At 40.8% G+C, this 118,658-nt stretch overlaps 2 protein-coding genes and 1 pseudogene across 6 annotated transcripts; all 3 read right to left on the bottom strand.

Moving 5' to 3' along the window:
* Window positions 1–11,213: 11,213 nt before the first annotated feature.
* LOC105473407 (solute carrier family 35 member E3) lies at window positions 11,214–32,437 on the bottom strand. 3 transcript variants are annotated; one of them, XM_011727214.2, is made up of 5 exons: window positions 31,835–32,365; window positions 30,555–30,665; window positions 26,498–26,656; window positions 19,978–20,060; window positions 11,214–14,485 (listed from the first exon to the last, which is right to left on the bottom strand). In XM_011727214.2, exons 1-5 carry the CDS (start codon window positions 32,234–32,236, stop codon window positions 14,299–14,301), a joined length of 942 nt encoding a protein of 313 aa, XP_011725516.2. In that variant the 5' UTR covers window positions 32,237–32,365; the 3' UTR covers window positions 11,214–14,298. The 3 variants fall into 3 exon arrangements, with proteins under 3 accessions (XP_011725516.2, XP_024645961.2, XP_011725517.2); XM_024790193.2 differs by having other exon boundaries at window positions 14,353–15,451; window positions 31,835–32,366; XM_011727215.3 differs by lacking the exon at window positions 11,214–14,485 and adding an exon at window positions 15,458–19,176 and having other exon boundaries at window positions 31,835–32,437.
* A 4,133-nt stretch (window positions 32,438–36,570) lies between these two features.
* LOC105473484 (nucleoporin 107) lies at window positions 36,571–92,730 on the bottom strand. 3 transcript variants are annotated; one of them, XM_071071464.1, is made up of 28 exons: window positions 91,982–92,254; window positions 90,550–90,641; window positions 89,983–90,069; window positions 88,934–89,077; window positions 86,950–87,094; window positions 81,695–81,798; window positions 77,774–77,901; window positions 75,845–75,893; window positions 69,985–70,056; window positions 69,204–69,292; window positions 66,421–66,499; window positions 64,471–64,584; window positions 60,437–60,527; window positions 60,214–60,290; window positions 58,707–58,766; window positions 57,890–58,035; window positions 57,724–57,772; window positions 54,099–54,168; window positions 53,282–53,400; window positions 52,516–52,554; window positions 47,992–48,142; window positions 47,534–47,646; window positions 46,176–46,278; window positions 45,319–45,479; window positions 44,098–44,223; window positions 43,588–43,701; window positions 37,217–37,384; window positions 36,571–36,872 (listed from the first exon to the last, which is right to left on the bottom strand). In XM_071071464.1, the coding sequence occupies exons 3-28, from the start codon at window positions 90,052–90,054 to the stop codon at window positions 36,765–36,767; spliced, it is 2,691 nt and encodes an 896-aa protein (XP_070927565.1). In that variant the 5' UTR covers window positions 90,055–90,069; window positions 90,550–90,641; window positions 91,982–92,254; the 3' UTR covers window positions 36,571–36,764. The 3 variants fall into 3 exon arrangements, with proteins under 3 accessions (XP_070927565.1, XP_070927564.1, XP_070927566.1); XM_071071463.1 differs by lacking the exon at window positions 91,982–92,254 and adding an exon at window positions 92,559–92,730 and having other exon boundaries at window positions 36,572–36,872; window positions 88,934–89,049; XM_071071465.1 differs by having other exon boundaries at window positions 36,572–36,872; window positions 88,934–89,049; window positions 91,982–92,001.
* On the bottom strand, window positions 70,063–75,838 carry LOC139356710 (keratin, type II cytoskeletal 8 pseudogene; annotated as a pseudogene).
* Window positions 92,731–118,658: the final 25,928 nt, after the last annotated feature.

A 118,658-nucleotide genomic window follows, 5' to 3' on the forward strand; every position in this document is an offset into this window, starting at 1 on the left:
TTGTATTTTTAGTAGAGATGGAGTTTCGCCATGTTGGCTAGGCTGGTCTCAAACTCCTGGGCTCCAGTGATTCTCCTACCTTGGCCTCCCAAAGTGCTGGGATTACAGGTGTGAGCCACTGCATCTGGCCACAAGACTCAGTTTCTTTTCTTTTTTTTGGAGATGGAGTTTCGCTCTTTTGCCCAGGCTGGAGTGAAGTAGTGTGACCATGGCTCACTGCAACCTCTGCCCTCTGGGTTCAAGCAATTCTCCTGCCTCAGCCTCTCAAGTAGCTGGGATTATAGGCACCCACTACTATGCCCGGCTAATTTTTGTATTTTTAGTAGAGATGAGGTTTTGCCATGTTGGCTAGGCTGGTCTCAAACTCCTGACCTCAGGTGATCCACCCACTTCGACCTCGCAAAGTGCTAGGATTACAGGTGTGAGTCATCGTGCCTGGCCAGCAAGACCCATTTTCTAAACAAAATAAAAAATAAATCTTCCAACTATTTGTAATATGATCTCTGTTCATCTTTACTGTTATAAACGTTCCTCAGGTACTTGAAAGGAGTGTGTGTTCTATGCTTGTTGAATACAGATAACCTATTAGACAAGGTTACTAACTTCCTGGCTGCCTGCTCTATCACCTCTACTAGAAGTGTTTAAAATCTCAATTTTCCTTTTAATTTTCTTACTGTTTTCTGGGTTGTTCATGATTGCTATGTTCGTGGTGGATTGTTCTTTTTTTTAAAAAAAAAATCACAAAACCCTCTTGATCCTATTAATACTTTTTGCCTCAAATTCTATTTTGTCTGCTATTGATATTACTACCCTAAATCCCCTACCCTAACCTTTTTTTTTCTGAGACAGGATCTCACTCTGTCACTCAGGCTGGAGTGCAGTTCACCATCACCACGGCTCATTGCAGCCTCGACCTCCCTGGACTTGGGTGATCCTCCCACCTCAGCCTCCTGAGTAGCTGGGATTACAGGCACACACCACCATACCTGGCTAATTTTTGTATTTTTTATAGAGATGGGGTTTCACCATGTTGGCCAGGCTGGTCTTGAACTCCTGATCTCAAATGATCCACCCACCTTGGCCTCCCAAAGTGCTGGGATTATAGGCATGAGCCACCACACCCAGCCGGCAGCCAACTGTTTATGGACTGGCACTGGGGCCCAGACCCTACCTTGAGTGGTACTGGTCTAGAGGACTTATTAATTGCATGATCTAGGAGTAGTTCATAAATTCTGTGATGGTCATTCTTTGGGTGAACTTCATTTCTAGCAGATTCTAGATAAGCAGCGTGGCTTCCTCTGATTCTGACACCTGAGGGTGGGGAAATCCAGACTGTCTCACTTAGGTTGTGCATCTTCACACTGGGAAGGAGGGTGAGGCTAAAGTTGTGTTAGGAGATAAATGATGAAATTCAAGAGCTCCATGGTAACAGCCCTTGTCTTTCCTCTCTGGGGCCACACACTGCAGTGTGGGGAGAGGAGTGGACAGAAGGAATGTCAGCGTTTCCTTGGCAAAATCTCTTGAGTTTCAGAACAGCAGTGAGATTTTGGAGGTATGAGAGTCACAGGTTTGACATCCCTGTGAGGAATGCTATTTGAGTACAAGCACTGGATGTCCTCATGATGTTGTGATTTCAGAAGAACAGTCCTGTGTTTGGCTGAAAAGTTCTGCATCCCATAACTCCATGCGAATAAGCAGCCATTTCCTCCCAGCACACAGTTGCTCACCAATGTCCATGGTCCTATGGTCCCATGGCACTGGGAGGCCTCTCATGCAGCTGTCTCCCACTGTGGTCTTAGGAAATTTCTGGAACATTATTAGAGTGAGTTTTTCCTAGATCTGCTTACTGAATACCTGTAGAACTTTCACACTGATGGCCAGTTCCAAGACTTAATATATGACCTTGCGACCATTGGTGATAGTGCTTTCTTGATCTGCTGACTCAACTTGAAGCAGAACTGGGGGTACTACTAGGAATGAGGGGTGACCAAATGGTGCAAGGCTAGGGGTTGGGGCTAGGGCAAGGGGTATATTGGGTAACTGGGGATGACCAGTGTAAGAGAGCACAAAGACGATGGTGAAGGGCCGGTAGGCCACCTCCTACTTGGTGGGAAATTCTGTTCCTGGCTGGAACTGGTTCATTCATTCCAAGCCAGCAACAGCTCCAGGTTTGGACGCCATTTGTGAATCTACGTGCCACCAGACCAGTCCCTGTCTGCCACACACCCCACTCTCTGGAGTTTGGAAAAATGGAAGGGGTGGGGCTAGCTACTAGTCTTTTTTTTTTTTTTTTGAGACACAGTTTCATTCTGTCATCCAGGCTGGAGTGCAGTGGCATGATCTCAGCTCACTGCAACCTCCGCCTCCCGTGTTCAAGCGATTCTCATGCCTTAGCCTTCAGAGTAGCTGGGAGTACAGGTGCACACCATCACAGCCTGCTAATTTTTTTTTTTTTTTTTTTTTTTTTTTTTTTTTTTGAGACGGAGTCTCACTCTGTCTCCCAGCCTGGAGTGCAGTGACATGATCTCAGCTTACTGCAACCTACGTCTCCAGGGTTCATGAGAGTCTCCTGTCTCAGACTCCTGAGCGAGTAGCTGGGATTACAGGCGCCCATCACCGTGTCCAGCTAATTTTTGTATTTTTAGTAGAGATTGGGTTTCACCATGTTTGTCAGGCTGGTCTCCAACTCCTGACCTCAAGTGATCCGCCTGCCTCGGCCTCCCAAAGCACTGGGATTACAGGTGTGAGCCACCATGCCTGGCCTTTTTTTTTTTTTTTTTTTTTGAGACAGAGTTTTGCTCTTGTCACCCAGGCTAGAGTGTAATGGCACTGTCTCGGCTCACTGAAACCTCTGCCTCCCGGGTTCAAGCGATTCTCCTGCCTCAGCCTCCCGAGCAGCTGGGATTACAGTCGTACACCACCATGCCTGGCTAAGTTTTGTATTTTTAGTAGAGATGGGGTTTCACTATGTTGGCCAGGGTGGTCTCCAACTCCTGACCTCAGGTGATCCGCCTGCCTTGGCCTCCCAAAGTGCTGGGATTACAGGCATAAGCCACCGTTTTTAATGGTGCTGTTTTTAAAGTTTTTAACCAGTGCTGTAGTTTGAATATTTGTCTCCTCCAAAACTCATCTGAAACATAATCCCCCCATGTGGCAATATTGAGAGATGGTGCCTTTAAGAGGTGATTGGGTCATGAGGGCTCTGCCCAGTGAGACTGGTAGCTTTCTAAGAAGAGGAAGAGAGACCTGAGCTGTCACGCTCAAGCCCCTCACCATGTGAGGCCCTCCACCACCTCGGGACTCTGCAGAGAGTTCCCAGGAACAAGAAGTCTGTCACCAGATGCGGCCCCTGTACCTTGGACTTCTCAGCCTCCGTTACTGTAAGAAATGAATTCCTTTTCTTTATAAATGACCCAGTTTCAGGTATTCTGTTCTATGCAACAGAAAATGGACAAGACAATGAGTACACTTAGTTGTTGCTTCCTGAGTTCTAAAGACTAACAGAGCAGGTCCTCCATTCTTGCCCCTTTTTACCCCAAATGCTCACTGGCATTCTTGCAGCTGCAAGTAATAATTAAAAGTGGCTAAGCCAGGCTGGCGTGGTGGCTCACGCCTGTAATATCAGCACTTTGGGAGGCTGAGGCAGGAGGATCACTTGAACCAGCTGGGGCAACATAGCAACACCCTGTCTCTAATTACTATTATTTTTTTGAGTAAGCCAAATAGGGGTTTACTTTTCATCTAGAACAAGAAGCCATGTTGGCCAGTCTGGTCTCGAACTCCTGGGCTCAACTGATCCATCCACCTCAGCCTCCCAAAGTGTTGGGATTACGCATGAGCCACCGCACGCAGCCACAAGACCCAGTTTCTTTTCTTCTTCCTTTTTTTTTTTTTTTTTTTTGTTAGAGATAGGGCATCTAACGGCATTGTTTTAGCTGCTCAACACTTTGTGGTTTTTTTTTTTTTTGAGACGGAGTCTTGCTCTGTCACCCAGGCTGGAGTGCAGTGGTGCAATCTTGGCTCACTGCAAGCTCCGCCTCCTGGGTTCACGCCATTCTCCTGCCTCAGCCTCCCCAGCAGCTGGGACTACGGGCCCACGCCACCACGCCCGGCTAATTTTTTTTTCTTTTGTATTTTTAGTAGAGATGGGGTTTCACCGTGTTAGCTAGGATGGTCTCAATCTCCTGACCTCGTGATCCGCCCACCTCAGCCTCCCAAAGTGCTGGGATTACAGGTGTGAGCCACTGTGCCCAGCCCACTTTTTTTTTTTTTGCTTGTTTTTGTTTGTTTTGTTTGTTTGTTTTTGAGACAGGGTCTCCCTCTGTTGCCCATATAGTACAGTGGCATGATCATGGCTTACTGTAGCCTCGACCTCCCAGGTTCAGGCAGTCCTCCTGCTTCAGCTTCCTGAGTAGCTGAGACCACAGGTGCACACCAATATACCTAATTTTTTTTTTTTTTTTTTCGAGATGGAGTTTCACTCTTGTTGTCCGGGCAGGAGAGCAATGGCGCAATCTCGGCTCACTGCAACCTCTGCCTCCCTGGTTCAAGCGATTCTCCCACCTCAGCCTGTGAGTAGCTGGGATTACAGGCATGTGCCACCATGCCCGGCTACTTTTGTATTTTTAGTAGAGATAGGGTTTCTCCATGTTGGTCAGGCTGGTCTCGAACTCCCGACCTAAGGTGATCCACCCACCTCGGCCTTCCAAAGTGCTGGGATTACAGGTGTGAGCCACCACACCTGGCCACCTGATTAATTTTTAAGTCATTCACAGAGAACGGGTTTTGCCATGTTGCCCAGGCTGGTCTCAAACTCCTGGGCTCAAATGATCCTCCTGCCTCAGCCTCCCAAAATGCTGAGGTTCCAGGTGTGCCACTGTGCCTGGTCAGCTCACCACTTTCAGATCTGGTTCTCTTCACCTCTCTTTTATAGTCATAAGCTTATTAGCACAATTCTAGACATCCACAGCTACATTTAAGGCAGGAAGGAGGTGGTAATAGACACTACCAGCCACATCTGTCCCTTTTAATTAGGATACCCTAGAAGTCCTCAGCAGACTTTGAATTATGTGCCATTGGTAAGATGTCATATGATCATCCCTCTACAAGGCAACAAGGTAAAAAAAAGAATTTAGCATTTCTAGCCTCGAGTGGAGATGAACAAAGAATAGGAATGGGCATTTGCTTAGGAAACCAACTGTGCCTTAGAACATTTTTGCACTTTTTTCTGTGTAATTTTGTGTTAAATCATATAAAAATGCTGATCCTAACAAATATGGTCAATGAGTCGCACCATAATTCTCTAAGAACTCCAGTCCAAAAAGGTTAATCTTGCTTTTAAACTCCAGGCGCGGTGTTTCACAGCTGTAATTTTAGCACTTTGGGAGGCAGAAGCAAGAGGATCACTTGAGGCCAGGAGTTGGAGACCAGCCTGGCAACATAGCAAGACCACGTCTCTACAAAAAATAAAATTATCCGGGCCTGTTGGTGCACACCTGTAGTCCCAGCTACTCAGGAGGATGAGGTGGGAGGATCACTTGAGCCTAGGAATTCGAGGCTGCAGTGAGCTGTGATTACACCACTGCACTCCAGTCTACCTAGGGTGGAGGTAGAACCCATCTCTAAAACAAAACAAAGTAAAAACAAAACAAAACTCCAAGCAGAGAAAGACCTGAAGAGTCAGATGAGTCTAATGATTCCTAAAGGAAATCCTTATTGAGATTCCAGGAGATTCCATCTCCTCAATAGAGTAATTGATTTTGAGCCTCCCACCTCCTGAATTAAGGCCCACTCATCCCTATCCTGCACTGAACTGTAGACTCTTTTTTACTTCCTTACAAAAGTGTATTCTCAAATGTACAACAGACTCCAAGACGACACTATTGTAGCTATAGGTGGCAAAAGATGTTATGGCAGAGAATCCAGATGTTTAAATAGGAATGGAATCAAGGGTCACCGCCCCAAGCACAGATTAACAAAATTTATTTTTGCCATATGTATTTAATGTGGCTGGCGGGGGCGGGGTGGGGGGCTTTCACTTTTAGCTCCTCTTTTTGTTTCTGCTTGAACGTCTCATCTTCCTTATCCACCCCCTTGACCTGCTTCTCAAGCTTTCTCAGGGCTTCTTGCCACCTTTGCAGCTGTACATGGCACCTGCTATAGGGCTCTAATTTTAAACTGACAAAAGGACAATTGAAAAAACAGGAAACTGACGTTTTTGGGGGGAAGAGTAAGACAAACAGGAAAAGGAAAATGAAGACATATGGTTGATACAGACTGTTGGATTTCAAAAGGAAAAGTCTATGGATAACCGAAAAAAATATTTAGAAATGCATAGTCTTGGCTGGTTAAATAAATATCCATGCTTGTTCTTGTGGCACAGTAGTTATGAGACATTTTTAGTTAAATGGAAAAATGTGAATTACTATAGTTTGAGTGATATGCCGCTTTTCAAATTAAAAGCAGCATAACAAATACATTTCCCAAATACTTATAATTCATTGAATTGGCAATAATTCACCTCCTAATGACTTCATATGAAGTATAAAGTAACTTGGATACATCAGAATAAATCCTATCTAATATAAAAAAGTAATATGATTACATTTAATGCATCTCATATCAGTTATAAAAATGGTATCTATGAGTAAAGAAATGCTTGTGAACAAGAAAATTAATCTTATAAAGGTCAAACAGGCCGGGCGTGGTGGTTCACACCTGTAATTCCAGCACTTTGGGAGGCCGAGGTGGAGGATCACCTGAGGTCAGGAGTTCAAGACCAGCCTGACCAACATGGTGAAACCTTGTCTCTACAAAAATACAAAAAATTAGCCAGGCATGATGGTGGGTGCCTGTAATCCCAGCTACTCGGGAGGCAGAGGTGGGAGAATCGCTTGAACCCGGGAGGCGGAGGTTGCAGTGAACTGAGATTGAGCCACTGCAACCCAACCTGGGAGACAGAGGAAACTCCGTCTCAAAAAATAAAAAAATAAAAATAAAAAAAAGGTCAACAAACCAAACCCTTCTAATTTATTCAAATCTGCTTTTAATATAAGCAAATGATAAATTATAATTGTAATCTGAAAAAGCAGAATTAGGGGATTTTGGAGCTGGACAGTCCCCTGGAAATTATTTGGATCAAAGCCCTCATTTTATAGGTGAAGAAACTGAGAAGTAGGATTTGAGCAACTTGCCCAAAGGCTTTGCCAAAGGCTATACCAGTGAATGGCAGTCTGGACTGGAAGTCCCAGTGCTGCCGTCCAGGCTGGACCTGACCTGTTCCACTTCACGCTACTAGCTCCTGGGCGGAGACCGACCTTTTTCTTGGCAGGTTTTTTTCTTTCAAAACTACTAATTACTGTTATTTTTTGTAGAGATGGGGTTTCGCCAGGATGCCCAGGGTGGTCTTGAACTCCTGAGATCCACCTGCCTTGGCCTCTCAAAGTGTTGGGATGACAGGTATGAGCCACAGTGCCTGGCCCATTTTCCTCTCACCTCTTTGTTCCTTCTCTCTTTCTTTAGCAGCGTTATGTTCTATCATCGTATACCAGAGTTCCTGAACTTCAGTTATAGTCTGTTCTTCTTGCTTTATGCTATCTTCTTCAGCAAGCTCATCTTGGTCTGTTTTCCTCCTTATCAGGCATACCCCAGAAACTCCGAAGTTTTATCTTCACTCCAACTAAACATTTTCCTGAGTTCTGCACGTCTGTAAACTGATTATTTAACGTTTGTTTTTTTTTTTTTTCCTGAGACAGAGTCTCTCTCTGTCACCCAGGCTGGAGTGCAGTGGTGCAATCTCAGCTCACTGCAGCTTCCGCCTCCCAGATTCAAGTGATTCTCCTGCCTCAGCCTCCTAAATAGCTGGGATAATAGGCATGTGCCACCACACACAGCTAATTTTTGTATTTTTAGTAGAGATGGGGTTTCACCATGTTGGCCAGGCTGGTCTTGAACTCCAGATCTCAAGTGATCTGCCTGCCTCGGCCTCCCAAAGTGCTGGGATTACAGGCGTGAGCCACTGTGCCTGGCAACATCTGTAATTGGATATCTCAATATCAAGAAGGCCCATAATCTTCCTCTGCCTCATCCCTCTCCTAACTCAGTCCTCTTTTTGTGTTTCCCAGTTCAGAGAATGGCACCATTCTCTATCAAGCTGTGCAAATCAGACATGTGTGATTTTCTGTTGTTGTTGAGACAGGGACTCACTCTCACCCAGGCTAGAGTGCAGTGGCGTGATCATGGCTCACTGAAGCCTCAACCTCCTGGGCTCAGGAGATCCTCCCACCTCAGTCTCCTGAGTAGCTGGGACCACAGGCCCACACCACCATGTCCAGCTAATTTTGTATTCTTTGTAGAGACAGGGTTTCATCATGTTGCCCAGGCTGGTCTCGAACTCCTGGACTCAAGCAATCCACCCACCTTGGTCTCCCGAAGTGCTGGGATTACAGGCGTGAGCCACCGCGCCCAGCTGAAGTGTGATCCTTAACTTCAGCCCTTCTCATGCCCTCCATTTCCAATCCATCTCCAGTCCAGTTGATTCCAGCCACTCAATTCTCTTGAAGATTTCCACTTATCTCACTCCACTACTTTTCAAGCTACCACCATCTCTAACTACAGTCATCTCTCAATTCACTGGTCTCCTGGCCTCTCTGGTTCTCCCCCACTAATTTCAAAACAAATTTACTGTGACAGTGCTCATAACACTCCCCCTTGCTCTTACTAAAGATGCTTACCATAGCCTCCAGGTATTGTATGGTCTGAGGCCTATCTTTCTAGGCGCATGACACACCGTATCTCCCCACTCTCAAATTTAGTCTCCAGACTCCATCCTTTTTATAGTTCTTTAAAATCATCACAATTCCTCCAACCAATGGGCATTTGCATGCGCTATTGCCTCTTTCCAGAATGAAACACCCTCCCTCTGCCTAGCTAACTTCCATATATCTACGACTGCAGCTCAGTCAAACTTTCTCGATGGACTCCCTCCACAACTGCCAAGCCTGGGCCAGATTCTTTTGTTATGTGCTCACAGAACCATGTTCCCTTTAGCATTCATTGAGCTTGCTGTTTAATTATTCCTATTTTGTTTTTGTTTAATTAGTCCTATCATGGTAGACAAATGTTCCTTAAGATCATAGGACATACAGGACTGTCTCTACATAAAAACTGTTTTATATCCATAATGCCTAGCACAGTACCTGGCGCACAGTATACGCTCAATAAATTTTTGTTGAATTAATGCAATTATCATTATATTCCTGATATTAGCAGGTATAATCCAGTTTAAGTTTGGGAACAGAAAGACAAAACAGACTACATCTAATAAATCCAGTCTCCTTTTTTATTTATTTACTTTTGAGACGGAGTTTTGCTTTTGTTGCCCAGGCTGCAGTGCAATGACATGATCTTAGCTCACTGAAACCTCTGCCTCCTGAGTTCAAGGGATTCTCTGGCCTCAGCCTCCCAAATAGCTGGGATTACAGGTGTCTGCCACCATGCCCAGCTAATTTTTTTTGTATTTTTAGTAGAGATGGGGTTTCACCATGTTGGCCAGGCTGGTCTCGAACTCCTGACCTCAGATGATCTCCCCACCTCAGCCTCCCAAAGTGCTGGGATTACAGGCGTGAGCCACCGTGCCTGGCTAAGGTCTCCTTTCTTTTAATCAGACTTTCACCTTTGGCCATTCTGCATAGTCATTCACTCAACAGTATTTACTGATGGACTGCATATAGAGTGCTTGATTAATGTTGCTGCTTTGTCATTATTATTATTATCATTATTATTAAGACAGAGTCTCACTCTGTTGCTCAGGCTGGAGTACAGTGGTGTGATCTCTGCTCACTGCAACCTCCACCTCCCAGGTTCAAGCCATTCTCCTGCCTCAGTCTCCCAAGTAGCTGGGACTACAGGCATGCACCACCACACCTGGCTAATTTTTGTATTCTTAGTAGAGATGGGGTTTCACCATATTGGCCAGGCTGGTCTCGAACTCCTGACCTCAGGTGATCTGCCTACCTCGGCCTCTCAAAGTGCTGAGATTACAGGTGTGAGCCACTGTGCCCAACTTAATGTTTCTGCTTTGAAATAAACATTTAAGAAGTCTTTAATCGGTTGAAAACAGCAAGATTTTAAAAGTATTTTAAAAAGTGAAACAAAAGAATGCTTACTTCATTTCACAGAGAGAGGTTTCTCTTTTATGTTATTTTTAAAAGGAGATGGAATTTTGTTTCATTCATTTCTGTTTATTTGGACAGGCCAAATATGAACAACTGAACACGCCAGCGTTACCATACACATGTTACACAGATGCCATCCTTCTTCCATCGGCTCTCATATGCAATACAAAAGTAAAAAGAGGTTCTCTTTTAACAGGTAAAAATTGAAGTTCGGTCACTTAACACAGAGTAAACAGTAATTACAGTTATGCTGGTAACAAAAGACAGCATGTTCTCTTTGAAAGCACCGTATTTGGTTTGTTTCCGCGCTTGGTTCCACTATCTGGCACATTTTCCCCGGGAGTTTTCTTTTCAGTGGGATGATTATCTTCAGGGCAAAAAAGTTTATCAGACTCAAGTTTTAGCAGTACTTAGTTTATTCATTTATATACACGTAACTGTAACCCCATCCTGTCTTCCTCCAGTCTTCTTACTGCATTCCTACTGACACGTATATTATAACACCCTCCACAAGTTCTATTTACAGTTAAGAATTTCTTTTTTTTTTCTTTTTTTGAGACGGATTTTCACTCTTGTCACCCAGGCTGGAGTGCAATGGTGCAGTCTCGGCTCACTGCAACCTCGACTCCCAGGTTCAAGTGATTCTCCTGCCTCAGCCTCTCGAGTAGCTGGAATTACAGGTGCCTGCCACCACGCCCAGCTAATTTTTGTATTTTTAGTAGAAACAGTGTTTCGCCATGTTGGCCAGGTTGGTCTCAAACTCCTGATCTCAGGTGATCCACCTGCCTTGGCCTCTCAAAGTGCTGGGATTACAGGCGTGAGCCACCGCACCCAGCCTGCAGTTAAGAATTTCTAAATGGGCCGGGCGCGGTGGCTCAAGCCTGTAATCCCAGCACTTTGGGAGGCTGAGACAGGCGGATCATGAGGTCAGGAGATCGAGACCATCCTGGCTAACACGGTGAAACCCTGTCTCTACTAAAAAATACAAAAAACTTGCCGGGCGAGGTGGCGGGCACCTGTAGTCCCAGCTACTCGGGAGGCTGAGGCAGGAGAATGGCGTGAACCCGGGAGGTGGAGCTTGTAGTGAGCTGAGATCCGGCCACTGCACTCCAGCCTGGGCAACAGAGTGAGACTCCGTCTCAAAAAAAAAAAAAAAAAAAGAATTTCTAAATGGCACAAATTAACTCAGCTGTTCTCAGTGCAGACGTCAAATCCTCACTGTGCTGAAACACTTTTCTCAGCTTTTGGGAAATAATTACAATTTAAACATCCACAGAGAATGTTTCTTAGACAAACATAAGACAAACATACTCGAGGCTTATCTGGTAAAAAATAACTGCTCTGTCCTTCTTAGCACAAAAAAGACATATCTTTGTAAAATGAGAAGAACCAAAGAATATTTAAAACAAAACAGGAAGCCACATGTACTAATTACACAAGAGACTGACTGACAGATTGGAATTCTCCAAAACAGATTTTCAGTGAGGCTTCTCATTTCAGAGTCCAGGGAAAAAAAAATCCCAAAAACCCCAAAGGTTGTGTGTATACATATTTTTATTGTGTTAAAATACACAAAACATAAAATTTACTGTCTTACCAAAAGGTATATTTTGTGGCTCTTCCCCCACTTTTTTTGTCCAAGACAGAGTCCAGTCTGTCGCCCAGGCTGAAGTGCAGTGGCATGATCTCGGCTCACTGCAACCTGCACCTTCTGGGCTCAAGCAATCCTCCCACCTCAGCCTCCTAAGTAGATGGAACTACAGGCATGTGCCACTAGGCCCGGCTAATTTTTGTGTTTTTTGCAGACGGGGTTTTACTATGTTGCCCAGGCTGGTCTTTGTTCTCTTAAGAGTTGCTTTCTCCATCAAAGTTGATAAATAACATTTAGAAAATGAATTATTTACTACAAGAGTAATGATATGTCTCAATTTATTATATGAAATTATCAACACTGCTTTTAATATTCAGATGTCAAGAAGATGAAAAGCAGAAATACATTTTGCAAACATGTGGCACTCCATAGGTGGAAATCATATATTTCCTCTAATATCCCAATTTTTCTGCCTAGTGTCTATATGGCTTTTGTCCCAACTTGCTGTACAAGAATTTTCCCCAGCCACCTTAGAAAGGCTGGACGTAGTTCACTCCAAATCCACAGTTCACTCCAAGTGTGTCAGTACCACAGAAAGCTCCATGGAAGCCTCAAATGTACGGGCTAGGCAACAGAAGCAGGGAGGCAGGATTAAGAAATTACTGGCCAGGTGTGGTGGCTCAGGCCTGTAATCCCAGCACTTCAAGAGGCCAAGGCAGATAGATGGCTTGAGCTCAAGAGTTTGAGATCAGCCTGGGCAACATGGCAAAACCTTGTCTCTACAAAAAATATAAAAATCAGCCAGGTGTGTTGGTGTGCGCCTGTAGTCCCAGCTACTGGGGAGGCTGAGGCAGGAGGATTGCCTGAGCCCAGGAGGTTGAGGCTGCAGAGAGCCATGATTGTGCCACTGCATTCTAGCTTGGTTAACAGTAAGACAAAAAAAGAAAAAAAAAATTACCAATATAAAATGCTTACACAGCTAACAAACATGTTCAATTCCATTTATAGTCTTTTCTTTGAGCCATTTACACATAGGGCTTTTTTTTTTTTTTTTTTTGAGATGGAGTTTCACTCTTGTTGCCCAGATTGGAATGCAATGGCATGATCTCGACTCACTGCAACCTCTGCCTCCTGGGTTCAAGCGATTCTCCTGCCTCTGCCTCCCGAATAGCTGGGATTACAGGTATGCGCCACCATGCAGGGCTAATTTTGTATTTTTAGTAGAGACGGAGTTTCTCCATGTTGGTCAGGCTGGTCTTGAACTCCCAACCTCAGGTGATCCACTCGCCTCGGCCTCCCAAAGTGCTGGGATTACAGGGATGAGCCACTGCAATGGGCCGCTATTGTTTTTTAACTCCATATAGTTTCTATAGTTCACCAAAAACTCAAAGAGATGACCTATAAATGTATGAATAATGTATGATTTCTTACACCGATTTTCTACTAGAAAAAAATCATACTTTTAGAATTGGATTTTGTCTTACACTCATCTTTATTATACTTTATAAATGAGATTTCATTTACATAAATCATCAGGAAGCTAAACTAAAATAGAAATGCTAGATTTAAATTCTAATTTGAATACTCTGATCAAAATAACAAATCTCACATTGGGAAACCATCTATCAGCAAGCAAAGAGCTACTACTGTGTGTCCTTCCTTAGAAGAATGAACACTGAGAACCCATAGCACATTTGCAGTACAGTAACAGCAATTCCTTTGTCATTATCACAGAACTTTAATTTTTATGTACTTTGCTGGGAATAACCAAACCATCCCATATATATATGTCCCACATATATATGAGATGGTGTATATATATATATATAGAGAGAGAGAGAGACAGTCTTGCTCTGTTGCCCAGGCTGGAGTGCCGTGGTGCTATCTCGGCCCATTGCAAGCTCCGCCTCCCAGGCTCAAGCGATTCTCATGTCTCAGCCTCCCAAGTAGCTGGGATTACAGGTGTGCACCAGCACACCCGGCCAACCATCCCATACATTTCATACAATCATTTTTAAAAAGAAGCATGAACCATTTTGGTTTTAGATAATTAAGTTTTTTTTAGAGAGACACTTTAAAAAAAGTCATTATATGAATAAAATTTCCTTTGTGTTAATTCCGACAAATCATTCAATCATTGAATCAGTCACAAATTTTTTTGAAACGGAGTTTCGCTCTTGTTGCCCAGGCTGGAGTGCAATGGTATGATCTTGGCTCACCGCAACCTCCGCCTTCTGGGTTCAAGCGATTCTCCTGCATCAGCCTCCTGAGTAGCTGGGATTACAGGCACCCGCCACCACGCCTGGCTAATTTTGTATTATTAGTTGAGACGGAGTTTCTCCATGTTGGTCAGGCTGGTCTCGAACTCCTTTTCTCAGGTAATCCACTGGCCTTGGCCTCCCAAAGTGCTGGGATTACAGGCATGAGCCACCGCACCCGGCCCCAATTTTTTTTTTTTTTTTTAGTAACTTGCACACTTAACCATATTTTTTATCTTCTTGGGACAACATTCTTTTCTCCACAAAAACCCAATTAAGGACGTTGTGCCAGTTTACTCTTACTTCCTTCCTGTTCACTGAGCTTAAAGTGGGTATAGGCGAGAATGCCAAATAATGTACATAAAATGCCAAGAGCCTGATTAATGGACAGTGGATCCTTAAATAAAACGTATCCTCCAAATAAAGTAATGCAGAACTTGAAGTGTCCAAACATGTTATAGCTGAGGTTTTTGGATAAGGATAAAAAGGAAGAATAAGATAGATGGTATATTTACACACACACTCACGCTACATAAAACAACTCAAAAGCAGCCCACCCCATGTAAAGAACAATGGGACCAGGCGTGGTGGATCATGCCTGTAATCCCTGCACTTTGGGAAGCTGAGGTGGTGGATCTCTTGATCCTGGGAATTTGAGACCAGCCTGGCCATCATGGTGAAACTCTGTCTCTACAAAAAATACAAAAATTAGCTGGGTGTGGTGGCACATGCCTTTAATCCCAGCTATTCAGGAGCCTGAGGCAGGAGAATTGCTTGAACCCAGGTGGCGGAGGTTGCGGTGAGCCGAGATCGTACCACTGCACTCCAGCCTGGGCAACAAGAGAGAAACCCAGGAGTGAGCCAAGAATGCACAACTGCACTCTAGTCTGGGCAACAGAACAAGGCTGTCTAAAAAAAGAGAATAATGGGAACTTCTTAGTTTCTTCAGGTAGGTTTTAGCGATTGATTAATCAGAGACACAAGACTGCCTCAACCATTCCTACTGACCTCCAAAAAAGAAAAGGGATACAATATAAAAGGAAAGACATTCAGAACAAGGTCCAGGGAAGATATTTTGTATAGCAATTTATAATTATGTTTTACAGTGGTGTTTCCTTGGGAAATGAAGTGAGAATAAGGTACCAGAGAGCTAACTTGAGTTTAGGAGGGAAAAGCGGGAGGGGGAGAGGGAGCAATACTGAGCACCAACTACACACCAAACACCATACTGGGCGATTTACATGAAATCTTCGAAGTTAGGCATCACGTTTACCTTCACTGCAGGCTCACTCTTCCTATTTACAGTTGTAGAGGCTCAGAGATTTTAAGTAACATGCCCCAGATTACAGAGCTAGTAAGTAGCAGAGTTGGAGTCCGCACATAAACAGGTCTATTTAACTCCAAAGCCCATGTTCTAATCCAAAATACTGCCAGTAACATGCCGCTGGATTAAGGTTTTTCCAAATCACTGTATATTTAAAAAGCAAACTAAATACACACACACCCCCTTTAAAAATTACCTGTGGCCATGCACGGTGGCTCACGCCTCTAATCCTAATCCCAGCACTTTGGGAGGCCAAGGTGGGTGGATCACCTGAGGTCAGGAGTTTGTGAGATCAGCCTGACCAACATGGAGAAACCCCATCTCTATTAATAATACAAAATTAGCTGGGCGTGGTGGTGCATGCCTGTAATCCCAGCTACTTGGGAGACAGGCAGGAGAATTGCTTGAACCCAAGAGGTGGAGGTTGCAGTGAGCCGAGATCACGCCACTGCACTCCAGCCTGGGCAAGAGTGAAACTCCGTCACTCTCACACACACACACACACACACACACACACGCACTTACTTATATTTAAATATAATTATTTTTTCTATATAAATGAGTACTTTCTTGTTCTTGAGATGTATGAGGTGTGCCTATGTGCTTTTCCTAATTACAACACTAGAAATAGCTACCACTCTGTGCCTCAGTTTCCTCACTATATAAAAGGGGAACAAAATAATACCTCCCAGGGTTATTGTAAGGATCAAATAATATACATGAAGCTTCTAGCATATAGTAAGCACCACATGTGCTAGCTATAATAATAGTTACCAAAAGCAGTACCTATGTGTCATAAACACCTGCTTGGAGCTTGACACATTCTCTCACATACAACCATCCAACATCATAGATCGCACTTCCTCCACTTCATACATTTCATAAGTGATCAGAGTGAGACCCTGAGAGTTCCCACACTAGTCAGGCCCACAGGTAGTGGCAGAGCTTGGTGTTCACACCTGGACCTGTCTGACCCCCAAGCCCACCTAAGCAGCCTGGAGGTTCCTGCTGGGCAGCAGCAGTGCCTCGGGAGAGCACGGGCCGTGTCCCCAGGTGCATGTGGTGGCTTGATCCCATGGAGGTGACTTCCTGAGACACAGAGGATCTTCCCAAGGTTACTGGCAATAATCATAATAAAATATGTTTTATTTTCAATTATGAGCTATCTTCATGTGCACTGGCTCTAACACTTTAAATTTCTTTACTCCTAGGCTTCTCTTTTAAGCATATTTATACTAGAAGGAAGTCAAATTTAAAGAAACTATTCATGAATCCTTTTGTAAAAACAACAAAAAAAAGAGCAGTCTACATGTGGTATTTCCAGTTCTGCACTTTACTCCAGGCAGGCTGTCACCCCAACCTTCAGAATGTTCTGGTCAAACCCAGTGCCCTCCACCTCACTCAGCCCCTCATTGGTGACCAGTCTCCTTGAACTTGGCCTGCTAGCAGCATCTGACGCAGACACCGACCGCTCCTCCTCCTCCTCACTCTGGTTCTGTGCCACCCTCCTCCTTCCTTCCACCTCTAACTGCTCCTTCTCATCCTCCAGCTAGTTCCTCTCATCTCTCTGAATTCCGAATACTGGACTCAAACCCAACGCTCAGTCTTTGGACTTATTTTCTTCTACTTGTTTGCTTGGTAATCTCAACCAGTCTCACCACTTTAAACCACAGCTTCATACTTCTGACTCCTTGTGATGCCTCCTGCTGAGACGTCACCTTTGAACTCTGACTTGTTTATCCAAAACTAAGCACCTAGCTGGGCTCACACCTGTAATCCTAGCACTTTGGAAGGCCGAGGTGGGAAGAATGCTTGAACCCAACAGTTCGAGTTTGCAGTGAACCATGATCGTGCCACTTCACTCCAGCTTGGGTGAAGAGCAAGACCCTGTCTCAAAAACAAGAACAAAAAAATACTCCCCAAACTGAGCACCTGATCTTCCTCCCCAGCCCCAAACCTCCTTCTGGCTATCCTACCTCAGTTGATGGCAACTCTACTCTACCAGGTGCTCAGGTCAAAAACCATGTAAATCAGCCTTGTTTTCTCTTTCTCCACATCCAACTAGGCAGCAAAACCTGTTGGCTCTTCTTAGAAATATATCCAGAATCCAATCACTTCTCACTATATCCACTGCTACCACACTGGTAGCCACTATGACTTGTACATTGGAATATTGCAGCAGTCTCCTGACAGTTTCCTGTGCCTCTTACAGTCCAGTAGTTCTCAACCACGGGTGATTCTGCTTTGTGGGCAATCTTTGGAGGCATTTTTGGTTGTCACAATTGGGCAAAGGGTATGTATGCTACTGGCATCTGGTGGTAGAGCCCAGGCCTGCTGAAAACATCCTACAGTGTACTAAACAGGCCTGCACTAAGAACCGTCCAGCCCAGAAAGTCAACAGCCCAGAGGTTGAGAAATTCTTCTTTATTCTATTCTCAACACAGGAGCCCTGAGTGATTCTGTGATTTATTTTAAAAAACTTTTTGTAGCATCAGGGTCTTACTATGTTGCCCAGACTGGTCTCGAACTCCTGGGCTCAAGGGATCCTCCTGTCTTGGCCTTCCAAAGTGTTGGAATGACAGGCGTGAGCCACTGCGCCCGGCCCACTGAGTGCTTCTATTAGAATGTATGTAAAATCATGTCGCTTCTCTGCTCAAAATGCTAATGGCTTCCCATCTTACTCAGTGGAACAGTCCTTACATAAACGCCCTACTCAATTCAGTTCTGTGTTACTTCTCAGCCTACCACATTCCCTCCTTTGCTCAACCTGCTCCAACCACACAGGCTTCCTTGGTTTTTTTAGGGCCTCGCACCTGCTGTTGCCTCGGCCTGGAATATTCTTCCCTCCTGATCTGCATGGAGCAACCGCATTTCCTTCAGGTCTTTACTCAAATGTCATCTTCCCACTAAGGCCTTCCTGACTAGCCCTGCCTAGAACTTCAGTGCTGTCTATGACATTTCACATTCTCTTCCCTGCCTTATTTTTACTCCTTGGCAGTTAACACTATCCCACACTGTAGTATATAAATATTTAATTGTTTTCTATTTCTAATCTTCCTCACCAGAATTCAAGCCTGTGAGAGCAAAGACTTCTGTCTATATGGTTCATTACTGTATCCCTGGTGCCTGGCACATAGTAGATGTTCAGTATATAAATATTTTTATATCAATGGTTTAGTGGGTATTCAATACTTACTGAATAAATTAATGTTTTAAATCAGAGCACACATTTGGATGTCTTGATTGGGTAGCATGATGTACAAATTTTGGGACTAGACTGCATGGGTTCAAATCTGGACATCCCATTTGTCAGCTGTGTGGCCTTAAGTGAGCTAGCTAACCTCTCTGTGCCTCTATTTCTTCTATAAACTAAAATGACAGACTCCACCTCACAGAGCTGCTGTGAGAATTAAATGGACTAATACATACAAAATATTTCTGACAGTATCTGACACAAAATAAATATTTGTTAAGTATTGGTTTTCTAAAAAACTTATCGTCATTGTTTTTTATTGATAGTTGGCAAATATCCTACTTATTTACTTCCTGGGGAAATTCATTCTCTGCATTTGCCTAAGGGTGGGGGCAGAGTGAAATGTGAAGAGAAACAGAATGACAAGCAGAATGGTATAAATGGACAGTTGAATTTGACCTTTAACATATAACTTCATTTCTTTTTTTTTTTTTTTTTTGGTAGAGATAGGGTCTCCCTATGTTTCCCAGGCTGGTCTTGCACTCCTGAGCTCAAGTGATCCTCTTGCCTCGGCCTCCCAGTGTTGGAATTATAGGTGTGAGCCATAGTGCCCGGCCAATGACTTCATTACTTGACTTGAAATAATATTGAGAAAAACAGGCACACCCATATCCAAATAAGTACAAACACATACTCCATAGCCAGATGCCAGTGGCCTGAAATTATCTTTTGTTATTTGTTAACCATTCCTTTACTTTGTTACTATAAATACCTGAACATGGTTTGAAAATCCAAACCTCCACCTCATTATTCATTCAAAAAATATTTATTTAATCTCACTGTCTGTAAGAAATGGTACTCTGAATTAATTTTTGTAAGGGAAAAGGTCATCTATTACATAAGAAAATTCAAAAACATTCATGACACAAAAAGCTAACCCATTTCCTCAGTTCATATTTCTTTCTTTTTTTTTTTTTGAGACATAGTCTTGCTCTGTTGCCCAGGCTGGAGTACAGTGGCACAATCTTGGCTCTCTTTAACCTGCGACTCCCCAGTTCAAGCAATTCTTGTGCCTCACCCTCCTGAGTAGCTGGGATTACAGGCGTGCACCACCTTACCCAGCTAATTTATATATTTTTTGTAGAGACAGGGTTTCACCATGTTATCCAGGCTGGTCTTGAACTCCTGGCCTTAAGTGATCCACCTGCCTTAGCCTCCTGAAGTGTTGGGATTACAGGTGTGAGCCACCACACTCACCCTTTCAGTCATATTTCTTTAAAATCCTATTGTGTGTAAAGATACAGTAAAAGGCTAAAAATAACTCTCTCTACTCAATGTAGGCCGTGCAATAGTGTGAGATTCAAATAAGGTAATGAATGTGAAAGTTTTGGAGAATATAAAAGACAATGCATTTGTAAGTTATATGAAAAGGATACGTGACAGGTGAAGTGTTCCCAATGATCCAATAAATTGATAAGTTCACCATGAAAGCTATTACTCCAGATAGCAGCACCATAAGCTACAAATAAAACAAAAGAACCATTAATGCAAAGCAATCCAATCATTATAGTCATCAAGCAAAGATACATTTCATTCGGCATTTTAAAAAATTCAAATATCAACCATTAATAAATAAGATTAGAAAGAGAATTTGGGAGACAGTAAGAATTGCAAGTAAAAAGGCAGAATGAACAGTGTTTAGAAAAAAATGTAATTTTTTCCACAAGAATCAATGAAAAATACTGCAATAACATCCTTTCTGTGATTGTGAATTTCCAGGTTAATTTTTCTTATTAATCTAAAGAAAAGTATACATATGCATTATTATTATTATAAATCAGACAATAAAGAAAAGCAGAAAGAATATAAGGAATTCTTATAATCCCAACCATCCACACATTAACATCTTAATTGCTCTTTTTTTTTTTTTTTTTTTTAATGGAGTCTCACTCTGTCACCCAGTCTGGAGTGCAGTGGTGCAATCTTGACTCACTGCAACCTCCGCCTCCCAGGTTCAAGTAATTCTTCTGCCTCAGCCTCCCCAGTAGCTGGGATTACAGGCCCATGCCACCACACCCAGCTACTTTTTTTTGTATTTTTTGATAGAGATGGGGTTTTACCATGTTGGCTAGGCTGGTCTCGAACTCCTGACCTCAGGTGATCTGCATGCCTTGGCCTCCCAAAAGTGCTGGGATTACAGGCCTGAGCCACTGCACCTGGCCTCATTTTTATTTTTATGTAACTCAATAAGCATTCATTGGATATCTACAAAGATAGGCCAGGCCTTGTGAGGAATGCAATATGTACAAAGTTCCTGCCCTCAAAGAGCTTAGAAACTACTTGAGGACATAATAAAAATCACGATGATCACAGCTTACACTTACATAACACTTATTATGCACCAATAATTGTTCTGTTTTACATATATTCACTCATTTAATTTTCACGTACATCCACAAAGTAGATGTAAAAATATTATTCCTTTTTATAGATAACTTGGCTGGAAACAGGGGGACAAATGGGTTGGAACACTATATACACATACAATGTTCTGTTCAAATCTATCCCATAATTTTATCCAACAAATTATAGAATCATTTTGTTTCTGAATTTAGATAAAATAATATCCATGATCTAAACTATTAAGAAGTTTAAGTTCTGAAGAAAACATGTCATATTTGAAGATGCTTTTTGTCTTATGTAGGGTTTTGTTATTTTGTTTTGTTTTTTGTAAAGACAGATTTTTACCATGTTGCCCAGGCTGGTCTCAAACACCTGGGCTCAAGCGATCCTCCCATCTTGGCCTCCCAAAGTGTTGGGATTATAGGCATGAGCCACTGTGCCCAGCCCCATCTAGGTTTTATCAGTGTTAAAATCAGTGCAGTCTTAAGAAGACCAGAGGAATTGGATTTGTGTCCTACTTAGGTAAATATAGTAATACCTCATTTAATTTACAATAGTGAGGTCTATTAAATAGCCAACATAGAGAAATTTGCTTAGAGATTTTAAAAAGAGTTTCTAGAAATATATCTAAAATATATCATTGCTAATTTTATTGAGTTCACAGAATGCTGCATACCTATTTCTTGATACTTGGCACATCACATCACTAAAAACACAATTACTCTACTTTGTTAGGGACTTTGAAGAATATAAAGTAGTTCCATGTTGAAGAGGAGTGGTAAGAGTGGGCATCCTTGTCTTGTTCCAGTTCTCAAATGGAATGCTTTCAACTTTTCCCCATTCAGTATTATATTGACTGTGGGTTTGTCATAGATGGCTCTTATTACATTAAGGTATGTTCTTTGTATGCCGATTTTGCTGAGGGTTTTAATCATAAAGCGATGCTGGATTTTGTCAAATGCTCTTTCTGCATCTATTGAGATGATCATGTGATTATTTATTTATGTATTATTTATTTATGTATTTATTTATTTTGGAGTCTTGATCTGTCGCCCAGGCTGGAGTGCAGTGGCACGATCTCAGCTCACTGTAAGCTCCGCCTCGCGTGTTCACGCCATTCTCCTGCCTCAGCCTCCCGAGTAGCTGGGACTACAGGTGCCCGCCACCACGCCTGGCTAATTTTGTTTTTGTATTTTTAGTAGAGAAGGGGTTTCACCGTGTTAGCCAGGATGGTCTCGGCTAGTCTCGATCTCCTGACCTCGTGATCTGCCCGCCTCAGCCTCCCAAAGTGCTGGGATTACAGGCGTGAGCCACCACACCTGGCTGATCATGTGATTTTTGTTTTTAATTCTGTTTATGTAGTGTATCACATTTATTGACTTTAGTATGTTAAACCATCCTTGCATCCCTGGTATGAAACCCGCTTGATCATGGTGGATTATCTTGTTGATATGTGACTGGATTCAGTTAGCTAGCATTTTGTTAAATTTTAGCATCTATGTTCATCAAGGATATTGGTCTTCAGTTTTCTTTTTTGGTTGTGTCCTTTCCTGGTTTTGGTATTAGAGTAATGCTGGCTTTATATGCAAAAAAAAAAAGTTAGTTGACACAATGCTCTACTTTGAGTCAAGGACGCCTCCTAGGGACATTAAGGAATGAAGATGACTTTCCCTTACACTAAATGGCCTCAGCCTTCTGTGGTCTTGGTTTCTTTGACTTTTTTTTTTTTAAATGGCTTTTCTGCTGCTGTCCTCATTTTACAACCTGTTAGAAGGCGAACAAAAAAATCCTCTCTCCTTGTAGCATAAGGTCTCCAGGATGCAATGGTTTGAAACCAGATAACCAGGATGGCTATTTTGTAAAGTAAGTGGAAGTATTATCTGACAGATGGTCCAATGACTTCTACTTTAGAAAAAAACTGTATATGCTAAAATATATAAATTTGAAACCACTGCTGGTCTACTTAACAGGAAGCAGAGCAGAGCACTGGAGAATATAGACTTTGGACCCAGAAGGCATGGATCCAAATTGTGGCTCTGCTTATTAGCTGTGGGATTGCGAGCCAGTTACTAACTCTCTATCTCTCGGTTTCCTTATCAGTAAAAATAGTAACAATAGTGATATAGTTTGGATGTCTGTTCCCTCCAAATCTCATGTTGAAATTTGATCACCAATGTTGGAGGTGAGGCCTAGTAGAAGGTGTTTGGGTTATGGGGGTGGATCCCTCATGAATGGCTTGGTGCCCTCCCCACGGGTAATGAGTTCTTGCTCTATTAGTTCTCATGAAGGCTAGTTGTTTAAAAGACACTGGCATCTCCTCCCCTCTCCCTCTTGCTCCCTCTCTCGCCATGTGACATGCCTGCTTCCCCTTCGCCTTCCACCGTGATTGTAAGCTTCCTGAGGCCCTCACTAGAAGCAGATGCCAGCACTAATGCTTCTTGTACTGTCTGCAGAATGATAAGCCAAAATAAACCTCTTTTCTTTATAAATTACTCAGTCTCAGGTATTATTTTATAACATCATAAAATGGACTAATACAAATAGTATTAGTATAGCATCAACCTAATAAAGTTATGAAAATTAAATAAGTTAATATTTACACAGTGCTTTGAATAGTGCCAGGAAGAGAAGAGGGGCTATATAGGTGCTTAATAAATTGATGCGACCAACAAAAAAAACATTCCCACTAACTGTGTTCCAAGAGTTGTGGGAACTCTTGTCGGAAGCAGGAATTCCTGATAAGTAAGGTGTTATGGACTGAATGTTTGTGTCCCCCCAAAATTCCTATGTTGAAATCCTCACCCGCAGTGTGATGGTATTGGGAGGTGGGGCCTTTGGGAAGTGACTATGGCATAAGGGTAGAGCCTTCATGAATGGGATTAGTCCCTATGATAAGAAGAGATACAAGAGAGCTTGCTTCTCCTCTTCCTTGTTGTCAGATGAGCATACGGCAAGAAGAATGCCATCTATAAAGCAGGAAAAGGGCCTTTACCAAGAACCCAACCATACCGGCAGCCTGATCTCAGACTTCCAGACTTCAGAACTGTGAGAACCGAGTATCTGTTGTTTAAGCCACCCAGTCCATTGTAGTTTTGTTATAGCAGCCTGAACTGAGACATAGGAGGATTATACATTCTAACTTAAAATGTCCCCAAAGTATTAGTCCCAGCTGCGCGGGAGGCTGAGGTTGGGGGATCACTTGAGCTCAGGAGCTTGAGGCCAGGCTGGGCAATATAGCCAGACCCTGTCTCTAAAAAATAAAAGTCCCCAAAATACATATGTCCTTGATTTGCCAATTCCACTCCTGGGACTCATTTCCATAGGAAAAAAGGTATCAGTACATGAGGACACATGATGTACAAGGATGTTTATCACAGTATTGTTCATAGTGGTAAAGAACTGGAAAAAAGTGAATATGCAAAGGGGCTATTATACTGACACTGGCTGGGCGCGGTGGCTCATGTCTGTAATCCCAGCACTTTGGGAGGCCCAGGTGGGTGGATCACTTGAGGTCAGGAGGTTAAGACCAGCCTGGCCAACATGGTGAAATCCCATCTCTACCAAAAATACAAAAAAATTAGCCAGGTGTGGTGGCTCACACCTGTAATTCCAGCTACTTGGGAGGCTGAGGCACAAGAATCACTTGAACCCGGGAGGTGGAGGTTGCAGTGAACAGAGAGCATGCCACTGCACTACAGAGTGAGACTCTGTCTCAAAACAAAACAACAACAAAACATACAGACACTGAAAAGAATGCTTTAGAGAGATTTTTAGGAGATATTATTAAGTCAGAAAAGCAAGATACAGAAAAGCATATGTGATAGGATTCTACTTTTGTCAAAGAAACAGATGTGGCTGGGTGTGGTGGCTCATGCCTGTAATCCTAGCACTTTGGGAGGCTGAGGCGGGAGGACCTGAGATAAAGAGATCGAAACCATCCTGGCCAACATGGTGAAACCCCGTCTCTATTAAAAATACAAAAATTAGCTGGGCATGGTGGTGTGCGCCTGCAGTCCCAGCTACTCGGGGGTCTGAGGCAGGAGAATTGCTTGAACCCGGGAGGTGGAGGTTGCAGTGAGCCAAGAATTGCACCACTGCACTCCAGTCTGGGTGACAGAGTGAGACGCCATCTCAAAAGAAAGAAAAAAAAAAGAAATAGATGTTTAATTGGGGTGTGTGTGTGTGTGTGTGTGTCTGTGTGTGTGTGTTTATATGGATATATATGGCATGGAGAAAAATATGGAAGAACAAGCACTTAGAATATTAACATGACTTCAAGGGACATGGATTAGGGAGTAATGGAATGTGGAAAAGTGTATGGCTAGGAAGGCTGGGGAAGAGGAATCCACAATAAAAACAGCATCTATGATATCATTCCATATCTAAAATTATACACACATGCATGTGTACCTATGTGTTTATACAAAAGAGATCCATGAAATGATGCTCACCAAAATGGTAACGGTAATTACTTTAGTGTGATAGCGTTCCAGGGGCCCTTCACTTTCTTTTGTTGTTGTTTTGGTTTGGTTTTCTTTTGAGACAGGGTCTCCCTCTGTTGCCCAGGCTGAAATGCAGTGGTGCTATCTTGGCTCACTGCAGCCTCGACCTCCTGGGCTCAAGTGATCCTCCCACCTCAGCCTCCCAAGTAGCTGGGACCATAGGCATGTGCTACCATGCCTGGCTAATTTTTTGATTTCTTTTTTGAGACAGAATCTTGCTCTGTGGCCCAGGCTGGAGTGCAGTGGCACGATCTTGGCTCATTGCAACCTCCACCTCCCAGGTTCAAGCAATTCTCGTGCCTCAGCCTCTTGAGTAGCCTGCCTTGGTCTCCCAAAGCGCTGGGATTATAGGCATGAGCCACCGCACCCAGCCTCAGCTAATCTTTTTGTATTTTTAGTAGAGACCAGATTTCGCCATGTTGGCCAGGCTGGTCTTGAACTCCTGAGCTCAAGTGATCCATCCGCCTCAGCTTTCCAAAGTCCCGGGATTACAGGCATGAGCCATCACACCCAGTCAATTTTTAAATTTTTTTGTAGAGATGAGGTCTTCCTATGTTGCCCAGGTTGGTTTAAAACTCCTGAGCGTAAACGATCTGCCCACCTTATCCTCCCAAAGTGCTGGGATTACAGGAGTGAGCCACTGTGCCTGGCCCCTTCACTTTCTTTATATTTTTACATGTGTTCAAAATCGACATAGTGATTATAAAGCTATGTTTTCACTGTAAAAAAAGTTTAACTTAACCTAAATGTCCAAATTATTTGTGGGCTCTAGCTTGACATGGTCAGTACAGTAACCAGGCATCAGAAGACATTAATTGTAGTTCTGCTTTTGCCACTAAGTAGCTGCCTCACTCTAGGCAAGTACCTTCACCTTTGTGTGCCTCAATTTCTTCATCTGAAAAAGAATCCTTACCTTACCTCCTTATATGGTGATTACGAAGATAAATGTGAGAATGGATCGGACATAGTGCTCTGAAAACTAAAAATTATATTAATAATGGAGGAGTTATTATTATACTGTTTCTTAGATATCAAAACAATTAGAACTTACCAAAGCAGAAACTGACCAGGGACCAAATATTCCTCCTTCTCCAAACACCGGCTCAAAGAAGGGCACAGCGACCAGCAACATAGCAGATGACATCGGAGCCTGGTAGTACAGCAGCTGCATTGAGTTCACTTGTAATTCATGCTGTTTGGCTCCTACCCACTGAAAATTAGGAGATAAAACATGTCTGGCACAAAAGAAATAGTATCACTTAATCAAAGATGCAACAACTAGAGTCACAAAGATGGGAATGTGGGGTATAGACTAGGAGAAGATAAAATGTCTATTATTCTACAGGATTTCAAAGACCAGTAAGCTATATGAATGCCCTTTAAGCACCATGGATGAAAATAGCTCTATAAATTTAATTTCTGATAATCTAGCTTCTTCTCAATTCTTAGAAGGGGGAGAAAAGTCCTCTATTTCCTTCTACCTGATCCTAGTAAACAGGGAAAAATAAACGCACATGAGGGCCTACAAGGATAAAAGATCTTGGGAAAATAAGCGAAAAATGGAAATTCAGGTGCTTAGGAATACAGATGCAGTGTTGGACTTTATTTCTTTCTAAAAATGGCAAAAATTTAAAAATGGAAGACAGGGGCCAGGAGCAGTGGCTGACACCTGTAATCCCAGCATTTTGGGAGGCCGAGGCAGGCAGATAACCTGAGGTCAGGAGTTCGAGACCAGCCTGGCCAATATGGTGAAACCCTATCTCTACTAAAAATACAATTAGCCAGGTATGGTGGTGCACGCCTGTGGTCCCAGCTACTCGGGAGGCTGAGCAGGAGAACCAAGGAGGCAGAGGTTGCAGTGAGCTGAGATTGCGCCACCGCACTCCAGCCTGGGTGATAGAGCAAGACTCTGTCTAAAAAAAAACAAAGGAAGACAGAGGTTGGGGGGACAGGATGACAATGGGGCATGGGGCAGGTTAGAGATGGCTGCCAATGTGTGTGGCTTGAAAAGGTATGTGGTCTTGTCAGTTGCTTTGGAGAACCCAATCAATGGTAGAAGACATTGTCCTCTCTCTGGATGACTTTTCTGTGGATACTATTCCTCATCCCCCACCAATACACCTAGATACATTGGATAATCACTAACCCTAAAATACCGTACCATTCAGTAGAAACAACATCTCAAGACCTCAAATCCCATTTGTCCACAAAATGCTTCACAAATATAACTGAAAAAGAGGCTCTGAAGAAGCTCTAACAGGACTGTTTGGATCACATCTGGCAAGAACAGCTAGGCTTTTGAATGACTTCTACATACGTCTTGTTCCTGTAGGTCTGGGTATCTTGTTACATAAACTCTAAGTCTATAGAAATTCATCAAGACAAAAATAGAAGAGCAGGGAATTTGAACCATACTCCTGCCAGCTTTAACTAAGAGTTCTCTGTGAATGTGAAGGACAAAGAACTGATTCTTCTAAGCTGCCTGCTCCTCGGGGCACAGCAACGAGCAAAAATGGATACAGAGGGTGTGTGCTCACCCCACTTTCCTTTCGCAGCCTCTCCAGGCAGCTGTGTGTCTTGGCCACAGGACTGCCTGGAACAGCAGGGGCTCTCAAGCCTCCACTGTTCCTCAATGCAGCACAGCCTGGCTCCTGCCAACACCCCTCCAATGCTCTCCTAAGGGCACCATGACCTCCATGGCCATGTCCAGACTCCCTGTGGCCCTTCCTGCGAGCCCTCTTTGCAGAACCTGCAAATTTTGCTTGGAAGAACTACCCTCCGGTTTACACTCCTCCCTCACTGCCTCCTGCACTAGGCAGATGTCTGCCTTCCTCTTTATTGCCCTGACTGATGTCTTTTACTATTTGCTGAGATCTACTGTTCTTCCCTCATCCCTTAAGCATCCTTAACCTTGTATTAGCCAGTCTCCTGGCCATCTCTACTTATATAATCTGCAGGAACTTGTTTAAAATCAACTGGTGCCTTTCTTCCACAAATGGGCTCCTCTTGCGTGGTTCCAATAATTGATGATATAATCCCCCTCAGGGATCAGAGCCTTACTTTCTTCACTCTCACATTCAATCAGGTTCTCCCATGTGTTCCCCAAAAGGCCCCTGGAGTGCCTTTTAACCTTTCCCTGTCCATTCCCACTGCCCTAGCCCAGGCCCTTCCTGCTTGTCCCGTGAAGCACAGGTAGGTTCCTGACTGCTCTGCCTTTCACCCTTCCTTCCCTTTTACCCACCCTTCCTTGCCACCAGTTGCTTTTCTAAAGGGGAACGATCAAGTCAGTCCCTGTCTGAACCCCTCTCCTGGTGCGTGCTCAATAAAGACACACTTCCTTAGTATGCCTTCACGACCCTGACATCTGACTGCCTAGCCTCACCAAACAAATCAAGTTCTCCGAAACTGCTCCAGACTTTCACGCACACTGCAAGGAAAAGACCAGCTGTCCTTTACTGCTGAGCTCATTTCTGTGTGCCCTTCCATTTAAATGGTTAACTTTTCCGTAAAGTCTTACCTCACCGCCCCTCTTTTAGAGCTGCCACTTCCTCCTTGGTGTTCCTCAGAACTTTCCTCCTACCTTGGGGTACATATGCTATTGTGACCAGCTGTCTCCATGTGTTTCTACACTGCTGGACTGTAGCTGCTTTTCATCTTTGTATCCTCAACAGTGAACATAATGCGGAAAAGATGTCTGCTGAATGAATGAGTGAGCCAACTATCTTTCTACAACTCAAGCTAATAGCTGGTCACTTGTCTTTTAACTCCTTTTAATGTCTCCAGCAGTATAAGAGAAACAACATAGAAATTATGCCAAGATACATTGGGCAGATACAACTTTAAGAGGAATGTTTTGGGAATATACCTATTTTGTAATAATACCTTTACCATTTACTGATAAGAAACCGTCCATTAATCTACAATCATTCCTTGGTCAATCTCATTTCAAATATCTACCTTAGGGATATAGAACCTTTGATTCTAATCTATAGCAATTTTGAGACTTGTGTGAACAAAAATGGTCATAGTGACAGAGATGGTGAGTACTCTGAATCCATTACATATAAGGAGTACAATTTCTTGCTCTGTTTAATAGCCTATACTAGGCAAAAACAAGTGCATTTAACAAGAAAGATGAATAGGAATGTTCACTAGCCTCTTCTTTTATTTAAACTGCTTCTCTGTCACTAGAAAATGTATTTCACTGCAGAATATTTTCAAACACCATCTCTGACATGATCACTACTAGAATGTTTAAGATGCCAGGGCTCTATTACTGAACTCCTAACATTTCTAACAGGAATGCCTTAGTTTAATAACCAGTGGATGTTTGTGAAAAAAGTAAAATTGGTTACACATTTTGGCTTTGATTTCCCATACAGGCACACACAGAATTTCCAGACCAAGGTTTTCAGTATAGAGAGAATATCGTTTCACTGTCCCCTACAGCAAGTTATTTTTTCTCCACTACATAAGAAACAAAAACCATACTTGTTAGGTTTTATGGTAATGAAGTAACTGAATCCATTAACACATTTTTAATGAATATCTGCTATAGGCAAGGCACTGTGCTTGCACAAATGGTAAAATATTCATTGATATAAATTACTCTATTATATTAATATAATAATAATCTATATTAGACAAATTATTAAAAGCCAATAAACAAGTACAACAGCAGTATAATTTTTGAGGCAAAAAAATCTAAAAATCTGAAATTTTTCTTTACTGTTCAGATTTCTGGAAGTATACTCACTCCTTCACAACAATGTTAAAAGTAAAGAGTACACAAAAAACATAAACAAACTTAGGAAGTATAAAGTCTTACTACATATTTTGTAAAGATTTCCCAGAAAATAACTTCACCCCAAGCTGAGACTGTTAAGCATGGATATTATACACTTACAAACAGGTAGGTATTTGGTCAGCATCACACACCCAAGTTTCTCTGTCTCCTTTCTTCTCTTCACCTTGAGTCAACTTAAGCAATTACGCTTTCTTCCCAACAGTCTATTGTCTCTATACTGTATTTTCTAAACCTTGGAATACAGCTTCAAAATTTATGAAATCTGCTAAAAAGGCACATAAAGAAAAAAAAAATTACCAACCACTTGATAAAGGGATGTAACTAAAACACCAAGAGCAGCAAACACCATTCCAAGGAAATTAAACTTCACATCGTAATAAGAATTTAGGATTACACCTAAAGTTATAGGAATCTGTAACGAAAAAGAGGTAAATGTTGTTCAGATTAAATTCAAGAGACAAAAATTTAGTATTCCTTTCACAATGTCTTACAAGGCTAATGATAAACACATAACTGGGAAACAATGAACCTGTATAAATGTTTTCTTTTTTCACTTGGGAAAACTGGTTGTTAATCCTATTTCCTAAACGTGAAATATGATAAATCTATATTGATATTCACATTTAATTCTATTTTAAATTTGTGGTAAATATATTGCACTTTGCAAGAAAATACCACATGAATACAAAGGTGAGTAAATGGATCCCCGAAATAGTGTCTAAACAGCATAAGCATAAATATAAAACAATAAAAGCATAAAGACTTTAAATATAAGGCCGGGCACGGTGGCTCACACCTGTAACCCCAGAGCTTTCGGAGGCCAAGGCGTGCAGATCACCTGAGGTCGGAGTTTGAGACTAGCCTGACTAACATGGAGAAAACCCGTCTCTACTACAAAGTTAGCCCGGCGTGGTGGCGCATGCCTGTAATCCCAGCTACTTGGGAGGCAAAGGCAGGAGAATCGCTTGAACGCGGGAGGCGGGGGTTGCGGTGAGCCGAGATCGCGCCATTGCACTCCAGCCCGAGCCACAAGAGTGAAACTCCGTCTCAAAAACAAACAAACAAAAAAAATAAAAAAAAAAGAAAGAAAAAGGAAGAAGACCTTAAATATACTAAGTTACTAAGTGCTAAAATTGAGTCCACCTCCTTTTATTTAAAGTTGCAGACAGCTCGGCAGTATGGTGCTGCAGACATTTTGAGACCTACTTTATGCTAAATCTCTTCACATTTTATCATACACGATTTGATTCCCCTAGGGGAGAAAGGCTGTTTTTCAGTTTGAGCTTTTGCAGATACTCTGATAACACTGGACTGTACCACACAATAGTTTTTTCTTATCGATCACAGCATTTAACGATTTCCATCAAATGGCAGCTACTAAAACTCACACAAGCCCACTCTTCTGGGTTGACAAGATGGCCTTTTCCCCCTCCCCAAAATAAGCCTGAAACTTCACTGGCTTAGATGACTCATTTGTGGATTTCAAGATGAAGGGAAAGACCAGTGTGCGTTCGAATTTCCCGGGGCCAGTGCAGGAGGTGGGTCGGAAGAGCCGCGCCTTGGCAAGCTGAAGCTACTCACCAACGTGAGCTGGATTCTGGTGGAGAAGGTTTTCTGGTAGCAGAAGGTCTGGATGGCTATGATCACCGGCGTGGTCATGGCCTTGGCCAGCTGATAGGTGCCTATAGTGTTGTTCTGCAAGGAAAGGTTAGTGAAGACCACAAAGCCACAGAAGCTGAGGGCCAGGAGGAGGAGCTTGGAGGGCGGCAGACTTTTGGGGGCAAAGATGTCCAGCTTCTGGCAGATATACAAGCCCAGCCAGGTGACTACGAAGTGCACCAGGGTCAGGCTCATGTTGGGGAAGCCGTGGTGCACATAAATCCATTTGTTGAGGAACACAATGCAGATGGACACCAGCAGGTTGAACAGGAGCCCGGCGGCGATTCGCCCGTGGCCCCGCATTCGGTCCACCAGCGATGCCATGATCCCCGCGAAGCCGGGGCCGTTTAGTCTCAGAAGGGGCGCCTGGCCTGTCTCCAGTTGCCCTTCTCCTCCACCGCCGCGTCCTCGCAGACGCCAACCTCACCGTCTGACCCAGGAGTGGCATGCACAGATCAACCTGGGCGAGCAGCACTCTTAACAGACGACACACGCCCCGCCGCCGCCCTGTAAGCCAGCGAGGACGCGGCAGCACGTCCCACGCCCCGCCCATCTCCGCCTGCGGCCACGTGACCCGGGGCTCCGGTGCCTCCGCCCCGGAGCCGCGGGCTGAACGGCCGCTACCCTGCGCAGGCGCGCTGAGCCCTGGGCGCGCGACGCTCGCGTCTTTGTCCTGTCCTCTGGGTCCCCAGCCCCCTTGGTCACCTAACGCCTACCTGACTAGACCAATCTAGGACCCCTTTCTTGATGTTTGTTTCCCGTGTGTCACTGACCCGATTTGCTAGACAACTTCTCTCTGGCTGTGCAGACACTGTTAGCCAATTTTACCTATTAAATGCTGAGCAAATTTAGCCCTCGCCAGAGGGGGAAAGAACTTATCGAAAGCATATTTTTATTTTTTGTTTTTCGAGAAAGACATTCCAAATCTACTTTCCAACAGACAGCATCATCGGGTATAACTACAAGGGTTTCTCCTTAGATCATACATTCACAAAGCATTATTAGCTCAACAGTGAGAAAATGTGTTCTCTAAAGATGTCCCCTTGACAATGTAAACAAGTGCTATTGTGTTCAATTACAACTCGAGAAAAAACGCACGACTTGCCAAAACTGTATACAGCTGTCTCTAGGGGTGTGTGTGTGTGTGTGTGTGTATATATATATGTATGTATGTTTTGGATCCTAAAGTCAGGTGCAATGACTAAGAGTTACAACTTTGAGTAACAGTCTTGATCGACATTGCAGTAAGGTCCTTCACACAGAAGTCAGGTTCTTCCTTTCTCCTTCTTCCTCAAGTCGACAGAGCAAGATTATATATTGTAGATATTACAGGTACAAAAGGGGATTTTTATTTTTTTTTTTTGAGACGGAGTCTCGCTCTGTCGCCCAGGCTGGAGTGCAGTGGCCGGATCTCAGCTCACTGCAAGCTCCGCCTCCCGGGTTCACGCCATTCTCCTGGCTCAGCCTCCCGAGTAGCTGGGAGTACAAGCGCCCGCCACCTCGCCCGGCTAGTTTTTTTTTGTATTTTAGTAGAGACGGGGTTTCACTGTGTTAGCCAGGATGGTCTCGATCTCCTGACCTCATGATCCGCCCGTCTCGGCCTCCCAAAGTGCTGGGATTACAGGCTTGAGCCACCGCGCCCGGCCTCAAAAGGGGATTTTTAAAAAAGGAATCACAAAAATATCTTGAATGTCCAGCTGTTCCTACCAATACATCAATTCTTAGTTTTAAGATAGAGTCTAGGATTAATTCAGCAGTCACAAAATTAAAAAGAGAAAGAATATGGTAAAATAAAATAAAATAAAATAAATGAGCAAGTGGGGCATGGTGGCATGGGCCTGTAGTCCCAGCTATTTGAGAGACTGACGTGGGGATTGCTTGAGTCCAGGACTTTGAAGCTGAGCAACACAGTGAGACCCCCATCTCTAAATTAAATGAATGAGGTAGGGAAATTAAAACTTTCACACCCAGGACATGCCTGTTGCAACTTTGTAGCCTTCATGCAATACTCAGGGGAAAAGTCTTCATAATTCCTTGGCATAAGTCACACCAAGAAAAGTTTTTAAAAATTAGTATGTGAACCTGCGATAGGAAACATGCCCTTGTTAAGAGTTTCTTCTCTAGAATGAAAACCCAGTTCTTTAAGAGTAGGCACTGAGGAACTAAATTAAGTTGCCTGAAATTTCCCACTCAGGTGCCCACCACTTCTGGTGTTCAGGAAGACAGAGGCATCTGGGAATTGTGAGGAGCACATTGGCGCTCTTGGGGCTCCAACTTGAACTGTATTTAAATAAGCAGCAACACACATATTGACTACCTAAGGACTCAAATGAGTCCAATTGGCCAGGTACTGTGGCTCATACCTGTAATCCCAGCACTTTGAGAGATCGAGGTGAGTGGATCACTTGAGGTCAAGAGTTTGAGACCAGCCTGGCCAACATGGCGAAACCCTGTCTCTACTAAAATACAAAAATTAGCCAGGCGTGGTGGCAGGCGCCTGTAATCCCAGCTACTAGGGAGGCTGAGGCAGAGAATCACTTGAACCTGGGAGACGGAGGTTTGCAGTGAGATATCATGCCACTGCACTCTGGCCTGGGAGACACAGCAAGACCCTATCTCAAAAATAAATAAATAAAAATGAAAAACAAGTCCATTTGAGGGCATCCTAATTAAGAGTCTAAGGTTGAAAGAATTTTGTAATTCTACAACCTTAGTGGGTTTCTGTTGTTGTTTTTAAAAGTACATTCAAAAAACAAGGCAAAACAAAAGATGAATACAGAGGCGAGGGGGTATGCAAAACAAGTTCCTAAATAGATGACAGACCTTGTCCATTTACCCACATACAGTTAGGATGGAAGCATATAATAGTCCTCCTCCTCATTTAGGCTAAGTAGTTTTCCACTGTTGTTCAACAAATAGGTAATAGTCTTTGGAAATAGTCACCCTAGGTTGTACAAAGTTTCTATATATATAGTTTGTTGCAAGTAACAAAACTACTTTTAAGACTCACTTCTTTCCCCTTCCCCCCCAATCTAGTCTGTATTTGTTTTGGTATGAATTTTTTGTTTTTATTTTTTGCAAAGCAGCATAGCAATAATCATGATTACAGGACTGCATGAGCTGTAAAAATCATTTGCATATTAGTAAGAATAAAGAAAACAGGAAGACAAGATTAATTCTTTGAGAAACAACAACAAAAAAAGCACATAATATAGAGCTGATCAAATTCTATGATCCCATCTCAGGCTTCCTGAGCCAGCTCTCTTTAGGGGTGGCATCTATAAATACATATTCAAGAAATTCCTTAGATGATTAGCAAGTTTGGGGAATTACTGTTTTCTATTAGATTCACATTCTTTTAGTTGTCTCCTGTTTATAAGCCCTACACTCTAGCCTATTTGGTATATTTGTTGGTTCATAAAAATGCCCAGCATTTATCATTTCTTGCTCATACTGATTTCTTAATCTGTAGAGAGCCTCATCCTTCTTGTGTCTCTCTTTGCCTTTGCAAATTCAGTGCATTACTCAAATCCCAACCTAATATTACTTCCTGAGAGTCTTTTCAGCTGGAGAGAGCTTCTTCCTGCTCAGACTACTTGTAATTCTTTTTTTTTGGAGACAGTGTCTCGTTCTGTCCCTAAGGCTGGAGTACAGTGGCGCGATCTCGGCTCACTGCAACCTCTGTCTCCAGGTTCAAGAGATTCTCATGCCTCAGCCTCCCCTGAATAGCTGGGTTTACAGGTGCCTGCCACCATGCCTGGCTAATTTCTGTAATTTTTAGTAGAGACAGGGTTTCACCATGTTGGCCAGGCTGGTCTCAAACTCCTGACAACAGGTGATCCGCCTGCCTTGGCCTCCCGAAGTGCTGGGGTTACAGACGTAAGCCACTGCACCCAGCCACTACTTGTATTTTTTAATGACACCTTTTAAATGTACTTATGGTATTTCCCCTATTAGAAGAGCTGGATTTGTAATCTCCAATGTATTCAGTGCTTACTATGTGCCAGGTACTATGCTAAGTCTTTATACGCTCTTGTTTTGATAGGAAGTTTGCTAAATGAAAGCTAAACTAGAAATGTCTTCAAAATAACTAAAATAATAATAGCATGTTATGTTAGAAAACATTCTTGTTATAGTCTTACTTTTAATATTCAAAAAATACTACATTTTATAAAAAATTACTTACCTGGCTTAAAAATAAATCTACTTTCCATCATCTTTATGATTTTATTTTATTTTTTATTTTTTTGAGACGGAGTCTGGCTCTGTCGCCCAGGCTGGAGTGCAGTGGCCAGATCTCAGCTCACTGTAAGCTCCGCCTCCTGGGTTTACCCCATTCTCCTTCCTCAGCCTCCCGAGTAGCTGGGACTACAGGCGCCCACCACCTCGCCTGGCTAGTTTTTTGTATTGTTTACTAGAGACGGGGTTTCACCGTGTTAGCCAGGATGGTCTTGATCTCCTGACCTCATGATCGGCCCGTCTCGGCCTCCCAAAGTGCTGGGATTACAGGCTTGAGCCACCACGCCTGGCCCATCTTTATGATTTTAAAATATCAGAATGCTTATGATTACAGAAAAAAACTAGAATAGAAAATTTAATTTTCTCATAAAGAGACAATCCTCGAATTTGTAAAAACAAAAATTTTAGTTTTAATATAGTTTTATTAATAAGCATACAGAGAAACGCTGATATATATACATTACATGTTCAAAGTGTCACGATAATATTCTGAAACGTACAAAATTCAAATGTCTAAATTTTACATGGCAATGCAAAAGAAAAAATTAATAACAAGTATATTTTATTAAAAACTTCATTTATCATGAAAATTAGTGAGATTACAAAGATTAAACTATAACTGAATTTCATACCCTAATGGGTCAAGTCCCTGGTCTAGGAGCATTAGAGAGGACTCTCTTAGCTTCTGCAGCAACTTCCTTAGCTCTTCCTTAGAAAATACCTGATTTTTAAAAAGAGAAATAAGAATGAGAACAAAGACAAGTATGAACTTAGTTATTGATTAGCTTCATATAAGAAGAAATTCCTCTTTAAGATTTATGTAGCCAAAGGCTAGTAAATTAGAGTGGTTCAGGAATTTCAAGGCGAATTCTCAGAGTCAGTCTATATATTTCTAACTGCTTACAAATATATACACATTTTGGGAAAAAAGCACAAACATTAAAACAGGACTATTACTTTAAGAAAATCCAAGAACAATTACAAATGTAAACACATCTTCACAAAATATTACTACAGAGCATATCAAATCATTAAAATTTAAAACTACAATGCTCTAGAACTTACCAGGTACAGTTTGTGGCGCTCAGAGGATACCATATCTGCTAACTGTAGGCATTCCTGATACTGACCAGTACTGTGCAATATTGTATGAAGCAGAAAACACAACATTGGCAGACAAAGCTTTCTCAGTAAAACCATTTGATGTGTTCTTTCATGGTCTTCTTCAGCATCCTACAAACAGACATCAATAAATCATTTTAACAATTTAAGCTAAAGATCCTTACAAAAAGAAAAGCTAAGTACTGAATCAAATCCAGAATGTAATTGGTAGATAAGATTTAACAGCAAAAAAGTATGAAGATGAATAAAGTAGACTCTACAGAGAGGTCAGAGGTATGACAGTGAAAATAAAATGCTTCTGCATTTGTATTTCTAATAAACTTACTGTGTCCTGAATAAAAACATGCATAAAAAGAATGAGTTAGAAACTGAATATCATTAGAGCAAAAATCAGAACAGAAAACAATCACCACTCCCTTGGATGTTTACACAGATAAATCAAGATAGCTCTAAGGAGGCCTGAGAGGACACACCAGACTGACAGCAATGGCTGTTGCTGGGAAAAAGAGGATATGGGGAGGGGCACACAGGGAGGGTCAACTTCACTGCAGACTACTTTTCTTACAAACAAGGAAAATGGAATTTATGATTTCTTCATATAATTTTTAAAAACAGAACCTATAGACTTGAATAATACAATTAATGAGTCAGAACAGATATATGAGGAAAACAAGTAGGAAAAACAATTGTCATTCCTTTATACATACATGGATCTTTCTTAAAATCGATGTGAACAGTAAAAGTACAGAAAAAAGAGTAAACCTCTTATGCCCACTACATTTACTTACAACAAATTTGAAAATTAAAATAATTAAAAAGTAACCAAACACATAATTTCTTTTTTTTTTTTTCTTTTCTTTTTTTACCTTTTTCTTCTTTTTTGAGACAGTGTCTCTCTCTGTTGCCCAGTCTGGAATGCAGCGGTACAATCATGGCTCTCTGAAGCCTTGATCTCCGCGCTCAAGCGATCCTCCTACTTCAGCCTCCCAAGTAGCTAAGAACCACAGGCATGTGCCACCATGCCTGGCTAATTTTTTTATTTAAAAAAAATAATAATTTTATTATTTGCAGAGATGGGGTCTCCCTATGTTGCCCAAGCTGGTATCAAACTCTTGGGCTCAAGTGATTCTCCTGCCTGAGCCTCCCAAAGTGCTGGGATTACAGGAATGACACACTACAATTTCTGAAATAATCTTAAAAACAGAAAGGAAATCAATAGCACTAATAGTGCAGAAAAAACAAAAAACATAAAAACAGGATAAGCTAAAATAATAACTGCTCCTTTGAAAAGCCTAATGGAATATCTAAAAATATCTTCATGTGAGAGGCTATATTAAATTGCTAAAACATTTTTCAAATGAAGATGTAAGTGGAGGGGTTAATCAACAACAAAATATAATCTGGTAATTAATACCAAGGAGTAATTGTACTAATTTGGGCTAATTTAAGTCAGGTTTCCACACATAGGAAAAATTACTATTAATATTTTGGTCCTGTTTGAAGCATAAATACATAAAAGCAAATATTAAAGTGCTTCTTTACAAGGGAAGCACCTGTATTTCTTTCCTCAAATAGATACTTGCTACCTTCAGAGGTGGATTTTAAATACTTCAAGGTTTTATTTGTAATTCATATTAGTGATCCCAACCTAGAACCCAGTAAGAATAAGAGGACTGCTTCTTTCTGGACCTTTCCATTTGTGCTCCAATATAGTCTTTCTGTCTATGTTAAAGAGGCCGGGTGCCCCTGGCTTCTGACTCCTTGTTGCCTGAAAAGCAGCAGGTTACTTTCTCATCTCATAGGATGGACACAGACTTGCTTTTCCTAAATCGTGTTGCTGCCATAATATCAGAGTGTGCTGCAGGTAATCTCTTCTGCTAATTATAATGAATTCTGATACTAGCGGGCAGGCTGCCAGCAACCATCCAGGGTAATGGCTGACAGACCCAGCAATTTGCTACAGGGAAAAGTAAATAAACAGCTCTGCTAAAACTGAAGACATTTTTCTCATCTGAATGAACAAAACCTTTGAAATAGCCCGTAAATATGTAAAACAGACAGATTATTTCCACTAGGGATATATAGTGTCTTGTATGTGAGAAAAACTCATTACCTAATATGTGTTGATAGCAAGAGTTGATTGATACTGTTATTACAGCTATTCCTAATCTGAAGACAGTACATTAACCTCAGTAACACAATTATCATTCATTTACCAAGTACCACTGAAAGCCTCTCATGTGCTCAGCATTATTTTAAGTGCCAGAGTCAAAGAAATAAAGAAAACAAGGTTACTCCCTTCACGAAGGTTATATTCTAATGAGGGTAGACATAAAAAAGCAAATAAATTAATACGTATTATATCAGATTGTGCTAAGTGCTATAAAGAAAACTACTGCAGGATATGGAGATTAAAAGGGACAGGTGTGTGTGTTATTTGTGTGTGTGTGTGTGTGTGTGTATACACATGCATACATGCTATTTTAAATAGGGTGGCTGGGTTGGGGAGAGGTTCTTGAAAGAGATGACATTGGAGCAGACTGCTGAAAGAAGTACAAAGTCATCCATGCACATATCTTGGCGAAGGAGCATTCTAGGCAGAGCGGAACCAGTGAAGAGGCCCAGAAGGCTAGGATATAGTGACGGGAGAGCAGTAGGCCACAAGATTAGGGGGTTAGTTTAAAAAAAAGAACAAAACAAAACAAAAGTATGTATACTCTTGTACATCAAGAAAAGAAAGATTTTATTCCAAGTGCAATAAGAAGGCATCAGAAAGTTCTGAGTAAGAGAGTCGCATATATTCCATTCTGAAAGGGTCACTAGTCCATCTGCATAAGGAACAGGTTGTATAAAGAACAGTGAGAAGCCAGGGAAGACAGCAGAGGCTTGGACTAGAATGTACTAGAGGTAGAGGTAGTGAAAGGTAGGTAAAGATGACCTGCCTGCTCCATTTTCTCTGCCATCCCTCTGTGCCACCAGCCCCAACACTAAGGGGACTATTCCAGTTATTTAAAAACTTGAGGGGTAGCTATATAAAAAAGCACATAATGCTTGGGCTATTGCATACAGCCATGCCTTGTACAAGGGTGGCTGGCCAAGCAAGTCAGTGGGGCTGAAATCTAGCCTGTGTTCTGTTCTATATGTTGTGTGCACTTGCCATGGAATCTATCTATGTAAGGGAAGGGAATTAAAATTTTTTTTTTTTTTTGGGACGGAGTCTCCCTCTGTTGCCCAGGCTGGAGTGCAGTGGTGCAATCTTGGCTCACTGAAACCTCCGCCTCCCTGGATTCAATCGATTCTCCTGCCTCAGCCTCCCTAGTAGCTGGGATTACAGGTGCGAGCCACCATACCCGGCTAATTTTTTGTATTTTTAGTTTATTTTTTTGAGACAGAGGCTCGCTCCGTCACCAGGCTGGAGTGCAGTGGCACGATCTCAGCTCACTGCAAACTCCGCCTCCCAGGTTCAAGCGATTCTTCTGCCTCAGCCTCCCAAGTAGCTGGGACTACAGGCACGTGCCACCATGCCTGGCTAGTTTTCTGTATTTTTAGTAGAGACAGGGTTTCACCATGTTGGCCAGGATGATCTCAATCTCCTGACCTTGTGGTCCGCCCACCTTGGCCTTCCAAAGTGCTGGGATTACGGGCATGAGCCACTGTGCCCAGCCAATTTTTTGTATTTTTAGTAGAAACGGGGTTTCACCATATTTGTCAGGCTGGCCTCGAATTCCTGGCCTCATGTGACCCGCCCTCCTCGGCCTCCCAAAGTGCTGGGATTATAATCAGGCATGAGCCACCGCTCCCGGCTAGAATTACAATTTTCTAATTCACATACAAGTGACATGTGTTAGCAGGAGCCTTGAACAGTGCCCTACGTCATCGACCATATAGGAGTATTAGGCTCAACAAAGGTGATTAAAATGTTATTAATCATTTAACTGTTCAACAAACCTCTTTTCTGGATTAGTTTTAAAGAAATAATTGAGACTGAATATTGATTTTTAAATCCCTGATGAAACAAAATGGCATATCATTCATTGCCTTCCATCTCAACTCCTTTTTTTTTTTTCTGAGACAGTGTCTCACTCTGTCACCTAGGCTGAAGTGCAGTGGCACGATCTCGGCTCACTGCAACCTCTGCCTCCTGGGTTCAGGCCATTCTCCTGCCTCAGCCTCCCCAGTGGCTGGGACTACAGGCATGCATCAACATACTGGGCTATTTTTTTCGTATTTTTAGTAGAAATGGGGTTTTGCCATGTTGTCCAGGCTGGTCTGAAGCTCCTGACCTCAGGTGATCCACCCGCCTCAGCCTCTCAAAGTGCTCGGAATACAGGCGTGAGCCACCACGCTTGACCTCAACTCCAATTTTACGAGACCCCAGACTATTTTGTGGCTTTCACTACCTAATCTACTTAATTAATAATTAGAATAGCAAAGATTTATATATAAGTAAAGCATTGAAGTCTTTTCAAAATTTAAGTGACACTTAATTAGCATTTTACAACATTAAAATTTTATCTTCAAAAGAATCAGCATGAATCAGATGAGAAAGGTTTTGCCAGAGGAACCTGTGGAAGGTTTAAAACAAGTCAAGGGAGTTCTATTATGAACATTAGGATAAAAAGTGGAGACTCGGCTGGGCACAGTGGCGCACACCTGTAATCCCAGGCACTTTGGGAGGCCAAGGAAGGTGGGTCACCTGAGGTCAGGAGTTCAAGACCAGCCTGGCCAACATGGTGAGATCCCATCTCTACTAAAAATACAAAAATTAGCTGGGCATGGTGGCAGATGCCTGTAATCCCAGGTACTTGGGAGGCTGAGGCAAGAGAATCTGGGAGGCAGAGGTTGCAGTGAGCCAAGGTTGTGCCATTGCACTCCAGCCTGGGCGACAAGAGCAAAACTCTTTCTCAAAAAAAAAAAAAAAAAAAAAAAAAAAAAAAAGTGGAGACATAGTGACTCATGCCTGTAATCCCAGCACTTTGGGAGGCCAAGGGGGGAGGACAGCTTGAGGCTAGGAATTCAAGACCAGCTTGGGCAACACAGCAAGATACAGTCTCAAAAAAAAAAAAACAAAAAAAAAAACAGTCAGGCATGATGGCGTGTGCCTGTTGTCCTAGCTACTGGGGAGGCTGATGCAGAAGGACTGCTTGAGCCCAAAGGTTTGAGGCTGCAGTGAGCTATGATCAAGCGACTGTCCTCCAGCCTGGGTGGCAGAGCAAGATGTTGTCTCTAAAACAACAACAAAAAAATAAAGTGGAGACATTTGAGATAATTACTCCCTCAGTAATAGTGGCAAATAGGGGCTCAAATTTAGTTCACTGTCCCGCCTCTATTCTTTTTCCTTCTGGTCAGAGAGGCTAAAAAAAAAAAAAAAAAAAGCAGCAGCTAAAATTAAAGAAAAAGTATTAAATAGATGAGAGTATGAAGAATAGCAAAAGGAAAGATATCAAGAACACTCCTATCATTTTCTTTGTTCAAAATAATACATTGAATATCCAAGAAGCCAGCATTTCCAGTTCTCAGACAGCTCATCAGGTCTACAAAGGATAAACTAAGCTACTCATTGTTTCTGTCATGCACCAGGGTCAGGCTGCAATGTCTTTACCTTATATGACTATTATCTCAGTATCCTTCCTTTCCCCATCTCAGCTCATCCAAATTCTACCAGTATGTTCAAGATTCAGTTAAATGTTATACATTTCAAGCATACTTTCCAGTTCCCTTTCAGGTGGAAACAATCTTTTCTTTTCTGGTACTCAGAAAATACTTAACTTGTGCCTTTCTTATGGCACTTAATACTTCTGTAACTGGTTCTCAACACAGGCTATATATTACATTAAAGCACTCCAGGTGATTAAAAAAACAAAAACAAACCCCTGCCCTACCTCAGACCAATTACACCAGAATCTCTGGGAGTAGAACCCTGTAGTATTTTTTAAAAGTTTGCCAGGTCATTAAAATGGACAGCCCAGAGGTGAGAGCCCCTACCTTAGCTATGCCTTACTGATACTACTCGAGTTATCTTTGTATCTGTAAATGGAGTCACATACGTGTATAATTAAATTTTTAGCTCCAGAATTTTTAAAAATTAGATTTTTGTATCCTGTGTGAACACAGTAAATGTGAACTAACACTTTATCCAAGAATCAAATATTCCCATTCCCTAGCTAGTATTTTCAGTTTAGCTTAAAATATGGGATTTAGCTATATCTACAATTATGTAAAATCTGTAGATGCTTCCATTTAGAGACAGAACATTTAAAAAAAAACATGGTGACTGTTTCGGTTTTTGGCTATAAACAATGCACACAGCTTACCTCTCTAACATCCACCATCCACCCTCCATCAACAAACAACAAGACGTTATACATTTTCTCCTTCACATCAGCAGTTAGGGCATCCAAATGCCCTTTCCAAATACCAAAATCCATCTGCAAAACAAACACAAGGCAGACATATAATGTATAAAACCCAATAAATAATGTATTTGTAAAGTACAGACAGGAACATACATATAGAACATCATTCTAAAGAGTTGACGTTTCAGTCTGCCAAATACAAAAATAAGTATCAACAGACTGCAGTTAAATAAAATGCTAAAATGTTAACTTTGTAAATGAATGTTCATGTCACCTGAAGGCATTTTTCATGTTTGGTTAATTACCTACAGAAAAGTAACTAAACAGATTGTGTCTCCCAAAGCAGGACATTAACAGGAAGATTACCTGTTATGATAGAAAGATAGTGCTGAAGAAATGATCTATTTAAATATACAACATACATTTATAAGATGCAATAGGCACATCCCAGATCCATATTTAACTTACTTCATATTTCCTTTCTTTGTGTTCATGAGCCACTTTCTCAGTAAAAGTTGGTTGAGGTATCAAAGTAGGTTTTTGTGGAACTGAATTCATATGCTTAAACCACTCATTAAAGGTTTCATGGGCTTCCTAAAATGTAAAATAAAGAACCAAAATATAAAATAACAAAAGTTTTCACTTTTATCGTTTCACCAAAATTTTTAACATTTGATTCTTAGAAATAATTTTGCAGCATCAAGAAATAAAAACTGTTAAATATATATATTTTTTGCCTCCAAAAATTCATATCATGAATAAATGTTTTGTCAAGTGACAAACAAGGTATATATATTGTGTTTTCTGGCATCTTCTCCAATATCAGCACCCTGACTGTATATGTATCTTGACATTTATCACTCTGTAACATAGGCATGTGTACTTGTCTTCTTAACTAGCCTATTAGTTTTTAGAGGGCAAGGATAGGGTGCTATCCACAGATTTGGCCCTACTACCTAACCCACTATAATTACATAATTATTTATTGAATAAATTTTTTTTTTGTTTTTGAGACAGGACCTTGCTCTGTCACCCAGGCTGGAGTGCATGATCTAATGAAGATAAGGCATGATTTCTGCTCACTGCAGCCTCAACTCCCTGGGCTCATGTGATCCTCCCACCTAGGCCTCTCAAGTAGCTGGGACTACAAGTACATGCTACTATGCCTGGCGAATTTCGTTTTTATTTTTTTGTAGAGATGGGGGGGATCTCACTGTGTTGCTCAGGCCAGTCTTGAACTCCCAGGCTCAAGCGATCCTCTTGCCTTGGCATCCAAAGTGTTGGGATTATAGGCGTGAGACACCGCATCTGGCCTTGAATGAATTTTGAATGAGTATGTTGCTATTTCAGTCATAACAAACCTACAGCATCTTGCTTTTTCTCAGTTATTGATAAAAGCAGAAATTTAAAGCTGAGACATGCGTTCACAAAATCTTAAGAAAACATAACTTCCAGACATCATAGACACTATCTACCATGTGAGATGATCTTGGTTGGTTAGCATCGATTAGAGAATCATGCTAATGAAGACAAGGTCATGTCAGTCCCCTTGTGGATGACTCAGCACTATAGTCACAAGAAAGGTAAGATGAACCAACACTACTTCTAGAAAAAAGTTCAAACTCTGAGAGTGAATCCGAAAAATCATCATGAAGATAGGCACATTTGCAGCTTTCTTTACAGTCTCACCAAATAAGCTCTGATGCACAAATGTTCTCTGATAGCATTATCATCTTCAGCAGGAAGTGGACTTTCCATTCCTTGTTCCTCCCACTGATTATAGATTTCTGCTATAGAATCCTGAGGAATTTTCACAAATACTTCTTTTGCAGCTTCGTGCTTTTTTGATGCTGTGAAAAAAGACACACAATTTTGAATACCCGTGGACTTCCCTGTAATGGTTTCTAAAGGAGTCAAATCACTGGTTTCCAAATTTTACAGTGACCTGTATCTATTTCAGGGCCCAAAGCACTCTGTTAAAAGTCTTGGTGATCTTTCTACCTGATAGACTGGCTTTTTCCTATCTCAATGTGATACTATCACAAAAGGATACACCAAATGCAGTTACTTTTACATACTTCTATGTCTTGAAGCAATTAAGTTTTCAAAGTCTGATAGCCTTGCGATTATTTGCAAAATTGATTAAGATAATGAAAATTCACCGTTAAAATGTTTTGTTTCATAATATCATGTTTGATAAAGAGTGGCTGGTTTTTCCCTCCCCACGGAAGGATCAAAAACAACTCCCCCAAATTCAAAAACACATGAATTTGAATAAAAACGTTTAAAAAAAGAATAAAAAGTCTGGGTGTGGTGGCTCACGCCTATAATCCCAGCACTTCAGGAGGCCAAGGTGGGAGGACTGCTTCAAGGCCAGGAGTTCGAGACCTGCCTAGGCAACATAGTGAGAACCCATCTCTAGAAAAAAATGTTTAAAAATTAGGTGGGTGTGGTGGCAGGTGCCTGTAGTCCCAGCTACTTGGGAGGCTGAGGTAGAAAGAAGAATGGCGCCCAGGAGTTTGAAGCTGCATAAAAATATAGCATACCTAAGAATTTTCTCATAATTGCATTGCCTTGTTTCAGTGCTTCTGCCCTCTGCGCTGGGTCAAATACCAACCAGTCAATTACATCAATTTTTAAACGATCCTCCTATTTATGAAATGGGAAAAAAAGAAAAAGGAACATCAGGTTTTTTTTTTTTTTTTTAAAGATATTCTACAAATTAGTAGAATTAACTTACACCTGTACTTCCAGTAAACATCATTTTCCCTCAAGTTATACAAAATTATGAAAGCATCTAACTTTCCTTAGTGTATTTTCATATTTAACAGCTCTCTATTAAATTATAGAAAATACTGCTGGGCATGCTGGCTCACATCCGTAATCCTAGCACATTGGGAGGCCAAGGAGAGCGGATCCCTTGAGCTCACGAGTTTGAGACCAGCCTGGGTAACATGGCAAAACCCCTTCGCTACAAGGAATACAAAAAATTAGCTGGGCATGGTGGCACATGCCTGTAATCCCAGCTACTCGGGAGACCGAGGGAGGGTGGCTTGAGCCTAGAAGGCAAAGGTTGCAGTGAGCAGAGATAGCGCCACTGCACTCCAGCCTTGGTAATAGAGCTAGACCTTGTTGTCTCAAAAAAATAAAAATAAGGCCGGGCGCAGTGGCTCAAGTCTGTAATCCCAGCACTTTGGGAGGCCAAGATGGGCGGATCATGAGGTCAGGAGATCGAGACCATCCTGGCTAACACAGTGAAACCCCGTCTCTACTAAAAAATACAAAAAACTAGCCGGGCGAGGTGGCGGGCGCCTGTAGTCCCAGCTACTCCCGAGGCTGAGGCAGGAGAATGGCGTAAACCCAGGAGGCAGAGCTTGCAGTGAGCTGAGATCCGGCCACTGCACTCCAGCCCGGGCGACAGAGCAAGACTCCGTCTCAAAAATAAATAAATAAATAAATAAATAAAAATAAAAATAAATTATAGAAAAAAACTTACTGGATTATTAATCTGGAATTATATATTGTATGCTCACCAATTTAACCATGTGATTCCTTTAAATGCTACTCTAAGATAGTTTTCTTAGATATAACTTTCTATTTCTTTCTGAAAATATGAGTAAGCAAGCTACATAAGTTAGTGATTCAATCAAGTATTTAAAATAACCTGATGAGCAACAAGCCAAAGCTGAGATTTTTTTTCTATTAAAGAAGCTCCTTTAACATACTACTATAAGTAATCCTTTATGTAAGACTTTAAATTTAAAAGGTCTGGGCTGACAAAGAGACATTCTTAAAAAAGAAAAACTAATGTACTACTACTTTTATGAAGGGAGAAGTTCAGCAAGGAATAACATAAAAGATTATTAGAAGTTACACAACACCTCTGCCCCCCATCCCAAATTACCTCAGTAGTGCCAGTATCTAGGGCTGGGGCCAGGTCATGATGACTAAATTCACCATTATCTTTCTTTCGAATATTCTCAACTACAGTTTTTGTTATTGTTGCAACATCCAAATCTAAATAATTTTTTGAAGCAACAAAAAACAGAGATTAATAATTGATAGTAATATTTTCTAAACAGTCATAATGATTCAGTAAATTTGGAACAATAATTCCTTAAAATAAAATATGTAAAATATGAAAGATATTTATACAAAAGAAAATGCCAAAATTAAAAGATATTTTACATATGAGTTACAGCATAAGTAACTTTAGTCCTAAAACAAAAATTCCCTGAAAATTTTATTCCTTTTTTCCCCTCAACAGAAATAAGATTTAAAACTAGAAGGATAAATGTTACTACAGCCAAAATGAATATTTGCCTACAAAGGCCAAAAGACAAACTTTTCAACCATTTTTACCTGCTTCTTTAGCCAACTCCAGGCAATGGTGGCGCTGTTCAAATTCTGTAACACTTTCCAAAAACAATGCATACTGGGCAACAGCTAGGTCTTGAGGCAAATGACAGGTATAAAATGCTATGAGATTTGTATGTTTTTCTCTTATTAAAAGCTAAAAAATAGAAAAAGATCAAAGTATGTCATAATAAAATAAAAAGTTTACTTTAAAATTTCAAATGTATTCAGGAAAGGTTCATACAGATGTGGATTTGTGTTGCTAACAGAATAATTTTATTTTATATTTATTTATTTGTTTGAGACAGAGTCTCACTCTGTCACCCAGGCTGGGGTATAGTGGCACGATCATGGCTCACTGCAACCTGTCTCCCGGGCTCAGGTGATCCTCCCACCGCAGCCTCCCCAGTCGGTGGGACTACAGGTGCATGCCACCACGCCCTGCTAATTTTTTGTATTTTTTAAGTAGAGACGGCTTTTCGCTATGCTGCCCAGGCTGGTCTCAAACTCCTGGGCTCAAGTGATCTGCCCACCTTGGCCTCCTAAAGTACTGGGATTACAGGAATGGGCCCCTGTGTCCAGCCTAGAATAATTTTAAATTCCAAAAAGTGAGTACAGTTGACTCTTAAACAGCACAAGTTTGAACTGTGTGGGTCCACTTATAAGTGGATTTTTTCCAATAAATATATTGGAAAGGCCGGGCGCGGTGGCTCAAGCCTGTAATCCCAGCACTTTGGGAGGCCGAGATGGGCGGATCACGAGGTCAGGAGATCGAGACCATCCTGGCTAACACGGTGAAACCCTGTCTCTACTAAAAAATACAAAAAACTAGCCGGGTGAGGTGGCGGGCGCCTGTAGTCCCAGCTACTCAGGAGGCTGAGGCAGGAGAATGGCGTGAACCCGGGAGGCGGAGCTTGCAGTAAGCTGAGATCCGGCCACAGCACTCCAGCCTGGGTGACAGAGCGAGACTCCGTCTCAAAAAAAAAAAAAAAAAAAAAAAAAAAAAAATATATATATATATATATATATAGGAAAATTGGCTGGGTATGGTGGCTCGCGCCTGTAATTCCAGTACTTTGGGAGGCTGAGGCAGAAGTGTCACTTGAGACCAGGCCTGGTAGCTCCTGCCTGTAATCCTGGCACTTTGGGAGGCTGAGGCAGGCGGATCATCTAAGGCCAGGAGTTTGAGACCAGCCTGGTCAACAAGACGAAACCCCGTCTCTACTAAAAATACAAAAATTAGCCAGGCGTGGTGTCACAGGCCTGTAATCTCAGCTACTCAGGAGGCTGAGGCAGGAGAATCACTTGAACCTGGAAGGTGGGTTGCAGTGAGCTGAGATCATGCCACTGCACTCCACCTTCCAGCCTCAGTGACAGTGAGACTCACTCTCTCAAAAAAAAAAGGTAGTATCACCTGAGGCCAGGAGTTTGAGATTAGCCTGGCCAACATAGTGAGACCCAGTCTCTAAAAAGAAAAATAAAAAATAAGTTTGCGCCGGGCGCGGTGGCTCAAGCCTGTAATCCCAGCACTTTGGGAGGCCGAGATGGGCGGATCACGAGGTCAGGAGATCGAGACCATCCTGGCTAACACAGTGAAACCCTGTCTCTACTAAAAAATACAAAAAACTAGCCGGGCGAGGTGGTGGGTGCCTGTAGTCCCAGCTACTCGGGAGGCTGAGGCAGGAGAATGGCGCAAACCCGGGAGGCGGAGCTTGCAGTGAGCTGAGATCCGGCCACTGCACTCCAGCCTGGGAGACAGCGCGAGACTCCGTCTCAAAATAAATAAATAAATAAATAAATAAGTTTGCTGGCCATGGTGGCGGCATATGTCTATAATACCAGCTACTTGGGAGGTTGAGGGGAGAAGACTGTTTGAGCCCACGAGTCTGAGGTTACAATAGGCTATGATCTAGCCAGTCAACTCTAGCCTGGGTGACAGAACAATACCCTATCTCTAAATAAATAAACATATTAATTTAAATATATATATATAAGAACATTTTTTGGAGATTTGTGATAATCTGAAAAAAATTCACGCTTGAATCCGAGAGGCGGAGGGTACAGTGAGCTAACATTGCACCATTGCACTCCAGCATGGGCAAGAGAGTGAGACTCCGTTTCAAAAAAAAAAAAAAAAAAGACTCACAAACAAATTAATAGCCTAGAAATACTGAGTAAATTAAGAAAAAGCTAGGTAGGCCGGGCGAGGTGGCTCACACCTGTAATCCCAGCACTTTGGAAGGCTGAGGCTGGAGGATCACCTGAGGTCAGGAGTTTGAGACCAGTCTGGCCAACGTGGTGAAACCCTGTCCCGACTAAAAATACAAAATTAGCCAGGCCTGTAATACCAGCTACTTGGGAGGCTAGGCCAGAGAATCGCTTGACCCCTGGGAGGCAGAGGTTGCAGTGACAGTGAGCCAAGATCATGTCACTGCACTCCAGCTTGGGCATCAAAGTGAGACTCCGTCTCAAAAAAAAAAACCACACACACACACACAAAACAAAACAAAACAAAACAAAACAAAACAAAAACAAAAAAAACTAGGTATGTCATAAATCCATTATATGTAGATTCTGGTTTACTTTATCACTTACTACTATAAAATATATATGAATCTATTATAAAAAGTTAAAATTTATCAAAACATACATACACATTTGCAGACCATACATTGTGGTCTAGAGAAATTTAAACAAGCATACAGATGCCGTATTAAATCATAACTGCATAAAACTAACTGTAGTAGGTACTATACTACTGTAATAATTTTATAGCTACTTCCTGCCACTACTGGGGTGAGTTCAAGTGCTGTGAGTATCCATTTAAAATGCCGTGTGCCGTCATCTCTGAAGAGCAGTTGGTCTCTTCAGTTGCACACTGCAATAAAAAGTAATCTTTCCCAGGTCTCCTATTTTTTGAGTGCAATACTAAAAACCCTTAATAACACCATGGGAGCCATACAAAGTGCCAGTACTGATACTGGAAGTTCTCCCAAGAAGCAGAGAAAAGTCATGAGATTACAAGAAAAAGGTGAATTGCTTGATATACTGTAGATTGAGGTCTGTAACTGTGGTTGTCCATTTCAAACAGACAATTCATCTTGTAAACAGACAACATAAACTTACAGTATTAACAGGTACAGTATAGTACTATAAATGTAGTTTCTCTTATGATTTTTATTATTTATTCTTTTTTTAACTTAGAAAAAAAAAAGACAGGTCCAGGCCAGGTGTGGTGGTTCATGCCTGTAATCCCAGCACTTTGGGAGACCGAGGAGGGTGGATCATGAGGTCAGGCGTTCAAGATCAGCCTGGCCAACATAATGAAACCCCATCTCTACTAAAAATACAATTAGCCAGGCATGGTGGTGGACACCTAGATACTCAGGAGGCTGAGGCAGGAGAACCACTTGAACCTGGCAGGTGGAGGCTGCAGTGAGCCAAGATCGTGCCATTGCACTCCAGCCCAGTTGACAGTGCGACACTCCCTCTCAAAAAAAAAAAAAGACAGGTTTTCACTGTTGCCCAGGCTAGTCTCGAACTCCTAGGCTCAAGTGATCCAACCACCTCAGATTCCCAAAGTGCTGGGATTACAGGCACAAGCCACCATGCCCAGCCTGATTGGTTTTTTTTTTTTGAGATGTTCTCACTCTGTCACCCAGCTGGAGGGCAGTGTTGAGATCATAGCTCACTGCAACCTCCAACTCCTAGGCTCACTCAATCTTCCTGCCTCAGCCTCCCGAGTAGCTGGGTTTACAGATATGAACCACTGTGCCCGGCTAATTTTAAAACATTTTTTGTAGTAGAGAGAGGGGTCTCCCTATGTTGCCCAAGCTGATCTCAAACTTCTGGACTCAAGCAATCCTCCCGCCTCTGCCTCCCAAAGTGTTGGGATTACAGGTATGAGCCACCTCGCCGAGCCCCTTATGATTTTCTTAGTAATGTTTTCTTTTCTCTAGCTTACATTATTGTAAGAATACAGTACAGTTCAGCTTTTGAAACGGGATTAAACTGTGCAGGTCCACTTATGCACAAATTTTTTTCAACTCAACTTAGAAAATACAGTATTATCCGGATGTGAAATCTGCAAATATGGAAGGCAGATTTTTCATATATGCAGGTTCTGCAGGGCCAACTGTGGGACATGAGTACACAAAGATTTTGTTATATATGGGGGTCCTGGAGCCAATCCCCCAAGTATACTGAGGGGATGACTGTATATAATACATGTAATATACAAAATGTGTTAATTGTGTGTTTATGTTATTGGTATGATTTCTGGTCAGCAGTAGGGTATCAGTAGTTAAGTTTTTGGGGAGTCAAAAGTTATAGTGAATTTTTTATTGTGCAGGGCAGGTGGGTTGTTTTCCTAATCCCTGCATTGCTCAAAGGTCAACTGTGCTGATAATTAAAAGATCACTTATGGATTCTGATGCTTTCTTACCATTGAGAATTAAAATAGTATCATTCTGAGTTTTGTTTTCATTAAAATAGTAAAAAACAATCAGGTTGTAGGTTCTCAAAGTTTACCTGTATGTATGTCTTTAAAACTTCAATAGAAACTTCTTCCTTCGTAGGAAAAAAAGACATAATTATAAATACAACTGCTTATATGAAAGAGTAATAGAATTTTTAATACAAATTCCACTATTAAATAATTCAATAATTGTAATGTTTACCACTGAGCAGTAAGTATACACCAAGTTAAGTGCTTACCAAAATTCATCTACTGCCTGATTTAACCTTATCATAACTCTTTTTGGGTAGTTACTATTATTGTTCACATTTTACAGAGGATGAAATAAGACAAGGGAAGTTTTATTTACCCAGAGTTACACAGATCGAAGCTGCTGAATAAGGGTATAAACTCAGGACTCTTACTCCAAAGCCCAAGCTTTCAACTACTTTATCATTCACTTTCTATATGTACTCTGACCAAAATGTTATCTTCCTTTTTAGAAAAAAAGCAACAAAACAACAACCAACAAAGTTTTAAAATCTCACATAGCACTCACTTTGTTTAGTTAGCTTAGCTGGTTGATTTAAAGTTGGTACAGACAAGGATAAAGTTATGAATCTATTAAAAACCAGTTAGCCAACAGCATTCTGTGGCCACAGACTAGAACCCTAAAGGGCCACTCCCAGTGAGTTATCATTGAGTGACTATACAAGACTATATAAGACTTTTGATTCCTTATCACCATTTCTAGAAAACAATAACAAAAAAGTAGTGTTTTCTTGACAATAGGTATATAGCATCAACATTACAGAGAAGAAATCGTTCATTTTTATATACCTTGGTCTGTAGTCCCAGAGTACGGAAAAACAAAATGAGGTGAGTCATAAAGCGAAGGAGGTGTCCAGGTAGATTGTTTCTGCTTTTGGAAAGCCATTTGCTAAACTCATCCATCAAACCTACAAGCCATCAAAGTGAAGATTCAACGATAGGAATAAAATCAAAAGAAAAAAATAAACATTACCAAGAATATTTACTTCACTCCTATAGTGCTTTAAAGTCACTGTCTCATAATTAATAGCCATGATATAACTCTACACCCTCTTAAACAGAGTCTGGGTTCAATCCAAACTTTATTTTATAAAAACCAAATGAAAGGTCACCTCTGACATAAAGTAAATAGTTGCATTCAAATAGGTTAATATTTAGCAAGATTAAAAGATATGGTAAGTCATATGCATTGTTTGGATAAATTTTAAAAATTACTGTAAGACAATGAAGAACTCATAAAGAGTAAAATAAAACTGGCTGGGTGCAGTCGCTCATGCCTGTAATACAATGTCTATAACATATAGCACTTTGGGAGGCCAAGGGGGGCAGATCACCTGAGGTCAGGAGTTGGAGACCAGCCTGGCCAACATGGTGAAACCCCGTCTCTACTAAAATACAAAAATTAGCCAGGCATAGCAGTGCATACCTGTAACCCCGGCTATTCAGGAGGCTGAGACTGGAGGATCTTGTGAACCCAAGAGACAGAGGTTGCAGTAAGCTGAGATTGCGCTACTGCACTCCAGTCTGGGTGACAGAGTGAGACTTTGTCTCAAAAAAAATAAAACAAAACAAAAAAAACACAAAGTAAAATAAAACCATATCTTACCATCAATGTCTCCCAGGATAAGAAACTTTTGAACTATATGATAATGTTCTTGATTCTCTTCCAGAACTCTCTGAAAAAAAAGTTTTTAATTTTCCATAAATCTTCTAGTAGTCATTCTGTAGTATATATTCATTGTTAAACTAAAAATGTTAGAACTTTTGAAGGAACATATAGAAAGAAAAAGCTGGAAATGAAGGGCCTTAGAAAGATCAAAACAAAATAAAACATGGAAAGGATACTGCCTTTGGAATATACTCATAGCTTACAAATCCAGAACTGAAAAGCATCTTTGAAAGTAGAGACTTATGTTATAACAATTTAATCTCTCAATGGTATTAAACTTTTGTTCTTATATTTTATTCCTGTTTACCTTGGCACTACACATAGTGGACCAGAAAGGAAGAACTCATGTGATCTAAGCAAAATAAACTATTAAGATTTCTTTCAACATGAGCAGCAGTACTTGAAAGCATTCTTTGAGTATTCTCTTCTGTACATGGCACCAAGGGTGAAAAAGGACAAAATAGTGATCAGGTACAGAGTAGAGAAAACCTTTTCTAACTTATTTGCAGCTTGATTTTTTTGAAGAATATAGTTCATTTTTTGTTGTCAAACATATTTCAATTTTTATTTAGTTGGCTGTCTAAATTTTCTTTCAGCATTTATTCATTTTTACATTCAAACCTTTGCTCTACCTGTAATTTATTTTAGTTACATGGCATGAGGTAGGATCTAGCTTTGTTTTCTTTGGATGGAAATCCAATTATGCCAGCACCATTTATTTAAATAAACCACCCCTTTCCCTCTGAAATGAAAGGTCACCTCTGACATCTGTTAAGTTGTCATATATACTTGGATCTAGTTTGGACTTTGTGTTCCACTCATCTATTTATTTTCATGTCAGTTCTATACTGTTTTGTTGTATCTTCATATTAAGTTTTATTATTGAGTAAGGCAAGTACCCTCTATTTTTTTTCCTTTTGAGTGTGGTTTTTTGTTTGTTTGTTTGTTTTTGAGACAGAGTCTCACTCTGTTGCCCAGGCTGGAGTGCAGTGGTGCAATCACGGCTCATTGGAGCCTCTACCTCCCTGGGTTCAGGTGATCCTCCCACCTCAGCCTCCTGAGAAGCTAGGACTACAGAAGCATGCCACCACACCTGGCTAATTTTTAAAATTCTTTTGTAGAGATGAGTTTTGTCATGTTGTCCAGGCTGGTCTTGAACTCCTGAGCTCAAGTGATCCTCCTGCTTCAGCCTCCAAAACTGCTGGGATTAGAGGTGTGAGTCACCAAACCCAGCCTATTGTTCTTTTTCAAAATGCTCTTGCCATTCTCAATTATTCTTTTACTTGACAATTTTCTGTCCAGAAGTAATACCCCACAGCATTAGGTTTTTATGCTAATTCTGGAATGAGTAACATTTATATTAAATGCTCTCATCCAGGAACATGATATATCTATTTATTTATGTCTTATTTTATGTCCTTCAGTAAGATTCTATAGTTTTTTAAATGAAGGGCTTGAAACCCTGGATTAATTTTTTATTCCTAGATCTCTTTAGTTTAAATGGAACTTTTGGGGAGGGGGTACTAAATCCTTTTCTAAATAGTTATAACAAGTAAGAAAGACTGACTTAAAAAAAAAAACTTTGTCTTGTATCTAGCTACTTTAACAAATTCTCTTATTAATTCTAGTAACTTACTGAGCTTTAAGTTTCTAGACTAATATTTTTATCATATGTAAATGTTCTTCCCTTTCTAGTATTTATATCTGTTCCTTAATTTTCTTATTTTATTTCATTAGCTAGAATCTCCAAAATAATAGACTGGTAATAAACACTTGACAGAAAAAGCATTAATTTCCTTACTATATCAAGTGCTCCCATATAATAATAAGAAAAATATAAAATCCCAAAGAAAAATAGCTAAAAGATATGAACAAAAAATTCGCAAATGGTCAATAAACATAAGGAAACATGCTTGGCCTTATGAACAGACAAGAAAATGAGTAGAATAGCAAGATTACTTCCCACCTATTCTGATGGACTGGCAAAACATAAAAAGTGTGACATTTAAGGCTGATGAGAATGTATAATTCAATAAATTACTTGTGGAAGTATGAATTAACTGCCACAACTAGGTAATACATTATTTTCCCATTTCAATTTTCTTTTTCTTTCTTTTTTTTTTTTTGAGACAGAGTTTCGCTCTTGCTGCCCAGGCTGAAGTGCAATGTTGCAATCTTGGCTCACTGCAACCTCCACTTCCTAGGTTCAAGCGATTCTCCTGCCTCAGGCTCCCAAGTAGCTGGGATTACAGGCATGCGGCATCCATTTCAAAATGTTTCTTTACTTACCTACCCACCTATCTATTTAATTTTTCTTTTTTCTTTGAGACAGGACCTTGCTCTGTTGCCCAGGCTGAAGTGCAGTAGTGCAATGAGGGCTCACTGAAGCCATGACCTCCTGGGCAGTAGTACAATCACAGCTCACTGAAGCCATGATCCTCCCACTTCAGCCTCTGGAGGAACTGGGACTACAAGTGGGTTCACCACCATACCCAGCTAATTTTTGTTTTAGAGACGAAGTTTCGCTATGCTGCCCAGGCTGGTCTAAACTCCTGGCTTCAAGTGATCCTCCCATCTTGGCCTCCCAAGTGCTGGGATTACAGACATGAGCCACCATACCTGGCCTTTTTATTTATTTTTATTGTATATATTTTTAAGGTATCAAACGTGATATCTTCAGAGAATTCATTCAGAAACACTGTATATATGTATATACAATGTATAAAGCATATACTTATTTATACTCCTTAACCCGGTAACCCTGCTTTCAGGAAACTTATCCCAAAGAAATAGAAGGACTAGTAGCTAAGTATGCACACACGTAAGTTCATTACAGCACTAGAAATAACCTAAATATTACCCAAAGGGGAATAATTGAAATAAATCATACATTATTCTAAAGAACATTATTTATTAAGAAGAATAAGGTTAAGTGAAAATGAATAAACTAATTTGGAGATTATCATTAAATGAAAAAAAAAATCAAGCTATAGAGTAATATATGTAGTACAATGTGAAAAACACAAAAATCAAAATTCTAAATTGGAATATCTACGTTATTTACACATAGTTGTAAGATCATGGAGAGAAATATAGAAGGATACATATCAGTATGTTTTATCATATCAGAGGAATAACCATAAAGGGGTAGATAGTACTATAAAGGTTTTATTTATACATTCTTAAATTATTTTACTGTTACAAGTACATACAATATTACTATAGTTGTTTAAGCATTTTTAAAAGAATATAATTTTTAGAAAATTAGATTTTAAGATCTAGGAAAATAAAGTCTTAATAATTTTTCAAAATGTATTTTAAATTTTAAAAAAGGAATAAATATAGCTTATGTGCATATATGTAGATGAAATTAATCCTAAACAAAAAACTAAAAATGATGTATCATTTATGTAATTGAGTTTCTTCCTTTCAAAGAATGATTCTTATTTTAATAGGTGAGAAAAAGGGAGAAAGTTCCACCTTTTTCCTTTCAGCTACAGTGCCCAACAGAATAACACTGTTTCCTATTCCAGATGTCTAACATATTCCTATTAACATTTACCTTTTTATCTGTAGCTTGAAGTTCCTCAAAAACCTTTTCTAAGGTCCAGCTTCAAAAGAAACAACGGGAAAAGAATAATATTAATAATATGAAAAAGGGCTGTAAAATGAAACATCAAAGAGCATGCTACAAATCACCATGACTCAAAACAATCCAACAAACTCACTTTGCTTCCAGATATTCTCTAGGGAGTTCTTCAGTTTCATCCAGAGTTACTACTGATGTCTGGATCTCCTGTTCTACCAGACTGTCCACCATCACCCGGAAGTAGGCCCAAACTGTGTCTTCCCAGGTGTCACAGACAGGAAGCAGCTTTTTCCCCATTACAAAACAGAAACATATAAACATATTCAACAGAAAAGAAAGGAAAATCAATTACATCCAATGATACAGACTATAAAATCACTTTATAATGATATAAAACATGGCGGATTTAAAAAAAAATTATGCCAAATAAGCTTTCCCCTGCCAACTACATCTTGTAAGATGTTTGAACTGTTCAGATTTTTTCATACTGTTAACAACAACATGTTTTCCAGGCTCATACGACATTTCAACTGATTAGTGTAGTATCCCTAAAGATAGCTATAATATGTAGGGAGTATTGGGTTGTGAGAAAAACATGCGTATGTAAGACAACCCAAGGACTCACTGTGCCTTTCTGGCACATTTCTGCATACAGCTATGAGTATTTTAAGTCATCAATACATGTGTGTTGGAGTTAAGTTTACAATTCTTAGTTAAAAACTGAAATCTGATTTCATTCATTAAAACACCATGTATGTTATGGGATACATCAAATTAAGCACAACGAGTCACTATCTGATTCATGATTATCTCTATCATTGCTACACTTAAGTATGTACATACATACTTAAGTATATACACTTAAGTTTATATTTGTTATATACAATTGTTAGAATATTTTATCTATTTAATTTTATTCCACAGAAAAAATTTAAACATTAAAACAGATTGCATACCTGCTTAAGATTCCCACTTAAAGCTGCATAAATTGCTCTCTCGTATCTATTAAAAAGCTCCTAAAACACAATGAACATAAACAAATTTGAAATACTGTTTTTCTTAGTATGTCAATTTTCCTCATAATGTGGAGTCTTGCAATCTCTTCTAGACTGAACCTATTCACCTGATAGTTTTTAAACTTTAGTGAAAGATCTAGTGGGGTAATAACAAGGAAGAACTTCAGTGTGATGAAATCATCAATGCTGAGATCTGGAGAAAAAAAGTAAAACATTTAAATGCCAAATATCGGGTGAAAGCAAATCCAACTCTAGTGGATGCTTTGAATATTTAAAATCAAATTTTATTCCAGAAACAACCTATATATTATTTTCTCCTAGAATGTTTCTCAATACCTGATACTCTCTGATATTGACCTGATACTCCCTGATACTGACCTATGTACAACATCAAAACAAGGCATGCATTAGTTTGCATCTAATTTCTATGTAGAACTAATTCCCCATTTTACTTTTGGTATTTCCAGTTTTCTTATCATCCAAACAAGAGACTTCAGAGACTCTTACTGCATAACTGAGTCCACCTCTGCCTTCTGTTTCTAATCACTGCTCCTAACCAGTGTCTCTTCCTTCCTTTCCATTCCCATCAATACTATCCTAGGTCAGACCCTTATGACTTAGTGTCCAAATAATTCTGACAGGCTCCTAACTACTTTCTCAGCCTTTTGTCCATCTAATTTTAAGTATATTTTTCCATTGCCAGGCTGATCTTCTCAAAAACACTTCTGCTATCTGCGCTAAAGCTTCTACCACCCTGACAGCCAATTCTACAAGCAAACTTTGGGCCTTTTTCAAGGTAAAGTGCCATATTTATTGTAGTATTTATGTATTTTTTAAACTGTTTGACAGATGTAAAACTGTGCTACCATTTTTATTAACTTTTTATTATTTTACGTATCACTAATGAAGTTTTTGAGTATTTTTCTCTTAACTCCCTTTTCCTGTTAAGTCCTATGGGGTTTTCGTACAATGCTGCACATTGTGGTGACTTTGAATACCTATGTCATGTTACAACAGAACTGACAGTATTTCCTTTATGAGCATTCTACTCCAACCTGGTAGACCTACCTTACTTTGAGTTTCCCAATCTATGTATCCTACCTAGAATTCCTTCCTCTTGTTTTTCATTCCCCAAAACGCAAATCCTACTAAGTTTTAAAAGTTCAATTCAATTCTTTCCTTAGGGAAGCCAGCTTTAAGCTTTAGTCCAATACTTTTTCTCTAAATTCATTTGGTACCTCCTTTACATTTCTGCCTTATATCAATGCTTAATTCTTAGTACATAGTGTTTTAATAATTCTGATAAGTTGTTAAGCCTATTCCTCAATTTAATTGGAAGTTCTTTGAAAACCAGTTTTACACTACTTTCAACGTTTCATAGCCCCTGAATAGGCTTTCAATTAATTGGAGTTAAAAACAGTATCACTGAATATTTTATTTATCTTACATCTTCTGCCATTCTCCAGCAACTTATTTTCCAAATGCGTCTATATGGATTCCCTTCAACAGGTTCTAATTCTGTTCCTATAAAACAGTAAAAGAAAATTTCTGGTTTAAAATGAAACCTTATTACAATCCTTTCTAAAAAGAGAAGCTATAGTTCACAAAGATTGGCATTTAGAGCGAAATGCCTTTGTCCTCAACTGTCAATATAAAATCTACTAAAATACCTCCATTAACATTAGGGTCATGGTACAGTTTCCAGCCTTCAAGTGTTGCAGCTCTCCATGCTTGACCACAGCGTTTACAGAGTCGTTGTGCCTTAAGAAACAAGAAAAAGCAGTCAGTACAATAACCAGGGTACTTTATAGTAAAGTATAACCAATATATGACAAGTTTAGATAACTTATGGAACAAATGTTACAAGGGATGGATGTAGGCAGTTAATAATGGCATTCTGGCTGGGTGCGGTGGCTCACGCCTGTAATCCCAACACTTTGGGAGGCCAAGGCAAGTGCATCACCTGAGGTCAGGAGTTCCAGGTCAGCCTGGCCAACATGGTGAAACCCCGTCTCTACTGAAAATAGAAAAACTAGCCCGGCGTAGTGGCAGGCACCTGTAATCCCAGCTACTTGGGAGGCTGAGGCAGGAGCATCACTTGAACCCAGGAGGCAGAGGTTGCAGTGAGCCAAGATTGCGCCACTGCACTCCAGCCTGGGTGACAGAGTGAGACCCTGTCTCAAAAAAAAAAATAAATTAAATAAATAAATAAATAATAAATAATGGTATTCTATTTTTAAAACATATGTATGTCTTTCTGTGGCTTCTGCCTTTATTTTTCTTTCTTTTTAAAAATTTTTTGCAGAGACAGAGTCTCATTATATTGCCCAGGCTGGTCTCGAACTTCTGGACTGAAGGGATCCCCCCCACCTCAACCTCCCAACGTGTTGGGATTACAGGTGTGAGCCACCATACCTGGCCCTGTTTTTATTTCTAAAAAATCCCTTTTCTATTTGACTTTAGGCTTAACAATAGGTTCCCACGGCACCCACTGGCATTTAATTCTGCTAGAAACAAATGGGGTTAAAGAGGTTGATGACCTCTGATTTATGAAAAACTACTACAAAAACAGTCTCTAATGACAAGGCTGTTACTGCTCATTTACTCCCCTGATAATATTGCATGTTCAACTTGACCAGTAAGTCAGTAAGTAAATGTGTTTATATACCAGTAAGGTAAATACAACAACATGTTTGTTGTTCTATCATCCCTTTAGGGAATCACCTTTTCCCCATTCTTAGCTCCTATGTTTTGGATAGGCCTGATCCCATTCCAGAACTCTAAGTTTAGGGATGTGAGCTATAGCAAGATTCACCATCAGGACTCTTGCTGGAGATACTGGGAAAGAAAATATACTCCTTTTACTGAGATTGCTAGCTGGCAGGAGGATGTAAGCTTGGAGCGTCTCATATCCATCTCTGATACAACATGGGGAGTAGCTTCCTGGGAATGAAGGCACAGAGAGTAGGGTAGAGCTATGGGTCTTGGAAACAGATAGTATCCTAGTGATATCTTTGGGGTCCCTGGATCCTGCTGAAAGCCAGCTATACCTTCTATACTTACCACTTCCATGAGCCAATGAATTCTCCTCTTGTAAGCATAAAGTAACTTAGGTTGGCTTTCTATCACTTGAACCCAGAAAGCCTGATTAATACAACCAGTTAAAGAATATCATACCCCTAACATCATTCTAAACTTGCAGCCTTTAAAATCTAAGAGAGCTATGTAGGAATTAACATGGAAAAATGTTTTGATAGGGTATCTTAAAAAGGCAGGATAAAAACTCAATATATAATATTGAAAACATTATGCTAAGTGAAATAAGATAGTCACAAAAGCACATTGTATGATTCCACCTATACATCATAGAGATAGTAAGTAGATTAAAGGTTACAGGGGCTGAGGGAAGAAGAGAATGAGGCGTTACTGCATATAATGGTTACAGTTTGTATTTGGGTTGACGAAAAAGTTTTAGAAACAGACAGTGGTGATGGTTTCCCAATACTGTTAATGTAATGAATGCCACTGAACTGCACACTTAAATGATTAAAATGGCAAATTTTGTTATATAATTCATTATACAATGATACACTTAAATGATTAAAATGGCAAATTTTGTTATATAATTCAATATATATTATACAATTCACAAAATGAATGGTGTCACTTGAAATGGGTGAATTATATGGTATGTAAATTTTATCTCAAATTACTATTAAAAAGAGGGAAAAAACTTGAATGTATACCATGACTGCAACTATCTTAAAAAGGAAGACAAAAGAAAAAGCTCTATAATTAAAAACAAAAAGCTCACTATCTGTGGTTTTTATAAAGCTAGTGAGACCTTGAGAATTTCTGTTTTTTGAGCCTTCAATAATATGACTGTATTTTTGTTTTTTAAAATAAATCCCATGGCCAGGTGCGGTGGCTCACGCCTGTAATCCTAGCACTTTGGGAGGCTGAGGTAGGCGGATTGCCTGAGCTCAGGAGTTCGAGACCAGCCTGGGCAACACATGAAAACCCGTCTTTACTAAAATGCAAAAAATTAGCCGGGTGTGGAGGCGTGTGCCTGTAGTCCAAGTTACTTGGGAGGCTGAGGCAGGAGAATTGCTTGAACCCGGGAGGCGGAGGTTGCAGTGAGCCGAGATCACGCTACTGCACTCCAGCCTGGGCGACAGAGCAAGACTCCGTCTCTACAAAAAAAAAAAAAAATAAATAAATATATAAAATAAATCCCTCGTTTACTATAGCAATTTCTAGCATCTTGCACACTGTCTAGCAGAGTGGCTGGGATTTATATATTTTCTGAATAAACAAATACATGGTATCAACTTTTTAAATTTAAAATATTTTAATAATAGAGACAGGGTCTTGCTATGGTGCCCAGGCTGGTCTCAAACTCCTGGCATCAAGTGATCCTCCTGCCTTGGTCTCCCAAAAATGCTGAAATTACAGGCATGAGTCACTGAGCCTGGCCAACTTCTTTTCTTAATAAAAACAGTAAGAATGATGCTTAATAAACCAATATTTATTACTGTAAGAAATTACTGTAAGAAATTACATAAGAAATTAATATATGCTTATGGTTGATAACATAGAAGAGAATAAACAACACTTTGAACTAACATAGAATCTATCTAAAGACCATTGCAAAAAGTACTGTAAACCAAGTACAACATAATACTGAAGCCTGAAACTCCTACACATCACACTATCTCACCTAAAGAGCCATCTGGTAAACTGTCCAATTAGATACTTATCATTCTACATATAAGATATTAACTATCACACACATTTTTAAAAGGTAAGGTTAAAAGGAAGGAGTTTGAGAGCCACTGTAGCCTTCAAGTGCCTAAATAGTATCACCTAGAATTAGGGTTAGGTTTATTCTAAACTCTGAAAAATCAGCATTAGAAATAATGAAGATTGGGTCAGGTGCAGTGGCTCATGCCTGCAATCCCAGCACTTTGGGAGGCCAACGCAGGAAGATCACTTGAGCCCAGGTGTTCATGATCAGCCTGGACGAACATAGTGAGACTCCATCTCTACAAAAAATAAAAAAGTTAGTTGGGCATAGTGGCATGTACCTGTAGTCCCAGTTACTCAGGAGGCTGAGGCAGGGCTTGAGCCTGGGAGGTAAGGACTGCAGTGGGCCGTGATTATGTCACTGCATTCCAGTCTAGGTGACAGTGAGATCCCATCTCAAAAAAAAAAAAGAAAGAAAGAAAAAAAAAGAAAAAAAATTAATGGAGATTGGGCCAGGTGCAGTGTCTCATGCCTATAATCCCAACACTTTTTAAAGTCAAGGCAGGAGGATCACTTAAGGCCTGAAGTTCGAGATGAGGCTGGGCAACATGGCAATACACAGTCTCAAACAAAACAAAAACAAAAACAAAAATCCCAAACGGAACAAAAAAATACATAATGGGGATATACTTAAGAGTATGCAGTGCAATATGGGGAAGAAAAGTATGACTTGTTATAAATAATTTTCTATTAATTAGAGTTGTACAAACTAGATTACATTGTTTTCACAAGTTACGTGTGCCTTATCACCGGAAATATTCTAACAGGAAGTTAGAACTAGAAATACCACGAATGGAATTACTACATTAAGAAGGCATACTAGGCAGCCACAAAAATCTCTTCCAACTCAGAGTCTATGACTTTTTGAAATTAAACAAGAAGGGTATACATGACTGACCTCTTCTGTCATTCCAGCACGGATTAGAGTGAAGAGATATTTGAGTAATCTAACTTCATCTTCTCTATCCAGATCATCAAGTGGCATTTTCTGTCTTATGGGAGCATCAGGATCCTGTAAGAAAAAAAAAGTCATCATCAACCATAAATCCTTTATACTTACATACATTTTACACATCATCAAGAGATGATAAACCTATCCTGAGTTTATATATAAATAAATTCATTTTTTCTTTTTTCTTTTCTGAGACGGAGTCTTATTCTGTCACCCAGGCTGGAGTGCAGTGGCATGATCTCAGCACACCACAACCTCCACCACCCAGGTTCAAGCAATTCTCCTGCCTCAGCCTCCTGAGTAGCTGGGATTATAGGTGCACGCCACCACGCCCAGCTAATTTTTGTATTTTTTATATAGACGGGGTTTCACCATGTTGGCCAGGTTGGTCTCAAACTCCTGACCTCATGATCTGCCCACCTCGGCCACCCAAAGTGCTGGGACTATAGGTCTGAACCACTGCGCCTGGCTGAAACAAATTCAGTTTCAATTTAGTTAAGTAACAAAGGGAATGAAACTGTCACAAGATTACAAGTGTTCCAAATAGCCACACAGTTGTCTGCTTCCCCACTTAAAACATACTCAGTTGGCCCACAAAGGGCATGCCTCAGTCAGGCAAGGCAGAACTACTACAAGCCTATCCCAGCCCAGGTTACACTAGAAGATGACTTGAGTTTCACTGTCATAGCAGCTACATGGTCAAGTCTAAACAGAATTAGACCTAGATGGAACATGAACGCAAAGCAAAAACCTTCTGTTCTGTGACTATGAAGTGTTTACCTGGTACTTTTTGAGAACGTGTGGGAAGAGGGCCCATTAAGACCTATTTTGGGATTAATGCCATATAAAACACACCAATGCCTAATAAAAAAAATTTAAACAGATTTCTAATAAGTGCAAATCCCCCAAAACAGTTATTTCTACCTACCTTTTTCTCATGTGCCTCTAAGCATTTAGGATAATATGTTGTTCTCACTTTAGCAGCAAAGAGCACACGTGATCTACATGATGGATTTCCAATTGAAAACAATTTCAATGTGACTCAAGAAAGGAAGTAATCCTTACTCTACATGTTACTTAGTGTATGGTAATATGAATATCAATTCAGAAAATGGAATACATAATAGATCAGTTGGCTACTTTCAAAAATATTTTGCAAACATATAATTCAATTTTGGAACATGGTCTCTTTCTGGCAAAAGGAAATCACCACTTTCCAGCTGGTAAGATTAAATGATTTTCAGCTGTTGCCTGCTACAATGTAATTTAGCTACAATCAATTTTAAGCTGTTAAGAGTAGTTTCCAAACAATTTTCTTTTTCTTTTTCCCAATTTTCATCAAAACCATTTTGTTACTAAACAGAATTCTAGAAGTTTTTTTCAATTGTTACTTATTTCTCTCACTTTTCACTATAAACATTTCACATGCCCTACCTGTCATAAAGCTTCATTCCTTTGTTTCTAGAATAATTCAGCTTCAGTTCTTTTCAAATCCACTGTTATTCCTACTACTCATATCCTATAATAACCATTCTAACCTCAAACTAATAAGGCTTTAGTTTTTTTTTCACTGGCTTTCAACATAAAAGAGCTTTCATAGGTCAGTCACTACCTTACATAGGCAGAGTCAAATCTTAAGATAAGAGCAAAATTAATTTGTTTTTAATGCTGGCAAGTTAAGTACACTTTCCACAACTTATTATTTACAATTCAAAGGTCACGGACATGTTTCAATGTATTCCATCAGATTCCAATGCAACTTAGTCGTTTTACAGTAAAATGTTAGTGTGTGCAAACCTTTAGAAAACCAAAACAAAGATCTACGAGAAAAAATTCTCAGTCTGAAAAAAAAATCAGTTAACTCTGAAGGCAACTTTCATTTCAAAGAACATTTACCAATTCAGTGACAAGCGGACGAACACTTCCAACGTAAGAAGTCAGCTGCCGTTGTTTTAAGGTATGCAGAGTATTTTCCCTGAAAGAAATAATAAGTACCAAATTTTTTAAAGGGGTAATTTTAATAGGTCTATTTTTAAAAAACCAAATTAAGTCAAAGGAAGAAAGACTACAATCCCAGAAAAAACATGCAAAAATCCTTAATACAGAAGTACATTTTAGCTCAGATGACTAATGACGTTGAGGGCTTTTTCATGTCCTTACTGGCCATTCATCTATCTGGTTTTGTGAGGTATCAGTTCAAATTTTTGCCCTTTTTACTAGGATTTACTAGGATTATATGAGTTATAGTTCTTTATGAACTACACATCCCAGTCTATGGCTTGCTCCCATTTATTTTCTTAATGGTGGTTTTTTTTTTTTTTTTTTTTTTTTTGAGATAGGGTCTTGCTCTGTCGCCGAGGCTAAAGTGCAGTGGCACAATCACGGCTCACTCCAGCCTCAACCTCTCAGGATCGAGTGATCCTCCCATTTCAGTCTCCTGAGTAGCTGGGACTACAGACAGGCACCACTATGCCCACCTAACATTTTAATTTTTTTGTAGAGATGGGGGTATCACTATGTTCCCCTGGCTGGTCTTGAACTCCTGGCCTCAAGTAATCCTTCTGCCTCGGCCTCCCAAAGTGCTAGGATTACAGGTGTGAGCTACCACGCCTGGCCAATGGTGTTTTTTTAATGATACATTTTTAATTTTGATAAAGTCAAACCAATTTTTTTCCCTGATTATTGCTTTCTATGAGCTAAGAAACATCTATTCTCAAGTTACTAGGATATCTTCCTGTTTTTCTTTAAAAGCCTTATGGTTTTTAGCTTCTACATTTAGGACTACGACACATCTTGAATTAATTGTTGGGTATGGAGTGAGGGAACCATCAAGGTTAATCTTCTTTCTCATAGATAATATTTTTCTGCAGTTTGTAAAAAAGGCATTCCATTTCCTGCTGGATTGCTTTGATGTCTTTGTTGAAAACCAAATGACCATATCAGTGTGAATCTGTTTTGGGGTTCTCTGTTCTGTTCCACTGATCAGCAAAAAAAAAAAAGGAGATTAACTCATTAAAAATTATAAAAACCCAACAGGGCATTTTAAATAAAAAAACAAAAACCAACCAAAAAAAACCAAAAAACTTACTTTCTGAAAATGAAAACTTCCTTTCAGAAATAAATCACATCCACTTAAGATTTAATTTTTAACAAATGCTTAGCAGCAGTAATTTCCTAGTTAAGCAGAGAAAATATATAATTGACTTACAGACTTTGCACACACGTTACTGAATTCAAAGGCAATCTGACCTCTTTTTTTTTTTGAGATGGAGTTTTGCTCTTTTTACCCAGGCTGGAGTGCAATGGTGCGATCTTGGCTCACTGCAACCTCCACCCACCGGGTTCAAACGATTCTCCTACCTCAGCCTCCTGAGTAGCTGGGCTTACAGGTGCCTGCCACCATGCCTAACTAATTTTTGTATTTTTAGTAGAGACGTGGTTTAACATGTTGGCCAGACTGCTCTTGAACTCCTGATCTCAGGTGATCCACCTGCCTCAGCCTCCCAAAGTGCTAGGATTACAGGCATGAGCCATCGTGCCCAGCCGCAATCTGACCTTTTAAAAATCTTTTGCAAGTCTTACAATAAACTGTCCCTTTAACTTAGGGGAGCTTTCTAGCTTCAAGGGTCTAGAATAATTTAGAAGTACTGAAGAGTGTAAGCAAAAGCAAGACAAAACAAAACAAACCCACACAAGTAGCTAAAAACAGGACAGAAGTGATCTTCTTGACAGAAGATCATCTTCTGATATGTTCAATAATCTTACTAAGAAAAAAGCAGGCAGGTGATTGTTTGAAAACATAAATTGGACCATGTCATTCTTCTATTCTCAAGGTTTTCCATCACATTTAGAATAAAGTCCAGAATAGTCACACTGGCCTGCCTGTAAAAGCCCTATATCTGGCTTCCTCCAATTTTGTTTTCTACCATTCTTTTCCTTGCTGTGTTCCCACTGGCTTCTTTTTGCCAACACTTTATGTTCTCTGGGTCATTACAGTTTGTTTTCCTGCTCAGAATAGTTATCCCCCAGATTTTTGCATGGCTTGCCGCCTTTATTTCTTAAAAGTTTCTTACTAACTTAGAAAAGCCTTCTCTGGCCACCTCTTCAATTTAAAGTAGGACTCCCTGTCCTATCTATCCATTAACTCTAATTCTTTTTTTTTTTTTTTTTTGGCTGGAGTGCAGTGGTGCGATCTCGGCTCACTGCAAGCTCCGCCTCCCGGGTTCATGCCATTCTCCTGCCTCAGCCTCCCAAGTAGCTGGGACTACAGGCGCCTGCCACCACGCCCCGGCTAATGTTTTGTATTTTTAGTAGAGACGAGGTTTCACCGCGTTAGCCAGGATGGTCCTGATCTCCTGACCTCATGATCCACCTGCCTCAGCCTCCCAAAGTGCTGGGATTACAGGCGTGAGCCACCACGCCCGGCTTGTTTTATTCCAATTATTTCTGATCTGCGGTTTGTTCAATCCATGGATGTGAAACCCACAAATACAGAGGGCCAACTGTATATTTGCAAATTAGCTATCTAACTCTCTTAAACAATTATAAATTCCATAAAGGTGAAGACTTTATTTGTTTTGCTCACACTGAACAAAGTAAAAACTGAGTAATACTTATTGAAAGATGAATGAACAATATCAACATTGAGTGACCTCAAGAATAAAAGTTTGGTAACTTACCAATATACTGATTTTGCATAAAACTCAATATTATCAGAAAATTCTCCAATTTCATCTTTAGCAATACTCTCTAACCAATCTACCACCAGCTAAGAAAGAAAGAAAAAAATAGTGTTAACTACCAAATCTATTCGTGTTTTATTTGTAGTGGCACTACTACCCTTAATTCAAACAGTGTCAGATTTTTTTTTTTTTTTTGAGACACAGTCTTGCTCTGTTGCCCAGGCTGGAGTGCAGTGGCATGATATAGGCTCACTGCAAGCTCCGCCTTCTGGGTTCACGCCATTCTCCTGCCTCAGCCTCCCGAGCAGCTGGGACTACAGGTGTCCGCCACCAAGCCCGGCTAGTTTTTTTTGTATTTTTAGTAGAGACAGGGTTTCACTATGTTAGCCAGGATGGTCTCGATCTCCTGACCTCGTGATCCATCCACCTTGGCCTCCCAAAGTGCTGGGATTACAGGTGTGAAGTTTCTGATTTTAAAAATTCCAAGTAACAATTTTTCCAAACACTATTTTTACTTTTTTAAGATAAATAAATATTATGGCAAAAGAATAAAATTTTCTACAGGAATAATCGTTTTTAACAGGCTATTCCTGAAAATACTAGGGCTATTACTTAAAAATCAAAGAATAAGGTTTCTAATTCCTTTTAATTGCAAATAAAAAGATCAAGTAGAAAAAAATTCAGAAAAGTTTTAAGTTAAAAAAAAACTTCAGTACTTTGTATGTCATTAACCTTTTCTCCAAGTTTCATAAAAAAAATTTTAACATTCTAGTCATACCTGACTTTGTCGAACAAGTGAATCCCTCTGAAATAACGCTTCCACAACTGTTTTTTCACTGGCATTAAGAGGCTATTATGAAAAATATTTAAAGGATAAACAGAACAAAAAGAAGATGCTGTAAGAAATATTTTTTTAACAGAAAGATAAAAAGCCAGTAAGAAACAAGTACAGTTAATCATTTATACATAAACATTTTACCACATAGTAAATCTGTATATTCATCATTGAAAAGTATCTATTGTATAAATTCCAAACTGCTACATCAATTGTAGCTGCTCTTACCCGGTATTTTGATTCTTTACACTTGAAATTTAAAATTCCATTTTCCCAGAGATGGTGTTTTGGGGAAAAATAAACACAAAATAAAACAAACAAAAAACTTTAACAGGCCAGGCATGGTGGTTCACACCTGTAATCCCAGCACTTTGGGAGGCTGAGGTGGGCAGATCACTTGAGGTCAGGAGTTCGAGACCAGTTTGGCCAAAATGGTGAATCCCCATCTCTACTGAAAATACAAAAATTAGCTGGGCATGGTGATGCAAGCCTGTAATCCCAGCTACTCGGAGGCTAAGGCACGAGAATCACTTGAACCTAGGAGGCGGAGGTTGCAGTGAGCTGAGATCACGCCATTGCACTCCAGCCTGGGTGACAGAGCGAGACTCCATCTCAAAAAAAAACCAAAAAACAAAAAAAAAACTGTAATAAAGGGCTGAATACAGCCATGTCACATGCTAGAAACTAAACATTTAAAAACTTTAACATTCTTTATAGTCTATACAGAAGTTGATAATAAAAGCTAAGAGCAATTCAAGGCTCTTATAACCAACTTTAAAAGACAATTTAATGCAATATTAGCAAGTAATACTAAGCAGTATATTAAAAGGATAATATATTGTGAGCAGTTCAAGAATGGGTCAAATTAATTAATCCATTTTATCCATGGGTTAAAGGAGAAAAGCTACATGGACTTCTTAACAGGTACCAGAATATTTCATAAAAATATCCTCATAAATTTTACCTTGTCATTTTGATGTGAAAAAATATATATATCTTCGTAAGTTAGAAGTAGACTAACTGAAACCTCTAGTAAACATATAGTCATCCCTTGGTATCCATGGGGGATTGGTTCCAGGAGGACCCCTTGTGGATACCAAAATCTGTGGATGTTCAAGTCCCTTATATAAAATATTGTAGTATATTTTATTTAATTATTTATTTTTTGAGACAGTGTCTTACTCTGGCACCCAGGCTGGAGTGCAATGGGCCTGATCTCAACTCATTGCAACCTCTGCCTCCTGGGCTCACGTGATTCTCATATCTCAGCCTCCCAAGAAGATGGGATTACAGGTGCCTGCCACCACATCTGGGTAATTTTTGTATTTTTAGTAGAGATGGGTTTTACCATGTTAGCCAGGCTGATCTCAAACTACTGGCCTCAAGCAATCTACCCGCCTCGGCCTCCAAAAGTGCTGGGACTGCAGGCATGAGCCACCTCATCCAGCCAAAATGCTGTAGTATATTTTAAATCATCTCTATTGGACCTGGCTGTGATAAAAAAAAAATGAACAAAAACAACAACAAAATCATCTCTAGATTATGTATATCTAATATCTAATATAAAGTAAATGCTATATATGTAAATAGTTGTTGTATCACTTATGGAATAAAGATTAAAAACATCTGCACATATTCAGTACAAACCCAATGATCTTTTTTTTGAGACAGGGTCACGCTCTGTCACCCAGGCTGGAGTGCAGTAGCACAATTACAGCTCACTACATTTTTGACCTCTTAGGCACAAGCGATCCTCCCATATCAGCCTCACATGTAGCTGGGACTAGGTGTGCACCACCATGCCCAGCTAAGTTCGTCACTTTTTGCAGAGACAGGGTCTTGCTATCTTGCCCAGGCTCCTCTTGAACTCTAGGCTAAAGTGAGCCTTCTACATTGGCCTCCCAAAGTGTTGGGATTACTGGCATGAGCCTCCATACCTGGACTCTTTCTTTTTTTTTTTTTTTTTTTTTTTTTGACAGTTGGCAGAGCTAGCTGAGGTTTTATTTTGGAAAAAAAAAAAATTGAATTGTTTTATAGCTGTAGGCATGGGCAACGGGGGTAACCCCAGGCAGTAAACTGCCCCCATGGGTGGGCAGAGAGCTAGGGCTGAGCCTCAGGTGGGTCTCCTGTTCCCTGTGCTCCTCTGCACAGCAGCCTCTCTGGGGCAGCTGCAGAAGGGTTAGGCTAGGAGAGGCTGTCGCGGCTGTTCACTTGGTCAGGACGTCAGAGGACTCGGACACCAGTCAATGGATAGCACCACAGATGTGTCCGAGATCTGGGACTGCAGCTCCCTAATCTCTTCATACAGTAGCCTGACAAAGTTGATCTCTTCAGTTAGCCCTTCCAGGCGAGACTACAGCTCTACCGTGTTCTTGTAAGCTTCATCCACATCCTTCTTGATGAGGAAAAATTCATTCTCCATCTCTGTACACTTTTTGATCTCATCCTCGTACTTGTTCTTGAAGTCCTCCACCAGCCCCTGCATGTTATCAAGCTCCACCTCCAGCTTCAGCTTCTCTTGGCCCAGAGTGTCCAGCTGCCAGCAGAAGGTTGTTGATGTAGCTCTCGAACATGTTGTCCATGTTGCTCCGAGCCACCTGCTGCTGCTGCAGGGGCCCCCACTTGGTCTCCAGCATCTTGTTCTGCTGCTCCAGGAACTGTACCTTGTTGATGAAGGAGGCAAACTTGTTGTTGAGGGTCTTGATCTGCTCCTTTACCTGGGTGCACACTGCTTGGATGTTGGGGTCCACCTCCAGGTTAAGGGGGCTCAACAGGCTCCGGTTGACTGTGACAGCAGTAATGCCTCCCATACCGCTGGCCCTGCCAAAGCCTCTACCCAGGCCACCCCGGAAGCTGCTGCTGCCCACTTGGGAGAAGCTTGAGGAGCTGATGTGGGCACCGGGCCCACTCATGTAGGAACGGCTACTGAAGTCCCAGGGGCCAGAGGTGGACAGCTTGTAGGACTTCTGGGTCACCCTGATGGACATGGTGGGGGCAGGAGTGAAGGCAGGCAGGCTGAGCCAGGTGGAGATTCAAGAAGGAGCAGAGAAGCCGCTTCTTGGTGATTATTTTTTTTTTTAAAGAATACTTTTGATCTGTGGTTGGTTAAATTCATGGATGTGGAACCCACATATAAAGAAGACTGACTATACTTAACTGTAAATTGAGATACTCCCTTTAAAATCCAGAAGATGAAGAGTAAGAGTTCATTATTATTCAACTTTACTTTGAAAATTCTAGCTAACATAACAAAACCAGGAAAAGAATTAAGTTAGCAATAAGTATGGAAAAATAGTCAAAGTCATCACTACCTGTAGATAACAGAATTGCCTGGAAAATCAGAGGAAACCTATTAAAACTAGTAAGTGAGCTCAATAAATAGCCAAATATGACAGTCTTCCTAGATGTGCATGTTACTTTGTTGGAATGAAGTATTTGTGGGACAAACAAATTAAAAGATTGGAAAGATATTAAAAAATATTTTAAGTGAAAAAGTAGCCTTGGAGTTTGAGACCAGCCTGGTCAACAGAGTAAGACCCCCCATCTCTATAAAATATAAAAAAGAAATTAGCCAGGCATGGTGGTACACACCTGTAGTCCTAGCTACTTGGGAGGCTGAGGCAGGAGGCCCACTTGAGCACGAGAGTTCGAGGCTGCAGTGAACTATGATCATGCCACTGCACTCTGGCCTGGGAGACAAAGTGAGACCATGTCCCCGCCATGCTGGCCACCCCCCAAAAAAGAAAAAGAAACAAAAGAAAAAAAAAAGCAGTCTAACAGATACACATAAAATATTTATTATAAATATACATTATCTTTTTAAATTATATATACTTGCTTCAAATATGAATTACTTCTGGGCAAGGCATGGTGGCTCACGTCTGTAATCCCAGCACTTTGGTAGGCCAAGACAGGTGGATTACTTGAAGCTAGGAGTTCAAGACCGCCTGGACAACATAGTTAAAACCCTGTCTCTACTAAAAGTACAAAAATTAGCTGGGTGTGGTGATGCATGCCTGTAATCCCAGTTACTAGGGAAGCTGAGGCACGAGAATCGCTTGAACCCAGGAGGCAGAGGTTGGAGTGAGCTGAGATCACGCCACTGCACTCCAGCCTGGGCAATAGAGCAAGATCGTATCTCTTAAAAAAAAAAAATTACTTTTAAAAATCAGAAAATATAAAGAAGTTAAACCCCAAAAAGGCATCTGGTCTTGGTGGTTTAACAGGCATATATGTGTACATATTTTTTCAAAACAGATATAGCTGGTTATTTTGGAAACAAGTCTCATCCAGAAACGTTATTTGCTGCATTTAAAAATCATCTGAGGCTATTTGCATGTTTCTTCCCCAAACCCTCAATCCAGCCAAGTCCAGTTTTACCACCCAAGGTCCTTTCAGGATCCCAGGCCTGGAGGCTGTAGAAGACAGCATTGAATCCTAAGGGCAAAAGGATGGTGTTTACTTGTCCAGACTTTCACACACATACATATGTATGAAGAAAAACATTCACTGCATTATTTTTTTTTTAGAGATGGGATCTCACTCTGTTGCCCAGGCTAGAGTGCAGTGGTGTGATCATAGCTCACTGTAGCCTTGAACTCCTGGGCTCAAGTGATCCTCTGAGCTTAGCCTGACAAGTTGCTGGGACCACAGGCATGTGCCTCTATACCAAACTATTTACTGCATTATTAATGGCTACAGTAAGAATACTAGTAACAACCTAAATATGCAGCTGAATATCTCAAAAAATTACAGTACATTTATACTCTGACATAGTATGAAAAAATATGGTAAAACCTAGATGAATTTTAAAAAATCTAACAAATATTAATTTTAAAACTCTCAGTATAAGCCGGGTACAGTGGCTCACACCTGTAATCCCAGCACTGTGGGAGGCTGAGGGGGCAGATCACGAGGTCAGGAGATAGAAACTAGTCTGGTCAATATGGTGAAACCTCATCTCTACTAAAAATACAAAAATTAGCAAGGCGTGGTAGCACAAGCCTGTAGTCCCAGCTACTTGGGAAGCTGAGGCACAAGAATTGCTTGAACCCGGAAGGCGGAGGTTAGAGTGAGGCATGATCACTCCGGTCTGGGTGAGAGTGAAACTCCATTTCAAAAAAAAAAAAAAAAAAACAAACCTCTCAGTATAATGTATAAATGAAATCAATCATATTATGTTAAAAAACAAATACGTGTGTGTATACAAATATGTGCGTGTATGTTTGTGTATATGTATGTATCCATAAAGATGCATAGAAAAATGTCTGGTAGGATATATACCAAAACTGTTACATTAGTCAGTGGGATAAAAAGGGACTTTTACCTTTAACTCTCTAATATAAATCAGTATTTGATTATTTTATGAGACTGAACCTTTTATTTACTTGTAAAATCTTTAAAATGAAGAAACTCAGCATGGAAGGTTGAAAATAAATCCTGGCTGGGCACAGTGGCTCATGCCTGTAATCCCACCACTTTGGGAGGCCGAGGTGGGTGGATCACCTGAGGTCAGGAGTTTGAGACCAGCTTGGCCAACATGATGAAACCCCATTTTCTATTAAAAATACAAAAAATTAACTGGGTGTGATGGGGCACGCCTGTAATCCCAGCTACTCAGGAAGCTGAGGCAGGAGAATCACTCGAACCCGGGAGGTGGAGGTTGCAGTGAGCCGAGATCGCACCATTGCACTCCAGCTTGGGCAACAAGAGCGAAACTCCATCTCAAAAAAAAAAAAAAATCCTATTAGTAGCATTTTAATTTTTATGTATTTATAAAGGAAAAAATTAATATAAAACTTACAGTAACTGCAAGTACACTTTCCTCTTCTAATGCAGACTGTATTCTGTCTCTGGGGAAAAACAACACAAAATAAAAAAGCCTTATTTCACACGAATATAATGAATTCACCACTGAGCATCTGACAGAAGGAAACTCTGGCTAACTTCTTTTTAAAATTTTTTTATTATTTATTTTTTCAAATATGTATACCTGTATTTTTGTAAACAAAAATAGGACAACATGCCAGGCACAGTGGCTCATATCTGTAATCCCAGCACTTTGGGAGGCTGAGACAGGCAGATCATTTGAGGTCAGGAGTTTGAGACCATCCTGGCCAACAACAGAGTGAAACCCCGTCTCTACTAAAAATACAAAAATTAGGCAGGGCACAGTGGGTCATGCTTGTAATCTCAGCACTTTGGGAGGCCGAGGCAGATGGATCACCTGAGGTCAGGTGTTCGAGACCAGCCTGGCCAACATAGTGAAATACTGTCTCTACTAAAAATATAAAAATTAGGCCAGGTACGGTGGCTCACATCTGTAATTCTAGCACTTTGGGAGGCCAAGGTGGGTGGATCACTTGAGGTCAGGAGTTTGAGACCAGCCTGGCCAACATGGCAAAACCCTGTCTCTACTAAAAATACAAAAATTAGCTGGGCGTGTTGGCATGCGCATCTAATCCCAGCTACTCGGGAGGCCAAGACAGAAGAATCACTTAAACCTGGGAGGCAGAGGTTGCAGTGAGCCAAGATCACACCACCGCACTCCAGCCTGGGCAACTGAATGAGACTCCATCTCAAAAATAAAAATAAAATAAAAATACAAAAATTAGCTAGGCATGGTGGCCAGCATCTGTAATGCCAGCTACTCAGGAGGCTGAGGCAGGAGAATCACTTGAACCTCAGAGGCGGAGGCTGCAGTGAGCCAACGTTGTGCCACTGCACTCCAATCTGAGTGACAGAGTGAGACTCTTTTTCAAAAACAAAAACAAAAAATGGCGGAGGGGACATCATTTATATATTAATATGAAATTCCGTTTTCATATAACAATATGTCATGAATATCTTTCCATGTCAATGAATATACACAAATGGTAATTTATTTATTTAAATTATTATTTTTTTTGAGATGGAATCTCACTGTGTCACCCAGGCTGGAGTGCAGTAGCACAATCTCGGCTCACAACCTCTGCCTCCAAGGTTCAAGTGATTCTCCTGCCTCAGCCTCCCAAGTAGCTGGGATTATAGGTGCCCACCACCATGCCTGGCTAATTTTCATATTTTTAGTAGAGACAGGGTTCTACTATGTTGGCCAGGCTGGTTTTGAACTCCTGACCTCAAGTGATCCACCCGCCTTGGCCTCCCAAAGTGCTGGGATTACAGGCCTGAGCCACCGCGCCCAGCCCACAAGTGGTAATTTAAAATGGCTGCAAGTTATTCTGGTTGTAACAGAGCTGCTGTAATTCATTTAACCAATTCCTTAGTAGTAGTTTTTAATTTTTTGAGATTTAAAAGTTTTATTCATATGTGGTTATATATATTTCTCATTATTTCCTTAGGTTAAATTTCTAGGCATAAAATTCCTAGATTCAAGGATATGTACATGGTATAATCTTTGTCTTCTAGAAAATTTGGTTAACTTCTTTCAAACTTCCATATTACATGAAGTCTAACTTTCAGCTCTTTTCTTAATTTAGCCTAAGTATTGCACTATTTTTAGTACTTTCCTTCAGTCTTTACACACATCCAATTTTGGTAACTACCAGCTTTATGATCTGATATCTTCCTCTTCCCTCATAACTCACTCTTGACAACTAAGGTATTAGAAATGATAAGCATCAAAAATAGTAAAACCTATTTCCAAGCACGACCTACCCTAACTTTTAAATTAATCTGCCTTTTGGTTTATTACCTTATGTTTATTTCACTTAAGAATTGTAGACGCCATTACCTATACAAAGAAGCCAGCAGCCTCCATGTGACCATCTCCTGTTGAAGAAGCCAGAGCATACTGGCTGTTTTTGAAAATTTTTGAAGTCCAGGTGTTGCTCGACTCACTATTTTACTCAGTATATTCACCTGAATAAAAAACACAGACGTAAAGAGGTTAATTTTCTACAATTTTGAGTCACAGATAAGTTTGTATTTGAACAAAGTGCTAAAATAATTGTATTTAATAAGTGTATATTATAAAATTGCCTTCTCTATTGTGTCTTTTTAAATTAAATGTAATGTGATGTTTCCACTAGAAATGGATCTAATTTGGAACAAGGTGTGTTTATCTGAGTATATATATGTCTAACATACTCTTGATTTCAGATCCAACAGTGGCAGTGATGGGATATTTTTTTCTCCCTGTATATCTACCCAGAGGATAACTTAAATCAAACCTATACCTGAAAAAATCATAACATAAGCCAACATTTTAGCAATTGAAATTTTAAAAGTTATTTTAAAATTATGTTTGAAAAATTTGTATCAGGTAACTAATCAAGAAAGATATTTTCCTAAGATAGGCACCAAAAACATTATCATTTCTAAACAAAACTTCACCAAAGTCCTTCCTCATTCCAAAATAGTGGTCTTAAACCTTTTCAGAGGCTGGGCACAGTGACTCACACTTGTAATCCTAGCACTTTGGGAGGCCGAGGCAGGTGGATTGCTTGAGGTCAGAAGTTCGAGACCAGCCTGGCCAACATGGTGAAACCCCATCTCTACTAAAAATATAAAAAATTAGCCAGGCGTAGTGGTGCGTGCCTGTAATCCCAGTTACTCAGGAGGCTAAGGCAGGAGAATCACTTGAACCCAGGAGGCAAAGGTTGCAGTGAGCAGAGATCCTGCCACTGTACTCCAGCCAGGGCAACAGAGCGAGACTCTGTCTGGGGAGAAAAACAAAAACAAAAACACCTTTTCAGGACTGAGGCACATGTGAAAAGGCATGAATGGTCCCCCTAGAAACACACACACAATTGTTCACCAGGAGGTTTAATGACCCAGGGTAAAGAAAACCGTTCTCAAAGGTTATTAACAGTACCTCATTATCTTATCAAGGGAATTAAGGAACAAGATTACTCTCATTCAGAACACCACAATGGGTTTTCCCACCCCTTAATAAGTATTCACAAAGTAATGTTACTACTGTCTTTAAGACTAGTACTTCATAAAAGTGTTATCTGCACTTCATTCATTACATTCTCAGTTGGAATCCTGACTCCAGTGATCCACTAAGTGATCATTATTGCTTTTGTTATTTAGTGAAGCTACTGCATTTATAATAGAACAATTCAGAGGTCAATTATGAAAACATGAAATGATAAAAAGTTGTCTATTACTATTATTTCAATTATTACTGAATGCAGTATTTTCTTGAAGTCTTTCCTCTTTCTAAAAACAGACTTCTTTAGTGTAGTTTTATTTTATTTTTTTTGAGACGGAGGAGTCTCACTCTGTTGCCTAGGCTGGAGTGCAGTGGCAGAATCTCAGCTCACTGCAACCTCTGCCTCCCAGGTTCAAGCGATTCTCCCACCTCAGCTTCCCGAGTAACTGGGATTACAGGTGCCCACCACCACACTTGACTAATTTTTTTGTATTTTTAGTACAGATGGGGTTTCACCATGTTGGCCAGACTGGTGATGAACTCCTGACCTCAGGTAATCCACCTAACTCGGCCTCCCAAAGTGCTGAGATTACAGGTGTGAGCCACTGCACCTGGCCTAGTTTTAGAGGCACAGCAAAATGGGGCAGAAAGCAGAGTACCCAAATATCTCTTCCTCCACACAATCACAGCCTCCCTCACCATCAATATCTAACAATAGAATGGTACATCTGTTACAACTGAGGAACCTATATTGATACATCATTATCCCCCGAAGTCCATAGTTTACATTAGGATTCATTCTTGGTGGTGTACATTCCATGAATTATGACAAATGTATACTGACATGTGTCTCCCATTATAGCATAAAGAGTAGTTTCAATGCCTTAAAAATCTTGTGTTCTACCTATTCATTGCTCCCTCCCCACTAACTCCTGGCAACCGATGATCTTATCACTGTTTCCAAGTTTTGCCTTTTCCAGAATGTCATATAGTTGTAATCATATAATACGTAGCCTTTTCAAATTGGCTTCTTTCACTTAGCTATATGCATTTAAGGTTCCTCCATGTTTTTTCATGGCTTGATAGCCAGTTTCTTTTCAGCACTGAATAATGTTTCACTGCTCAGATGTACCAGTTTATTCATTCACCTACTGAAGGATATCTTGGTTGCTTTCAAGTTGTTATGAATAAAACTGTAATAAACGTCTGTGTAGGTTTTTGTGTACACAGTTTTCAACTCACCTGGGTAAATATCAAGGAGTTTGCTGGATCATATGACAATAGTATGTTTAGTTTTGTATGAAACTGCAGACTGCCTTCCAAAGTAGCTATAGCTGTTTGCATTTCCACCAGCAATGAATGATAGTTCCCGTTGCTCCACATCCTCTCCAGCATTTGGTGGTGTCCTTTGGATCTTCATCATTCTATTTCTTCTTTTGTTTGTTTTTGCAGAGATGGGGTTTTGCTATGCTGCCCAGGCTGGTCTTGAACTCCTGGCCTCAAGTGATCCTCCTGCCTCGGCCTCCCAAAGTGTTGGGATTACTGGCGGAAGCCACAGCACTGGCCTGGATCTTCATCATTCTAACAGGTATGTTGTAGTATCTCTATTTTAATTTGCAATTCTCTAATGACATATGATGTGAAGCATCTTTTCTTTTTTTTTTTTTTTTGAGATGGAGTCTCACTTTGTCGCCCAGGCTGGAGTGCAGTGGCTCAATCTTGGCTCACTGCAACTTCCACCTCCCAAGTTCAAGTGATTCTCCTGCCTCAGGCTCCCAAATAGCTGGGATTACAGGTGCCCACCACCACATCTGGCTAATTTTGTATTTTAGTAGAGACAGGGCTTCACCATGTTGCCAGGCTGGTCTCAAAACTCCTGACCTGCAGTGATCTGCCCATCTCAGCCTCCCAAAGTGCTAGGATTACAGGCATGAGTCACTGCACCTGGTGGATGCATTTTTCATATGCTTATTTGCCATTTGTATATCTTCTTTGGTGAGGTACCTGTTCCCATCTTTTGTTCATTTTTTAACTAGATTGTTCATTTTCTTATTGTTGAGTTTTATTTTGTTTAAGTTCCAGGATAAATGTGCAGGAAGTGCAGGTTTGTTACATAGGTAAACGTGTGCCATGGTGGTTTGCTGTACCTGTCAACTCATCAACTAGGTATTAAAACCAGCTTGCATTAGCTATTCTTCCTGATGCTCTCCCTCCCCCCACCCCCCTTCTTATTGTTGAGTTCTACATATTCCTTGTATATTTTAGATTTTCCTTGAGACAGGGTCTACTCTGTCACCCTGGCTGGAGTGCAGTGGTGTGATCACAGCTCACTGTACCCTCAAACTCGGGCTCAGGCAATCCTCCCAACTGAGCCTTCCAAGTAGATAGAATCACAGGTACATAGCGCCATGCTTGGCAAATGTATTTCTTGTAGAGACAAGGCCTTCCCATGTTGCCCAGCTTGGTCTTGAACTGCTGGGCTCAAGTGATCCTTCTGCTTTGGCCTCCCAAAGCATTGGGATTACAGGTGTGAGCCATTGCATCAGGCTGGATTTTCCTTTTGTAAAGCAGCAGAATCCTTTTTTCTCCCAAAGAAATCTTATATGGGCCCTCAATATGTAAAATGTAGAGATGCTCTAGTTGACTTTCCCTCCATTCCTGCCACTGTTCCCCTAAGACATCTCCCTTAAACACTATGAAAATTAGGAGATTCGTGCTGTTTATAAAAACTAAAAATACTGAAGTTTGACTAATGATGGACTGAAATTAGCTTACCTGACTACCACAGATGTTTTCATACTCTTCCACAAGATCAAAAACTGTACTCGAAGAGTGCTTCAGAAAAGACTGCAGGAAATCAGAAAACATACTCATGGATGCTAGAATACATCAAAAAAAAAAAAAAAAAGGAATAAAGAAAATTTCAGTGACATACTTCTAGGTAATTCTGTTTGTTTTAAAATTTATTTATGTTTATTTATTTATTTTTTGAGATGGAGTTTCACTCTTGTTGTCCAGGGTGGAATGCAATGGCATGGTCTCAGCTCACTGCAACCTCCACCTCCCAGGTTCAAGTGATCCTCCTGCCTCAGCCTCCCAATTAGCTGGGATTACAGGCATGCACCATCATGCCCGGCTAATTTTTGTATTTTTAGTAGAGATGGGGTTTCATCATATCGGCCAGGCTGGTCTCAAACTCCTGATCTCAGGTGATCTGCCCACCTCAGCCTCCCAAAGTGCTGGCATTACAAGTATGAGCCACCACACCCAGCCTGTTTGAAAATCGAAATAGCTACAAGTCTTTTATAAATTCACTGCTATATTTAAAAAAAAAATTTTTTTTTTTTGAGACAGTCTCATTCTATCACTCAGGCTGGAATGCAGTGGCATGATCTCAGCTCACTGCAACCTCCACCTCCCAGGTTCAAGCAATTCTCCTGCCTCAGCCTCCCGAGTAGCTGGGACTATAGGCGCATGCCACCACGCCTGGCCAATTTTTTGTATTTTTAGTAGAGATGAGGTTTCACTGTGTTAGCCAGGATGGTCTCGATTTCCTGACCTCATTATCAGCCCACCTTGGCCTCCCAAAGTGCTGGGATTACCACACCTGGCCTTAAAATTTTTTTTAATTGGCAAGATACATATAATATAAAAGTTATCTTAATCATTTTTCTTCTTTTTTTTTTTAAGAGAGGGGGGCTCTTGCTCCGTCACCTAGGCTGGAGTACAGTGGCGCAATCATGGCTCACTATAGCCTCAAACTCCGAGGTTCAAGCGATCCTCCCACCTCAGCCTCCCCAGTAGCTGGGTCTATAGGTATATACCAGCCACCATGCCCAGCTAATTGTTTATTAGTCTGTAGAGAGAGTCTTGCTACCTCCTGTCTCAGCATCCCAAAGTGGTAGGACTAAAGGCATGAACCACTAACCCTGGCTTAATCATTTTTAAGTGTATAGTTCAGCGTCAGTAAGTACATTCACATTGTTGTGCTACCACCACCACTATGTATCCACAGAACTATTTTCATCTTGTAAAACTGAAACTCTGTACTTAATAAACATTAACTCCCCACTCCCCACTTACTGCAGCCCCTGACAACCATCTGTCTACTTTGTCTCTACACGTTTTGACTCTTCTAAATATCTCATGTAAGTGGAACCACAGAGTATTGCCCTTTTGTGATTGGCTTATTTCACTTAGCATAATGTTCTCAAGGTTCATACATGCTGTAGCATGTGTCAGAATGTCCTTTGTTTTTGGCTGAATAATATTCCATTGCATGTATAGATCACATTTTGTTCCCCCCATTCATCTATCAACAGGTACTTGGCTTGCTTCCACCTTCTGGCTACTATGAATCATGCTATGAACATGCATATACAATTATCTCTGAGACTCTGCTTTCAAAGCAGATATATATATGTATTTTGGATATATACCCAGAGGCAGGTTTGTTGGATCATATGGTAATCGTATTTTTAATTTTTTGAGGAACTGCCATACTGTTTTCCATAGCAGCTGCACTATTTTACATTCCAACCAATAGTGCACAAGGATTTGAATTTCTCCACATTGTTGTCAATATTTGTTATTTTCTGGGTTTTTGTTGTTGTGTTGTTTGTTTTCTAGTAGCCATACTAATGGGTGTAAGGCAGTATCTCGTATCTCACTGTAGTTCTGATTTGGATTTTCCTAACGATTAGTGACATTTGAGTATATTTTCATGTGCTTATTGGTCATTTGTATATCTTCTTTAGAAAAGTGTCTACTCTATTTCTTTCCTTCTTTATGTATTTTTTGAGACGAAGTTTTGCTCTTGTTGCCCAGGCTGGAGTGCAATGGTGTGATCTTGGCTCACCACAACCTCCACCTCCTGGGCTCAAGCGAGTCTCCTGCCTCAGCCTCTCGAGTAGCTGGGATTACAGGCATTCGCCACCATGCCTGGCTAATTTTGTATTTTTAGTAGAGACAGGGTTTCTCCATGCTGGTCAGGCTGGTCTTGAACTCCCAACCTCAGGTGATCCACCCGCCTTAGCCTCCCAAATTGCTGGGATTACAGGCATCAGCCACTGCATCCAGCCTGTGCCTATTCTATTTCTTTGCTCATTTTTAAATTGGGTTGATTTTTTTGTTGTTGAGTTGTAGCAGTTTTCCATAGATTTTGTATATTAACCCCTAATCAGATATGATGTGCAAATATTTTCTCTCATTCTGTGGATTGCCTTTTCACTTTGCTGATTGTATCCTTTCATGCACAAAAGTTTAAAATTTTGATGTAGCCCAATTTATCTATTTTTTTCTTTTGGTAAAGGTCTTTTAAGATCTCAAAGATATACTACTTATTTTATAAACAATTACTTAAGAAATTGAGCCAGATTTTAAAATACCTGAATTATATTTTAAGCACACCATTACAAAGTAGTGGAGAAAGTTATAATACATACTAAATGGCATGTTCCACTCTGGGAAAATACAGGCACTTGGCCTAAGTAGAAAGTATTTTGAGTCACTTAATATGAGTACCTATTTTTAACAGACACTACAAGAAAGTAGTAGTTACCAAAGTGTTAAGAGCAGGGCTCTGGAGCTAAACTGCTTAGTTTCAAATCCTGATACCACCACTTCCTAGCCAGGTGGTTTGAGGTAAGTTACTTAACCACCTTGAGCAGTAGTTTCCTTTTCTTTAAAACGGAAATAATTATTGTACCTATTTAATGGACCACCATAAGGATTACATGAGTTAATGCTTGTACAGTGGTCATAACACTATCTGAAAAAAAATAACCGTATTAGGGTCCAGGACAAAACAAAACACATCAACAATGTTAGATTAAGAACTAAACCTAAAGAAAGAGATGCACTTTCTTATTTTTTTTTTTTTTTTTGAGACGGAGTCTCGCGCTGTCGCCCAGGCTGGAGTGCAGTGGCCAGATCTCGGCTCACTGCAAGCTCCGCCTCCCGGGTTCACGCCATTCTCCTGCCTCAGCCTCCCGAGTAGCTGGGACTACAGGCGCCTGCCACCTCGCCCAGCTAGTGTTTTTTTTTTTTTTGTATTTTTCAGTAGAGATGGGGTTTCACCGTGTTAGCCAGGATGGTCTCGATCTCCTGACCTCGTGATCCGCCCGTCTCAGCCTCCCAAAGTGCTGGGATTACAGGCTTGAGCCACCGTGCCCGACCTAACAGATGCACTTTCAACAGCACAAATAAGAAATAAATTACAATATGAGACTTGTCTAACTGGCTGCTATTTACATTAAAAGATAAAATGGCAAGATGTTGCTCTGATTGAGAACTAAGGTGAGGTTCTCAACCTTCTAGTGATACTGTATCAAACACCGTAGCCATAACCACAACTAATTAGCTTAATGAAAAATATATTATAGACAGCAGACCACGTGAAGACACAGGAGGAAGACAGTCATCTGTAAGCCAAAGAAGAGGCTTCAGAGAAAACCAATCCTGCCAAGACCTTTACCTCAGACATCTAGCCTCCAGAATTGTGAGAAATAAATTTCTGTTGTTGCCTATAATCCCAGCACTTTGAGAGGCTGAGGTGGTAGGATCACTTGTGTCCAGGAGTTTGAGAGCTGCCTGGGCAACATAGTGAGACCCTGTCTCTACAAAGAAATAAAAAATTAGGTTGGGCACAGTGGCTTACGCCTGTAATCCCAGCACTTTGGGAGGCAGAGGAGGGCGGATCACTCGAGGTCAGAGTTCGAGATCAGCCTGGCCAACATGGTGAAACCTCTCTCTACTAAAAATACAAAAATTAGCCAGGTGTGGTGGTGGGCACCTGTAATCTCAGCTACTCGGGAGACTGAGGCAGGAGACTGAGGTGGATCACCCATGGTCAGGGGTTTGAGACCAGTCTGGCCAACATGGCGAAACCCCATTTCTACTAAAAATACAAAAAATAGCCGGGTGTGGTAGCATGTGCCTATAATCCCAGCTACTCAGGAGACTGAGGCAGGAGAATCACTTAAATCACTTAAACCTGGGAGGCGGAGGTTGCAGTGAACCAAGATCCCATTACTGCACTCCAGCCTGGGTGACACAGTGAGACTCTGTCTCAAAAAAAAAAAAAAAAAATTAGCTGGGCATGGTGGTAGACGCCTGCAGTCCCAACTACTTAGGAGGCTGAGGCTGCAGAATTGCTTAAGCCTGGGAAGTTAAGGCTGCAGGGAGCCATACTTATGCCACTGCAGGTAGCCTGGGTGACACAGTGAGTTTTTTTTTTTTTTTTTAGATGGAGTCTCGTTCTGTAGCCCAGGTTGGAGTGCAATGGTGCAATCTCAGTTCACTGCGACCTCCGCCTCCCGGTTCAAGTGATTCTCCTGCCTCAGCCTCTCCAGTAGCTGGGATTACAGGCGTGCGCCACGATACCCAACTAATTTTTGTATTTTTAGTGGAGACGGGGTTTCACCATGTTGGCCAGGCTGGTCTTGAACTCCTGACCTCGTGATCCGCCCACCTCAGCCTCCCAAAGTGATAGGATTACAGGCATGAGCCACCACACCCGGCAACAGAGTGAGATTCTTGTCTCAAAAAACACACACAAAAATTTGTTGTTTAAGCTACTGTCTCAAGAAAAAAAGACAGAAAGAAAAGAAAGAGAAAAACAGACGGGCACGGTGGCTCACGCCTGTAATCCCAGCACTTTGGGAGGCCGAGACGGGTGGATCACGAGGTCAGGAGATCGAGACCATCCTGGCTAACACTGTGAAACTCCGTCTCTACTAAAAATACAAAAAAAATTAGCTGGGTGTGGTGGCGGACGCCTGTAGTCCCAGCTACTCAGGAGGCTGGGGAGGCTGAGGCAGGAGAATGGCGTGAACCTGGGAGGCGGAGCTTGCAGCGAGGCGAGATCGTGCCACCGCACTCCAGCCTGGGCGACTGAGCAAGACTCCGTCTCAAAAAAAAAGAAAAAAAAAAAAGAAAGAGAAAAACATAATGATGTTCAGAAACAGGAAGAGACAATTTCCTTGATCTTAGTGAAAAGCTACTTGTTACAAAGCTCAATGCCATTTTACCAGCTTCTCCAGGATCATCCTCACGTAACATAACAGCACTGATAGTTACATCTTCTGTTACACTGTGAGGCTCTGTGTTTGTGAAGAGTCCGGAACGCTGTGATGAAAATGCAGCTGCCCAGTTACTGTCATCCAGATTGGTAACCTTAAAAAAAAACCAAAAAAGTAAAAATAGAGAAAAGTGATGGAGTTATTGTCACTGAGTGGATACTTTAAAAGCAAGTAAGATTTCTAAAAATTATATGTATGTATGTGGGTTTTTTTTTTTCTTGAGATAAGGTCTGGATCTGTTGCCCAGGCTGGAGTGCAGTGGCACGATCACAGCTCAATGCAACCTTTGCCTCTCAGGCTCAAGCCATCCTCCCACTTCAGCCTCCCAAGTAGCTGGGACTACAGGCACGTGCTACCATGCCTGGCTAATTTTTGTATTTTTAGTAGGGACAGGGTTTCACCATGCTGGCCAGGCCGGTCTCAAACTCCCAGCCTCATGTGATCCATCTGCCTCAGCCTCCCAAAATGCTGGGATTACAGATGTGAGCTACCATGCCTGGCTACTATAGTGTATTTATTTATTTATTTATTTTTTGAGACAGAGTCTTGCTCTGTCTATCGCCCAGGCTTGAGTGCAGTGGTGCGATCTCCGCTCACTGCAAGCTCCGCCGCCTCCTGGGTTCACTCCATTCTCCTGCCTCAGCCTCCCGAGAAGCTGGGACTACAGGCGCCTGCCACCACGCCCGGCTAATGTTTTTGTATTTTTAGTAGAGACGGGGTTTCACTGTGTTCGCCAGGATGGTCTGGATCTCCTGACGTCGTGATCCACCCGCCTTGGCCTCCCAAAGTGCTGGGATTACAGGTATGAGCCACCACGCCCAGCCTATAGTGTATTTTTAATACTTAGGTGAAGTCATTCTGAATCACAGCTTACATAACATTTATTTTGCTATTTTCAATACTGTTCCATAGTGATTCCTAAAGAGTATCTCATCTACCTTTTCCAATTTTCTCTTGTATCCTCTTTAATACATTTTATCTCTTCCTTATGATACTCTGCATCTATTACCCTCTGATTCCTACTCTTGTATGCTTCAAAACAGGGATCAGATTTTATAGCCATCAGCAACCAACCACAGCATGTATTTCTTCTGGTCAGCAAACTGACAGATTAAAACATCTTATTTGCATTTAAAGGTTGCTGGTGTCACAGTTTCCATCTGTGATATCAGATGCATAAGGTTTTCAGTTTTTTTTTTTTTTTTTTTTTTGAGACGGAGTCTCGCTCTGTCGCCCAGGCTGGAGTGCAGTAGCGCGATCTCAGCTCACCGCAAGCTCCGCCTCCCGGGTTCACGCCATTCTCCTGCCTCAGCCTCCCGAGTAGCTGGGACTACAGGCGCCCACAACCGCGCCCGGCTAATTTTTTGTATTTTTAGTAGAGACGGGGTTTCACCGTGGTCTCGATCTCCTGACCTTGTGATCCGCCCGCCTCGGCCTCCCAAAGTGCTGGGATTACAGGCGTGAGCCACCGCGCCCGGCCGGTTTTCAGTTTTTTTAATGTCTAATTAATTATTTCAATCCATATAATCTAAAGTTACTTTTGTGATGATTCTGACTCAATATTCATTAAAAGGCTTTTACATCAAATGTTATACTTTTATAAAAAGGGAGAACTTCTTTTCTCTCTCTCTTTTTTTTTTTCTTTTGCAATCACAGGTCACTGCAACCTCTGCCTCCTGGATTCAAGCAATTCTCACACCTCAGCCTCCCGAGTAGCTGGGATTACAGGCGTAAGCCACCACTCCCAGCTAATTTTTTTGTTTTTAGTAGAGACAGGGTTTCATCATGCTAGCCAGGCTGGTCTCAAACTCCTGACCTCTGGGAAGCCAAGGCGGGAGAATCACTTGAGGTCAGGAGTTCAGGGGGTGCTGAGATTACAGGTGTGAGCCACCACACTCAACCCAAAAGTTCTTAGTCCTATTTTTCTACATACCATGGAGAGATTTCCAAAGAACCCTGAAGACTGTGTAAGTCGGGGCGACCTCCCTCCTGTTCCAAGAATGCAGGAAATATCTGGCTGCCTTAGTAAGCTTCGGCTTGTTGGGGTAACTATAAACAAAAGGTTGGTAGAAAGAACCTAAAGTGCGTGAGCATTCATTATCAAAACAAAGCAAACAAACAATGAAGAATAAATTTTTACTGTACTCTAACCAAATAAATACTTTAAATGCTAACATTTCCATGATACAAGGATTTAAATTATTTTTCTAAATTTGAGCTGTAAGTACTACTGAGCCTAACAGGAAAAATTTTACTGCAATTGCAGATGCTTTCATTATAGCCTAAATGAGCAGTTAAAGCCACTAATCAGTCAATGGATTCTTCATATTTTAATTTTATAAGGCATACCAAGGCAGTGTAGTACAGTGGGCATAAACTTTGGAGTAAACAGATCATTGTTTGAATCCCAGTTCCACTATTTACATACTAGTCTTGTTCTGTCACCCCAGCTGGAGTACAGTGGCACAATCTCAGCTCAGTGCAACCTCTGCCTCCTGGGTTCAAGCAATTCTCCTGCCTCAGCCTCCTGAGTAGCTAGGATTATGGGCATGCGCCACCACGCCAGCTAATTTTTTTATTTTTAGTAGAGACAGGGTTTCACATGTTGGCCAAGCTAGTCTTGAACTCCTGGCCTTAAGTGATCCGCCTACCTTGGCCTCCCAAAGTGTTGAGATTATAGGCATGGGCCACTGCATCCAGCCTATTTACATACTTACTGCCTATATTAGTTAACTTCTCTAAGTCTCGCGTTCAGTTTCGGTAAAATAGAGCTAACGATACCTATGTCATAGTTACTGTGTGTTTATGGAAAGTACAGTACCTTGTACATGGCAAGAGTTCAAACAAATAATAACTGCAATCATTATTATTAGTGTTTATTGATATTGTAACCAAATACTATACTTATCATGTTACAATAAATGTTAGTTGCTATTGTAACTATCATTATTATTAAATGCTTTAAAAGCAAAAAAGTCTTACAAGGCTGTCGAAATGAGCTAGGAGTTCGAGGGATAACCTGGTTTCTTGGTGTAGTATTACCGAAACTTTCATCTTGAGATGCCTGAACTGTACAATGAGTTAAGAAAAGTTTTCCATGTAGAAAAGATTAAAATGAGAATTAACCATCTTTTTACTATACAAATTATGTGAATACATTTTTCAAGAACAAGGTATTTTACGGCTACCATTTTTCAATGCAAAGGGTAAATAACCCATTCCTTCTGCCATTTAAATTCTCAGACGTCAGTCTTAGATAACTACACACTGAACTAAATGTTTTTAGTCAGTTTTCAAATAATAAAAATCTCAGCAGAAGCTAACCACAATATGATAGTCAGCAGTAAGAAATATCTTTATTTTTAAGGAAATATAATCTTATTAAATTTTTGCATTATATTTACCTAATGACAGCTCTGTGGAGTGAAAAAAATTTCTACAGGATTTTATTATAGCTAACATTTAATACTCTTATAAAAAGAAAATTCTATAACACTGATTCCAAACATGTTACAATTTTTATAATGATGCTTAAATCGCAAAGGATACTTAAAACTCTTTTTTGAGCACTCTGTTTCCGTGCAGTCCGTGTCACCTCTGCCTCCCGGATTACAGGGGATGATATATCTCCAAAGCCACTCCTAAAGTAGTATAATCAAGCTTATATAAGTGAAACGAGAATATAGCATTTGTAAAGAATTTTATCATCACAGCTGGAGTAAAGGACCCTGAGTAAGTTAAGATATAGGTCATTCCAGTAGCCAAGTCTTGGATCTTTTGCTGAGAATGCACTCGTGGCTCCAAATCCTGCTTATTCTTCAAAGTCTTACTCAAATGTTACCTGCACAAAGATTTCTCTGACTTTCTAGTACTCACTATGTTATTTTCTCCTAAAGAATTATTTCAACACTTGGAATCTATATTATAACACTGTTTTGGGTAATTGCTTCATAAAAGTGAATCTTATTTCCCTGGTTGGATTGAGAAGTTACCTAATTGCAGGAATTCTCTCTTAAAAGATTTTCTGCAGAATCCAAAATGCTTTAAACCATGGGTACTATTAAAAAACAAACAACAACAACCAGACAACAACCACCACCAGACAACAACAACAACCAGAGCTTGTGAGATACAACCACAACAACAAACAGAGCTTGTGAGATAGAAGAGTAAGTAAAAAAATTCTGGTAAATTGTAGCAAAATGACCCTTCAAGTTATTTCAACCAAAGAGGTCTCCTGTCCCATCACAACACTCTGTCAGTTTCACTCAAAGGTCTAGAAACTAAATTGTGTGGACTAAAAGGCCTGTGTTTAAGACAAGAATCTAATATGCTTTTCCTCCACTTAAAACCTTCAGATATTCCTTCAGCAGGAAAGTATGGGAAACAACCACATAGAAAAAATTTTAAATGTTTAATAATTAAAATTAAAAAACAAAACAAACAAAAAACCTACAGATAGCTCTCTCTGGTTTATAGAAGTGCAAATTTCCTAAAATGATATTTACAATGTGACCCCAGTTTAGGCGTTCAGTCTTCTATTCAGCCACAAACATCACTCTAAACATATACTGCATGTGACCACTGAGCTACATGTACTTTTGTTTTTCATATACTAGCACCTTTGAATATGTTTCTTTTACAAAGACCTACATTTGCCCCCTTGGGCACCTGGTCAACAACTAATTACTCCTCAAAGAGCCTCAGGTAGGCTGGAAACACACAGAGGCAGGTTGGCAATTTGGTTCTTGTATTTATTAGCTTCCTAACTTTCAGCAAGTTCCTTAACCTCTTTTAGTCTCAGTATTATATATGAAAAAGGGATAACAGTACCTATCCTCATAGGATTGCTCTTGTTCTGAAGATTAAATAAACTGATAATATATATTCAAAGCCAACAATGGCAGTCATATAGTAGGTACTCAATGTTTGGAGTACGAATAATGTACTATTATTATGCAAAGACCAGCTAGAAAGTTACCTTCTTTGAGAGGTCTTTCTGATAGAGTGACAGGGAGACTTAATCGCCCCCAAACACTTATCACTTTATACCGCTTGGTTGTCTCCACTACACAACTAATTCCCCGAGGTGAAGGATCTTGAATAACTGATCTTTGTTGCAGGCGGCTAGCACAGTACCCAGATCACAGAGGGAACTCAGTATCTGATGCTAGCACTTGTAATCAGAAAGTCTGAGCTGAGATCCCAGTATCTTCACTGACTGGCTTTGTGATCACAGGCTGGTCACTTAGCATTTCGAACGCCGGGCTACCTACCCCGCCCACCCCAGGAGCGATCAGTGTTGCTGCCCCAAAGAGCGGAATAGATCGCAGAACGTAGTGGGAATGTAGGGGACCATTATGATCCGTACCCCACCCGACGCAGGCCAAGCGGCCTTTCCCCATTTGTAGCCAAATTTCCCGGCATGGGGAAGGAGTCTTAGGGGAAGCACCCGGAACCTCCTTGGCTTCTTCTGGGAGTCTAGTTTCACCTATTTCGTTTCACCAACAGGCGAGAGGGGCAAGGCTTTGGGTTCAGCTGCCATCATCAGAACTGACCTGTCCATGGCTAAAGCCTTTTCCACACAGAATAAATGTCTGCACCAGTTTAGCTACCGCGTTTTAGCCTTCCCGCTCTCCGGAAGCAAGCCCTTCGACCCGGAAGCAGTCTCTCGCGAAAATAGCCCCACAGAAAAGGGGTAGGGGAGAAGAAACGACGTTCCCATCTAGCGCATGGGCGACTTCAGCCTACAGGTGCCGGCCCGGTGGGCGCAGGCGCAAAAGCTTGCCAATGTGTGCCTGGCTGGACCAGACAGGGCCGGGGGCGGGACCTGGTTGCGTTTAGCCCAGACGCCTTGCGGCCGCTTTGCCTGACCAACGTCTGTGGGCGTGGAACAGGCCCTGGGTTCTCCTACTGGGAAAAATGAAGCATGTTGATAGTCTGGAAAGACGTGAAGTCATTTCCTGGTATTCTCTGTCAGAAAGCGCCTGTTCTTGGAATTCAGATGCGTGGGCTCTGCCCCACACCTCGGGAATCTCTTATCTCTCTCCCTACACTCAGTCCTTTGTTCTCTAGCCCCCTGCAGTTTTTGAAACTGTTTTCCATAACTGCTATTTGTTCTTTACTTGGTATTCTTTTCTATTAAGGAGAAACAGTTCACCTGTATTAAAAAGTAGAAAGGCAAGCGTAAAACATGATGGTATTGCCCTCTATTTCAAAGTGCCGTCTAGGCAAAAAGTGGTATATTTTGGTCTTGAAGGAGTCAGTCACATTTTTGTTTCGGTTTTTGTTTTTTCCAGTTTGAAAGTAGCGACTGGCTATTAACTGACCAGATTACAAAAATAACGTTAGATGCTTCAGTTTATCCGTTTAATAAGCCTGTTGATATGGTCTTTTCTGTTGCTGGCATTTGTACTTTTTAGTAATACAGAATAGGTAGTCATTCTCCCTCGTGGAGAAGATAATTTGAAGGATCACAGGAACTTGAAGAGTTTTTCAACAGCATAGATCTCATGCATCAGATTCTCCAGTCAGATGATGCCATATTTATCAAGAAATCTATCAAAGAGTTATCTGTTAAGGTAATTTGTTTATTGGTTTTGCCATAACCAATTTGTAGATCAGTTCATTTATTGATTTCAGGTTCAGGTACTCTATGCGATGTATGGTTCCACAATAGTCAGCATGTTAACTGAAGCCTTGAGTTTAGCAGAGGTGCCATGGAAGATCTGGGGAAAGTGAAGAGGTTTTGACAGACTTTTGGGCTCACACCATTGATACCTTAAGGCAAGTGACAATTTGGATTTCACAGGTATATAGAAATTGCCAGCTTTTTTGGTCATATATTCCTTGTGAGAGTGCTGAGCTTTTTTCTTCTTCTTCTTCTTGCTTGCTTTTTTTTGGACTTGATTTTTAAAATTATGTTTCCTTCCTTCTTTCCTTCTTTTTTTTTTTTTTTTTTTTTTGAGACAGGGTCTTGCTCTATTGTCCCGGCTCAAGTGCAGTGGCACAGTCATGGCTCACTGCAGCCTTTGACTTCCTGGGCTCTAGCAATCCTTCTACCTCAGCCTCCCTAGTACCTGAGGTTGCTGGGACCACAGGCACGCACCACCATGCCTGCCCCCCAACCCCGTTTTTTAAAAATATTTTGGAGAAACGAGATCTTATGTTGTTGCCCAGGCTGGTCTCAAACTCTTAGGCTCAAGCCATCCTCTTGCCTGGGCCTCCCAAAGTGCTGGGATTACAAAGTTAGCCACCACATCCAACAGTGCTTAGCTTTTTCATAGATGTAGCTTTCTCCTTGCTTTTCTTTTTTCTTTTTCTTTTTTGAAATGGAGTCTCATTCCATTGCTCAGGCTGGAGTGCAGTGGTGCCATCTCGGCTTACTGCAACCTCTGTCTCCTTGGTTCAAGCGATTCTCCTGCCTCAGCCTCCTGAGTAGCTGGGATTACAGGTGCCTGCCACCACACCCGGCTAATTTTCGTATTTTTAGTAGAGATGGGGTTTCACCATGTTGTCCAGGCTGGTCTCAAACTCCTGACCTCAGGTGATTCACCTGCCTCAGCCTCCTAAAGTGCTGGGATTACAGGTGTGAGCCACTGTGCCTGGCCTTCTCCTTTCTTTTCCAAGCATTTTGTGGGCAAACGTCTTTCTCAGGCACTTGACCTTCAGCTCTGTGAAGTTCCTTCAAGTGTTTTATTTATTTGTTTTTATTTTTTTGAGACAGAGTCTTGCCCTGTCACCCAGGCTGGAGTGCAGTGGTGCAGTCTTGGCTCACTGCAACCTCTGCCTCCCCGGTTCAAGCGATTCTCCTACATCAGCCTCCCAAGTAGGTGGGATGACAGGCACGCACCACCATGCCTAGCTAATGTTTGTATTTTTGGTAGAGACGGGGTTTCGCCATGCTGGCCAGGCTGGTCTCAAACTCCTGACCTTGCGATCTGCCCTCTTCGGCCTCCCAAAGTGCTGGGATTACAGGCGTGAAGCACTGCGCCCAGCCTTCCCTCACATTTTTAAAGGGTTTCTGGCACAGCAGGAATCTCTTTTTCTTGTCTTCAATACCCTCTATGGTTTCAGCTGGGAAAGAGGAAATCAGTGGAAGTTTTGCCTTAGCCATTTATGTTCTGCTATAATTCTGAGAAGCCTAGTTCTCTGGAAGGCCTCTTCATAACTTATTATCCCCTCTCAGACAACATGGCATTTTGATAAAAACATTGCTTTGGGCTCCATCTAGGCTCAAGCCCCCTGCACCTGCAGTTTCCTCATCTGTAGAATGGAGAAAACAATACCTTTGTCACGGGGGTGTCATAAGGATTAAAAAAGATGTCATAGGGAGTCCCTGTCTCTAAAATAAGTTTTAAAAATTAGCCAGGGGTGGTCACGTGCCTGTGCTCCCAGCTACTTGGGAGGCTGAGGCAGGAGGATCACTTGATCCTGGCAGGCCGAGACTCCAGTGAGCTATGATCATGCCACTGCACTCCAGCCTGGGTGACAAAGTGAGACCCTGTCTCAAAAAAAAGAAAAAAAAAACAAAGAGAGAGACATCAAATGTATACTGTACATAGCAGGTCATTGAAATGTTACTTTTCTCCTTTAATAACCTTTCTGAAGAATTATGCCCTGGCATGGTCTCATTCTCCCAACCTCCTAATTTTCCTGTAGAAAAGTTCACTTTTTCTTATGGAAAGTGAAATGTAGTCCTAATGATTTTTGTCAGTGCTGGGGCAAGTTTATTCAAAGTGTGATCTGTGGTTCATGTTCTTGCTCTGTGTCCCTCAGCAATTGAATTCCAATGAGTTTTAGTCATGTAATATACTTGAAGAGTACTTGAGCTGATTGGCCCTGAAGCACACAATAAAAAAGAAGAGCAATTTGGGGCCAAAAATCCCTGTGTTCAGTTCATATGTAAAGAAAGTGCACTGGGTTTCACTTTTGACACATTTAGTTAGTAGACATAAACACCATACCACCCCCGCCAAAATTTCAAAACATATTCATTTCATTACCTTAAAAGGATGTGAAATAAATTTCTTCTGTGGTGTATATTGTATACATGGTAGCTTTATGTTTAGTTTTCTTGGTCGCAATGACAGAAATTGACTATGGTTAACTTAAAACGGAATTTACTGGAAACACATCAGGAGCTCTTGAAATTGTTAAGAAACTGGAGAAAAGGTCTGGGAAAGCACAGCTCCTCAGGAGCTGAAGGCCAGGAAGTGTCTTTCCCGGAGGCACTCAAACTCCAACTGTTCACTCCGGAGCATCCTTCACCGTCCTTATCCCCAACAGCTGAGGCATCAAATATCATTATTTGCACCCCCACTGCCCCACCCCAATTTTTTTTTTTTTTAAACAGCTCTTTGAGCTGGGTGCAGTGGATCATGCCTGTAATCCCAGCACTTTGGGAGGCCAAGGCAGGCAGATCATGAGTTCAGCAGTTCGAGATCATCCTGGCCAACATGGTGAAACCCTGTCTCTACTAAAAATACAAACATTAGCCAGGCATGGTGATGGACCCCTGTAATCCCAACTACTCCGGAGGCTGAGGCAGGAGAATCACTTGAACTCGGGAGGTGGAGGTTGCAGTGAGCCAAGACCTCGCCATTGCACTCTAGCCTGGGCGAGAGAGCGACACTCCGTCTCAAAAAAAAAAAAAAAAAAAAAAAGAGAAAGAAAGAAACAGGCTCTTTGGATTACTCAGACTGGAGTTCAGTGGCGCTATCTTGGGTCACTATAGCCTCAATCTTCTGGGCTCAAGCAATCGTCCCACCTCAGCCTCCTGAGTACTTGGGACTACAGACACACACTACCACCCCTAGCTAATTGCTAATTTTTTAAATTTATGATTTTGTAGAAATGAAGTCTCACTGTGTTGTTCAGGCTTATCTGGGACTTCTGGGCTCAAGTGATCCTCCTGCCTCAACCTCCCAAAGTCCGAGGATTATAAGCCACCTTGCTCAGTCCCTCCCTACTTTTTATTTTGAAAATTTTCAAACCTACAGAAAAGCTTATATAAAAATAGTACAGTAAGGCCAGTCGCGGTGGCTCACACCTGTAATCCCAGCACTTTGGGAGGCCATAGTGGGCGGATCACCTGAGGTCAGGAGTTCGAGACCAGCCTGGTCAACATGGTGAAAACCCACCTCTACTAAAAATACAAAAGAAAGTTAGCTAGGCATGGTGGCGAGTGCCTGTAATCCCAGCTACTCAGGAGGCTGAAGCAGGAGAATCACTTGAACCTGGGAGGCAGAGGTTGCAGCAAGCCAAGATCATGCCACTGTACTCCAGCCTGGGCAACAGAGCAAGACTTGGTTTTTTTTTTTTTTTTAAATAGGCCGGGCGCAGTGGCACACTCCTGTAATCCCAGCACTTTGGGAGGCCAAGGCGGGTGGATCACAAGATCAGGAGATCGAGACCATTGTGGCTAACACAGTGAAACCCCATCTCTACTAAAAATACAAAAATTAGCCACATATGGCGGCATGTGCCTGTAGTCCTAGCTGCTGGGGAGGCTGAGCCAGGAGAATGGCGTGAACTCGGGAGGCAGAGCTTGCGGTGAGCCAAGATCACGCCACTGCACTCCAGCCTGGGCAACAGAGCAAGACTCCTTCTCAAAAAAAATAAAATAGTACAGTAGACATCAACATACAATATTTCACCACAATTGCTGTCTTTTTTTTTTTTTTTTTTGGCTGAAGCATATGAAAGTTAGCTGTGGTTATGATACTTCACCCCTAAATTCTTCAGCATGTATCTTCTGTTAAATAAAATTGATGTGGGGAGCATTGCTTTGGACTGAGCTCATGCCAAATCCATGTAATCAAACTGAACTTTAAAACAGTGCCTGTAGTCTCAGTTACTCTGAAGGTTGAGACAGGAGGATTGCTTGAGCCCGTCCAGCCTGGGCAACACAGTTAAGACGCCATCAGAGGTTGGGCGCAGTGGCTCACACCTGTAATCCCAGCACTTTGGGAGGCCGAGGTGGGCAAATCACAAGGTGAGGAGTTCGAGACCAGCCTGGCCAACATGGTGAAACCCCATCTCTACTAAAGATGCAAAAAATTAGCCACGTGTGGTGGCATGCGCCTGTAATTCCAGCTACTCGGGAGGCTGAGGCAGGAGAATCGTTTGAACCCGGGGGGTGGAGGTTACAGTAGGCTGAGATGGCACCATTGTACTGCAGCCTGGGTGACAGGGCAAGACTCCATCTCAAAAACAAAACAAAACAAAACCATAAAGCACATATAAAAATGGGTCAGTTTTCCAAAAACAGGAGATTCACAGCAACTAATCAGAAGAGGCTCAGTCTACCTGAGCCAGTGCAATAAGGTCTGTTTTGACTTCATATGTGAAAGTAACTTTGAAATAATCAACCTGTTTTTTCTTCCTTATTTCAGCTTTTTTCGGCCCATTTGTTTTCTTTTTTTTTTTTTTTGAGACGGTCTTGCTCTGTTACCCAGGCTGGAGTGCAGTGGTGTGATCTCGGCTCACTACAACCTCTGCCTCCTGGGTTCAAGCTATTCTCCTGCCTCAGCCTCCCGAGTAGCTGGGCTACAGGCGCGTGCCACCACACTCAGTTAATTTTTTATTTTTAGCAGAGACAGGGTTTCGCCACGTTGACCAGGCTGGTCTCGGACTCCTGACCTCATGATCCGCCCATATTGGCCTCCCAAAGTGCTGGGATTACAGGCATGAGCCATCACGCCTTGCTTTTCAGCCCTTTTATGTCTATAAAGCCCACCTCCTCTGCCCAACTCTGTCTATTTTGTAGATGGGATGCTGCCTGATTCATGAATCAAATTTAAAATTTGATTTGTTGAAGCTTTTTTTATTTGACACTCCTAAAACAAGGACAAGACATTCTCCTACCTAGTCACAGCAAAAGAAACACTCAAAACAATTAATAGTAATAGAATGCCACAACTAATGTATGTAAATCTCCCCCATTGTCCCAATAATGTCCTTTATAACTGCCCCTCTCCAATATAGAATCTAATACTGGATTATGCATTTGTCATGTCTTTTTATTCTGCTTTAACTTAGAATAGTACCCCAGACTTTTTGTTTTCTTTTAGTCATTTGGATTTCTGATTGTTTCCTCATTATTACTTTTTTTTTTTTTTTTTTTTTGAGACAATGTCTTGCTTTGTCACCCAGGCTGAAGTGCAGTGGTGATCCTCTTGCTTCAGCCCCTGAAGTAACTGGGACTACAGGTGTGCACCACCATGTCTGGCTAATTTTTCTGTTTGTTTTTAAGTTAGGGCTTTGCCATGTCACCCAGGCAGTTCTGGAACTCCTGAGCTCAAGTGATCCACCTGTCTGCCTTGGCCTCCCAAAGTGCTGAAATTACAGGCGTGAGCCACTGCGCCCAGCTGATAAACACTTTAAAATAAATTGAGGGGAAGGCAGAGTGCAGGAATACTACATAGATGTGTAAGAAATACTGAGTATTTCTTAATCACATTGGATGGTATATGAGGTCTCTTCGTCTCAGTTTCAAAATCTGCTGAACTATCCTTTCCCCAGACCCCCTCCAAAAGAAAGCATCCTTTCACCTGTTGCCCCTTTCTAGCTGCTGTTTTTTCTCTCATTCCCTTCTCAACCAAACATCTGTTTTGCTAAATTGTAAATAGCCAATCGTGGTTTTCTTACTATAAATCCAGTATAAGTATCTTTTACAAAAAGAGAAAAGACTTAACAAAAAGAAAAAATTAAAGAATCCTATGATTCCATTAACTATAGCTGACTACAATTCCATGAAATACCCTCATCAAGAATTAGCCAACTAAGTCCAGTTAACGCACAGAACCAAGAGAGCTAATAATATATTGATGTATGCCACTACATTTTGTGGTAGCTTTTTATGTAGTAACAGAAAACTGTAACAAATGGAATTATATTGTAAAACTGTTCTTCAACCTGCTTATTCACTTAACATGAACATCTTTTCATTTCAAAATTATTTGTCTACATCATTCATAATTTACCAAAACAATTTGAAAGAGTCACATTTCCTTTTTGTCTCCACTTAGGTTTACAAGGTGACCTAATGCTGTCTGACTTCAGCCTTCACTGGTAGATGAAAACTAAATAAGGTGACCAATGATCTCTGCCAGAAAAAGTTTATTTTGCATTTCTCAGCATCTCTGGAGTATTTGACACCATTCACCACTCTCTTCCTTGGTACCCCCATGCCATTTGTTGTCATCATTTTGTTAGTGGGCTTCTCCTAGTCCACTCCACCTTCTCTTGGTTAGTCTTCTCTATGAGCTCTATAAATCTGCCCTTACCTTAAACATTAATTAATCTTTTCCAGAGTTCTGACCCAAGCCCTCTCTTCTTCAGTTCTGCATCATTTTCAGGCTTCAAACTACTGACATTTTCCTAATAGACATCTAATCTATATTCTAGCCCATATCTCAATTTTATATTCCAGACTCACACATCTGGTGGCTTTCTAGACACATTCACTTTGAAGGTATAAGGTACCTGAAACTTAACATGTTCTAACTCTAAACATGAACTCAATAGACCTGCCCCTCCCTCACTCCTGACCAAAACAACAACAATAACCCTACTTCTCTTCCTGTATTTTTTTTTTTAGTCTTGTCAAGTGGCCATATCCAATTTGCCAAAAATTTGGAATTTAATCTCAGTAGGACTAAAGTTCCACGAGGGCAGAGATATTTATCTTGATTTGGTGCTGTATCTCTCTGTTTGCCAGTTGAATTATTCTTCTCTCATCCCCTGCATCTACTTTGTCACCAAATCTCAAATATGTCTTCCCATTTCCATCACTACCTTCTTCATTTCCAGTCCCAACTCACCATCTCTTCACGGTTCTAAGGTAGGTCCTCCAACCGAATTCTATTCTTTATACTGCTAAGAGAATGATCTTCTAAATATGCAAATCTGATTGTCACCTTTCAGTTTCTTCCCAATCTCAATTTTAACTTCAAACTACTACACTCAGCCTTCAGGACGTGATTTCCCTGTCATTATCTCTACCTCCAATTCTATATTCCAGCTATATTCAACTACAGTTCCCCAAACATTCTGCGGCCATTTGGTGTATTTTCTGTGCTCCTACTAAGTAGAAGCAGAAGAAGAATAAACCAAGACCACGTCATAGAGTGCTATGCAGTCATTAAAAGGAAGTTTAGAGAGCATTTGTAATAACTTGGAAATGTTTATGTTTTACTTTAAATCAGGGAAGCAGACTGTCATATTATATCTATGTATCAGTATGCTCAGAAACAGTATAAAATGTATAAAACAATACTGAACAAAAATTATACCAGAGTTCATACTGATCATCTTTGGTGAGACTTTGGCTATACCTTGTTTTGTTTTGTTTTTTTGAGACAGGGTCTTGTTCTGTTGTCCATGCTGGAGTGTAGTGGCACAGTCATGACTCATTGCAGCACTGACCTCCTGGGCTCAAGTGATCCTCCCACCTCAGTCCCCCAGATAGCTAGGACTACAGGTGTACACCACAGTGCCTGGCTAATTAAAAAAAAAAAAAAAAATTGTGTGTGTGTGTGTGTAGACAGAGTCTTACTATGTTGCCAAGGCTGGCTGGTCTCCTGGCTCAAGTGATCCTCCTGGCTCAGCCTTCCAAAGTGCTGGGATTGCAGGAGTGAGCCCCTGCACCTGGCCCAGTATGCCTTGGTTTATTTAAAGCAATTTATTTTCATAGCAAGATCCAATTGAAATTCAAATAAATATTTTAATAAGTTCATTAGGAATTCCAGTGAGTCAGACGTGAATCTAGTGATTTAAGTTATAGCAGGTGCTTAAATATTTTTGCCATGTTCAAAAGATAGTGGAAAAATCTTGAATACGGTTGTAGGATACACGGAAGCTTATATAAAACAAAATTAAGTATTTAGATTATTAACAGCTTGTTTAGATATAAGATGGTGTGATTTTTTTCTTTTTTTCTTTTTCTTTTTTTTTTTTTTTTTGAGACGGAGTCTCGCTTTGTCGCCCAGGCTGGAGTGCAGTGGTGTCATCTCGGCTTACTGCAAGCTCTGCCTCCTGGGTTCACGCCATTCTCCTGCCTCAGCCTCCCAAGTCACTGGGACTACAGGCACCCGCCACCACACCCGGCTAATTTTTTCATAATTTTAGTAGAGAGGGGGTTTCACTGTGTTAACCAGGATGGTCTCGATCGCCTGACCTCGTGATCCACCCACCTTGGCCTCCCATAGTGCTGGGATTACAGGTGTGAGGCACTGCGCCTGGCCGATTTTTTTCATTTTAATATTTGGGGAATTTTCCTCTTTGAGTACAAAACATTGCAAACATGCTATTATAACTTAGTAATATTCTTTTTCTCTAAAGTAATAGAATTTGCTGGGCCTAGTGGCTCACACCTGTAATCCCAGCACTTTGGGAGGCCGGGGTGGGAAGATCACTTGAGCTCAGAAGTTTGAGACTAGCCTGGCCATCATGGTAATTCCCTGTCTCTAGTAAAAATATAAAAAATTAGGTGGGTGTGGTGGTACATGCCTGTAATCCCAGCTACTTAGGAGACTGAGGCAGGAGAATCGCTTGAACCTTGGAGGCGGAGGTTGCAGTGAACCAAGATCGCGCCACTGCACTCCAGCCTCGGGGACAGAGTGAGACCCTGTCTCAAAAACAAACAAACAAAAACAAAACAAACAAGCTATATATATACACACACACACACACACACACATTCTTACTTAAAATCTATTTTTAGTAAAACTTACATCTTGCAAATTGATATTAGTGCATGGTTGGCAATGTTTTAGTCTTTTTTATTTTTCCCGCTCGTGATGTTGACCAGCTCTTTTAATTTACTTTAAAAAAATTGTGTGGCCGGGCGCAGTGGCTCAAGCCTGTAATCCCAGCACTTTGGGAGGCCGAGACGGGCGGATCACGAGGTCAGGAGATCGAGACCATCCTGGCTAACACGGTGAAACCCCGTCTCTGCTAAAAAATACAAAAAACTAGCAGGGTGTGGTGGCGGGCGCCTGTAGTCCCAACTACTCGGGAGGCTGAGGCAGGAGAATGGCGTGAACCCAGGAGGCGGAGCTTGCAGTGAGCTGAGATCTGGCCACTGCACTCCAGCCTGGGCAGCAGAGCCAGACTCTGTCTCAAAAAAAAAAAAAAAAAAAATTGTGGTAGTGTGTACATAAAATTTACCATTTTAACCATCTTTTAAGTTTGTAGTTCATTGACATTAAATACATTCACATTGTTGTGCAGGGCAATGTTTTATTCTTTAAAAAGAAAAAAAAAACAAACTTGAAGGCCTAGGGCCTGAACAATCCCCTCCCCTCCCCTGCCTGCCCCTTCCCCTGTTCTTTTTTTGAGACGGAGTTTTGCTCTTGTTGCCCAGGCTGGAGTGCAATGGTGCAATCTCAGCTCACTGCAACCTCCACCTCCCAGGTTCAAGCAATTCTCCTACCTCAACCTCCCAAGTAGCTGGGATTACAGGCATGTGCCACCACACCTGGCTGATTTTGTATTTTTAGTAGAGACGGGGTTTCTCCATGTTGGTCAAACTGGTCTTGAACTCCCGACCACAGGTGATCCACCCACCTCAGCCTCCCAAAGTGCTGGGAATATGGGCATAAGCCACCATGACTGGCTGGGTTTCTTCCTTTTCTTTTCTTTTCTTTTCTTTTCTTTTTTCTTTCTTCAATGTTTTATTCTTTTAAACAAACAAACAAACTTGAGGGCCTTGCACCTGAACAATGCCCCTTCCCTTCCCTTCCCTTTCCTTGGCTTCCCTTCCCTTCCCTTCCCTTTTGTTCCCTCCCTTCCCCTCCTCTCTCCTCCCCTCCCCTCCCCTTCCATCTTCCTTTCCCTCCCTCCCTCCCTCCCTCCCTCCCTCCCTCCCTCCCTCCCTCCCTCCCTTCCTTCCTTCCTTCCTTCCTTCCTTCCTTCCTTCCTTCCTTCCTTCCTTCCTTCCTTCCTTCCTTCCTTCCTTCTCCACTCCACTCCACTCCACTCCACTCCACTCCCCTTCCTCAGGATCTCGCTGTGTCACTCAGGCTGGAGTGTAGTGTCACAAACATGGCTCACTGCAGCCTCGACTCCTCCTGGGCTCAAGTGATCCTCCCACCTCAACCTCCCAAGTAGCTGGGACTACAGGCCCACACTACTATGCCCAGTTCATTTTTGTTTTTTTTTTGTAGATATCGGGTTTCGCTATGTTGCCCAGGCTGGTCTTGAAATCCTGAGCTCGTCTCAAATTCCTGAGCTCAAGCAAGCTGCCTGCCTTAGCCTCCCAAAGTGCTGGGATTACAGGCATGAATGAGCCACCATGCCCCGCCCAATGTTTTATTCTTTTTTTTTTTTTTTTTTTTTGAGATAGAGTTTTGCTCTTGTTGCTCAGGCTGGAGTGCAATGGTGCGATCGGCTCTTTGCAACCTCTGCCTCTCAGGTTCAAGCAGTTCTCCTGCCTCAGCCTCCTAAGTACCCAGGATTACAGGCATGTGCCACCACACCCGGCTAATTTTGGTTTTTGTTTTTTTGTTTGTTTGGTTTTAGTAGAGATGGGGTTTCACCATGTTTGCCAGGCTGGTCTCGAACTCCTGACCTCATGATCCACCCATCTCAGTCTCCCAAAATGCTGGGATTACAGGTGTGAGCCACCGTGCTCAACCTATATATATTTTTTTGAGATGGAGTTTCACTCTCGTTGCCCAGGCTGGAGTGCAATGGTGCAATCTTGGCTCACTGCAACCTCCACCTCCTGGGTTCAAGTGATTTTCCTGCCTCAGTCTCCCGAGTAGCTGGGATTACAGGCACACGCCACCATGCCCGGCTAATTTTTGTATTTTTAGTAGAGACGGGGTTTCACTGTGGTGGCCAGGTTTGTCTCGAACTCCTGACCTCCCAAAGTGATCCACCCGTCTGCGCCATCCAAAGTGCTGGGATTACAGGCATAAGCCACTGCGCCCAACCATATATAGATCTTTAAAATGATTTATTTAGTTTGGCTTCCTCTTAAAAACACAGCAGATTTTTGTTTGAATATAAGTAGCAGTGTTATTGCAAAGCAGTTAAATATCAGCTATGTGAAACAAAACAGTGCTTTGAATGTATTTTAGGAGGAAACTGCAAAATACATACATTTGGTTCAGATAGACCAGGTAGCACAAAAGATAGAAAAAACTGTTAAATTTCAAAAAGTTCATGAGTCAGGGGAGGAAAAAAGTATTTGAGCCTGGAATGTGTAAGTTGTGTATACCCTCAAAAACTCAGGTTTGCTATTTGAACTTCATGTATAGGAGAAAAGCTAATGGAAGTATTCAATGAGACAGATATGATTCTAGGAAAGGATGTGGTTGTGGTGATTATAGCAGGAAGCCATTGATTAAGTACATTATGTCTTTTCAGATATGGCTTTTTTGGGCGTGGAGAAGTGTCCGCTTTGAAGAAAAATGCATTACTTTAAGGTCAAACAGGGTCAGAGTTTAAATGTGGAGCCTGGTCAGCACTTGTTAAATTGAGTGTCTTCCCAGTCAGGCAGTGTAATGTAGTGGGTAGCATCATTGTCAGTTAACTTCTGGTGAGTTATTTCACCTCTTTACACTTCAGTTTTCTCTTCTGTAAAATTGAGAGAATAAGAATATTATCCTGAAACATTTGCCCTGGGAACTAAATAATATTTATATAGCAGTTGAGATGTCATGCAGAACAAAAAAGACTCCTTGAATTGAATTCTGGGTCCCCTACTTATTCTATGGAACTTTGGATAAATTATCTCTCTATGCCTTTGTCATTTTATGACAGAAATAATAGTACCTACCTCATAGATTTATTTTGAGGATTAAATTAGTTAACATACATAAATTGCTTAGGACAGGATTGGCATAGTTGGCATATAATAACAACTCAATAAACATTGGTTAATATTATAACGCACAACATATAATAAAGATTAAATATGTGTTTGCTATTTTATTCAACTCCAAGAAGGCAGGGACCATATCTATTTTATTCACATTCACCTGTTGACACTTAGTAAGTGCTCAATAGATTTTTCTTGAATGAGGAGGTCATTTTCAATCAATACACTTGCATACAATTCCTCAAAAACTACTCTAACAAGATTAATTTTAAAAAATAATCAGATTATTTTTCATTTTCATTATATCACATATAGATATTTCACAGTACTCTCTACCACTTCAAATGATGTCTTTATCATCATAATCTTATGGTGTTTAAAAACAGGAAGAATCCTTGAACAGTTTATTTTTTATAGCTTCTTTTCTTAATTTTTTCAAACTGTGTTCAATTTACAGAGGAAAATAGAATAGTGAAGTATAAAACTTTCTAATTTCAAATTACTCATATTACTGAATTGTGATTTAAATGCTGACATCTGGGAGATTTTTAATGTAAAATCACAAATACATTACTGCTTCTTAGAATTCTAATGGTAAGAGTTAGTTTTCATTGTGGCTTATGCTTATACCTTAAGTTAGTTTTCACTGTGGCTTATGCTTCTAATGTCTTAAGCATAGAGTAGCTAGTGAGATTTTTGAGGTACTGGTGAATTTGCTGACAAAATGTTTGCCAGACAAATAAATCAATTGCAATGACTCTTTTTCACAGACATCTCAAGCCTCATCAGTAATGGAAATGATCTTGGGGCAACTGAAAAACTAAAATCATTATCCTCTGTTGATATAGGACATTATTCAGCTAAACCACAAAACTATTATTGCAATTTATGCATTTTGCTTTCCTGTTTTCATGTACTTCTCTGCTTGGCATAGAAATCCTGTAAATCCAACACACATCCACGTTTCTGAAGAGTGATTTATTGGGGCCCTTGGGAGAGCATTGTTTTGCTGTTTTCTCTAAATAGAACAATTTATACTGTTTATATTTTATTATGCAAAGAATGTAGCTGGCATGAACCTTAACCCCAAAATTTGAGCAGGCAAGAAAAGTCACATAAAAATGTTTCTCTTTTGTAGTTGTAGTTCTGACTGAGCCCTCATTCTGCCTGATTTGATGGGTTGAGGGCAGGAAATTCAACCTCACACATCACAGGGGCTGTCTCCTCTTCTCTAGGGCTTGCACAAACATTGGGGGGAAGGAGGAGTGGCTTCTGTGCTGCTAAGACACAGGAAAAGGCTTTTAGCTTTCAGTAGGTTCTATTTGCCTAATGCAGATCATCATCCAGGCCTCACTGTTCGTCTGAAGATGTGCTATTCACATCCTGAATGAAGTGGAAGAGGGTGGGGGTGAGGTGGGGTGGGTCTGAAAATACAAAGAAAGCAAACAGACATCTTTTTGAAAACAATGTAACAAATAATTAAAAATTTGAAAGGATAATCCGTTATATATATATATATATATAAAATATATATATATATATCTTTGTCTATATATCTTCTAATTAGAGGATATATCTTCTAATTAGAGGATCTATGATAATGTATCTTTAAGAAGATGCATCATGCATCTATGATCCATGAATCTGCTCTTTAAAAACAACAGAATATTCAAGATGTCTTTAATTTTTTTTTTTTTTTTGAGACAGGGTCTTGCTCTGTTGCCCAGGCTGGAGTACAGTGGCACGATCATGTCTCACTGCAGCTTTGATCTCCTGGGCTCAGCCTCCTGGATGGCTGGAACCACAGGCGTGTGCCCCCATGTCCAGCTAATTTTTAAACTTTTTGTAGAGCTAGAGTCTCCCTATGTTGCCCAGGCTAGTCTTGAATTCCTGGGCTCAAGTGATCCTCTTGCCTCAACCTCCCAAAGTACTGGGATTATATGCATGAGCCACCACACCTAGCCAAGGTGTTATTTTAATAATGGAAAATGTAGTGTATTTAGTTCATAAATCAAGAGCACAAACTGACTTACAATATTTCAAGTATATTTTAAGCTACAAACATATTGGCATATAAGAGCAAACTATGCAGCTTTTATAAATGGAAGTGCATTGAAAAGCATAAAATGATGGAATATGTATTGGCAGTGCAATATAATGCTAAGAAAAAGTTGTGTCTATCATGAACATTGCCCTTGAAACTTGTTTGGAAGCTGAATCTTCTGCAAAAAGGGCATTTGGGAAATCTGTGCTTCAAAATCCATCCTGCCTACCTATTTGCAATTTTAAATGATTGAGTTTAATTTTTAGGAAACCCAACATCCTAGAGAAGTCCTTCTGCTTCTTTGTCCTTCACAAGATCAACTGAAGTTCTCTAGCTGTGTAAAAAGGCTGAATTTCAGGTAATTAAAGTTAAACTGTGGTTTTCTGAATTATTTTCTTGTTTAAATATAAGGTTTAAGTATAATGACAATTATTTTTAAATTTCTAAAATTAATGTTACTCAAAGATAGCATAACAATGTTAAGGAAAAGGAAATAATATAGTCATCCATGATACTGTTGCCCCCACAATAATTTTTATTAATGCATATTATCCTCCCATGTATTTACATTCATATTTCACATATAATGATGACATTCATATAGCTTTATTTTTTATATTCCAGAAAATGTTATTTACTTGTTACTGACAAGTAACTCTTCTGCATCCCTATGTATAGAAAGGGGTATAGAAGAGTCATCCTGTTTTTTCTCCTACTGTTGTACTTTTGCTTTTCTTCTTCCACCTACTTAGATCCTTCACTTCCTTACCCTTACTCCTATATCACCATGTCAGGTAATGCATATTAACAACTTGGTAAATATCCTTCAGTTCCTTTCTTCAGCTCCTTTCCCAGGCACCCAAAGGCATCCCTCACACACATCCTTCTCTGTATTCTGTTTTGTTCACTTTGCATGGGAATCCCTCTAAGTCAACCTTTAGACATCAAACTCATTTTTAAATGAATGCATAATGTTCTATATTATGCATGAATCATAATTTATTCAATTATTCTATTGATGGGCATGCACTCTGTTTTTCCTTCTAGAGTATGGCAATAAATAATCTTGTGTATATGTCCTTTTATTTCTTTGGTGTAGATATCAGTAGTAGAATTAAGGTCAAATATGCATATTTAATTTGAATAGATATCAGCTCTACAACGCACATTTCCATCGGCAATAAATGATTCGTTTCTTGCCCTTTACCTCTTCTGGGACTGTAGTGTTTGCTGCAGTTTTCGTCCATGTGTTGGGCTTGTTGGTACTTTGATTTGTATTTCTCTGGCTACAGTTAGAGCATCTTTTTATGATGATGGGCCATTTGGATTTGTTCTTATCTGAACTGCCGAGTTATATATCTTTCAACCATTTTTCTTTTGAATAGTTTATCTTTTTGTTTTTTATTTTTTTTGAGATGGAGTCTCACTCTTGTTGCCCAGGCTGGAGTGCAGTGGCACAATCTTTGCTCACTGCAACTTCTGCCTCCTGGGTTCAAGCGATTCTCCTGCCTCAGCCTCCTGAGTAGCTAGGATTACAGGCATGTGCGACCACACCCAGCTAATTTTGTATTTTTAGTAGAGATGGGGTTTTTCCACGTTGGCCAGGCTGGTCTCAAACTCCTGACCTCAGGTGATCCACCCGCCTCGGCCTCCCAAAGTGTTGGGATTACAGGTGTGAGCCACTGCGCCCGGCTGTGAATAGTTTTTTAATCTGTGTTATACTTTCCCAAATTTGACTTTGCAATACATTTTGTCAAATTTTAAATTTATATATACACTCCCTGACTTACAGTTTTACTTATAATTTTTCAGCTTTGTGATGGATTTATCAGGGTATTAAATGCATTTTCGACTTACATTTTTGACTTATCATGGGCTTATTGGGACATAACCCCATTGTAAACTGAGAAGCATCTGTGCGTACAGACACACACATACATTTATTATTTACTTGAAATATATATTTTAAATATAGCGTGAGTTTTAAAAATTGACTAGGAAGGTCTGCCCTATCTCTAGATTTCTAGTCTCTTAGATTTTCTTCTAAGACTTCTATTGTTTTACTTTAAAGCTTGAAAAAATTTCAATGTATCTGGAAAGTGCTTTTTGCATGATATAGGGGTTGAACTTTTATTGTCTTTAGACGGATAGTTAGTTGTGCTAGCATTTTACTGATATTCTTTTCTATTGAAATATATTTTTGTCAGCCGGGCATGGTGGCTCACACCTGTAATCCCAGTACCTTGGGAGGCTGAAGCGGGCAGATGACCTGAGGTTGTGAGTTCACAACCAGCCTGACCAACATGGAGAAACCCCATCTCTACTAAAAATACAAAATTAGCCCAGGCGTGGTGGCGCATGCCTGTAATCCCAGCTACTCGGGAGGCTGAGGCAGGAGAATCACTTGAACCCGGGAGGCGGAGGTCGTGGTGAGCCAAGATCATGCCATATTACACTCCAGTCTGGGCAACAAGAGTGAAACTCTGTCTCAAAAATAAAGTAAAATAAAATAAAATAAAATAATATATTTTTGTCATGTATAAACTTGTCATATACTGGAATCTAGTTCTGGACTCATTTCTACTCTACTGGTTAATCATTGTCATTTCTTCTTCCACTTGAAGATCATTTTGCTTAATTTCTTTTCTTTTTGCTTTTTCTTGAGATGGAGATTTGCTCTGTCGCCCAGGCTGGAGTGCAGTGGCACAATCTCAGCTCACTGCACCCTCTGCCTCCTGGGTTCAACAATTCTCTTGCCTCAGCCTCCAGAGTAGCTGGGATTACAGGCACCTGCCACCATGCCTGGCTAATTTTTGTATTTTTAGTAGAAACAGTGTTTCACCATGTTGGCCAGGCTGATCTCAAACTCCTGATCTCAGGTGACTCACCTCAGCCTCCCAAAGTGCTGGGATTACAGGCATGAGCCACCGCGCCCGGCCCATTTTGCTTAATTTCAATTTGAAAACCTCACCCGGCCGGGCGCGGTGGCTCAAGCCTGTAATCCCAGCACTTTGGGAGGCCGAGACGGGCGGATCACGAGGTCAGGAGATCGAGACCATCCTGGTGAACCCAGTGAAACCCCGTCTCTACTAAAACTACAAAAAACTAGCCGGGCGAGGTGGCGGGCGCCTGTAGTCCCAGCTACTCGGGAGGCTGAGGCAGGAGAATGGCGTGAACCCGGGAGGCGGAGCTTGCAGTGAACTGAGATCCGGCCACTGCACTCCAGCCTGGGCGACAGAGCGAGACTCCGTCTCAAAAAAAAAAAAAAAAAAAAAAAAAAAGAAAACCTCACCCAAGCCTGGCATGGTGGCTCATGCCTATAATCCCAGCACTTTGGGAGGCCAAGGTGGGAGGATTGCTTGAGCCCAGGAGTTCAAGACCAACATCCAGTCTATTAAAAAAACAAAAACAAACAAACAAAAAACCTCACCTAGTTGAAATTTAAATTGTAATCATTATACATTAACATGCTAATTTGGGGGAATTGATATTTTTATGATATTATCTTCCCATTCAATGTGTTTGTTCAGATCTTGACTTATGTCCTTCAATAAGATTTTAAAATAGTTCTTTCTTAACCTTATACCTTAAGGCATTTAGTTTTTGTCTGTCGTGTTTACTATCATATCAACTTCTCGGTATTTTTTATAAATACAAAGAAACACTATTGATTTTTGGCATGCTTATCTTATATCCAGCTACTTCCCTAAGCTCCTGAATACTTTTTTTTTTTTTTTTTTGAGACGGAGTCTCGCTGTGTCTCCCAGGCTGGAGTTCAGTGGAACGATCTCGGCTCACTACAAGCTCCGCCTCCCGGGTTCATGCCATTCTCCCGCCTCAGCCTCCGAGTAGCTGGGACTACAGGCGCCCGCCACCACGCCCGGCTAGTTTTTTGTATTTTTAGTAGAGACGGGGTTTCACCGTGTTAGCCAGGATGGTCTCGATCTCCTGACCTCGTGATCCACCCGTCTCGGCCTCCCAAAGTGCTGGGATTACAGGCTTGAGGTACTGCGCCTGGCCGCTCCTGAATACTTCTAATAGATTTTTTTGAGCTTTCAAGGTATTCATTTATAATACATCAAAAATAATTTTATTTTCCAGTATCTGTATTTAAAATTTCATTCTTTTGATATAATGCGTTCATTAACTTTATTAGGAGACTCAGCCCCTATTTCATAGCATTGTTGTGAGGGTTAAACAACACATGTAACGTGCTTAGAGCAATGGTGGCACATCTTAGGGTGTCCAAGACATAACTAGTATTATTATTTCTCAACTCTCAGAGCTTATCAGTTCTTTAATCTAGAAATGTCACTTTGAAGCTGTATCAGGCCAAATAACTGAATAAGTAAGCTATCATTTGCTGGTTTTTCTTATTCTTTCATCATTCCCCATTTTAACTGAATTTGGGGAGCCTAAATGACAGCTTTCTTAAACTTCTATTTGTGATTCATAGGATGGCAGAAAAGAAGAGTCGAGCAAGTCTGCATAGGGATGATTTCAGATTGTTAAGGTTATTTCTCTTTGGAAAAGAAGTTAATGTCAAACTAGATTTAAGGTTAGACATTAAATCTGTTTTGGTTTAACTCATGTAGAGTTTATTTTGTGCAGGTCAGGGAGACCTGGTCACAAAATATCTTTTGCTTACTAGAATTTGTAACTTCTCTTTTTCAAAGTGAGATAAAGCAGTTGAGCCAATTGTGACAAATTCCACTTGCTCCTCTGAGTGAGTTTTAGTAGTAACTGGGCTAAGAAAAAAACCCCTTCCTTGTTATAATAGTCTTAGGGAGATCAACACTGTGCAACTGGCTCCTCTGACAGTATGGAGGTAGGTAGTGGCACTGTAAAATGTCTTATTTGCCAGGGCTAACCTGGTTGGCATTCTGTATCCATCCTGTTTGCATGACATCCTGAGACCTGTCCTCTTTACCCTCCCTTGAACAAAAGCCTTGGCAGGGGGCCTAGGGCAACCAAGTCATTAATTCTGCATATGTCATCAACTACATCCTGCCAAGGAGAGAATGCCCTGACCATGAGAATATCCTGTACTGGTTCAGAGTGGAAGGATGGGGGTGGGGTAGTGGGCGCCACTTCTTTCTTTGGTGACATCCTCTGTGAAAGCATTGGTGGAATAAAATTAGTGGTATGATAGTGGCCCATGATGTCCTCTTATTTCTGAAAAATTAAGAGCTAGCTGTTAGCTGTTTGCTAAATAGTAATTACCAGATAGTTCAGCTTCTGCAAGGAGCCCAAGATGTATTTCAGGAAGTATTATTGCTTTTTATTCTAACAAAATAGACTATAAATCTCCAGTTGAAATCCTGTATGATCCAAGGCATGAAGTCATGCTTTACTAAAGTTGGAAAATGCAAAGGAATGAGTAAGTGAAGTGAGAACTTTTTCCACAACAGCTCTGATAGAGAATGACTGAATCGACTTCTGGGAACTGTAAGTTTGTATCTTAAACATGTAAAGCACACAAATGGTTACAATTTCCTTATACCTTTACTTGAAATAATAAATGGATAAAAAGGCTATCTGGAGAAGCCCAAATTCATTTTTGAGAAGTGATTACAGAGACAAGAAACCCAACCCTAATGCTGAATGTACTAACACATATAAAAACCCCAAAACCCGTTGGGTTGAATTAATCTCTAACTTCCTCAAATGTTCAGTGTACTTCATTCCAATGAGATGAGTTTTTATCATTTAATTCTGTGCCTGTCCATTCCTCCCACTTTTTTTTTCATGTACCTCTAGATATGACACTCCTCCCATTTCTTAAAAAACAAAAATAACCAAGCAATAAATAAAACATTGAATTCAGTGCAGAAGCAAAATCTTATAAACACCACCATTTGGTCTCAGAAACACTACTTTTCTCTCATATGAATCATATTTGTCTGATTAAAAGTGTAACAGGTGAGATGAAGAGAAAACCCTCTAGATATGTCTGAAAATGAAAAAGAAAATACGTTTGTTATATTACTATTAGATCTAAGTAAAAGGGAGGAGGTTTCTGTCATCATTGATAAATATAAAATGTGTAGAGTAGGCAGAATATATACTGACACAAGTAGAAGGTAATTCTGTGGGATGACAATGGTTAACAGTATTCCATGCCTAGTGTGTTGCTTCTGGAATTGTAGAACTAGTCCATACTAAACCTTTGATGGACTCTAATTAAAGTCTCACCTGATCCCAGACTTCCCTCAGAATGCTTGTAGAGTGCTTAATTCTGGGGCTTTCCTAGGTCCTCAGGATCTCTCTAGGGAGACCTGAGGGTCTGCTGATTCAGTTCAGAATGTTTTGAGTTACCCTGGAGCAGACCCATACTAGTCTTTGGTACTGAAAAATTGTTACAATGTTTTGGTAGGTTAATGGCTCCCAAAGATATGTCCACATCCCAACCCCCAAACTTCTGTTAACTTGATTTGAAAAAAGTGTCTTTGCAGATGTGATTAAGCATTTTGAGATGAGATTATCCTGAAGTATGTGGGTAAGCCCTCAATGTCAAAACAATTGTCCTTGTAAGAGAAAGATTAGACAGAGGAGGAGATACAAAGATGGAGGCACATGTGATGTGGCATAATGCCAAGGAACAGGTTCTCTCCAAGAGCCTCTAGGAGTACATCCTAACACTTTGATTTTGGCCTTCGACCTTCAAAACTGTGAAAGAGTACATTTCTGTTGCTTTAAGCCACCAAATTTGTGATAATTTGTTACAGCAGCCCTAGGAAACTAATACATACTTTTAAACTAGGACACTAATTTTTTTAAGAAAACAATAGAAATAGATCAACATACGAGAATCCAATTAAAAAGAAGAATTTTCTCCCTAATATGTTGGGTAAAGCAACAAAATACCACTTATGAAAATTGAGAGAAAATGAAGTTTACATTACTGAGGAAGTAGAGAAATACTGCAAAGGCATGTATTTGAAAGATGACTTGCCGAGCACAGTGGCTCATGCCTGTAATCCCAGCACTTTGGGAGGCTGAGGTGGGTGGATCACGAGGTCAGGAGTTCAAGACCAGTCTGGCTAAGACGGTGAAACCCCGTCTCTACTAAAAATAGAAAAATTAGCTGGGCGCGGTGGCGGGTGCCTGTAATCCCAGCTACTCGGGAGGCTGAAGCAGAGAATTGCTTGAACCTGGGAGGCGGAGGTTGCAGTGAGCTGAGATCACAACACTGCACTCCAGCCTGGGTGAGACAGAGACTCCATCTCAAAAAAAAAAAAAAAAAAAAAAAAAAAAAAAGATGACTTATCTTGTTACAGCTGAATTTTAAAGTTTGCCAATACTGGCTCTGAGACAGACTTTATAGTTGCTGCAGATATACATAGACCTGGTACTAATTAGAGGATGGTATTTCCAAAAACTATCCCATCATCTCCTTACATTTGTAGCAAATTCACCACCAAGTATATACAGAGTGATAAAAATAATGAAACATTTTAGAGCATAAAATTACTGCTGGTTTATAGCATACTAGAAGAGGAACAATAGTATTTTGCTCTTTGCCATAAGAAATTCTCAATTGCTGCTCAGCTATTTGCCTTGTTCTCTGCCCGTGTCGTAGTCCAACCCTTCTCCCCATCCCAAGCCTGTTTAGGCCAGGCTTTCCTTTTTATTACTATTTTTAACCCCATGTAATTCTTAGGAAAATAATTTCATTCACACTCATGGTTTCAGTTGCCTCCAATATGTCAATAACTCCAAGGTCCAGCCATTCAAATCTGACTGTGCACTGAAAATACAGGTTCACAGGTAGCTGACAAACTGGCTGTGTTAATCCTGGCTCCACCATTACCCCTCTCTGGGTTATCTTTCACACATCTGGCAAATCTGTTGCTTCAGTTATGTAACATTTACTATTAGTCTCATTTAGAACAGTAGAGGGCTCCCCACAACTACCTGCTGTACCATACCCATCCGATTCTATTCCATTTCCAGTAGGGAAAAGATACTTTTTTCTTTTTTAAGAGACAGGGTCTCCCTATGTTGGCCTCAAACCACTGGGGCTCAAGAGTTCCTCCTGCCTCAGCCTCCCAAGCAGCTAGGATTACAGGAAAGCACCACCACACGCACTTATTTTTTTCTGCTAGCCACATAGTTTTTCATCATTTGTTGATTTGCTCAGGAAATCTGACACTGACCTGTTAATAATTAACTAGATGTAATAGTTGGGAATATAAATCAAACAGTCCATATATTTTGCAAAATACAATTTTTACTACGGGTCACTTGTTTTAGTATGGATAATGGAACAAGAGCCAACTACGGTTAGACAAGTTACTAGATTTGATAGTTTGACTGGTCTTTCCCATCATTGACTTGCCAGCAGAGACTGGATTTTTTTTTTTTTTTTTTTTTTGCAGAGTCTCTGTTGCCCATGCTGGAGTGCAGTGGTGTGTTCTCAGCTCACTGCAATCTTGGCCTCCCAGGTTCAAGTGATTCTCCTGCCTCTCCTGAGTAGCTGGGATTAATAGGCACACACCACCACGGCCATCTAATTTTTGTATTTTTAGTAGAGACACGGTTTCACCATGTTGGCCAGGCTTGTCTCGAACTCCTGGCTTCCAGTGGTCCACCCATCTCGGCCTCCTGAAGTGTTGGGATTGCAGGTGTGAGCCACCATGCCAGGCTAGAGACTGGATTTACCATATCGTTTACTCCTTCCTACTCTCCTCTGCTCCAAACCTACTGCACTGCACGTTAAAGAGTTTGACAGTAATAGAATTTCCTGTTCTGAAATCAGTGCCCACAGGGGACATAACTACCAGACTATAAATAGAAATTTGAAAGGGTAATAATGGTAGATGACAAAAACAGAGGCTTTTGATCTCTGCCTATTTAAAAACTGAAACCTGACTTAAGTGAATATATTATTCACATAAAAATCCTGTAATATATGTATGTGCTGTTTAGTTTTCAGAAAAAAACCCTGCATTTTGACCCAAATGTTGAATTTGGATAATTGTCTCATTTATGTGGGTCTGTAAGGAAAGTCAGGTTAAACTAGGTTCACAGTAAAACATAGTAAAAACTGTCTTCATACCCTTTTGGAGAAATCAGAAAAATTAGATTACCTATGAATAAAAAAATTTATGAAAAATGATAGCTCACTTTTCAATCATTACAATTTTCTCCAATGGAAAGCTCTTAGAAAGTTTAACAAACCGTTACCAATAGAGCTTTGTTCACTTGCTGTGTGTTTTCCCCATGTGGGCAGAAAATCCCTGCTGTACCTCTTGATATTGTAAACAGCACCTGAAACACGGTAGACAATACTGAATGGATTTATTGATTCTTAGAGACAAAAATCAGGTAGATATCCCTAATTTTGGATAAAGGTCAGTAACCTACAGGCCACCAACAAGGATGTTTTAAGGAAGCAAGTTTAAAATATGTGTAATGTGGAATACTTTTTTTTAAAAGAAGGCAGCATTTAGAATACAGACCTATTTAGCAATAAGCACTTTTCAAAGATAAACTAACGTCAAGCCTAAGGAATTAGTTGATTAATCTGTTTAGTAGTCTTGTTTCAACAGGTATCCCAACAGACTCATCCATTTTCCTCCCAATAGTCAAGGAAACATAAAACGTTTAGTTCTGTTCTCAATCTACTTTTCTTCTCTCATGTATTCTTGAAATATCAAATGTATTGATTAGGCTGGGTGCAGTGGCTCACACCTGTAATCCTGGCACTTTGGGAGGCTGAGGCCAGCAGATCACCTGAGGTTGGGAGTTCGAGACCAGCCTAACCAACATGGAGAAACCCCATCTCTACCAAAAAATACAAAATTAGCCGGGCGTGGTGGTGCATGCTTGTAATCCCAGCTACTCGGGAGGCTGAGGCAGGAGAATCGCTTGAACCCAGGAGGCAGAGGTTGTGGTTAGCCGAGATTGCACCATTGCACTCCAGCCTGGGCAACAAGAGTGAAACTCAGTCTCAAAAAAAAAAAAAAAAAAAAAAGGAAAATCAAATGTATTGATGCACTGTAACAAATAGAACAGACTTACTTATCTTTTGTTTTTTTCTAAGACAGGGTCTCACTCTGTTGCCGTGGTGGGAGTGCAGTGGCGCAAACACAGTTCCCTGTATCCTCCATCTCCTGGGATCAAACAATCCTCCTTAATAGCTGGGACTACAGGTAAAGATATGCACCACCATGCCCAGCTAATTAAAAAAAAAAATTATTTTTTTTTTTAAGAGATGGGGTCTCTGTTGCCCAGGCTGATTTTTGTTTGAAAAAAAAAATTTGGCCGGGCGCGGTGGCTCACGCCTGTAATCCCAGCACTTTGGGAGGCCGAGGCGGGCGGATCACGAGCTCAGGAGATCGAGACCATCCTGGCTAACACGGTGAAACCCCGTCTCTACTAAAACTGCAAAAAATTAGCCGGGCGAGGCGGCGGGCGCCTGTAGTCCCAGCTACTCGGGAGGCTGAGGCAGGAGAATGGCGTGAACCCGGGAGGCGGAGCTTGCAGTGAGCCGAGATTGCGCCATTGCACTCCAGCCTGGGCGACTAAGCGAGACTCTGTCTCAAAAAAAAAAAAAAAAAAAAAAGAAAAAAAAAATTTTAGTCTTACAAATCACAATGTTAAGGCTCACTGACAGATGAGACAAGCCTGCAAACACTTCTAAGGTTTCTAAGGTAAGAGTTATTAATTGTAAAACACTGTGTAACTCCCTTTTACATTTCCAATATTTAAAAAGAGACAGAATAGATGGAGATTAAATTCAATGAAAACACAGATTAAGAGTTTACCTCAAAGAAA

The sequence above is a fragment of the Macaca nemestrina genome, chromosome 10 (genome assembly GCF_043159975.1).
Source record: "Macaca nemestrina isolate mMacNem1 chromosome 10, mMacNem.hap1, whole genome shotgun sequence".
Taxonomy (NCBI): domain Eukaryota; kingdom Metazoa; phylum Chordata; class Mammalia; order Primates; family Cercopithecidae; genus Macaca; species Macaca nemestrina.

Bases quoted from the DNA above. Each gene is read 5' to 3' on its own strand.
- LOC105473407 (XM_011727214.2), bottom strand. From the start codon at position 32,236: ATGGCATCGCTGGTGGACCGAATGCGGGGCCACGGGCGAATCGCCGCC. The intron at 26,657-30,554 runs GTTGGTAATTTT...CCTAATTTTCAG, and splicing joins TTACATCCCTTTATCAAGTG to TGGGTAGGAGCCAAACAGCA. The intron at 14,486-19,977 runs GTATCCTTTTCA...CAAAAACCTCAG, and splicing joins GGGAACACTTCACCTGTCAC to CTATAACATGTTTGGACACT.
- LOC105473484 (XM_071071463.1), bottom strand. The intron at 69,293-69,984 runs GTATGACTAGAA...TTTCTTTCTTAG, and splicing joins CACTTGTTCGACAAAGTCAG to CTGGTGGTAGATTGGTTAGA. The intron at 44,224-45,318 runs GTGAGACTGTAA...TTTACATTTTAG, and splicing joins TGTGCATCAGAGCTTATTTG to GAAGCCCATGAAACCTTTAA.